This window comes from Bufo bufo, chromosome 7 (assembly GCF_905171765.1).
Source record: "Bufo bufo chromosome 7, aBufBuf1.1, whole genome shotgun sequence".
In the NCBI taxonomy this organism is placed as follows: Eukaryota; Metazoa; Chordata; class Amphibia; order Anura; family Bufonidae; genus Bufo; species Bufo bufo.
Window position 1 is genome coordinate 185,655,196 of NC_053395.1, and position 144,179 is coordinate 185,799,374.

Sequence of the window (144,179 nt, forward strand, 5' to 3'; positions counted from 1 at the left end):
TCGCCATGCCCCTCACGGAATACCTTGGGGTGTCTTCTTTCCAAAATGGGGTCACTTGTGGGGTAGTTATACTGCCCTGGCATTTTCCAGGGGCCCTAATGTGTGGTAAGTAGGTAAATGACCTGTGAAATCCGAAAGGTGCTCTTTGGAATATGGGCCCCTTTGCCCACCTAGGCTGCAAAAAAGTGTCACACATGTGGTATCTCCGTACTCGGGAGAAGTTGGGGAATGTGTTTTGGGGTGTCATTTTACATATACCCATGCTGGGTGAGAGAAATATCTTGGCAAAAGACAACTTTTCCCATTTTTTTATACAAAGTTGGCATTTGACCAAGATATTTCTCTCACCCAGCATGGGTATATGTAAAATGACACCCCAAAACACATTCCCCAACTTCTCCTGAGTACGGCAATACCAGATGTGTGACACTTTTTTGCAGCCTAGATGCGCAAAGGTGCCCAAATTCCTTTTAGGAGGGCATTTTTAGACATTTGGATACCAGACTTCTTCTCATGCTTTGGGGCCCCTAGAATGCCAGGGCAGTATAAATACCCCACATTTTGGAAAGAAGACACCCCAAGGTATTCAATGAGGGGCATGGCGAGTTCATAGAAATTTTGTTTTTTGGCACAAGTTAGCGGAAATTGATATTTTTTATTTTTTTCTCACAAAGTCTCCCTTTCCGCTAACTTGGGACAAAAATTTCAATCTTTCATGGACTCAATATGCCCCTCACGGAATACCTGGGGGTGTCTTCTTTCCGAAATGGGGTCACATGTGGGGTATTTATACTGCCCTGGCATTCTAGGGGCCCTAAAGCGTGAGAAGAAGTCTGGAATATAAATGTCTAAAAAATTTTACGCATTTGGATTCCGTGAGGGGTATGGTGAGTTCATGTGAGATTTTATTTTTTGACACAAGTTAGTGGAATATGAGACTTTGTAAGAAAAAAAAAAAAAAAATTACGCTAACTTGGGCCAAAAAAATATCTGAATGGAGCCTTACAGAGGGGTGATCAATGACAGGGGGGTGATCAATGACAGGGGGGTGATCAATGACAGGGGGGTGATCAGGGAGTCTATATGGGGTGATCACCCCCCTGTCATTGATCACCCCCCTATAAGGCTCCATTCAGATGTCCGTATGTGTTTTGCGGATCCGATCCATGTATCCGTGGATCCGTAAAAATCATACAGACATCTGAATGCAGCCTGACAGGGGGGGTGATCAATGACAGGGGGGTGATCAGGGAGTCTATATGGGGTGATCACCACAGTCATTGATCACGCCCCTGTAAGGCTCCATTCAGACGTCAGTGTGCGTTTTGCGGATCCGATCCATCTATCAGTAAAAGATAGTTATCGTTTAAGTCATCAGGATCAACCCTACCAGGCAGTATACCAGCTGCCATAGAATTCATTCCAGGCACACGGAATGCCAGAGTGATGCACCTAATTTATGACAAGGCCTGCAACTCGTGATAAATTTGGTGCATCCTCTCACATCGCAGGGGCTATCATACACCGCAGTTATAAATCTCTCCCATTAGATCTGACAATGAAAAAAATAAATATTTATAGCTAAGGAAATTCAGCTGACACTAGTAATGATTTCTAATTTTAACAATCTTCCTGACAGTGCTCAGACTTCTGTGTACAGTAAGGAAGGAAACTGGCTGCTCAGACACTTGGTCTCTATAGTAAAAAAATAAATAAAAAAAATAATGCAACTTTTGCTTTGATTTTTGTGCCTTGGTTATAGTTCTCTCTCATTAATATTCAGTCTTTAGGGACGCAGAAGAAAGTGCCATTGGGCGTGGACTGCTTTCGAAAGGAAACCGATAACAAGATACTCCTGAAGGACAACTGGACATTATCGATACATTTAGAGACCAAATGGTCTTATCTTTATTTTATTTCTTTTTTTTTGCTTCACAATAAAATATTTTACATAAAAAACACCAATGTATAGGGGAAAAGCTTATATAACTGATATACCCCTTTAAGTAGCTATATAACAAGCAGGCCTCTCTGGCTCAGATCACCAAATGGTCCCTTAGTGATCTAAATATGAGGGCTCATTCACACGACGGTTAGTGTCCCTTTCCCGTATTGCGGATCCGCAATACACAGGCACCGTTCTGTTGTCATTCCGCATCACGGAGGCGGACCTATTCATTTCAATGAGTCCGCAAATCCGGAGATGCGGAACATTATGCAAGCACTAGGGAGTGCTTTCTGGGTTTCCGTTCCGTGCCTCCGCACCGCAAAAAGATAGAACATGTTCTGCGATCCCCACGCACCTGCCCCACGGAAGGCGCCTGTGCATTGCAGACCCCAATTTGCGGTTCACAGCACGGGCACGGGACACTGCCCTGACTCTGTAGAACAGGGGTAGGCAACCTCCGGCACTTCAACTGTTGTGAAACTACAACTCCCAGCATGCATACTTGCTCTGCTCTTCTCACAACTCCCAAAGAAATGAATGAAGCATGCTGCCACTGTAGTTTCACAACAGCTGGAATGCCGAAGGTTGCTGACCCCTGCTGTAGAACCACGGGGTCTATAAACTGCCAAGTGACAGTTTATAGACCAAAGTGACCATTCGTTTTATTTTTATTTTAACCTAAATAGATCCCAAATTCTGTGCAGATTAATTTAAAAACACAAGGCATCTTGGCAGCAGTCATGCAATGTCATTCTCAATCTCAGCCTACATTAGCAATCAGATATTTTTTCCACACTTTTCTACACAGTTAAAGAACGTCTATAAACCAAGTTGCAACTCATTTTGGGATATTCTGTCACAAAACCGTTTTTCTCTAGCTGTATGACTGGTATTTTAACTTTCACTTTGTGCCGGTTATCTTATAACCCTGATCTCTAAATTACTAAGAGCCATAAACACTTATTTAAGCCACACTGAGCTATGATGAGTGTTTATACTGTCAAAGAACAGAGATAAGTAGCCGTCAGCTCCCTGCCTGACGAAGCAGAGAGAAAATACAGGTACCTTTAGTAGATAAACTCAAAGCTGTGAAGGGAAAACAGCTCATCATTTTTTAATAAAGACCAATTTAAAAAAAGTTTTTTTAGCTCAAACTGTGTACAATGCAATAATAAAAAAAAATTATAATTACCCCCAAAAGGTGTACATAGCCTTTAACATATTATTATCGAATAAAGTCATCCCAATGCACATTTTTTATTCATATTCCTTTTAGATCAAATTCAATTCTTCAGAATAAACCAGACTACTCTAACTTAATGCATCTTTTGTGTCTGTCAGCATCCCTTTGACAAGATATTTCTAGACAGTTGCTGCCAAGGCTATGCCAGAAATAACACATTACGCCAGGCTGGGTTTCTTGTCCTACATCTTACAGTGCATCGCGACGAAAAGGAGTCAATGCTCACATTTTCTCTACTTTCCTTGGAACCATTGTTTTCCAAAGGGTGACTCCACAAGACATCTTCCTTAAAGGAGAAAGCATTCCATCAGACTATCTATACGGCATGTCAAAACGTATTGTAATCCTGCAATATGTAGGATTTCAAATTGTCCACTCATCATATAATTTTTTTTTTTTTGTAATCTCTGACCCGAGATGCCTTGCCAACTCCATTTTGCCTTTAAGCTGTTTTTAAGCTCCGGTCTAGGTCCTAAAAGTGGAGCGTGGTCACAGAAACTTGCTTCAGAGCTGTGAGCTGTCCAATCGTGTATAAATTATTTAGTGTGCAAGAAGCCAACTAGCGGCACATCCTAAATTATAGGCGTGATGTGAAAGCTTCTCTCTGCTGATTTCTTAAGTAAGGGTTTTCACCCGTTCCTGCCAATACCACATTCTTTGCCCTCGACAAATCTGCTTACATAGTTACAATTTACAATAAAATAGGTAAGACTAAGTTCACACCACCGCTGTATATTTCCGTTGTTCTGCTCCATTAGAGGGGAAGAACAAGGGAAATAACAGAAGAGCCGGATCGGGCACATAATACCCAAACAGAGATGAACAGATTCCAATGACTACAATAAAGTCCGTTTAGAATCCAGTTTTCTTTTTACCAGACAAAAAAGCCCTGCATGCAAGACTTTTTTTGTCTGGTCTTTTTGACAGAATCTGCAACGGAGCCTCCAATCAAAATGTGAACAAGCCCTAAGATGTGGTTTATAATCTTGGTTATGCAATCCCCTTCAAAACTGAAGAATTAAAGGGGTTCAACACATATGAGCAAAACGTATTATGCCACTATAATAGGAGGGGAAATGTGCAACTGAAGATACTATATAATCAATCCGCTCTGCTATGAACCTATATAGGACAGTATTTCTCAATCAGGGTTCCCAGAAATCCTGGAGGTTCTTGAGACCTGATCAGGGTTTCTCCAGAACATAGCAACACCAAGACCTGTCCCTTATACAATAGAGAAGGCAAACTGATCTTGGCTGCCCATAGGGTTGGGCGATATACCGGTATCACGATATACCACGGTATTAAAAAAACGGCAATATGGCGATATCGCTGTTTCCTAATTACCGCGATATTTTGTGACGTCATGAAAGCGGTCATGTGCGCTGACTGCTTCTAAATCTGCGTCCGCCCGCCCCTGCACCTTGCATAGTGCTGAGTACAAACACATTACTTCCATTTGCTCCTGGCTCCTTCTTGCTCCGCTTCCCTTAGTCAAGTCTCCAGACTCCACCCACCATCTGACAACCATGTCCGTCACCCACCCGTGCCGGTTCTATTGTATATGTGGCGAACTCTGTAAATACTGGGTGTCTCTGGAGAGACTTTTCCTGCGGCTGCCTCGCTCGTGTGCTCCGATGACAAAATTACAAACGTATTACTTCCCGTAGCCTCCGGCTCTCCCTCCTCCTTGCTCCCATATTCAAATCTCCGCCCACTGACATTTGATGTCAGAATCGGAGCACACAAGCGAGGCAGCCGTAGGAAAAGTATATCATAAAGTATTATTGTATGTATGGTGGCCTGTGGGCACAAGACTTTATTATAACGTCTCCTTGTGGCCCCCCATACAGTATAACATCTCCTTGTGGCCCCCATACAGTGCAACGTCTCCTTGTGGCCCCCATACAGTGCAACGTCTCCTTGTGGCCCCCATACAGTGTAACGTCTCCTTGTGGCCCCCACACAGTGTAACGTCTCCTTGTGGCCCCCACACAGTGTAACGTCTCCTTGTGGCCCCCACACAGTGTAACGTCTCCTTGTGGCCCCCACACAGTGTAACGTCTCCTTGTGGCCCCCACACAGTGTAACGTCTCCTTGTGGCCCCCACACAGTGTAACGTCTCCTTGTGGCCCCCACACAGTGTAACGTCTCCTTGTGGCCCCCCCATACAGTATAATGTCTCCTTCTGGCCCCCTATAGTATAACGTCTCCTTGTGGCTGCCCCCATACAGTATAACATCTCCTTGTGTTTTTTTCTTTTAAACGGGTATTTATCAGGATATACATCGTTATCGCGATACATTTTTTATATCGTTATCGTCAGAATATTTTGGATATCGCCCAACCCTAGCTGCCCACAGATGCTATACAAAGCAGTAAACCAATCTGAGCCATCATAGAGTTGGAAATGAATTATAGGATGTCTCCCCCCCCCCCCTCCCCCCCACACACACACACTAAGTTTTTTTAAGTCAGCAAAGTCATTATTATATTCACCTATACAGCATCAATATATTCAACAGCGCTGTAAAGAGATTGTCATCACCCACTGTGGTACCTGTGCTGCCTGTTACCCTACCATAATAAGACAGAAAATCACTGATATAAGCCTTTTGAAAGGAAATGTATAATGAAAAAAGACGTTAATGTTTTAAGTACAATTTTCTTTAATTATTTTTTTTAATTATTGCATTGTACTAATTTTGAGCTAAGCTGGGGGGTTTTAGATTCTCTAGTAGCAGGCTCTGAATTTTCACTCTGTTCCATCAGGCAGCTCAGCTGACGGCTCCTTATCTCTGACCCTATAAACACTCATTAAAGCTCAGTTCTCATCTTACTGATAAGAATGTGGATAAGGGTCCATTCACACGTCCGTTTTTTCTTTCCTGATCTGTTCCGTTTTATGCGGAACAGATCTGGACCAGTTCTGTACACATTAATTTTCAATGGGTCCTGGAAAAAAATCGGACAGCACAGTTTCCGTTGTTCCGTTCCGCATGTCCGAAAAAATATAAAACTTGTCCTATTCTTTTCCGCAAAAATCGGATCCTGGTACAATACAAAGTCAATGGATCCGCAAAAAATGGAAGACATTCGTATGTCATTACGTATGTCATCCGTTTTATGCGGATTCCGTTCCTGGAAATTAAATTTTTATTTTATAAACTTTTATTCACTTTTTTTTTTCAATTTTTTTTCAAAGAAATCCAAACAACTTTATTTGCTTATTGAAATTTATACATGTTTCCGTTTTTTGCGGATCCGCAAAAAACGGATGACATACGGAAACATTTTCAGGAACGGATCCGCAAAAAACGGACCGAAAATCAGGATATAGAAAAATACTGACATGTGAATGTAGCCTTAAATAAGTGTTTATGACCTTTTAGTAATTTAGAGATCAGGTTTATTATATGACCGGCACAAAGTGGAAGCACACAGTAACACAGCTAGACAAACATTTGTGACAAAACAATTGAATATTGATTAATAAACACCATTTGAAAAAAAATATTTTAGCCCAAAATGAATAGAAATGAAATTATAAAAAAATTGCCCTTGAAGGTGTCCATAGCCTTTAAATATCCTCAGCTTTTACACTGACCACTTGAGCAGTCACAATACGCTGACACTTTCTGTTTCCCACGGCTAACCTGTCAGATTTGCTGTACAGAGTAGAGTCATCTATACCGACAATACTGGAAGGAAGTGCCTGCAATATGACAGCCCCAGGGAAGTTTTTAAAAATGTAAAAAAAAAAAAAAAAATTGCTAAAACATTTTACATAAAAAGAGCAAACAAGTTGTTTTTCATATACAGACTTAGTCTAATTAAGGAAACTAAATATATGAGACATTTCCTTCACTACAGGCCATCAACAGCCTGTCTTTCTGTCCTCGCACATGGACATGTCCTCAGGATACCAGAAAGCAATAACATAGTTCATTTGAATCTCCTGAAGCGGGCCCAGAATGGAGAAGCTGTGCTCTTCATGAAAACAATGAATGTTAGTGATTGTTCTTTTCATCCTAATGAATGTCCACAGGAATGAGAAGAAACATAGCCTCACTTTTGACTAAAATCTGCCAAATGCGATAATAAACCAATGATACAGCTCAGGAGGAGGAGGGTCGGGACATAATTGTCTTTTTCAGACTATAAGAAACACTTTTTTCCCCTCAAAAGTGTCTTAGAGTCCAAATGTCTTAGAGTCCAAATGCTAATGACCGCTTCCATTATGGAAACGGTAATATGCAGGAGGAGCAGTGAGGGAAGTTCTGCATCGGCTGCACTCACTGCTCCCTGGTCTTCTTCCAGGCCACACTTTGCCCACTTTGTGTCCTGAATGCATACAACGTCAGGACGAAGTGCACGAAGGCGCACACACTATGACCTGACGCTGTGCGAGGTCATATCACAGTGTAGTGCAGGCCAGAAGAAGACCAGGGAGCGGTGAGTCCTGTATCTGCAGAGGGGCAGCGCCGTCCAGAGCAAACAAGGTACGTTTATTTATTTTTTCTGATCTGAGGCTGAAGGAGCTTGGGTGTCTGATCTGAGGTCTGATGGAGCTTGAGGGGTCTGATTTTGGGTTCTGATCTGAGGACTGGTAAAGAATGGGGGTCTACTCCTCAAAATCTTAGGTGTGTCTAATAGTTCAAAAATGTAGCAAAATAAAGTTGAGTTTTAGGTTCCTGAGTTTATTAAAGGGTTTTTCTAAATCATCTAGTTGAGAATACTGATGGCCTATTCTCAGGATAGGTAATCAATATCAGATGGGGTCTGACTCTCGGCACCCCAACTTGATCAGCTATTTGTAGGGCCTGCACTCCACAGCGCCAGTTCTAAAGGACAAAGCTGCAGTATCCTTCACTATTACTACTAATTAGACAGTAGATGTGCCCATATAAACAACGGAGAACTGCAGAGCTTGCACAAATGCAGGGCCCCTTTAAACAGCCAAAAATCGCATCCTCATCGACCTCACTTATCCTGAACCCAGAAACCCCCTCAACCCCTTCCTGACCTCCCAAAGTAAATATACGTTGGGGGTCGGGTATTTAAAGATGGCAGCCGCTCGCGAGCGCAGCAGGTGCCATGGCCGTGGGTTGCCTGCTGAGCCGTGGGTTGCCTGCTGTTTTAAATAGCAGATACCCATGGCTAATGTATGCGATCGATGATAACATCGACTGCACACATTTAACACCTCAGCTGCTGTGGTCAAATGTGACCACAGCATCAGGGAGCTCAAAAACCGGGAGCACACGCTTCCGGACGTACAACGGTTCCTCCTAGTGGGGGGTCGGGGGAGCCATATGGTGTGTGCGGCACCCCCCGGTATGCAGTCTATGAGAGAAGCAATCTAAACTATTTAAAAATATATATATAAAACTTCAAATCACTTCCCTTTCCTTAAAATAAAAACAATTAAAAAAAATAAACATCACTGGCATCGCTGACTGCAACACTCCCATATTATTGAAATATAAAAATATTTATCCCACATGGTGAATGGTGTAATAGAAAAAAAAACCATTAAAATCGCAGATGTGCTCTATAGACCTAAAAATAAAAATAAAAGTTATGGGGATCTTAATATGGGGATGCAAAAAAAAACTTCCCAAAAAGATTTTCTTCATTTTTTCAGTGTTAAAACACAAGAAAAACATTACAAATGTGGCATCACTAATCATACTGACCCTGAGAATAAAAGTAACAGGTCAGTTTTACGGCATAGTTTGAAACTCAAGAGTAAAAACAAAACCCATAAAACTGTGGCGGAATGTTTTTTTTATAATTCCACCCCATCCTGCTTCCCACTATATTGTATGTAACCGTAAATGATGCCATTAGAAAGAACAACTTGTCCTGCAAAAAAAAAAAAGTTATAGCTCTGGGAAGGCTGGGAGTAAAATCCAAAAATGGAACATGTCCCGGTCCTGAAGGGGTTAAAGCAAAAGCTGTGTTCGTGTGCGGTAATGCTACACGATCTAATTTGTTTCGCTTCCTTACAGTAGCACAAATCTGCCAGTCTGCCGCTGATACGAAATGACAGAGACTTTTCTCAGACAGACTCCATTCCTAAGCATCGCATGCCGTATGTCTCCGCAGCTGAAATAAGCTGTGTATACCGCGATCTGCCATCCTCTCGCAACAGCGACTTTCTGCAGCTCCATTTGTTATTTACAGCTTTCATATGTCACACTGCAAATATACACTTGACGCAACCATCGCAATATGGAAACTGTCAAATGAATTGCCATCACTCTGTCAAGTGTTTTCCTTCAGCAAATGTCAGTAAACCTTTCCAACGATGACGTGTAAACACGGCAGTAACGTTATCATAAGCCGAATCAATATGCCTACCTCCCACAGCGCTTTAAACTCCTTCTGCTCAATCCGTAAGAGTTCACTGTATTCCCTGGTAACAATGGTGGCATGTCGGGGGGTGTTATCCAGTATTGACTCTCCAAAAGCAGTACCGACTCCCAGCGTGCAAATAACAACAGCATCCTAGTGTAAAAAAGGAAATAATTATCTAAACAACAAGTATATGATGCACACAGAAGAGTTACAACCAGACTAAGTAATTCGGAAGTATATTTGTGGGGCCCTGTATGCTACATCTGGCATCCAGCTAAAAGTGACATTCAGGCCCCATTCACACGACCGTATTTTTTCTCTGCATGCAATGCGCATTTTTTGCGGACAAAATGTGGATCCTTTCATTTCAATGGGTCTGCAAAAAATGGGGACAGCACACCCTGTGCAGTAAGCATCCGTGTCTGTTCCGCAGCCCCACAAAAAAAAATGATAATAATAATAAAAGACAGAACATGTCCTATTCTTGTCCGTTTTGCAGATAAGAATAGGCGTTATTACTAGGAGCCCACAAAAAAAACGTTGTCGCACGGATACCATCCGTATTTTTTGCGGATCCGCGTTTTGGCCTCTTTCAGACGGGTGTCGTGTGTGAGGGACGAATGCGATGCAGGTGCGTTCAGGGAAAATCGTGCAAGTAGGCACGCAATTAGTCACTTTTGACTGCAATTGCGTTCCGTTGTTCAGTTTTTTCTGCGTGAGTGCAATGCATTTTGCACGCGCGTGAGAAAAACGGAATGTGGTACCCGGGCCCAAACCCAGACTTTTTCACTGAAGTTGGGGTTTGAGTTAGGTGTTCTATTCATTTTATTATTTTACTATTTCTAAGGGGGCATTCACACGACCGGATGTATTTTGTGGCCCGCAAAGGCCCCTTTCACACGGGCGAGTATTCCGCACGGGTGCAATGCGTGATGTGAACGCATTGCACCTGCACTGAATCCTGACCCATTCATTTCAATGGGGCTGTGTACATGAGCTATGTTTTTCACGCATCACTTGTCCGTTGCGTGAAAATCGCAGCATGTTCTATATTCTGCGTTTTTCATGCAACGCATGCCCCATAGAAATCAATAGGGCTGCGTGAAAATCACATCCGCAAGCAAGATGTGGTGCTATTTTCACGCATGGTTGCTAAGGAGACGAGGGATGTATGATCCGGGACCCCATTTACTTTATTATTTTCCATTATAACATGGTTATAAGGGAAAATAGCATTCTTTAATACAGAATGCAAAGTCAAATGTCAATGAAGGGTTAAAAAAATAATAAAAACATTACTCACCTCATCCACTTGATCGCGCAACCGGGATCCTCTTCTTTGTTCTTCTTGAAGGACCTGCAAAAGGACCTTTGCTGACGTCATCGCGCTCACCACATGGTGAGCGTGGTGACGTCAGCGCAAGTCCTGCTGAATGAAGATAGGACCTTCTATCGTCATTCAGCAGGACCTGCGCCGACATCAGCAAAGGTTCTTTTGCAGGTTCTTCAAAAAGAACAAATAAGAGGATCCCGGCTGCGCGATCAGGTGGATGAGGTGAGTAATGTTTTTATTATTTTTTAACCCCTCCAGCGCTATTGTACTATGCATTCTGTATTAAAGAATGCTATTATTTTCCCTTAAAACCATGTTATAATGGAAAATAATAAAGTAAATGGGGTCCCGGATCATACATCCCTCGTCTCCTTAGCAACCATGCGTGAAAATAGCACCACATCCGCATCTTGCTTGCGGATGCGATTTTCACGCAGCCCTATTCATTTCTATGGGGCCTGCGTTGCATGGAAAACGCTGAATATAGAACATGCTGCGATTTTCACGCAACGGACAAGTGATGCGTGAAAAACAACGCTCATGTGCACAGCCCCATTGAAATGAATGGGTCACGATTCAGTGCAGGTGCAATGCATTCACATCACGCATTGCACCCGTGCGGAATACTCGCCCGTGTGAAAGGGGCCTTTGCGGGCCACAAAATACATCCGGTCGTGTGAATGCCCCCTTAGAAATAGTATCGTAAGAACAGACCTGTCTTTCACCCAATAAAAGGGTTTTTCCGTCACTCATATATTGATGGCTTATCCTTAGGATAGGTCACCAATATTTGATGGGTGGGGGTCTGATTCTCGCAAGCAAGCAAGGTGGGCCTCTAGTCTCCTACCCCCTGGACACCTGGCACAGTAGAGTAGCTGCACTTCATAGAGATAGATGGGCAGATTAATTAATAGTTTATTATTACAGATGCATCTGGTGGCTGAGATGACCTGTAGACACAGCGGCAGGCCACCCAGTATCCTTCTTTTCTAGGCACCCGCCTTCTTGAAGTCGCTGCAGGGACCCCTATAATCAATCACCTTGTAACATCTTGCTGCTGTCTGCCTCTGTGTGAGCGGGCAATATTTGCAGTCATCTGTGTAGTGAGTCCCCAGAATGAATTTTGCTGGTAGGCCCTAGGCACCTTAGGCTACTTTCACACTAGCGTTCGGGTGTCCGCTCGTGCGCACCGTTTGAAGGGGCTCACGAGCGGCCCCGAACGCATCCGTCTGGCCCCAATGCATTCTCAGTGGAGGCGGATCCACTGAGAATGCATCCGCCTGCCAGCGTTCAGCCTCCGCTCCGCTCAGTGAGCGGACACCTGAACGCTGCTTGCAGCGTTCGGGTGTCCGCCTGGCCGTGCGGAGGCGAGCGGATCCGTCCACACTTACAATGTAAGTCCATGGGGACGGATCCGCTTGAAGATGACACAATATGGCTCAATCTTCAAGCGGATCCGTTCCCCATTGACTTTCAATGTAAAGTCTGAACGGATCCGCTCAGACAACTTTCACACTTAGAAAATTTTCTAAGTTTTAATGCAGACGCATCCGTTCTGAACGCTAGTGTGAAAGTAGCTTTAGTCTGACACTGGAGAGGACTACAACTCCCAGCATGTCCATTCTGTTATTATGGGATATCAGCAGACCATTCCGAGAGGGAGTATAGGAGGAGAGGACTACAACTTCCAAGGTTTCTAAGGCTCCCCACTTCTGAGCTCCGGCCCCGCTTGCACTGATCACATGATGGTGACGTCATCACAGGTCCTTCAGCTCTTGCACTGTAGCAGATTATAGTGCCCGCCTCCTTGAAAATCCCGGACATTTTTGTTAATTTATAAATTCCGACTAAACAATTTTTTTTTAAGTCCCAGAAAGAGGACATTATCTGGAAAAAGAGGACGTATGGTCACCCTAAAGACTGTACTGGAGGAGGATATGGCACTGTGGCTGTCACTTATGGCACAACTATGGATATGGTGTAAACTTAGAGGGCTTTGGCTGAGCTTTATAGGACATTTATCTGTAATGGGGAAACCGTGACCCTGTAGGGAGGGTCGACTGGAACCCCCTGGCAAGTTATGGAGGCAGTGGATGACATATTTTGGGGCTTTGACCGGCACTACTATGGCACTGTTAATGGCTGTCGCTTATGGTAGCACTGTGGTTGCTGTGTTAGACGGGCATTTTGGCTAGCAACTTCAATCAATCACACTTCTGTCAAATCAAACTGTCCACTTAGGAAGCAACACTGAGTGACAATCAATTTCACATGCTGTTGTGCAAATGGTATAGACAACAGGTGGAAATTATAGGCAATTAGCAAGACACCCCCAATAATGGAGTGGTTCTGCAGGTGGTGACCACAGACCAATTCTCAGTTCCTATGCTTCCTGGCTGATGTTTTGGTCACTTTTGAATGCTGGCGGTGCTTTCACTCTAGTGGTAGCATGAGACGGAGTCTACAACCCACACAAGTGGCTCAGGTAGTGCAGCTTATCCAGGATGGCACATCAATGCGAGCTGTGGCAAGAAGGTTTGCTGTGTCTGTTAGCGTAGTGTCCAGAGCATGGAGGCGCTACCAGGAGAAAGGCCAGTACATCAGGAGACGTGGAGGAGGCCGTAGGAGGGCAACAACCCAGCAGCAGGACCGCTACCTCCGCCTTTGTGCAAGGAGGAACAGGAGGAGCACTGCCAGAGCCCTGCAAAATGACCTCCAGCAGGCCACAAATGTGCATGTGTCTGCTCAAACGGTCAGAAAAAGACTCCATGAGGGCGATATGAGGGCCCGACGTCCACAGGTGGGGGTTGTGCTTACAGCCCAACACCGTGCAGGACGTTTGGCATTTGCCAGAGAAGACCAAGATTGGCAAATTCGCCACTGGCGCCCTGTGCTCTTCACAGATGAAAGCAGGTTCACACTGAGCACATGTGACAGATGTGACAGAGTCTGGAGACGCCGTGGAGAACATTCTGCTGCCTGCAACATCCTCCAGCATGACCGGTTTGGCATTGGGTCAGTAATGGTGTGGGGTGGCATTTCTTTGAAGGGCCGCACAGCCCTCCATGTGCTCGCCAGAGGTAGCCTGACTGCCATTAGGTACCGAGATGAGATCCTCAGACCCCTTGTGAGACCATATGCTGGTGCGGTTGGCCCTGGGTTTCTCCTAATGCAAGACAATGCTAGAACTCATGTGGCTGGAGTGTGTCAGCAGTTCCTGCAAGACGAAGGCATTGATGCTATGGACTGGCCCGCCCGTTCCCCAGACCTGAATCCAATTGAGCACATCTGGGACATCACGTCTCGCTCTATCCACCAACATCACGTTGCACCACAGACTGTCCAGGAGTTAGCAGATGCTTTAGTCCAGGTCTGGGAGGAGATCCCTCAGGAGACCGTCCGCCATCTCATCAGGAGCATGCACAGGCGTTGTAGGGAGGTCATACAGGCATGTGGAGGCCACACACACTACTGAGCCTCATTTTGACTTGTTTTAAGGACATTACATCAAAGTTGGATCAGCCTGTAGTGTGTTTTTCCACTTTAATTTTGAGGGTGACTCCAAATCCAGACCTCCATGGGTTAAAAAATTTTATTTCCTTTTTTTTTTTTTGTGTGATTTTGTTGTCAGCACATTCAACTATGTAAAGAACAAAGTATTTCAGAAGAATATTTAATTAATTCAGATCTAGGATGTGTTATTTTTGTGTTCCCTTTATTTTTTTGAGCAGTGTATATTATTGCCACCTGGTGGCCCCCCTGTCCTGATGTTTAATGTATTTAAGTTCATAGTATGTTTTCTTTGGACATATATTTGTCTGCATTATGAATTTAACCGCCATACTTAAGTGATATTGCACATTCATTTTTTGGTTATGAATTTATTTGTCCCATGGATGAAATGGGACTACCAATTGTTTTCTTCCTGCAATCAGTATCACAAGAATCATGTATTTACAGATGTTTTATATCAGCCTGATGAAGGGCATTCTCTCTGCCCGAAACGTTGTTATCAAAGGGACCACCATGTCCGGCTAAGCAAATAAAAATCATCTAAGCAAAATTCGGAGTGCTGTCTAAATTGCTGAATATGGTTGTTACCTTTGGCATCAGTGTAAATAGCTCCAATGATACCAATATTGCTGGGAACTGAGTCCCGATTTCATTTTAATGGATATTCCATCTGGGACATTTATGGCATATCCGGACAATGGGGCCCCCAAAGTGCCCAGACACAAGTCACACATGCGCGGCCACCCTTCATTCACTGCTATGGAACTTTAGAAAATAGCTGACCGGGGGTTTGACTATTTTCAGGAGTCCCATAGTGGTGAATGTAGATTAGGCCGCGCTGGTGCTGCTTGTTCTCCATTCACTGATATGGAACTTCCGAAAACAGCTGAGCATGTACGCCATTTTTCCTATCGATATATGCATATATTGTATATATCCCAGATGGGAATACCCCTTTAACCTGCTCCCTAAGAAAACCATGCATACACCCCCGAAACAAAAGAATGCAAATTAAAGTAACAGAATAAAAAAGACACAGAACACGTTAATTTGGGGATAAATGGCCAAATTGTTTATTTAAAATATAAAAAAAATGGCAAACCCCCGACTCACGAAGAGTCACCCTCCAGCACTCAGGAGAGGAAAACCCCCTGTGGAGGAAACCTCTAGGGAACCATGGCTGGAGGGCTGCCCTTCCCTTGGGCTTAGAGGGTAATGCCACTATGTGGCTGCCACATAAATAGTAGGGGGGGGGGGGGGGTGCAGCAGCCGGGCTAATCTAGTTGGCTAGGCGGATGTCCCCTTTCTCCCTTTCTGCTAGAACCTCCAAATATCGTCAAGGTGCGGTGGGCGGGGGTGGTCAAGCTCAAGGTCCTCAGGCCATCAAGTACGGCACAAAATATGGCCGCTCACCCGCTTTTTACAATGGGTTCTTCTTATGACACACGTGCTTGTGATGTCATAGGTGTCTATAACTAATGTTGGTGGCAGTGTTCTGAAGAGTTAACCCTTTAGTGACTGTGAATGTGCAGAGGCACTTAACCCCTTCCTGACCGCGCTTTGTCAATATACTCCAGTTTGGATATCCACCATATATATTTATGGTCCCCGATGATCCCAGGGTTCCCTCCTTCGGGGGGAACAGGTTGGTTCTGTAACTAACAGCCACTGGTCCAGGTGCCGACACCGAGCCCCTGAACCAGTGATTCAGATTTAACCCTTTCCAGAACGCAACATGTAAATTAACAGACTAACAGCATGGTCCGTTCAGTTTTATATGTGACCCTTGACCCCATCCTGGGACCGCACTTGAGGACGGCGCAGCCATGAGACGGACACTTGCATCTTGACTTTACTCAAGCAGGAGGCGCAGTGCTTAGCGGTTACAGTCACCATTGGGCACAACCCTTGATGGTTACATTGTTATTATAATCTTGGCGGTTACTATGGACAACTGAATAGTCTATCAGGTAAACAGCTTGATGGTGTCAGTCTTTCACTGAGGCACACGGCCCTATAGTTACAGATCTCGGTTGCAGTTTCTGACAACTCACACTACCAAGATGTAGCAGGTCACATGGATCAGGGCTCTCTTTGTCAGAGCCACGCTATGGAGGCCATTAGAAACTCTCTTCCCTCCTCACAACTGTCATCTTCCCCTCAACTGCCTCGGTCTTCTCTTCCTGACTGAGCAGAGACATGTGATTGGTGCTGGACTCCGTTCAAACCCTTTTACACATCGGACACAAGAACACAGGTAACAGAGGACAGACATCATATCACATAATAACAGCCTGGACATACTGGGAGTTGTAGTCATCTCCTCTTATACACACTCTGAAATATCCTCTGAGTTCCCATAATATCTGCGTGGACATGCTGAGAATTGTAGTCCTCTCCTCTTATACCAGTCGCTGAAATGTCCTCTGATATCCTATAATAAAGACCTGGACATGCTGAGATTTATAGTTCTCTCCTCTTCTACCTTATCCCTGTAATGTTCTCTGATATCACATAACAGCCTGGAAATGCTGGGAGTTGTAGTCCTCTCCTCTTGTACCTCCCTTCCTGTAATGTCCTCTGATATCACATTATATCAGCCTTGACATGCTGGGAGCTGTAGTTCTCTCCTCTTATACCCCCTCCCTTTCTCCGATATCCCATATCATCAGCCTGGACATGCTTAGACTTGTAGTTCTCTGATTATAGACCTCCTGTCACAACCAGACAGTTGAGAAGCTCTGACAGGAGCTTTCCAGATCCTCCTCCTTGAGTTTCTTTGTTTTGGTTAAGTTCCTCATCTCGTTAGTCTATCTCAGCTGTCATGCAGTTGGACTGATTGCTTCCCTTTAAGTTCCTCCCCATGATGCATTAGGTTGCGGCTTATACAACTTCCTGGAGTGTGTGTGCTTGCTGTTTCTATTTCCCAGTCCTCTGCAAGATAAGTGCTGTTCCTTTATTTGTGATTTTCTGTCTGCTGGATTTTCAGGTGACCCTGACTCCCTCCGTGTCTAGTGTAGGGAGCCGGTGGTCGTGTCCCCTCACTATTGTAGGGTCTTCAGGTATTAGATAGCCGAGGTACGTGGATATGCGCCCATCCACCTTTGGGGTGTTCGCATAGGCTGAGCAATTAGGGAGAGTGGCAGTTCTCATGTAGGGGTCTCCCTTTTGTTCCTTAGTTGTGGATCCAGTGAGTCATTATTGTATTGCATTGTCTTGTTTCCTGTACACCATCCGTGACATTATAAGCCGCCAAAACAGTCTCAAGCATGGATCCGGTTTCACTTTTGGCTGAGCGCTTCCAGGGTCTTTCATTGGAGGTAGCTGATCTCCGTAAGACTTTTTCTCAGTTTCAAGTGACCGGTTCAGCTTGCGTTCATGGAGTTTGTTCTGAGCCTAAGATCTCGCTCCCGGATACGTTCTCCGGGGGTAGTGAGTATTTTGTGCGTTTTAGAGAGGCTTGCAAACTCCATTTTCGCCTTCTTCCCCATTCCTCTGGTGATGAAGAACGGAGGGTGGTGATCATTATATCGCTGCTCAGGGGTAACGCTCAATCCTGGGCCTTTTCGCTGCCGGAGGGGGCACGGCCCCTCCGTTCAGTGGATGAATTCTTTTTAGCCCTGGGTCAGATTTTTGATGATCCGGATCGTATTGCTCTGGCTGAGTCTAGACTACGTCTGTTATGCCAGGGTAAACAATCCGCAGAGATATACTGCTCAGAATTTCGGAGATGGGCAGCTGATACTGGTTGGAATGATGCTGCACTCCGAAGTCAATTTTGCCATGGTCTTTCAGAGGGATTGAAAGATGCATTTGCCTTTCATGAGAGACCTACCTCCTTGGATTCTGCTATGTCTCAGGCCGTTCGTTTGACAGGCGTCTTAGAGAGAGAGGAGAGATCTCTCCTTCCTGTCATACTCAGTCCCGGGACAGTGCAGCGGTCTCTTTCTGTGCGCAGGGGTCTCAGTCGCTGTCAGCCCCTTCTGAGCAGGAGCCCATGCAGCTGGGGTTGATTGCCTCTGACAATAGAAGATTCAGCCCGCATGGGAGGGTTTGTTTTTGTTGTGGAGGTATAAATCATTTGGCAAATGTTTGTCCCTCTAGGAGATTCAGGCAGTTTTCTGGGAGTAATAAAGAAACAAAAAGGAAAAAATCTTTTAAAAATGTTCCGTCTGTTACTATTGGCAGGGTTGAGGCGGAAATTGAAGGTTTTCCGTTTGCTTGTAGTTCCCGTTTTGTCCTGCCTGCTAGGGTGGCGCTAGAGAGCAAAAGCATTTTTTGTGAGATTTTTGTGGATAGTGGAGCAGCTGTCAATCTCGTTGATAATCAATTTGCAATAACTCATGGTTTCCAGGTATGCACTTTGGGAAAGGATATTCCTGTTTTTGCTATTGATTCCGCTCCACTTTCTCAGAAATCATTAAAGGGCATAGTTCACAATATCCGTTTAATTGTGAGTGATGCTCATGTTGAGGATGTGTCATGTTTCGTCCTTAGCGGTTTGCCTACTCCTCTAGTGTTGGGGCTACCCTGGCTCACTAAACATAACCCCACCATTGATTGGCAAGCGAGGCAAATAAATGGTTGGAGTGACTTTTGCAGAGAGAATTGCCTCATGACATCTGTTTCTGAGGTTTCTACTAAGACTGTACCACCTTTCCTCTATGAATTTTCGGATGTCTTCTCTGAGAGTGGAGTTCAGGATTTGCCCCCGCACAGGGAGTACGATTGCCCTATTAATCTCATCCCAGGCGCCAAGCTGCCTAAATCTCGTTTATACAATCTTTCCCAACCTGAGAGGGTCGCTATGCGTGCTTATATCTCTGAGAGTCTGAGAAAAGGACACATACGACCCTCGAAGTCACCTGTTGCCGCTGGTTTTTTCTTTGTTAAGAAAAAAGATGGTTCTTTAAAGACCTTGTCTGGATTTCAGGGAGCTGAACAGTATCACTATTCGTGACCCTTATCCGCTTCCTCTGATGCCGGACCTGTTTAACCAGGTTGTTGGGGCTAAAGTCTTTTCCAAATTAGACCTAAGAGGGGCATACAACCTGGTCAGGGTCAGAGAAGGAGACGAATGGAAGACGGCTTTCAATACCCCTGAGGGCCATTTTGAGAATTTGGTTATGCCTTTTGGTTTGATGAATGCCCCAGCCGTTTTTCAGCATTTCGTGAACAGCATTTTTTATCATTTAATGGGAAAATTTGTATTAGTGTATTTGGATGACATTTTGATTTTTTCTCCTGATTTCAAGACTCATAAGGAACATTTACGTCAGGTCTTGCTCATCCTGCGGGAGAATAAATTATACGCGAAACTGGAAAAATGTGTGTTTGCGGTTCCAGAAATTAAAATTTCTGGGGTTTCTTCTCTCCGCTTCTGGTTTTCGCATGGACCCCGAGAAGGTCCGCGCTGTGCTTGAGTGGGAGCTTCCTGAGAATCAGAAGGCGCTGATGCGTTTTTTGGGCTTTGCCAATTATTACAGGAAATTTATTTTGAATTATTCCTCTGTTGTTAAACCACTCACTGATATGACCAGAAAGGGGGTAGATTTTTCTTCCTGGTCGGTAGAGGCGCGTAAGGCCTTTTCTAATATCAAGGAGAGTTTTGCTTCCGCTCCCATCCTGGTACAACCTGATATTTTGTTACCCTTCATAGTTGAGGTTGATGCTTCTGAGGTGGGGGTGGGTGCGGTCTTGTCTCAGGGTTCCTCTCCTGCCAAATGGCAACCATGTGCCTTTTTCTCAAAGAAACTCTCCTCCGCAGAGAGAAATTATGATGTGGGAGATAGGGAATTGTTGGCCATCAAGTTGGCTTTTGAGGAATGGCGCCATTGGCTAGAGGGAGCCAGACACCCTATTACCGTGTTTACTGACCATAAAAATCTGGCCTACTTGGAGTCAGCCAAGCGTCTGAACCCGAGACAGGCCAGATGGTCTTTGTTCTTTTCAAGGTTTAATTTTGTTGTCACGTTCCGCCCTGGGGTTAAGAATGTGAAGGCAGATGCCCTGTCACGTTGTTTTCCGGGAGGTGGGAATTTTGAAGACCCGGGTCCCATTTTGGCTGAAGGTGTGGTGGTCTCTGCTCTTTTTCCTGAATTGGAGGCAGAGGTGCGGGCAGCCCAGTCAGAGGCTCCTGATCTTTGTCCTCCTGGGAGGTTGTTTGTGCCTCTCGCTTTGAGACACAAGATTTTTAAGGAACACCACGATACGGTCCTTGCTGGGCACCTGGGGGCAAGAGCCACACTGGATCTCATCGCTCGGAGATTCTGGTGGCCTGCGCTTCGTAAGTCGGTTGAGGGTTTTGTGGCAGCTTGCGAGACTTGCGCTCGTGCCAAAGTCCCTTATTCACGGCCATCAGGTCCTCTCTTTCCCTTACCCATTCCTTCCCGTCCTTGGACACATCTGTCCATGGACTTCATAACAGACTTGCCTCGTTCCTCGGGGAAGACTGTGATTCTGGTGGTGGTGGACCGTTTTAGCGAAATGGTGCATTTCATCCCTTTTCCTGGTTTGCCCAATGCTAAGACGCTGGCGCATGCATTTATTGACCACATTGTCAAATTGCATGGTATTCCTTCAGACATAGTCTCTGATAGGGCCACGCAGTTTGTTTCCAGATTCTGGAAGGCTTTCTGTTCTCGCTTGGGGGTTCGGTTGTCATTCTCTTCTGCTTTCCACCCGCAGTCGAATGGCCAGACAGAGCGCGTCAATCAGAATCTGGAGACATATCTGCGCTGTTTTGTGGCGGAGAATCAGGAGGATTGGTGTTCTTTTTTGTCCCTTGCTGAGTTTGCTTTAAATAACCGTCGTCAGGAGTCCTCTGATAAGTCACTATTTTTTGGTGCATATGGGTTTCATCCGCAGTTTGGGACTTTCTCGGGAGAGGGGTCTTCTGGTTTACCTGATGAGGACAGATTCTCCTCCTCTTTGTCATCTATTTGGCAAAAGATTCAGGATAATCTAAAGAGCATGAGTGAGAGATATAAGCGTGTGGCAGATAAGAGACGTGTGCCTGGTCCGGACCTGAATGTTGGTGATCTGGTGTGGTTGTCTACCAAGAATATCAAATTGAAGGTTCCCTCCTGGAAGTTGGGTCCTAGGTTTATTGGGCCTTACAAGATCCTGTCTGTCATCAATCCTGTTGCCTACCGTCTTGATCTTCCTCAGACTTGGAAGATCCATAATGTTTTTCATAAGTCCTTATTGAAACCTTATGTTCAACCTATTGTACCCTCGCCTTTGCCTCCTCCTCCGATTATGGTTGATGGAAATCTTGAATTTCAGGTCTCTAGGATTGTGGATTCTCGTCTTGTCCGCGGTTCCCTCCAGTACCTCGTTCATTGGGAGGGTTATGGTCCTGAGGAGAGGATGTGGGTCCCAGTGACGGACATTAAGGCCACTCGTCTCATCAGGGCTTTCCATAGGTCCCATCCTGAGAAGGTGGGCCCTGAGTGTCCGGAGTCCACTCGTAGAGGGAGGGGTACTGTCACAACCAGACAGTTGAGAAGCTCTGACAGGAGCTTTCCAGATCCTCCTCCTTGAGTTTCTTTGTTTTGGTTAAGTTCCTCATCTCGTTAGTCTATCTCAGCTGTCATGCAGTTGGACTGATTGCTTCCCTTTAAGTTCCTCCCCATGATGCATTAGGTTGCGGCTTATACAACTTCCTGGAGTGTGTGTGCTTGCTGTTTCTATTTCCCAGTCCTCTGCAAGATAAGTGCTGTTCCTTTATTTGTGATTTTCTGTCTGCTGGATTTTCAGGTGACCCTGACTCCCTCCGTGTCTAGTGTAGGGAGCCGGTGGTCGTGTCCCCTCACTATTGTAGGGTCTTCAGGTATTAGATAGCCGAGGTACGTGGATATGCGCCCATCCACCTTTGGGGTGTTCGCATAGGCTGAGCAATTAGGGAGAGTGGCAGTTCTCATGTAGGGGGCTCCCTTTTGTTCCTTAGTTGTGGATCCAGTGAGTCATTGTATTGCATTGTCTTGTTTCCTGTACACCATCCGTGACACCTCCTCCCTGAAACGTCCTCTGATATCACATAATAACTACTTGAGTATGCTGGGAGTTGTAGTCCTCTCCTCTGACACCTCCTCCCTGTAATGTCTCCTGACGCTGGTATATGAATTATGCTTTCCATTCTATGTGCTGTATCGTCACCCACTGACCTGGGTATGGTGTCCTCCTTTTGGGGGTTATGAAAGCGATTACCAGAACCCATTATATTTATGGATGAACTACATGTAGGGTGGCCATTTTTCCCAGCAGATTACCGGTAATACCTGCTAGGCCAGGGATTTACCAGGCAGGTGGCAACCCTAGTGTGGACCCGGCACCCCATTGATGCGCTGTTTTCGGCAGCCTGCAATCAAAACAGTGGACGCAAAAGGCTCCATCCACTATGTGGTGGCCTTGAAGTTGCCACCATATTGCATCTAGTAACGGGGAGGTGCTGCCCCTTTATATTATTTTATCCATACTTTGAGTGTAAGAGCCGGGCTCCCTGATGTGCAGTGGAAGCCCAGCAGCCAAATATGATGTCTGTCCTCTGTTACCTGTCTTCTTGTGTCCGATGTGTAAAGGGGTCTGAATAGAGTCCAGCACCAATCAGATGTCTAGGCTCAGTCCAGGAGAGAAGACGGAAAGAGACAGTTGAGGGGAAGATGACAGTTGGGAGGAGGGTTTACATGGTGCGGTCTGGAAAGGGTTAAATAAGAGTCGCTGGTCCGGGTACTCGGTGTCGGTACCTGGACCAGTGGCTGTAAGTAACAGAACAAACATGCTCAGCCGAAGGAGGAACCCCTGCTATTGTCGGGGGACCATAAATATATGGCAGTTATCCAAACTGGAGTATATTGACCAAGTGTGTCCGGAAGGGGTTAATGGCACATTGACTGTCACTGAAGGGTTAACCCTTCAAAACACTGCCACCAACATTAGTCATAGACACCTGTGACATCACAAGCACGTGTGTCATAAGGGAAGAACCTTTGTAAAAAGGGGGTGAGCAGCCATATTTGGTGCCATACTTAATGGCCTGAGGACCTTGAGCTTGACCACCCCCGCCCACCGCACCTTGACGAAAATTGGAGGTTCTAGCAGGAAGACCATCGCCCAACGGGAGAAATGGGAGTAGGGGACATCCTCCTAGCCAACCAGATCAGCCCCACTATTTATGTGGCAGCCACATAGTGGCATTACCCTCTAAGCCCAAGGGAAGGGCAGCCCTCCAGCCATGGTTCCCTAGAGGTTTCCTCCACAGGGGGTTTTCCTCTCCTGAGTGCTGGAGGGTGACTCTCCGTGAGTCGGGGGTTTGCCATTTTTTTATATTTTAAATAAACAATTTGGCCATTTATCCCCCAATTAACGTGTTCTGTCTCTTTATTCTGTGTCTTTATTCTGTTTCTTTCATTTGCGCTCTTTGGTTTCAGGGGTGTATGCACGATTTTCTCAGGGAGGAGGTTAAAGGAGTATTCCGATCTGGGACATGTATGGCATATATCGATAGAATGTGCCATAAATGCCCTATAGGTGGGGGTCCCACCTCTGGGACCTGCTCATATCTCCAGAACAGGAATCCGAATTAAACAGAGAGCACATTGCACATGCAGGGAGTCCTCTCCATTCATTGCTATGGGAGTTCCAAAAATACCAAGCGCACTCGGCTGTTTTCGAAAGTCCCATAGCAGCGAATGGAGAACAAGCAGCACCAGTGCGGCCACCTTTCCATTCACCACTATGGGACTCCTGAAAATGTCTAAACCAGCGCTCAGCTATTTTCTGAAGTTCCATAGCGGGAATGAAGGGTGGCCGCACATGCGTGACTTGCTGTACATTTCGGGGGGCCTATCCATAAGTTTCCTCTGCTGTCTCCGTAACTGGCAGCCATAGTTTACACTGAAGCCAAAGGTGACAACAATGGTGCCCCTACAAATGCCATCCACATTGCCCCCAGAGGTGCTAGCCCAAATGCCTGTCTAACACAGCAACCACAGTGCTACCATAAGAGACAGCCATTAACAGTGCCATAGTAGTGCCAGTCAAAGCCCCAAAACAATTTTATACCTTCTTAATAACTTGCCAGGGGGTTCCAGTCAACCCTCCATACAGGGTCACGGTTTCCCCATAACAGATAAATGTCCTATAAAGCTCAGCCAGAGCCCTCTATAAGTTTCCGCCATATCCACAGATGTGCCATAAGTGACAGCCACAGTGCCATATCCTCCTCCAGAACAGTCTCTAGGGTGACCATACATCCTCTTTTTCCAGACATGTCCTCTTTCTGGGACCTAAAAAAAAAAATTGCCTAGTCGGAATTTATAAATGACCAAAAATGTCTGGGATTTTCAAGGAGGAAGTGGGTGGGGGGCGCCGCAGGGCGGGCACAATAATCTGCTACAGTGCAAGAGCTGAAGGACCTGTGATGACATCATCATGTGATCAGTGCAGACGGGGTCAGAGCTCAGAAGTGGGGAGCCTGAGAAACCATGGAAGTTGTAGTCCTTTTCTCTTATACTCCCTCTCTGAATTGTCCTCTGATATCCCATAATAACAGAATGGACATGCTGAGAGTTGTAGTCCTCTCAGGTGTCAGATTCAGATGCCTAGGGCCCACCAGTAAAATTCATTCTGGGGACCCACTACTCATATGCCTGCAAATATTACCCATTCACACAGCAGCAGACATTACAAGTTGACTGATTATAGGGGTCCCTGCAGCGACTTCAAGAAAATGGGTGCCTAGAAAAGGAGGATACTGGGTGGCCTGCCGCTGTGTCTACAAGTCATCTCAGCCACCAGATGCATCTGTAATGATAAACTCAAATAATCTATCCAGCTTTTATATGGATATAGGCTGGTTGAGATGCTGTACTCTGCCTATCTGTACGTAATGTAGGAAGTCTACTGTGCCATGTGTGCACGGGGTGGGGTACTAGAGGCTCACCTTGTTCGGGGACCACTAGGGTAGTCATCTGTATCCCCCTGATTACCTTAATGACGTATCTGAATTTAACCAGCAAATGGAAAAATACTGTTTACATGAAGATCAATTTACGCCAAGCTATCAATTCTGGTCCACTGATGAGACGTAGCAATGGTACGGTAACTGACGGTGCACCGCCATCTAGTGGTCCACAGAGGTCACTTCATCAGGCAAAAACATTAATGTGTACTTGATTACAGTGCAGGAGTGTCCATTTTTCTATACAATTGTGCCACACTTAAAGGGAAGAATATATCCTTTAATTTGTAAACCAGCCTGATGAAGGGGCCTCTGTGCTCTGAAAGCATTTAAAAGTATTACTATTATAATCAAGTATTCAACAAGATGTGGACACTCAGTCCAGCTCACTGCTCTTGTAGTTTGATTCTGTTCACACCAAACTATGGATGGTGCCCGTAATTGTAAAGTGCCTTGACGGCGAAACATGATGGTCTCCAAAGATGTATAGAGCATTTTTTTCCTTAAAATCCTGAAGTCTTTATTGAGTCATGTTAAAACCAACATTCCAACAAAAAGGTTTCAATCCAGATCACCCCTTAACGTCGTCATGTTACGGACATTTGTGTGTAAGCCCCTATGCCATGAGTAAGGGCAGCAGGAAACGGTCTGAAATATGTTGGCGTTAAGCGCACTTTCACACTTGCGGCAGAGGATTCCGGCAGGCCGTTCCGTCGCCAGAACTACCCGCCGGATCCGGCAATCCGGATGCAAACTGATGGCATTTGTCAGACGGATCCGGATCAGTCTGACAAATGCATTAAAATACTGGATCCATCTCTCTGGTGTCATCTGGAAAAACGGATCCAGTATTAATTTTTTTTGCATTTTTAAAAGTCAGTTTTGCCGGAACACTTAATGCTGGATCCGGCACTAATACACTTTAATGTAAATTAATTCCGGATCTGGCAAGTGCTCAGAATTTTTGGCCGGAGATAAAACTGCAGCATGCTGCGGTATTTTCTCAGTTCAAAAAACTTAAAAGGGACCGAACTTATGCATCCTGAACGGAATGTTCTCCATTCAGAATGTATTAGGATAAAACTGTTAAGTTTTTTTCAGGTAATGACGGAACTCAATACCGGAAAACAAAAACGCTAGTGTGAAAGGACCCTAAGAGGTGATTATCTGGATTAAACCCTTTTTTGGGGATTTTGTTTTTAAAGTGCATCTGTCAGCAGATTTGTACCTATGACACTGGCTGACCTGTTACATGTGAACTTGGCAGCTGAAGGCATCTGTGTTGGTCCCATGTTCATATGTGCCCACATTGCGGAGACAAATTATGTTTTACTATATGAAAAAGAGTCCTTAGGAGCAACGGGGGAGTTGCCATTACACATACAGGCTCTGCTCTCCACTTTGATTGACAGGTCAGGCAGTGTAAGGCCCCTTTCACACAGGCAAGTATTCCGCGCGGATGCGATGCGTGAGTTGAACGCATTGCACCCGCAATTAATCCTGACCCATTTATTTCTGCTCGGGTTGTGCACACGAGCGGTGATTTTCACGCATCACTTGTGCGTTGCGTGAAAATCGCAGCATGCTCCTCTTTGTGCGTTTTTCACATAACGCAGGCCGCATAGAAATTAATGGGGTTGCGTGAAAATCGCAAGCATCCGCAAGCAAGTGCGGATGTGGTGCGATTTTCACGCACGGTTGCTAGGAGACGATCGGGACCCGATCATTATTATTTTCCCTTATAACATGGTTATAAGGGAAAATAATAGCATTCTGAATACAGAATGCATAGTACAATAGCGCTGGAGGGGTTAAAAAAAATAGAAAATAATTAAACTCACCTTAATCCACTTGCTCGCACAGCCCGCCTTCTCGACTGTCTTCTTTTTTTGCGTGCAGGAAAAGGACCTGTGGTGACGTCACTCCGGTCATCACATGATCTTTTTTTTAAATCAAATCGTTTTTATTGTTTTTATGATATAATCATTTTCTGTAGACACTTATACATTTTACCATGGAACATACAAAAATAAAATACAAAATACAATAATAAATTGCATCTTCAGGCAAAATGCCAACTACAGCAGTAAGGAATAATCAATCATGGGTACCTGAAAGTGTATACAATATACAGCATCAATAAAAGATATATACCCAAACACTTTTTATGGCACAAAGCATATCCAATTAACGCTCTTCCCCCCCCATCCCCCCCCCCCCCCCCCCATGAAAAGGAGTAAGAAAACTTCTGTCATAATTTATAACACAATATGAGTATGAGACATCCAATCATTCCACAATTTCTCAAACTTCTGAGGACAACCTCTTTTCCGTCACATGATCTTTTACCATGGTGATGGTAATACAAGCACACTCACACCTCTCTAGCGGTTCTGCTGAACGAAAGTCAGATCTCCACAGCACCCTAGAGTGAAGTTCTGTATTTGTCGCCCTATAAGACACACCTGTCCATAAGACACACCTAGGTTTACAGGAGGAAAATAAGATAAAAATATATTTTTCATCAGACCTCAGCTCAGCACCCCAATGAGATCCCCAATTTTAATCAGACATCAGATCAGACCCTCAATGTTTATAAGATCCCCAATTAGACCTCAGATCAGACCCCCATGTTAATAAGACCCCCAATCAGACCTTAGATCATACGCCCATGTTAATAAGACCCCCATTCAGACACTCAGGTCAGACCGCCAATGTTAGGACCCCTCTTCAGACCTCAGATCAGACCCCCAATGTTAAGACCCCCACTGAGACCTCAGATCAAACCGGCATGTTAATAATACCCCTATTCAGACTCTCAGATCAGCTCCCCAATGTTAAGACCCCTAATGAGACATGAGATCAGACAAAAACAATAAATCAACTTACCTCTCCTGCTCTAGACGCTGACGCTGCTCCAGGGATATAACGATCTAATGGCTCTTTCTGCCATGCGCTGTGTTGTGACCAGACGCCGCACAGCATGAGGTCACAGAGCACAAACGTCCTCATGCTGTGCACTAGTCATAGCCCAGTGTGGAGACAAAGGAAGAAGACCAGGAAGCGGTGAGTACAGAGCCCGGGGAGCGCTGCATTCACTGCTTCCCGGTCCTCCTGTACTAATTACATGCTTACATAATGGAAGCGCTCATTAGTATTTGCCCCATAAGACGCACTGACATTTTCCTTCCACTTTGGGGGTCGGGGGGAAGGGGGTGTGTGTGTCTTATAGGGTGAAAAATACAATAAATTTTATTTACAAGAGTTACAGGAATTTTGCAGTGATAAGGCTAAAGCTAGCCTATATCCTATTATTTTTTCCTTTTTAAACATATTTTTAGGCTGAGTTCACATCACGCTTTTGCCATACGTTCAACATATATATTTTGGGGAAAAAAGGATGCAAAAGCTTAGTGCGTATACATTAAACATAAGACAAAAACATGAAGTGAACCCAGCCTTATTGCGTTTTTACAGTACAAAACTGCAATATATGAATAAAGATACACGCTTTGACATGTCTTGCATAAGTTTGTCTTGGACAAAAATAGTAAGCCTCATCTGTTGTACTCTATACGGTCAAGAGAAACCAGAGGAAAAGCAAATGTGAGCAAAAAGAGAAAGAAAGAGAGACATTAGAAAGAGGGACAACAGAAATTATTGTCGGCGATCGCCGTCATAAGGGCATAAGCAAAAACTGCCTAACAAGTAATCAATGTAACAAAATCAACTAGAACAACCAGAGCCAGCCTAGCCTCCACCTGTACAAGAGCCAGTGTGGATACTGAGTCTGGTCATTGTGCACACCCCCTTTATTAGTCTACGGAGGGGCTCCTATTATTAGATGGTCTTCCCATATTCCCAATTTGTACAGGGTGCCATTTAAACTAAGGATGGCCTTGTACAAAAGAATAGTAAGGACCCATAAAATGCAATGGGAGGCATATTACACCTTTGTACAACAGGAAGCTGTACCCAGTTGTAATATCTCTGTGTGTATGAGCCCTTACTCATATTATATATACACAAACAGGATTAGTTTCTGGTTATATTGTACTTGGGGGGACACGGGACGGAGAGGGGCCCAAGCTAAATGTTTGCACCAGAGCCTTTAGCTACGCTTCTGCTTCTTGGGAAAATTAAATAACAGAAAAGCAATGGAGGCACTTACAGTACATTTCTACCCATACTGATGCTGTAGTTGTATAAATCTGTCCAAAAAAATATATAATACAACCAGAGACAACTCAGGCTTAAAGGGGGTGTCCAAGACTGTTAATCCATCTCCATTGGGCCGGCATGGTCTCAAGGTGAAGCAAAAAAAAAAGAAAAGAAGAGATTCACGGCTTTAGATCATTCTGGGTGTTTAGATTTCATCTTCTGGTGCATGGACCTACCAGAGATGCGGCAAAATTATCAAGAGGCCAGAAGCTCTTAATAATTGTGGCAAATCATACGCCAGCGTATATAGTAATTAAGATTGGCATGAGAAGTGCCATAATAAATCTCCCCCATATCTTTTAGACAGTTTCATAAACCTCCCCCACAGTGGTTACAATTAGAGATGAGCGAACCAAAGAAATTTAGTTTTGTTTGAAGTTTTTTGAAAAATCTGGTTCCGGCACGATTCAGAGACAGAGGAAGAGAGAGACTTTTGAGAAGTTCAGAAACGAACGTACAACCAGTTCGCACCTGTTACTTACAATCTCTTAAATTCTGGATACTTTACCTGATGGCTGTTAGTTTCAGTCACTTTGACATCCAAGGAGCCTGTGAGCACCGCATACCAACTTGTACCAATGTCTCCCTGGCGATACACTGTAACCAAAGAAGAACCAGTATATTCATAACTTTTCACAATGTAACTTACTATGTTCATATAATTGGAATTTTAATAAGACTGCAATTACTCATATTACATGACAATCATAAGAACGCGTCGTAAAGATTTCTTAGGGTCATCATTTAATGGTTTTTCGTGGATTTTTATATTGATTGTCTTTCCTCAAGATAGATCAATAGGAGATCGGTGGGGGTCTGATTCCTGGCATCCCTACTGATCTGCTGTATGAAGAGGTGGCAGTGCTCCGTAAGCACTCAGGCTTCCTCCTAGGCCGTGTGACGTCACATTCATCGTTCACACGGCCTAGGTGCAGCTCAACCCCATTGAAGTGAATGGGGCTAAGCTACGATATCAAGCACAGCCGCTATCAAATGGAAAGCACGGTGCATGGTAAGCTGTGAAGCAGCCAAGGCGCTCATCGGAGATCTGGTGAGCCACGGCTTCTTTAAACAGCTGATCAGTGGAGGTGCCTGGAGTCAGACCCCCGCAGATATCATAATGATGACTTATCCTAAAGTATGAGAATCTTGGAAAACCCCTTTAATACATGTATTAAGGCTAATAAATGGTCATATAAAGTCCCAGCTTTATACACTACAATGACTAAGACATTGGCCTATGTATAGCGTTCACTGGTGCTACTATAGCATGCAGTCTACCATACTCTCAGTAGTCTACAGAGCCAGGATACAAAGAAAAATGGTCCTGATGTTTAGTCCCTCCTGTCCTGCTGACCGGCTGAGGGAGCGAGAAGATACCCTGGCAACACGAATACAAATTAGGCATCTCAGGATAGCATTCTTTCAATACCTATCACAGCAATAATATCAGTGTGACACATTTTAGGATAATATCGGTGTTTCACATTTAACACATGTAATATTGTACATTTTACCCTCCATAATACTGCTACAGAAGATGTGAGGCGTTAGCGTTGAGCTGTTTCAATCACACCTTGATCACATTTGCTAGAAAGTGCTCCGAAAAGATGTACCATCTTGCCTCATCAGAACAATGTGGAGTCCCTCCATGTCCTCCAGATTGACTCCGTTCCGATGTAGAGTCCCTCCCTATACTCTGGATTGACTAAATCCTGATGTGGAGTCCCTCCCTGCCCTCCTGATTGGCTGAGTTCTGATGTGTAGTACCTCCCTGCCCTCCTAATTGGCTGAGTTCTGATGTGTAGTACCTCCCGGCCCTCCTGATTGGCTGAGTTCTGATGTGTAGTACCTCCCTGCCCTCCTGATTGGCTGAGTTCTGATGTGTAGTCCCTTCTTTTCCTCCTGATTGGCATTGGCTGAGGGAGTCCAGCGGTGTAGACTGCACCTTACAGGGAGTGCAGAATTATTAGGCAAGTTGTATTTTTGAGGATTAATTTTATTATTGAACAACAACCATGTTCTCAATGAACACAAAAAACTCATTAATATCAAAGCTGAATATTTTTGGAAGTAGTTTTTAGTTTGTTTTTAGTTTTAGCTATTTTAGGGGGATATCTGTGTGTGCAGGTGACTATTACTGTACATAATTATTAGACAACTTAACAAAAAACAAATATATACCCATTTCAATTATTTATTTTTACCAGTGAAACCAATATAACATCTCAACATTCACAAATATACATTTCTGACATTCAAAAACACAACAAAAACAAATCAGTGACCAATATAGCCACCTTTCTTTGCAAGGACATTTAAAAGCCTGCCATCCATGGATTCTGTCAGTGTTTTGATCTGTTCACCATCAACATTGCGTGCAGCAGCAACCACAGCCTCCGAGACACTGTTCAGAGAGGTGTACTGTTTTCCCTCCTTGTAAATCTCACATTTGATGATGGACCACAGGTTCTCAATGGGGTTCAGATCAGGTGAACAAGGAGGCCATGTCATTAGATTTTCTTCTTTTATACCCTTTCTTGCCAGCCACGCTGTGGAGTACTTGGACACGTGTGATGGAGCATTGTCCTGCATGAAAATCATGTTTTTCTTGAAGGATGCAGACTTCTTCCTGTACCACTGCTTGGTAGGTGTCTTCCAGAAACTGGCAGTAGGACTGGGAGTTGAGCTTGACTCCATCCTCAACCCGAAAAGGCCCCACAAGCTCATCTTTGATGATACCAGCCCAAACCAGTACTCCACCTCCCCCATGCTGGCGTCTGAGTCGGACTGGAGCTCTCTGCCCTTTACCAATCCAGCCACGGGCCCATCCATCTGGCCCATCAAGACTCACTCTCATTTCATCAGTCCATAAAACCTTAGAAAAATCAGTCTTGAGATATTTTTTGGCCCAGTCTTGACGTTTCAGCTTGTGTGTCAGCCTTTCTTACCTTGGCCATGTCTCTGAGTATTGCACACCTTGTGCTTTTGGGCACTCCAGTGATGTTGCAGCTCTGAAATATGGCCAAACTGGTGGCAAGTGGTATCTTGGCAGCTGCACGCTTGACTTTTCTCAGTTCATGGGCAGTTATTTTGCGCCTTGGTTTTTCCACACGCTTCTTGCGACCCTGTTGACTATTTTGAATGAAACGCTTGATTGTTCGATGATCACGCTTCAGAAGCTTTGCAATTTTAAGAGTGCTGCATCCCTCTGCAAGATATCTCCCTATTTTTGACTTTTCTGAGCCTGTCAAGTCCTTCTTTTGACCCATTTTGCCAAAGGAAAGGAAGTTGCCTAATAATTATGCACACCTAATATAGGGTGTTGATGTCATTAGACCACACCCCTTCTCATTACAGAGATGCACATCACCTAATATGCTTAATTGGTAGTAGGCTTTCGAGCCTATACAGCTTGGAGTAAGACAACATGCATAAAGAGGATGATGTGGTCAAAATACTCATTTGCCTAATAATTCGGCACGCAGTGTATAGTGTTATGCCATGGTACACCGCTCGCTACAGTGTAAGTATCCTGGTATAACAGACAGTATAGCAGCACTGTTCATTAGTATACCTAGAATGTTAGCTTGCTTTGTATAAGCTATGACTGTAGTGCAATAAGTGTCAACACACAAAAAGAAACTCAATTATACCCTCAAGCTAAATCTGAAAGAAAAAATAAATAAATAAGTGAAATTGGAGGCATACAGAAGTACAACATGGAGACATATTATGGCCATGTCCATGTCTTAAAGGGAATCTGTCACCAAGATTTTGGGGTATTATCTGCAGTACTACATAACTAGTACTGCAGAGGATTTAAGGACTACTGTGCATGTCTATACGAGTCCTCTCCATGATGTTAGCATGCAGCTCTGAGAGCTGACAGCGAGGGAACGGGGGTAAGTAAGAAAATACAAAAATAGCAATCCAGACTCTTTATTTGCAGTACTACTCTTGTATATGGTGATGGACCATGTGATTGGAGCATGTGATCTGACGTCACCACAGGTCCTAGCCGGTATTTTCATCTTTTAAGAAGTAAAGAAGAGATCGGGAACTACGCGAACAAGAGGAGAAGGTGAGTTAATTTTTTAACCCTCAATTGATCACCTACTATGCATTCTGTATTCAGAATGCTAATATTTTCCCTTATAACCATGTTATAAGGGAAAATAATACAGTGAATAGACTGTCACCTAGCAACCATGCATGAAAATCGCACCGCATCCGCACTTGCTTGCGGATGCTTGCGATTTTCACGCAACCCCATTCACTTCTATGGGGCCTGCGTTGGGTGAAAAACGCTGAATATAGAGCATGCTGCGATTTTCACGCAACGCATAAGTGATGCGTGAAAATCACTGCTCATGTGCACAGCCCCATAGAAATGAATGGGTCGGTATTCAGTGCGGGTGCAATGCGTTCACCTCAAGCATGGCATCCGCGCGGAATACTCGCCCGTGTGAAAGGGGCCTTAGGCTTAGTTCACATCAGCGTTCAGCCTTTCCGTTCTCCTGCTCAGTTATAGGAGCAGGAGAACGGAAAGGACGGATTCGGCACATAACTGAGCCGAACGGAGTCTACGGACCCCATAGACTATAATGGGTCCGTTAGGTTTCCGCTCAGATGATTTTGGAGCGGAGACAAAAGTTGTGCATGCAGGACTTTTGTCTCCGCTCCAAAATCATCTTCTGAGCGGAAACCTAACGGACCCCATAAGAAAGATATATAGACTTCCAATATATTTGATCATGAACTGATGAGATGGAATGATTTTAGAGCAAAATACCAATTGGCGACTTCTCATTACCTGCCATTTTACCAGATCAAATCCTATTGTAAAAAACAATCTGAATCGTTAGGGGAAGGGGATAGGTTGACATGGTTCGAGGCCCAAGTGGGCAAAGATAAGTCGATGACCTCCCTTTTAAAGCTGCAGATTGTACACATGGAACGCCCACCCTGCTAAAATCAAGTGAAAACACTGACCAAGAGCAGTTTGCGTATGAGGCTAAATGTCAAATACTTTTTCCTTTCATAAAACTACAAGATGCCATGACTGCCATTCATTTTAATTAAAAAGCAACCTAAAAAAATGCAAATGTGAGCCAACTCCCCAAATGTACTTTTATTGTAATCAACTTCATTATTGGATGTAGATGTTAATTTTTTTGTACAACTGCATTCAATTGCAGATGTATTAAAATGTCACGTCCGTCAGAACGGGGTAGTTCTTCTCTTCAAACAGCTAATCAGCGAGGGTGGTGGGAATCAGACTCCTGACGATCTGACAGCGATTACCTATCCTGAGGATAGGTCATCAATATAGGAAACTAGACAACCCCTTTAATCCTCCCCAGCACCACATTCGCAAGTACCAAAACGGTGGTACCTTCCTGCTCAGTGCCCCCGACTCTCTGCACTCAACCTGTCCCCAGACCCTCCCCTCTGCTCTGAGTGATTGCTCCAGCATTCTCCTGATTGCACTCTAGAGCCGTCACTCAGAGCAGAGGGGGCGGGTGGGGGAAGTGTTCAGTACAGGAAGCCGAGGGCGCTGAACATGCAGGAAACAATTTCACAGCACCGGGGATTAAATACCGAGTTCCTTTGTCAAGAAACCTACATGACCATCATCCTAGGTATGCTTACGCTGCACCTTCAAACAGAGGTCCCAATAACGCCTGTACAAGCGTCACAGACGCCTGTTCAGGCCATTTTACTCCCTGGAAAAAGACTCATGTGTATTTTTATGCATGGTCTTTTTCTAGTTAGGAGCTCTGAATCAGAAGCTGCCAGGCCCGGCACACATGAAGCCCCGCCCCTCACGGACATCTCACCAGAAGCAACTCCAGAGTCTGGCCTAAAACACTACATTGTGGTTACAGGACCTGTGGTGATGTCACAGTCATGTGATCAGCCATGTGTGTGGGAGGAGTTAGGGGAACACAGGCTCGGTGTAGGACTGTGCTGGTGGAGAATGCAGAGGTACTTTATGTATGGAAGGTGTGTCAGTGTAACCAGTCTATTGTACAGTTCTATCTGTGTAATGGACGTGTGGCAGCGTCAGGCAGGCCCTGTGTGTGGCAGCATCAGGCGGGCCCTGTGTGTGGCAGCGTCAGACGGTCAGCAGTTGTGAGAGGTCAAAACTACTGATAGACTCGCTTTTTGGTGCTTATACACATTATTATACACATCCATTTAATCTCTATGGAACTAGTGGAAATATCTGGGTGCTGTACTCAGCTATGTCCGTCAGTCTAATAGACCATTACTTCCTTCAAACTCTTCTAGAACTGGGGCACAGGACCCCGTTTTAGTGACTGAATGGGGGTCCTAGCTCGGGCCACCAATGATCATAGTATGATAAATAAATGTTGTTTGTAGGATAATCCCATTAAGGGACTTCCAGATTTATGCCTTGTCCAGGGCCTAAGGAGCAGAGAATTCTCTTTTCAGGCTTTCTCTGAATCCATATCTGAGGTATACCCCAGGCTGAGAGCTGGATCCTTTTTGTCTGTACCTTTTAGGCTACTTTCACACTAGCGTTCAGAGCGGATCCGTCTGATGTCTGCTCAGACGGATCCGCTCCTATAATGCAGACGTTTGTATCCGTTCAGAACGGATCCGTCTGCATTATAACTTAGAAAAAATTCTAAGTGTGAAAGTTGCCTGAACGGATCCGTTCAGACTTTACATTGAAAGTCAATGGGGACGGATTGAGACATATGGTGTCATCTTCAAACGGATCCGTCCCCATTGACTTACATTGTAAGTCTGGACGGATCCGCTTGCCTCCGCACGGCCAGGCGGACACCCGAACGCTGCAAGCAGCGTTCAGGTGTCCGCCTGCTGAGCGGAGCGGAGGCTGAACGCCGCCAGACTGATGCATTCTGAGCGGATCCGCGTCCACTCAGAATGCATTAGGGCTGGACGGATGCGTTCGGGGCCGCTTGTGAGCCCCTTCAAACGGAGCTTACGAGCGGACACCCGAACGCAGGTGTGAAAGTAGCCTAAACTTGGTAAGCATACTGTAATAGGCCTCAATTATCAAAGCCGTCTCGTAAAAAAGTGGTATTGCTGACCTTGGGTTCAGCTTTCATTTTCTATACCAATAATTTGCTGCTATAAATACAGAGGACACTTTTTTTCTCACGGTTTTGATATATCAGGCGCAGGATTTGCTACTATATAAATAAAAAAAATAAAAAAAACAATAGTTAATTTAGGCTCGTCACACCTGCATCATGGCTTCCGTTTCGAATCACTCCCACAATGCACTGTTGGCTCTGTCATATAACCGACGCCGCCTGCACCAAATGACCCCTGCTGTCTTATAATTAGGTCCATTGGGTTTTGACAGAAACCTCACTGGAGGCCTCCAAACTAGCCTATGACGCAGGTGTGAACAGAGCCTTACATTGTCTGTACTTACACGTAACCCCCTTTTCCAAGCTCTCATAATATCCACAGAAGCAGATCTGCTGAAGTAAATTAGGATGGAATCTCTCGAAAGCCTTCACTTCTTTCAGACGGGCGAATATTATGTCTACGTCTTCTCCTGAACGCTCCACTGGCCTGGAAAGCAATCAAAATATAGAAACTCAAAGTCATGAAAGTAGGTGACAGATTAGAATATGACTCATAAAGTGCGAGAAATATTAGATTGCAAAGATTTACACCGAGGCTCGTAGGTCGGGATTCGTGTGAAGCCGACACTGGGACATGGGGGTGAAGCAGCAATTGGTAAGACACGATTTGACAGCTGTCGCACCATGGAACAAATACATGGAACAACCTGTACATTGACCTGAGAGATACAATACACAGACCCTGTAGATGTACTGTACATTGATGAATCGCTGAGTGGTAGTTTTATCTTAAAGGGGGTCTTCTGGGTGTTTTCACCAAGCACTGAAGAGGGAGGGGGGGTGTGGTGAATGGAGAACAGTTAGATCAGGGGATGCGATAGGCTAACCCAAAAATGTGTTTTTAGGGAGCGCTTAAAGGGTTTCAGTCACCCCAATTTTCGCTATTAAACAAGCTGACATTATAGATGTGAAAATGTCACCTGAATTTAAGGCTGCATTTCTTTTATTTAAAGGGAACCTGTCACCGGGATTTTGTGTATAGAGCTGAGGACATGGGTTGCTAGATGGCCGCTAGCACATCCGCAATACCCAGTCCCCATAGCTCTGTGTGCTTTTATTGTGTAAAAAAACGATTTGATACATATGCAAATTAACCTGAGATGTGTCCGGTACGTGAGATGAGTCAGGGACAGGACTCATCTCAGGTTAATTTGCATATGTATCAAATCGGTCTTTTGACACACTAAAAGCACACAGAGCTATGGGGACTGGGTATTGCGGATGTGCTAGTAGCCATCTAGAAACCCATGTCCTCAGCTCTATACTCAAAATCCCGGTGACAGGTTCCCTTTAAGTATCCCCCCGGTTTCGTGTAATTTTAACTTTTATTATATGCAAATTAGCCTGTAGGAGCAGGGGCTGCTCCTAGAGGCTCCGTTCGCCCACCTCATTTCCACGCCCTTCTGTCTTGATTGACGGGGCCAGGCCAGAGTTGGTTATCCTGCTGGCCCCGTCTGCCATGTAAATCTCGCGCCTGCGCCGCCCCGTTCAGTATTCGGCGCAGGCACAGTGAGAGTCGGCAGCCGAATACTGATTTAAATGGCTGCTGATTGCTACTGGAAACAGTCAACAAGCTTGTCAGCAGAGACATCCCCAACAGCTTAAAAGGTCTGCATGTACATGTTAAAGGGGTTGTCTCACTTCAGCAAATGGCATTTATCATGTAGACAAAGTGAATACAAGGCACTTACTAATGTATTGTGATTGTCCATATCTCCTCCTTCGCTGGCTTGATTAATTTTTCCATCACATTATACACAGCTCGTATCCAGAGGTTATGACCACCCTGCAATCCATCAGCAATGGTCATGCTTGCACACTATAGGAAAAAGCACCAGCTTATGTGTGCTCCCGCGGTCTTGGCCACCAGAGAGGCTGGCACTTTTTCTTAAAGTGCCAGCCTCTCTGGTGGCCAAGTCCGCGGGAGCACACATAGGCTGGTGCTTTTTCCTATAGTGTGCAAGCATGACCATTGCTGATGGATTGCAGGGTGGAGATATGGACAATCACAGTTAGGGCTGCAGCTATCGACTATTTTTGTGATAGAGTATTCTATCGCTTAGGCCTCCTGCACACGAACGTATTTTTTTGCGGTCCGCAAAAACGGGTCCCGTTTTCCCGTGATCCGTGACCGTTTTTTCGTCCGTGGGTCTTCCTTGATTTTTGGAGGATCCACGGACATGAAAAAAAAGTCGTTTTGGTGTCCGCCTGGCCGTGCGGAGCCAAACGGATCCGTCCTGAATTACAATGCAAGTCAATGGTGACGGATCCGTTTGACGTTGACACAATATGGTGCCATTTCAAACGGATCCGTCCCTATTGACTTTCAATGTAAAGTCTGGAGTCCCTTTTATACCATCGGATCGGAGTTTTCTCCAATCCGATGGTATATTTTAACTTGAAGCGTCCCCATCACCATGGGAACGCCCCTATGTTAGAATATACTGTCGGATATGAGTTAGATCGTGAAACCTCATTTCCGACAGTATATTCTAACACAGAGGCGTTCCCATGGTGATGGGGACGCTTCAAGTTAAAATATACCATCGGATTGGAGAAAACTCCAATTGTACTATTGTACTATTGCTATGTAACCATGGCAACCAGGACTGTAGTAGCGTCCTGGTTGCCATGGTTACCGATCGGAGCCCCAGCGATTAAACTGGGACTCCGATCGGAACTCCGCTGCCACCAATGATGATGGGGAGGGGGGAGATGGGAGGCCGCACACTGGCCACCAATGTTGTTAATGCTATAGAGGGAGGGGGGGCCGATGGGGGGCGCACACTGTGCCACCAAGGAATTATTACAATAGAGGGAGGGAGGGGGGGGGGGGGCGCACAGCAGGGGGCAGTCTTGTACACAGTTTGTAGTGTATTCTAACTAGAAGCGTCCCCATCACCATGGGAACGCTTCTGTGTTAGAATATACTGTCGGTTCTGAGTTTTCACGAAGTGAAAACTCAGCTTTGAAAAAGCTTTATGCAGACGGATCTTCGGATCCGTCTGTATAAAAACTAACCTACGGCCACGGATCACGGACACGGATGCCAATCTTGTGTGCATCCGTGTTCTTTCACGGACCCATTGACTTGAATGGGTCCGTGAACCGTTGGCCGTGAAAAAAATAGGACAGGTCATATTTTTTTCACGGCCATGAAACACGGATCACGGATGCGGCTGCAAAACGGTGCATTTTCCGTTTTTTCCACGGACCCATTGAAAGTCAATGGGTCCGCGAAAAAAAACGGAAAACGGCACAACGGCCACGGGTGCACACAACGGTCGTGTGCAGGAGGCCTTAATCTAACGATTAATCGAGTACTCTAATAACAAAAAACTAATTAAAAGAACACTTTTCTTTATAAAAACTCCTCAGCTGTCCCCCATGCCATCAGCTCCCTCCCCCCCCCCCCCCCAGTGCCACCCTGTCCCCCTCCTAGCCATGTCCCCAGCGCCAGTACTTACCTTTCCTGTAGGGGCGCTGCTCCACAGCTCCTTCATCTTCTTCAAGCGCTGCACTGTCATCCTGACGTCACACAGCGTCGGGTCATAGTTCGCTGCTTACGTGCACTATGACCTGACGATGTGTCAGGATACAGTGCAGCGAGGTACGGGCGGGCGGATAACCACGGAGCGGTGAGTATATATCAAGCGCTTCACTCCCGCTCCATGGTCACATGACACAAACGAATCCTCGATGCAAAATATTTGCATCAGGGATTTTTTGGGTGTCGAATTACTCGATTCAATCGAGAAATCGTTTCAGCCCTAATCACAATACATTAGTAAGTGCCTTGTATTTACTTTCTCTACATGATAAATGCCATTTTCTGAAGGGAAACAACCCCTTAACGCCCCTTTCACACGGGCGTTGCGGATTGGGGCCGGATGCGTTCAGGGTAAATGGTGCGATTTTGACACTAAAACAAGTCAGTTTTCACTGCGATTGCGTTCCATGTTTGCGTTTTTTCCGCGCGGGTGCAAAACATTGTAATGAGTTTTGCACGTGCGTGAGAAAAATCGGCATGTTTGGTACCCAGACCCGAACTTCTTTACAGAAGTTCGGGTTTAGGTTAGGTGTTGTGTAGATTTTATTATTTTCCCTTATAACATGGTTATAAGGAAAAATAATAGCATTCTTACTACAGAATGCATAGTACAATAGGGCTGGAGGGGTTAAAAAAAATAATTTAACTCACCTTAATCCACTTGATCGCACAGCCCAGCTTCTCTTCTGTCTTCTTCGAGGAATAGGACCTTTGATGACGTCACTGCGCTCATCACATGGTCCATCACATGATCTTTTACCATGGTGATGGATCATGTGACGGACCATGTGATAAGTGCAGTGACGTCATCAAAGGTCCTTTTGCTGTGCACAGCAAAGAAGACAGAAGAGAAGCCGGGCTGCGCGATCAAGTGGATTAAGGTGAGTTATATTATTATTATATTTTTTTAACCTCTCCAGCCCTATTGTACTAAGCATTCTGTATTAAGAATGCTATTATTTTCCCTTATAACCATGTTATAAGGGAAAATAATAATGATCGGGTCCCCATCCCAATCGTCTCCTAGCAACCGTGCGTGAAAGTCGCACCGCATCCGCACTTGCTTGCGATTTTCATGCAGCCCCATTCACTTCTATGGGGCCTGCGTTGCGTCAAAAACGCAGAATATAGAACATGCTGCGATTTTCACTCAATGCACAAGTGATGCGTGAAAATCACAGCTCGTGTGCACAGCTCTATAGAAATGAATGGGTCCGGATTCAGTGCGGGTGCAATGCGTTCACGTCACGCATCGCAACCGCGCGGAAAACTTGCTCGTGTGAAAGGGGCCTTAGGCTCCAGAGGTTCCATCGGCAGTCCTGGCAGATTTTACAGAAGGATCTGTATTGCTTTTCCTGTCAAATAGCAGACACCACAATGGAACCTGGTGGACCCAATGATAAACATGTGTAATGTACCTTTCTCACATAAAGGTCTCAAACTGCAGAGATGATTGTAGAGCAGGAAAGTCAGTGGCCACCTTATAGGCACTCGCCCCCAAGTGTCAATTTCATAGGAAGCCAGTTCATCTCTCGGTATAGCTTTTGGAGTGTGAGAGGAAACACATGCATACATAGGTAGATAATATGAACACTACACAGATGTTGCCCTTAGTCCAATTTGAATTGAGGAGCCCATGGCTGCAAGGTACTGTAGCAGTGCTAACTACTGAACCACCATGCGGCAGTCCACCAGGCATCTGTCATGAGAAGGATCCAGAAATGCATTGTGAGGTCTGTCATACAGAAAACCCACAATGCATGTGTGAATAAGGCATCACCCTGTTGGTCAGGACCCCCACATCCCTGGTAATATTCTGTCAAAAACTACCGCCTTCAGTTTTTAGGAGATGGACCAAGGAAATACTTCAGACACTGCTAAAGCGCCTACCAGGTTTCACACTGTCGGGGTATTTTACGAATGATGGTGACTAAAGGGGTAACAAATCATTGGGCAAAACACTTCACTTTCTAAGCTATATTTCGATGCATTTTTGTTTAATTTATTTTTACAGTGGCCCCATAAAGGGGTTATGTCATGATTGATATAAAAAGTTCATGACAATCTCTTTCTAGCAAAGCTAGAACCAGCCCTGTACCTCACATGGATCCAGAGATCTGCACATTCATTGCTCTAATAGCTCAGCTAGATTATGTTCAGCTGGGCAGCTCAGGGGACGTGTCCCTTCTGCTGCAGCTCTCTCTCTGTAACTACCACAGCTTCTAACAGAACATATGGCTACTGGCAGTTGAAGATTTAAGCCTCATTAACACGTCAGTGTTCGGTCAGTGATTTCCATCAGTGATTTTGAGCCAAAACGGTGCGGCTCTAAACACAGAACAGGTGCAGGTCTCTCCATTATACCTTATGTCTGTGGGGCTCCTATCCTGGTTTTGGCTCACAATCACCGATGGGAAAACACTGACGTGTGAATAAGGCTTTAAACTGAGCACATTCAACCAGCTCAGAGAAATAAAAAATAAGGAGAAGAAGAAACAGCAGGTGGCGCTATACAGATACATTTTATTGAATAGCTCACTGGCTATACAAAATGTTTAATTACATGTAATTACCAAAAGTATTCAGATCCAGGTGCTGGTTTTAAAAAAGGTAGAATATGTTTCAGGACACAACCCCTTTAAGCAACAATACTCTCAACACACAATACAATGCTCCTTCTTTGTCTATTCAAAGAAAAAACATTCAATGCCGAGACACCGCACAGGCATTTCACTGGTAAAACACCTGTATAAGGGCTCGTTTACACGAACGTGTTAAGCCCGTGCCCGTGCTGTGGACCGCAAATTGCGGTCTGCAATGCACGGGCACCGTCCGTGGGGCAGGCGCATGGGGATCGCAGACCCATTCACTTGAATGGATCCGCGATCCTTCTGTTCCGCAAAAAGATAGAGCAAGTTCTATCTTTTTGAGGTGCGGAAGCATGGAATGTAACCCCAGAAAGCACTCCGTAGTGCTTCCGTAGTGTTCCGCATCTCCGGACCCATTAAAATGAATGGGTCCGCATCAGTGATGCTGAATGGCCACGGAACGTTGCCCGTGTATTGCGTGTGAACGAGCCCTAAGGTTAATGTGTGTCCAAATTCTGGTACTCTGTTCCGGCATATGCCAGACCCCATCGAAGCCTGACAGATCCCAATCACTATAATGGGGTCCGTTGAAATTCCAGCATGAATACAGGCATTCTGCCGGGTAAAATACCACTGTGGGAGTTCATCCTTTTTTGCCGAAATGTGTACTAGAGGCTCATGCCATAGCTTCTAACCAAAATGTGAACCTAGCCTTACCGAGGTATATGCACACCTCTCTACAAAACATTGTGGTATTACATGTCCTTTACTATTCCCTACTTGCGCTAGTAAAAAAAAAAAAAAAATATATATGAATTTCATGAGCTTTTCATTGCAGTTTTACTAGAATTTTCATCCATCTATCCATTCTTTAAAGAGCCTCTGTCAGCATGAGCACTAGGGGAATAGCAGCAGCGGTGCTACAAGTGTTATGCCGGCCCCTCGGTGCTCAAACTGCCTAAATAGCACAATTAAAAAAGTCCACATATCTTCGCAGTGGAGCAAGCTAAAAAATAAAAAAGTGTTGTTTTAGCATGATTAACCCTACCAGGCAACATGCCTGGTTTAATAGGGCTGATCATGCTGACAGAGGCTCTTTAACATGTTTTCTTTGGAGTTTCTTTTTTCTTCTAAAGAAAAGCCTATGGGAAAACGGCAGATAAAAATGCCATACCTAGAGCATGCTATGTTTAAAAAAACACCAAGGACTCAAAGAAATGCTAGAAAAATGTCTTCCCCAAAAAAATCATTGCTTGCAGCGCGTTTTATTTGTCACTATTGTCTTTCAGCTAACCAAATGCAGCATTTCGTGGGCAAAAAAGTGCATGTAAAAAGACTAGGAAAACACCATTTCTAGAACCAATTTCTAGTTTTCCATAGAGATTTCATCACAGCCTACAATATTTTTTATCAATGGTAATCCCGGAATAAATCCTGAGGGACCACCATATGAGTTGTGCTGTTTGCTTCATCTGCAGCCCCCTGCTGAAGACTGAAAGCAGTAAATATGGTGACAAAGAATACTACGTCGTCAACACTAGAGGTCCCCAGAATCCGTGCTAAATTGTGGCCAAAGATTGCATACAATTAAATCACGCAGACAACTGCAGACTCAATTCAGTCTATGTTACTTGTATTGGCTTTGACTGCATTGTCATCCTATAAATACAATTCATCCTAAAAAATTCATGTCAACGTCCCTATACTTAAGGTTTTTTCAGTCTTTGCTTAAAGGGGTTGTTCACCTTTTGGGGGGAGTTTAGGCAGACCCAACCCACCTTCCTGATGAGACCCCAAAAAGAAGCATACTTACCTGTTCCCTGCCACAGGGTCCCAGCTCCATCATTGCCCTGCTTCCACCACCTCGCTGATGTTCCACGCTGTCATGTCCACTTTCATGCCAATGACTGGCTGCAGCGGTGACCTAGCCCCCTTGCATCACGTGACCAAATGGTATGAAGCAAGGGACATGCGTCAAATTGAATGTTGACAGAAGGGGATGTGAACAAGGCAGCAATGGCCAGGCACCTACGAAGCACGGAACCAGCAGTGGGGAGCAGGATAGTATACCCAACCCCTCCCTGCCAAAAAAAGGTTAACAGCCCCTTTAACTTTGCGAATAGTTCACTTTATCTTGTACTGATTTTGAGTTATATGAGTTCTCTAGAGTTAAATAAAAATTTGAGAAGCAGCTGTAAATGATAAAAAAAATAAAAAAAATTTACATTTTCTCCCCTGCCCCTTCCAGTGCTGATCTCCGGATCTGCAGAGCTAAGGCTACTTTCACACCTGCATTCAGGTGTCCGCTCGTGAGCTCCGTTTGAAGGGGCTCACGAGCGGTCCTGAACGCAGCCGTCTGGCTCTAATGCATTCTCAGTGGAGGCGGATCCACTGAGAATGCATCCGCCTGCCAGCGCTCAGCCTCCGCTCCGCTCAGTGAGCGGACACCTGAACGCTGCTTGCAGCGTTCGGGTGTCCGCCTGGCCGTGCAGAGGCGAGCGGATCCGTCCAGACTTATAATGGAAGTCAATGGGGACGGATCCGCTTGAAGATGACACCATATGGCTCAATCTTCAAGCGGATCCGTTCCCCATTGACTTTCAATGTAAAGTCTGAACGGATCCGCTCAGGCTACTTTCAGACTTAGAAAATTTTCTAAGTTATAATGCAGACGGATCCGTTCTGAACGGATGCAAACGTCTGCATTATAGGAGCGGATCCGTCTGATGAAACATCAGACGGACCCGCTCCGAACGCTAGTGTGAAAGTAGCCTAACTTAATTTTCTTAGTGGTGATGTTCCAAGCACACAGATCATCGTACAGACCATCACTGGCCTCAATAGCATATGGCACGTCACTGCTGAGGCCAGTAATTTTATAACAAGACACGGAGGCTCGTATTGCATCACTCTTTCTTTACTGAATTCCACAGCAGCAAAGAATTAACATAAAAAAATCAAGGACAAACCCCCAAATAACCCCTCCCATAAACCAGTCCATAAATAGGTCCTCTCTTGTCATATCTTCCTCTTTCTTTGCTGCTGCCCAGCAGATAAGTGTCTCTTTATTTCGACTAATGAAGTTATTTTTCTTACTGTATTAATATTAGAAGGTTTTAGATCTTGTCTTTTTATCTTATAGCCTTTTGATGTTAATTCCCTTGGTCTTAATAATCTAGTGATATATACTGTGCCCTGTTTCGTTTTGCCCTATTTCTTATTGTCTTGGACAAAATTGTCCTTCCTTCATTCTAGTTTGATCGCTTGTTCTTCTGTTCGATTTCGCTTGTTCTTATTCTATATTATATTACACTTGTACCTCATCTTTTCCTTTTCATGCGTTCCCGGCGCCATTGCTCCTCTATCAGGTAAGCGGTTCGCGCTTCTTGCCGTCCGAAGTCTCGCGATCTCCGAGACTTTGGCGGCATTCGCTTTTGGGGGGCGGGGCGCGCCGGGCCCGAGATTCTTGGGCGCCATCTTGCTTACCCTCCTCTGACTTCTTCTTGCAGCTGCCGGCAGCCGCCGGCTCCTAGGATTACATTGCGGCCGCCATCTTATTACTCCTTGAGTGTAGGGGGAGTTTCTTATCTCCTCCCCCTCCACCCTCTATTCCGTTTCCGGTGACGCCGTCCTCTGCACGTCTGCATCGGTACCTGCGCCTGCCTGCTCTCTTAGATTCTCTACTGTTATTTGTCTTTGTTCTCTCCAGGAGTGACTAACTCCTTAACATGTCTCTACCCAGCGATATCCCTTTGTCCCTTGTGAACCCTACCACCAGCTCCATTACGCCCCCTGTTGGTTCTAGTCTCATTCATGCTGAGTCCCATGTACTGGATTTACAGCAATCCATTTTTACAGCTATTGCTAATGCCATGGGCAATATGTCCTCTATGATTTCCCAATCTGTTTCTCAAGTGCTTAGAGCACAAAACCCGGTCGCCACCCCCACTGTTAACCCTACTCCTGTTACCTCCAGAATTGATCGTGTAGATGGCTTAGTTCCATCAAAAGACAACGTGCCTAGGTCACGTAAGAGAGCCTGCCCGCGCCAGGCGGACAAAGCGTGCCCCTGGAAGTCCGCTCGGGCTCGTCCCGAATCCAGTTCTGACTCTGATATTGAGTCTAATGAGGAGGTTTTGAGTGAGGATCATTATTCCTCTGAAATAGACCTTGAAGGGGTCCGGGTGGCTGACGAGTTTAAAAGGGTTTTCTCCCCCACATCCCCCCCCCTTCTGGCGCAGGTCCAGAAACTGGTACCCCGGGACCTGACTCCCTTATTAATCCACAGGGCGAACCCCTGTTTGACCCAGACAGCCTTCACCATCCTAGGTCGGCAGAATGGTTAGTGGGCCACATCCCTCATGTGGCCCACTATTTGGAGAATAGGGTGAGAAAGCCACTCTCCAAGGAGACCCGTAATAAGTTAAAGGCTGAATGCCCCCGGCCCTTAATACCAAATAAAGTGTGTGAGACACCAAACGTGGATCCAAAAATGATCCAATTCCTTTCCAAATCGGGCTTTAATCCCCGCAAAAGGCCTAGACTCCGCTCTTCGGGCTTGTCAGGACAAGCTCCTAGACAGTTTAGGGCCCCTGACAAAAAATTTTGAAATGGCTGAAACTGCCAGATCTGAGGGTACGGCCATAGACCCAGAAGAACTAAGTGGCTGGATGCAGCGCACCATTTGTTTAATAGGAAATGTCAATTCCTCACTCTCCATTGAACGAAGAAAGGCTCTTCTTATGAAGATCGAACCCAAATTTTCTAATATGGCACTAACTGAGACGGGTAAGGAGGCTCAGGGGCTCCTCTTTGGTGATAGCTTTATCAAAGATCTAGGAAAATTTGTGGGAGCGTTTACTGCACTTGATAAAGCGCAAAGCTCCATGCGCAAGGTGTTCCATGGGCGTGTCTCTAGTAGGGCCGGCAGCTTCAGGGGCCGACTGTCCGGCCGTGTCCACTTCCAGACGCGTGGAAATGCTCGAGGTCCCTATAATCAACGTCCCTCCTTCTTCCCTTCCAGGGGTCAATTGTACCGTCCCAGAGGATTCAGAGGCTCTTTTGGTTCAAGACGTCCACTCGGCAAGTCCTCAAAACCTATGGTTTTCTTCCAGCCATTGTATCGGGGGCAGACTCCGACATTTTTTACCCGCTTGGAGCCGTGTCACCTCCGATCCGTGGGTGCTGGCCACGGTCCAAGGGTTCCAGATAGATCTGGTAGTTTCTCAGTTGTCGCTTCCGGAGCCTCATCCGCTGGTTTTGGCAGAACCGGCCCGGTCTCACATGGACCTAGAGCTCCATTCCCTTATGGACAAAGGAGCGATAGAGAGAGCTCCTCCCCATACTGTCGGGATAATCAGCACTGTCTTTTTAGTAGAAAAGAAGGGAGGCCAATTCCGACCAGTAATAAATTTACGGAATCTGAACAGGTTTGTAGGCTACCGCCATTTCAAAATGGAGGGAATTTATTTACTCAGGGACCTTCTACTTCCAGGGGACTGGATGGCGAAACTAGATCTGAAGGATGCCTACCTCACGGTGCCTGTCTCCCCCCAGTCCAGACTGCTCCTCCAATTTCGCTGGCACGACCTCCTCTGGCAGTTCACGTGTCTACCGTTTGGCCTCTCGTCTGCCCCTTGGTGTTTTACCAAATTAATGAGACCAGTGGTGGCTTGGCTTCGCAGTCAGGATATTCATCTTGTGATCTATCTGGACGATATCCTCTTCATGGCTCAATCCCCATCGGAGCTCCATACTCACCTGCACTCTGCGATGTCTCTTATTACAGGTCTTGGGTTTGTCATCAACACCGAGAAATCCTGTCTACAGCCTTCCAGGTCGATGGAGTTTCTGGGTTTTGTGGTGAACTCCAGCGAACTATCCCTATTCCTGCCAAGAACCAAGGTCAGGTCCATACGCAAGGAACTAAGTCACGCTTTGAAACTCCCTCAGTTGTCGCTTCGTCACCTGGCACGCATTATCGGCCTTCTCTCCTCCTCTATCCAGGCGATTTTCCCGGCTCCTCTTCACTATCGAGCGTTGCAACGGCTCAAGATCGCCCACTTGCAAGCGGGAGCATCCTATGCGGATCTGGTGACTCTGGATCGCGAGACGAGGGACGAACTTGCGTGGTGGATATCCAACCTCGACGCGTGGAATGGCAAGGCCATTGTGGGACCCCAACCCGATCTAATTGTGGAATCAGTCTCCTCGGCTGGGGTGCATACTGCAATGGGGTCTCCACAGGAGGTCCCTGGTCAGGCAACGAAACTCACCTTCACATAAACGCTCTGGAACTATTGGCAGGATCCTTTGCCATACGCAGCTTCACCAACGACAGGATATCGGCGTGCATCAGACTCAGGATGGACAATGTGTCAGCCGTGCGTTATGTCAATGCCATGGGGGGCACCCATTCATCGATCCTGACCCATCTAGCGAAGGAGTTTTGGACCTTTTGCCTCGACAAGGGCTTCACGGTAATCGCGGAATATATCCCAGGACTTCGCAATACCTTCGCGGACTGGAGCTCTCGCCACTCATCGGACTTCAGCGACTGGAGATTAGATTCAGTGGTGTTCTCCTCCATCATGTCGATTTGGGGACCTCTCTCTATAGATCTTTTTGCCTCTCGGTGGAACGCTCAGCTGCCGCGCTTCTACAGTTGGAGACCAGACCCTCTGTCGGAAGCTGTGGATGCCCTTCTACAGGATTGGTCGGGTCATCGAGCTTATGCCTTCCCTCCGTTTACTCTCATCCCACGAGTGCTGTCGCAGGTTCGTCGACAACTAGCAGACTTGGTGCTGGTGGTTCCCTTTTGGCAAGCCCAATCGTGGTTTCCTCAACTCCTGGAACTTCTAGTGGAGGACCCCCTGCTTCTTCCATCGTTTCCGGATCTCCTTCGCGGACCCCTGGACCAACGTCATCTACTAGTGACAGACGGCTCTCTCCGTCTCCTCGCGTGCAGAGTTTCGGGGAACAGTGGAATGTCTCGGGCTTATCGAGAACGACTCGTATCCTTTTGGAGAGCGCATGGGCTCCCGGCACCAGACGTGCTTATCAGTCAGCCTGGAGACGCTGGTCTGATTGGTGCGTGGGGCGGAGTCTGGATCCCTTTTCGGCACCTGTGACAGACATGCTTGAGTTTCTGTCGTCTCTTTTTGACGAAGGTAAAGCCTATCGGTCCATTAACCTCTTCAGTTCAGCCATCTCTTCTCGCCACCAGGGTTTTGCGGGCTGCCCTGCGGGTCAACATCCCTTGGTGTGTCGACTTCTTAAAGGATCTCGGTTATCTCGTCCACCCAGACCCCGTTTCACTAGTTTCTGGGATGTTATGCTGGTCCTTCGTTTTTTCTCTGCTTGGCCCCTCAATTCAGCTTTATCCCTCCGCCAAATTTCGGCGAAGCTGGTCACCGTTTTGCTTGATTTCCTGCAAAAGGGTTTCGGACGTGCGAGCCTTGGATTTTGATGCTTTATCTTTTACTCCTGGCGGGGTTTCCTTTAACATATCTCGCAGCACCAAAACTAATATCCGGTCGGTTTCCTACCCGGCCTTTCCGGATAACGTTTCCCTTTGCCCGGTGCAATGTTTGAAGAGTATTTAGGCCGCACGTCTTCCTTGCGTGATCCTGCTTTTCCGCAACTTTTCATTTCCTTCCGGTCACTAGTATCACCCTATCCCATTGGGTTAAGTGGATTTTATCTCAGGCCGGAGTTGATACGTCTATTTTCACGGCTCATTCGATTAGAGGAGCCTCTGCTACCTCCATGACCGTTGCAGGTGCCCGTTTGGAGGATGTCCTACGATTGGCGGATTGGTCTAGGGCTTCAACGTTTAGGGAGTTTTACTTCAGGCCACCTCCTCATGCTTTTTCTACTATAATGTCGTCACTTTAAACTTGCAATACAAGCCTCCGTGTCTTGTTATAAAATTGCATGATTTTCCTATTTTATGACGTAAAGTCATGATTTTATTAAAGACACGGAGGAGAGTATTGCCCACCCTTCTTCTTCCCTCCCTTTTTATGTTTTTATGTTTCTGATGTTCAGATGACCGTATTATATTTATTATATTTTATATTTGATGTTTTATCGCCACATGATTGGATAGGATTTCAGATTCTATGTATTACCTCGTTCTATTCTGTTTGTCTCCATAGGTTGATTTCTGGTTTTCACCCTGTGATGGTTCCAAGAAATTCTTAGTTCCTGTTGACCGCTTTTTCGGTTGAGTTCTGGTGTTCAGGTTCTGGTTCCACGGATCCCGGTTGGAGTTCGGTTGGAAGAGTTTTTGGTTCGGTTTTCGAGTATGGATCGGCTAGTCACATCAAAGAAAGAGGAAGATATGACGAGAGGACCGATTTATGGACTATAGGAGGGGTTATTTGGGGGTTTGTCCTTGATTTTTTATGTTAATTCTTTGCTGCTGTGGAATTTAGTAAAGAAAGAGTGATGCAATACTCGCCTCCGTGTCTTTAATAAAATCATGACTTTACGTCATAAAATAGGAAAATCATGCAATTGTCTGCAGCAGTGACGTGGTGTTTGGTGGATGCACCATTACAGACACGAAAATACCAGCAGGGGAGGACTGAAGCATGGCGCTTAACCCCTTAAGGACCGGGCTCATTTTCACCTTAAGGACCAGGCTCATTTTCACCTTAAGGACCAGGCCATTTTTTGCAAATCTGACCAGTGTCACTTTAAGTGCTCATAACTTTAAAACGCTTTGACTTACCCAGGCCGTTCTGAGATTGTTTTTTCGTCACATATTGTACTTCATGACACTGCTAAAATTGGGTCAAAAAAGTTAATTTTTTTTGCATAAAAAAATACAATTTTTACCGTAAATTTTGAAAAATTAGCAAATTTCAAATTTTCAGTTTCTCTACCTCTGTAATACATAGTAATACCCCCAAAAATTGTGATGACTTTACATTCCCCATATGTCTACTTCATGCTTGAATTGTTTTGGGAATGATATTTTATTTTTTGGGGATGTTACAAGGCTTAGAAGTTTAGAAGCAAATTTTGAAATTTTCAGAAATCTTCAAAATCCCACTTTTTATGGACCAGTTCAGGTTTGAAGTCATATTGTGAGGCTTAGATAATAGAAACCTCCCAAAAATGACCCCATTCTAGAAACTACACCCCTCAAGGTATTCAAAACTGTTTTTTCAAACTTTGTTAACCCTTTAGGTGTTCCACAAGAGTTAATGGCAGATGGAGAAACAATTTTGAAATTTCTATTTTTTGGAAAATTTTCCAATATAATCAATTTTTTCCAGGAGTAAAACAAGGGTTAACTGCCAAACAACACTCAAAATGGGTTGCCCTGATTCTGTAGTTTGCAAAAACACCCCATATGTGGTCGTAAACTACTGTTTGGCCGAACGGTAGCACATAGAAGGAGGGGAACACCATATGGGTTTTGGAAGGCAGATTTGGCAGGACTGGTTTTGTTTATACCATGTCCCATTTGAAGCCCCCTGTTGCACCCCTAGAATAGAAATTTCAAAAAAGTGACTCCATCTAAGAAAGTACACCCCTCAAGGTATTCAAAACTGGGTTTACAAACTTTGTTAACCCTTTAGGTGTTCCACAAGAGTTAATGGCAGATGGAGAAACAATTTTGAAATTTCTATTTTTTGGAAAATTTTCCAATATAATCAATTTTTTCCAGGAGTAAAACAAGGGTTAACTGCCAAACAACACTCAAAATGGGTTGCCCTGATTCTGTAGTTTGCAAAAACACCCCATATGTGGTCGTAAACTACTGTTTGGCCGAACGGTAGCACATAGAAGGAGGGGAACACCATATGGGTTTTGGAAGGCAGATTTGGCAGGACTGGTTTTGTTTATACCATGTCCCATTTGAAGCCCCCTGTTGCACCCCTAGAATAGAAATTTCAAAAAAGTGACTCCATCTAAGAAAGTACACCCCTCAAGGTATTCAAAACTGGGTTTACAAACTTTGTTAACCCTTTAGGTGTTCCACAAGAGTTAATGGCAGATGGAGAAACAATTTTGAAATTTCTATTTTTTGGAAAATTTTCCAATATAATCAATTTTTTCCAGGAGTAAAACAAGGGTTAACTGCCAAACAACACTCAAAATGGGTTGCCCTGATTCTGTAGTTTGCAAAAACACCCCATATGTGGTCGTAAACTACTATTTGGCTAAACGGCAGGACATAGAAGAAGGGGAACGTCATTTTTGGAAGGCAGATTTTGCTGGACTGGTTTATTGACACCATGTACCCTTTCAAGCCCCCTGATGCACCCCTAGAGTAGAAACTCCATAAAAGTGACCCCATCTAGGAAACTACGGGATAAGGTGGTTGTTGTTTTGGGACTATTTTTGGGGTAAATTTGATTTTTGGTTGCTCTATATTAGTCTTTTTTGAGGCAATGTAACAAAAAAATGTAATTCTAAAATTGTTTCTACATTCACTATTTGGTTTTGTGGAACACCTAAAGGGTTAACATAGTTTGTAAAGTAACTTTTGAATACCTTGAGGGGTGTAGTTTCTTAGATGGGGTCACTTTTTTGGAGTTTCTAGTCTAGGCTACATCAGGGGGGGCTTCTAATGGGACATGGTGTCAAAAAAAAAACTGTCCATCAAAATCTGCCTTCCAGAAACCATATGGAGTTCCCTTCGTTCTATGCCCTGCCGTGCGGCTATATAGCCATTTACGACCACATATGGGGTGTTTCTGCAAACTACAGAATCGGGGCAATAAATATTTAGTTTTGTTTGGCTGTTAACCCTTGCTTTATTACCGGCAAAATGGATTCAAATTGAAATTTTGCCCAAAAATTGGTGTTTTGGCACAGTTTTTATTTTATATTTTTAACACCGTTCATCCGAGGCGTTTGGTCAAAAGTTATTTTTATAGCGACGACTTTTACGCACGCGACGATGCCCAATATGTATGGCTCTCAGACTTTGGAGACACTAAGCAGGCATCCTAAAACTGCGGCCCTCCAGATATTGTAAAACTACAATTCCCACCATGCCCTGCTGATGGCTGTAGGTTGTCTGGGCATGCTGGGAGTTATAGTTTTACAACATCTGGAGGGCCGCAGTTTGAGGATGCCTGCTCTAAAACTAATATTTTTTGGGGAAAGAAAAATTGTTTCCGTGTCTCCAAAGTCTGAGAGCCATAGTGTTTTATGTTCTCTAGTGGACTGTTGAGGATTATAAAAATTTAGTACTCCATGGAAGTGTGATACTCCCTGAAGCAATTGATAATGCAGAGGCCCGGATGATCGGGGCAAGTGTCACATTGAGTAGTGGTGTCCTTCCGTATCCCCCTCTTGTGACACACTCTGCACTTTTTTTGGGTTCGTCCCTTCTTTCCAGTATGGGGGACCACACCTGGAAAGTGTTGGCCAGGGACGATCCGGGCGCCTCCAATTCCCGAGGTACTCCGGCCTGCTCTTTCCCGGTCCGAAAAGATCAGGTCTTTGAGGACTGCCTCATAGAACTGGAGGAATGTCCCTGTGCTGCCAGCGCTTCGGGATAGTACAAAAGAGTTGTACATGGCAACCTGTACCAAGTAGACCGCAACTTTTTTGTACCATGCCCGGGTTTTGCGCATGGCGTTATATGGCGTGAGGACTTGATCAGAGAGATCAACTCCTCCCATATACCGATTGTAGTCGACGATACAATCGGGCTTGAGGACCGTTGCCGCGGTACCTCGCACAGGGACAGGGGTGGTGCCGTTACCGTGGATTGTGGACAGCATAAGGACATCCCTCTTGTCCTTATACCTGACCAGCAACAGGTTTCCACTGGTAAGGGCACGGGTCTCACCCCTGGGGATAGGTACCTGGAGGGGGTAGGCAGGGAGGCCGCGTTGATTTTTCCGCACGGTCCCACAAGCGAACGTGGATCTGGCGGCAAGGGACCTGAACAAGGGAATGCTGGTATAAAAGTTATCCACGTACAAGTGGTAACCATTATCCAGCAGTGGGTACATAAGGTCCCACACGAGTTTCCCGCTAACACCCAGAGTGGGGGGACATTCTGGGGGTTCAATACGGGAATCTCGCCCCTCGTACACACGAAATTTGTAAGTGTACCCTGAGGCACTCTCACAAATTTTGTATAGCTTCACGCCATACCTCGCCCGCTTTGTGGGAATGTATTGGCGGAAACTGAGTCTCCCCTTGAACGCAACGAGAGACTCATCAACCGCGACCTCCCTTCCAGGTACGTAGGCCTGCTGAAATGTGGCCCCAAAGTGATCGATGACCGGCCGTATCTTATACAGCCGGTCATAGGCAGGATCACTTCGGAGGGGACATGCTGCATTATCGGAATAATGCAGACATTTCCGGATGGCCTCAAACCGGTGACGTATCATGACCATACTGTACAGTGGGGTCTGGTATAGGACGTCCCCACTCCAGTATTGCCTGACACTGGGTTTTTGGACTAGACCCATATGCAGCACGAGGCCCCAAAATGTCCTCATTTCGGCTGCACTGACCGGCGTCCAGCCACCGGGTCTAGCCAAAACTGAGCCTGGGTTTTGAGCGACGAACTGTTGGGCGTACAGATTCGTCTGCTCCACCATCAAATTCACCAGTGAGTTACTGAAAAAAAAACTAAAATAGTCTATTTCAGTAAACCCCACTGTGGGAATCTGGATTCCAGGATTGCCAGCAAAATCCGGAATCTCAGGCTCAAAGTCCACTGGGGGACACCAGCTAAGTTCATCGGCAGGGGGCTCCGGTGGACTTATTTGGTGGGCCGGGAAACCAGTACGAACCCCAGGGCGGCTCGTACTAGGGTGGGCCACAGGATCCCTAGCATGTGGGGCCCCTGGCTCCGCCTGGCGGCGTCTCCGCCGCCTTGGTGGCTCATCGTCATCAGATGATGATGAGGAGGATGCGGATGACAAAAGGAATGTGGGGTCATCCTCATCCTCACTGGGGCTCTCAGAGTCGGAGGCAATCTGGGCGTATGCCTCCTCGGCCGAGAACATCCGGTGGGCCATGGGTGTGTGTGCGTGTAGGTGTGCGTGTGTGGCAAACTTTATTATATGTGCGTGTGTGTGGGGGCAACGGGTGTTCGCGTACTAAAAAGTCCAGGCAAAAAAATGGGCAAGTGTTAGAAAAAAAAAAAGTTAAAACTTGCTGATCAGCGGTACAACGCTGATCAGCGGTCGGTGGGGTGGTGGGGCGGGCGATGCGCTAACAGTGGACGGACGCTAAAAAGTGCCGGCCAGTCAGCGCACGCAGAAAAAAAAAAGTGGTGGTGAGTGGGGGGTGGGGGGTGCTGGTGGGGGGTGGGTGGGGGGGGGAGGCAGGTGGGGGGGGGGGGGAAGTGGCTGGTGGGGGGTGGGTGGGGGGGCAAGTGGCAGGAGGGGTCTGGGTTAGGGTTAGATGGAAGTTTGGAAGTTTGGAATAAAAGTACTTTTTTTTTTTTTTTTTTTTTCTAACTTACTTTTCCCTTCTTTCCCTGCCTAACGGTGCCTCTCCCTCACTGACCCTAACCTACCTGGGTGGCGATGGGTGCAGGAGGGTGATGGATGCCGATTAGGGGGACACAGGAGCTCGTTCTGGACGGTGCTGCACGGTCAGGGTGCTGGACAGGAAGAGGAGGGGAGAGAGGAGCGCAGGAAGTTTGAATCTCGCGCCTCTCTCCCCTGCACCAATCAGCACCCTGGACAGCGGCATTCAGCACCAGGGCCAGCACCGCCTCTCCAAATCCTCGGACTGCGATAGGTGGTGTATAATTACGCCACCGATCGCAGTCTTTTTCCGGTTCATCGGGTCACAGGACACCCGAATGGACCGGAAACGCAGAAAACCGCAGGTCTGAATTGACCTGCGGTTTTCTGCGATCGCCGATACGGGGGGGTCAAATGACCCCCCCCTGCATTGTTACGGGATGCCGGCTGAATGATTTCAGCCGAAATCCCGTTCCGATTAACCCCTGCGGCGCCGGAGTTCCGATTTTAAGTCAGGACGTACCGGTACGTCCTCGGTCCTTAAGGACTCGGGAAATAGGGCGTACCGGTACGTCCTAGGTCCTTAAGGACTCGGGAAATAGGGCGTACCGGTACGTCCTAGGTCCTTAAGGGGTTAAAGCGGCAGGGGAGAGGTGTGGTAAGCATCACTTCTTCTGTAATTTTATCACATTTTGTGACTACCTTTTTGTTTCTATAGCTGCTATGCTGATCATTGTGTCTCCATGGTAACAGCCAACAAACAAACCTTGCAAAGTCTGACTTAGCACTTGCTCCACTGCTAGGCTGACAGAGCAACACCCGAACAGCTAATTGTCAGGGGTGTGGGGTGTCGGACCCCCATGATCAACTAATGTTTCAAAGAAGAAGACCGGCACTTCGCAGATGTAGATCACAATGTAGATTTATTCTGTCACATATTCAAGTGGCATAGTGACGCGTTTCAGCACAAGTGTGCTTTCATCAGACTGCAATGAAACATCTTACACTCCAGCTATTTATACATAAATGAAACACTAAGGAACTGACATCAGAGGAGCTCCGCCTCCCTCATTAAATAAAAATTTGCATGTCAACTAATGATGATGGCCTATCCTCAGGGCGGCAAACTATGGGATAGGGTGGCAGTTTTGTTGGTACTAGTTTAGGGTACATATGATTTTTGGTTGCTCTAGATTACACTTTTTGTGAGGCAAGGTAACAAGAAATAGCTGTTTTGGCACCGTTTTTATTTTTTGTTATTTACAACATTCATCTGACAGGTTAGGTCATGTGATATTTTTATAGAGCAGGTTATTTCGGAAGCGGCGATACCTAATATGTATACTTTTTTTTTTATTTATGTAAGTTTTACACAATTATTTCATTTTTGAAACAAATAAAAATAATCATGTTTTAGTGTCTTCATAGTCTGAGATCCATAGTTTTTTCAGTTTTTGGGCGATTATCTTAGTTAGGATCTCATTTTTTGCGGGATGAGATGACGGTTTGATTGGCATTTTGGGGTGCATATGACTTTTTGATCGCTTGCTATTACACTTTTTGTGATGCAAGGTGACAAAAAAAATAGCTTTTTTTTTTTTACACAATTTTTTATTAATTTTTTACGGTGTTTGCCTGAAGGGTTAGGTCATGTGATATTTTCATAGAGAAGGTTATTACGCACGCGGCGATTCCTAATATGTATACTTTTTTATTTATTTATGTAAGTTTTACACAACAGCTTTTTTAAAACAAAAAAAAAAAGATATTTTAGTGTCTCCATATTCTGAGCCATATTGATTTTTTTTTTTTGAGCGTTTGTCTTAGGTAGGGGCCCAATTTTTGCGGGAAGAGGTGACGGTTAGATTGGTACTATTTTGGTGGGCATACGCCTTTTTGATCGCTTGCTGTTGTACTTTTTGTGATGTAAGGTGACCGTAAAAAATAAAACCTTTCTTTTTTGTGTTCCTTTGAGGGGTTAGGTCATGTGATTTTTATAGAGCCGGTCGATACAGACGCGGCCATACCTAATTTTTACCAATTTTGTTTTACTTTATTTGGGGAAAATTACGTTTTTGTTTATTTTTACTTGAAACAAAATTTTTTTGGGGGGAAACTTTAATCGCGCTGCCTTCCATGCCATCGGGTCCCCCCTACAGCCGCATAGGGACCCGATGGTACTGCCGCCCGCAACATGTAAAAGCCGCAAACCACAGGTCTGAATTAACCTGCGGTTTGCAGCGATCGCCGACACTGCGGCGATCGCTGATGTCTCCTCCCCATTGCTCCGATAGTAATTAGCATATGGAGCAGGAGACTGTAATGGGGCACAGCGGGCGAACGGAGCAGCGCCCAGGAATAATAGTAAGTGCTGGGACATCTCTGGGCGCCGCTCTGTGTAGCCTAATACTTAAAGTCTGGACCCAGGAAAAGTCCGGACCCAGGAAAAGTCCTATCATTGGTGGCGCAGTGCGCCCGCCCCTCTCTCCTCATTGGTGGAAGCGTCACAGGGGGGGAGGGAGAGACTGCTTCCTTCTCCCCTGTGCTGCTGAGAGAACATGAGCGCGCTGAGAGCAGTGCACTCATGTTCTGTGATACAGTATCGTAAAAATGGAAATCCTGGTATCGTATCGATACCGGGACAACCCTAGAATTAATTTATAAATCTGAACACTAGACTTTCTTTAATCTGTTCAAATATACTCAATTTCCTAAATTTAGATCCCCCAAATCCTGATTTTTAAACGATAGCAGATTAGGGTACTTTCACACTAGCGTTATTCTTTTCCAGCATGGAGTTCCGTCTTAGGGGCTCAATAGCGGAAAAGAACTGATCAGTTTTATCCTAATGCAATCTGAATGGAGAGAAATCCGTTCAGGATGCATCAGTATGTCTTCAGTTCAGTCTTTTTGCCTTTTCAGGATGGAGGTAATACTGCAGCATGCTGCGGTTTTATCTCCGTCCAAAATTCCGGAACACTTGCCGGACATGCATTAATGCCGGATCCGGCCCCGAGTGTTCCAGCAGAAAGGATCCGGCATTGCGGTCTGCGCATGCTCAGACCACAAAAAAAAATGTGAAACAAATTTATTCCGGATCCGTTTTTCTGGATGACCCCGGAGAGACGGATCCAGCATTTTAATGCATTTGTCATACGCATCAGTCTGACAAATGCCATCAGTTTGCATGCGTTTTGACGGATCCAGCAGGTAGTTACGGCGACAGAACTGCCTGCCGGAATCCTCTGCCGCAAGTGTGAAAGAACCCTTAGGGGGCAGAGAGGTTTCCTTCTACCTACTGTGGGAAGGAACAAGGGGCAGTCATTGATGGTCAGTATGTGTCACCAAGGTTCCTGGCCTCGGTGAGGTAAGAGCCGTTTTTTCTCAAGTGTCAGTATTGCAGATTGCAGTCTGACACTTCAGCTGTTTAGTATAGCTGTATAGCTGATTCAGGGCAGCTTTTACTGGGAGTGCTGGGTGGGTGGCTACTCCCCACGCTCCAGGCCGGGTCTTGGCAGGCTTAAAAAGCAGTCAGCACTATCAGATGGGGTGGATTTTACCTCCATCTGACAGTGAAGCTGTGGAGCCTCTGTGCTGAAGGCTACAAACAGTCGTGCAGGCCGCCTGGAAGAGGCCAGTGAACTTTTCTGTGGCTGAGCATTCAGCCAAGTGTGAACTGACATCTTGGATTCCAGGTGAACACTGTTTTGTTTTGCTGTGTATGAACAAGCACCAAGACTGTTATGTTTTGCTGAGTGTGAATAAAAGACTGAAGTTTGGTTTACAACCTGGTTCCTTGCCTCTAAACTGCGTCCACTAACCTGTCTACCAGAGCAAATCCCCACAATTGGTGCCTTGGAGCGGTCACACGCAGTGAGGCAGGCCTGAAGGCCGAATTTTTTTATTTTTTTTCTGGGCATGGGTGTATGTCCTATATCAAGCCGGCAAGGTTACGACCCGTGTCCAATGACAAAATGGAGGCGGTCGTGAAAGCCCTCATGGAGGCTAACTTGCAGCAGCGCGAGGCTAACAAGCAGCAGCAGGAAACCAACCAGCTGCTATTACAGCATGTCATGGCATTACAAGCGGCAGGAGCGTCCCAGAACGTCCACGATGCCCGGAAAGCTGTGTCTGTGCGGCGATCCCCAAGATGACCCCCTCGGACAACGGCGAGACGCGAGACCTATCTGGCGGTATTCGAAAAGGTGGCCGTGAGGGAGAAGCTACCCCGAGACCAATGGGCTGAGGTCGTCGCTCCGTTCCTGGCGTCTGGACCCCAGCAGGTGTTTTTCGACTTACCAGATGGTCAAGCGGCCGACTACCTGACCGTAAAGGGTGAGATTCTGGCAAGACTAGGGGTGAATTCATTGGGAATTTAACCCGGCTGAACCCGCCAGACCACAGTATTATGATCTGCTACACCGGTTGCAAAAATGGCTGCAGCCTGACTGAGTCCTACTACTATGCTGGACTGTCTGTTGGCTGATGTGTTCTGGAGGGCTTTGCCTTACCCTCTCCAGCACTGGATCGGCCCGGCGTCTCCTGGTAATGCCCTAGAGATGGTCGACCTGGTAGAGCGCTATGAGGCCACCAGAAATCTACAGGGGGGTTCTTTTGGGAGGGGGCCAGTTAAACCCCGGAAATCTCCACCCTCAACCAGTGAGAGCAAAACCCGCTCGGGAAATACTCCCTACGGACCCAGCTCCAATGGTCTGTTGGCGGTGTCAAGAGCCTGGTCACATAAGGGCCGACTGTCTCCATGGTGGGGAACCCATGGACACTAACTATGGCTACCGCCCCTCAATGTATGCCAGGAGACTGTGTGCAACCGGTACCCCCGAGACAATAGTCACCTGTGCCAGGGGCAAGTAGGAGATACCCTGGCGGTGGCGCTGCTGCACTCAGGGAGCCTGGTGTCCCTGGTAGGAGCTGCCCTGGTGCGGCCTGCTGAGTATACTGGCCAAAAAGTCGGCGTCGTGTGCATCCATGGAAACTTAAAGGACTATCCCACCGCCCTAGTGTCTCTATCCACGGTGGCCGGCAGGTGGACTCATGAGGTGTCTGTCGCCACAAAGTTACATTATGAACTAATAATTGGCAAAATAACTGTGGAGCCCCAGTTATGGGTCTTCAACACAGAGAAAGCCAGATATCCTTCAAAGGAAGGAAAACCGACCAAAGGGGTGTCTCCATTACAGAGATCATCAGATCCACCATATTAAGTGGCCCCTATGTCAAGATCCCACTCTTTTACAAGCTTTAAGGATGTGGCAGGGAAGACCTAAGCCGGTTATCCATCCACAGACAGCTGTTTCGGGGTGTTGCCCCTCATCAGTGTAGAGTAGGATTCTGGCTAACCAGGAGCAATGCCTTGGAGACTAATAATTGGGAGAGACTTCCCCGGTTTCCCGTCACTGTGGCCTGAGCCGAGAGTCACCGATACCCATGGGGCAGGAGTAGCCCCAATAGAATGGCCTTGCTCAGGGGGGAAACCGGAACCCTGGGAACCTGAGGCCGAAGAGCCAGCAGTATGGGTGGCCGCCACTGCGGTGGAAGGGGGGAGCAATCCCCACTGACTGTAATGGTGGGAGACATGGAGGATTTGCCACAGATTCCAGAGTTGGCAGGCCTCAACGTCTCTGGAGACAATTTTGGTACAGCACAGCACCGGGACCCGACTATATCTCAGGCCTGTGAAAATGTGGTAGTAGTTGAGGGTGAGCTGCAACAACCAGGGGCCGAGTCTATGTTCCCCTGTTTTGTGGTTCAACAGGAGATACTGTACTGGGTAAATCAACTACGGGGTGAGCATATTGAACAGTTGGTGGTGCCCAAGGCATATCGTAAGCTCGTGTTGGAGTTAGCACACCAACATGTTCTTGGGGGACACCTGGCCCAGCAGAAAACGCAGGACCGGATTCTACAGCGGTTTTACTGGCCCAGTGTGTTCAGAGAGGTGGAAGAGTATTGCAAGTCTTGCCCAACCTGCCAGATAACCAGCCCCCAGCCACATCTCCATAGTCCCCTGGTCCCTCTCCCGATTATTGAGGTTCCATTCAAGCAGATGGATCTCATAGGCCCAGTACCGAAGTCAGCTAGAGGGCACCAACACATCTTGGTAGTCCTGGACTATGCCACTTGGTACCCTGAGGCGGTGCCGCTGCAACATACCTCCGCCAAACTCATAGCCAAAGAGTTAATGGAGATGTTTTCCCGAATGGGCCTACCTAAAGAGATTCTGATCGACCAGGGGACCCCTTTTATGTCAAAAGTCATGAGGGAACTCAGTAAACTACTACAGATCAAACAGTTACGGACGTCCGTCTATCACCTGCAAACGGACGGCCTGGTAGAGAGGTTTAATCAAACCTTAAAAAACATGTTAAAGTGGGTGGTGTCTAAAGATGGGAGGGATTGGGATCTTCTACTACCCTATCTCATGTTCGCACTGCGAGAGGTACCCCTCTACTGGGTTCTCGCCCTTCGAACTGCTGTATGGCCAACATCCGCGTGATCTGTTGGACATAACTAAAGAGGCGTGGGAACAGGAACACACACCGTATAAAAGTGTTATTGAGTAGGTCACTCGGATACAAGAGCGGATGGAGACCGTGTTTCCGCTGGTTAAGGAACATATGGAGGCAGCCCAGCTAGCCCAGAGTAGAGTCTATAATCGCCAGGCCCTGGTTCGGAATTTTAACTTGGGAGATCGGGATTTGGTTCTGGTGCCAACGGTGGAGAGTACATTCCTGGCTAGGTGGCAGGGTCCCTACGAAGTGCTCAAAAAAGTTGGGGAGGTAACCTACAAGGTACTCCAGCCCGGGCGGAGAAAGCCGGAGCAGGTGTACCATGTAAACTTACTGAAACCGGGGGAAAGATAGGGAGACCAGTATGGACAACAGCACCCGGACGGGTTTTCTGGGGGTAGAGTTTCCAGTCCCATGGTCTGATACGAGTGAAGCAGTTGCCACAGTAAAGATTGCTGACAACCTTTCCTCTAAACAGACTCAGGAGGCCAGGGAGTTCATCAGCAGGAACACTGATGTGTTTTCGGACCTCCCTGGACGCACTTCTATCATCCAAAATTACATTGTCACTGAGCCTCAGACCAGAATCCGGTTAAAACCATACTGGGTACCTGAGTCGCGGCTGACAAGCCATCTCGGGAGAAGTGCAGCTGATGTTAAAGCTAGGTGTCATCGAGGAGTCAAAAAGTGAATGGGCCAGTCCGATAGTCTTAATACCAAAGTCGGACAGGACGTTATGATTCTGTAACGACTTCCGCAAACTGAATGAGGTTTCCAAGTTTGACGTATATCCCATGCCCCAAGTGGATGAGCTTATTGAGAAGTTAGGCCAAGCCCGGTATTTATCTGTTTTGGACCTCACCAAAGGATACTGGCAGGTACCCTTGACGGAGGCTGCCAAGGAGAACGGCTTTCATCACACCAGAGGGGCTGTATAAGTACAAGGTATTACCCTTTGGTCTACATGGGGCTCCCGCAACGTTTCAAAGGCTAATGGACATTGTACTCCGTCCAAATCATCGGTACGCTTGGGCGTACCTGGACGATATCGTTATCCACAGTACCGACTGGGAAACTCACCTACCTAAGGTACAGGCTGTAGTAGACTCCCTTAGGAAGGCTGGCTTAACCGCTAACCCAAAAAAGTGCCCGACAGGGTTAGAAGAGACCAAGTACCTGGGGTATGTAATTGGGCGCGGAGTTATCAAACCTCAGGTGAACAAAATTGAGGCAATTCGGAATTGGCCCCGACCTGTCACTACTCGGCATGTAAAGTCGTTCCTGGGAATGGTGGGATTGATAAAATATGAGGTTTGTCCCCCACTTTGCCACAGTGGCCGCAACATTGACAGGCCTTTTGAAGGGATGCAAGTCAGTGACGGTCCAGTGGAATGAGCAGGCGGAAAAGGCTTTCTCCACTTTGAAGTTGGCCATGTGTGGGTCCCCGGTTTTGGTGACGCCCAACTTCAAAAGGGAGTTTATAGTGCAGACCGATGCCTCCGAAGTAGATCTCAGTGTTGTATTGTCTCAGGAAGTCAACTGGGAGGAGCATCCAGTTGTCTTTCTCAGCTGGAAGCTTACCCCAGCCGAGACCAGGTATAGTATAGTGGAGAGAAAGTGCCTAGCTATCAAGTGGGCACTAGAGTCTTTCCGCTATTATTTGTTGTAGGGATCGACCGATTATCGGAAGTACCGATATTATCGGCCGATATTCAGGATTTTGTACATTATCGGTATCGGCATCTAACCTTGCTGATATACCGATAATGCGTATAAAGCGAATACTAGTATGCATCGGGTGCCGGGAGTGGGGAAGAAGCGCAGCAAGCACTTACGATACTTGCCCTCCCTGGTCTTCTTTGATGGGGCCCACGCTGCACTGTCCTGAACCCGTACAGGTGACAGTGCAGCGCGGGCCGGAGAAGACAGGGGAGCGAGACACCGGTACCGGAGATGAAGAGGAGCCGCGGCGCAGGACAGGTGAAGAGTTTTTTATTTTATTCATCTGAGGTCTGATAGGGGTTAATAAAAGGTCTGATCTGAGGTCTGATAGGGGTTAATAAAGGTCTGATCTGAGGTCTGATAGGGGTTAATAAAGTCAGTGAGGAGGGGGGGGGGGATGGTGTGAAAATTGGCATTTGGCACTAGTATATTATAAATGTAAATTATAAATTGACTACCAACTAAGGGCTTTATTAATTTATAATTTACATTTATAATATACTAGTGCCAAATGCAAATTTCCACCACATCAGTGACTACCAACTAATATATATTATGAGATATAAATTATCTGCTATCGGCCTGAAAGTTCACAGATTATCGGTATCGACTATAAAAAAAAAAACAATATCGGTCAATCCCTAATTTGTTGGGGAGAAAGACCACTCCCCTCTCAAATAGATGAGCCAGGCGAAGGGCAGAAATGCCCGGGTCACCCGGTGGTTTCTGTCTTTGCAAAATTTCAAGTTCTCGTGGAACACAGGGAAGGCCGGTTACTAGGAAACGCGGATGCCCTGTTCCGGGTACACTGTTTAATGTGTGTCCATCCCCTCAGGGTTGAACAAAGGGGGGAGGTATGTAGGAAGGAACATGGGTCCGTCGTTGATGGTCGGTATGCGTCACCGAGGTTCCTGGCCTCGGTGAGGTAAGAGCCGGTTTTTCTCAAGTGTCAGTATTGCAGATTGCAGTCTGACACTTCAGCTGTTTAGTATGGCTATAAAGATGATCCGGGACGGCTTTTACTGGGAGTAGAAAAAGTGCTGGGTGGGTGGCTACTCCCCACGTTCCAGGCCGGGTCTGTGCTGAAGGCTAAAGACTGCAAACAGTCGTACAGGCCACCTGGAAGAATGACAGTGAACTTTTCTGTGGCTGAGTATTCAGCCGAGTGTGAACTGACACCTAGGATTCCAGGTGAACACCGTTTTGTTTTGCTGTGTATGAACAAGCACCAAGACTGTTATGTTTTGCTGAGTGTGAATAAAAGACTGAAGTTTGGTTTACAACCTGGTTCCTTGCCTCTATACTGCATCCGCTAACCTGTCTACCAGAGCAAATCCCCACACTACCTAAACATTGGTTTGCCAATATGGGCACCTGGAAACTAAAGGGGTCATTTATTAAGACCGGCGTTTTAGACGCCAGTCTTAATAACCCTGCGCTGGCAACCGATTCTTAACTTAGGCTCAGGCCCTCAGGCTTAAATCTACGCCAGCTCCCTTTCTGGCGTAGATTTGAGTAATTTTTTATGCCAAAAAACAGGCATAGAAAATGATAAATGAGACCAGTCTCCTTCCCCACCCATGCCAGGCCCCCTTTTTCCGCCACTTTGGAAAAGTAGCAGATTCGACTGCAAATCCCCTTTGCGACCGAGTCTGCGACAAAATTACAACAAAAACTGGCATACTTCGCATCTGACCCCCTAAGAATTTAAAGGCACTACTACATTTAGATATTATATGTAAAACCCCATTGTGGTATCACGTGTGCATGAACTTATTGCATGTACACTTTATAATCTGTAGTTTCCCCATTGAAGTCAAGCAGGAAAACACACCTATAACACGCCCTATAGTGCTTACCATGGTAATTATTTATATTTTTTGTTGTTGAAATGTCCATGTTGCTCTCCTCTCCGTCTATAACCTGCAGTGCCTCCAGGATAGATTTACACAACAGCAGAAACAGATCACAGAAGTCCGGGGTACCATGCTGCGATACTGGCAGCTGTAATACTTATAAAAAATTCATACGAGATATCCCTTCAGATACAACACAAATCTACAGACTGCTGCACGATCCACAGTGCTTGCTTCATGCTACAGCGGCTATAGCAATGTGCACGTTTGAATTCTTCTTATATTTCACGTTTTATTCAAAAACTTCACCTCTGCCCCACAGGCAGCAATCGGTATGGGGTAAAACTTTGTAATATACTCAACGTCTTGTCCAGGAAGTGTTCTCCTACATACATAAGCATCCATGTTACAGTATAGACTTTTCCATACACCCTAATTGTCCAGGACATGTTTTCTTGCATATGCATCGCCGCAGCTCGTCTTTTGCAAGCCTCAGGGCGCCCAGGAAAGACCTGTCCCCTCTCCGGACAGGTCTGTATTAGTAACTACTTGCATTCCCCCATGTAACAATTCTGGAGCATCTATTCGTATGACTCTATGATGTGCTATTTATTTTATTATTCCTGCTAGAAATGATGAATTACCAGTTGTGTGTCCCTGCATAGTCTGCCACTGGCAGCACTAATTTGATACCATTAGACCAGGCATGCTTAACCTGCGGCCCTCCAACTGTTGCAAAACAACAACTCCCAGCATGCCCGAACAGACTACCGCATAGTCATTGTTGGAGTTGGAGTTTTACAACAGCTGGAGGGCCACAGGTTGAGCATGCCTCCATTAGACCATGCAGGGACAGCCCTCAATTGGTAATGCATAGATGGACCTTTTTTGCAGCCTGCTGACAATCCATTCACAAATTTCTTATAGGAATAATAAAGGGACAGCAGAACACAGAGCCATAAGAATAGATTATCCAGAATTGTTATTACATGGAGAATGATAGTAATTAGGAAAGAAAGACAGGTAAGGAGAGGTGACAGCTCTGAAGTTACAAGATATCCATTTTAAAGGCTATGGACATCTCCAAAGGCATTTTATTGATTTAGATGTATTTTGGGTTAGGCTACTTTCACACTAGCGGCACGGACCTCCGGCAGGCTGTTCTGTCGGGTGAACAGCCTGCCGCTAGTGACCGTGTGCACCCGGACTGCCGCTCCGTCCCCATTGACTATAATGGGGGCGGAGTTCCCGCGGAGGCACGGCAGCGCGCGGCGAGAGGCTGCCGGAATAAAACTACGACATGTCCGACATTTATTCCGGCAGCCTCTCGCCGTGCGCTGCCGTGCCTCGCCGGAACTCTGCCCCCATTATAGTCAATGGGGATGGAGCGGCAATCCGGGGGCACACGGTCACTAGCGGCAGGACGGATCCGGCAGGCTGTTCACCCGACGGAACAGCCTGCCGGAGGTCCGTGCCGCTAGTGTAAAAGTAGCCTTAAAGCGAACCTTTCACCAGGATTTCACTTAATAAACTATTACCAGTACCTTATAGATTATCCTCATTGTGTTTCAATGCATTCTTGTCCCGCTTTCCTGGGATGTATATTCATGAAAAAAACGACTTATAAAGTCCTCATCTCCAGCTCCTGCAGTCACGCTAGAAGTCAAGGGGGTAGCCCTTCCCTCACTCCGGGCTGTAACTCCCCTGCCCTAACCCCTCCTCTAAGTAGTGTAACTGACACCCGGCTCAGTCGCCGGGACCGCGCTTGTACTGGCAGCGCATGCGCCGTCGGTCTCAGTAGCAGCGCGATCCCGTCTATCGCGCGTACTGAAACGCGATCCTGTAACTGAATCGCGCATGCGCCGTCCATCCCCGATGCCTGCCTGTCTTCTGTTCTTCAGGCGTGCTGCTACTGAGACCGACGGCGCATGCGCCGCCAGTACAAGCGCGGTCCCGGCAACTGAGCCGGGTGTCAGTTACACTACTTAGAGGAGGGGTTAGGGCAGGGGAGTTACAGCCCGGAGTGAGAGAAGGGCTACCCCCTTGACTTCTAGCGTGACTGCAGGAGCTGGAGATGAGGACTTTATAAGTCGTTTTTTTCATGAATATACATCCCAGGAAAGCGGAACAAGAATGCATTGAAACACAATGAGAATAATCTATAAGGTACTGGTAATAGTTTATTAAGTGAAATCCAGGTGAAAGGTTCGCTTTAAAGAAATGTTTTGCAAGCTGCAGAATGATGTTTGATGTGGTCATATATCTGCTTAGAACATTGTTTAGGAGAGAAAAAAGGGAACCAGTCGTCTGACGGATTCTACTGTGAACAGCATTCTGCAGCTTGTCCTGTAATGTGAAACACAGAAGCTTCATGTTTTTTGCACAAAGGACCTTATGACAAATTTTTGCTTATTTAGGGCAGGTTCACATCAGCGGTATGAATTCAGTTATTGTTCAGGAATGTAAGAAGGAATTCAAAACTGAAACCTTTAGATCCATCAAAATACAAGTCTATGGGCAGAATAACGGATCCGTCTGGTTTCCGATATGCAGGACGGAAAAGAAAGTCCTGTTGACAGCAGAGCAATAGGACTTTCTTTTCTGTCCTGCATAACGGAAACCAGACAAAGCTGTAAAGGAAATATGACTTACCTGCTTCGCGATGCTGACTCCAGCTCCCTCTTCTCCCAGGCCATGATGCTCCTCTAGGCTTCCTCAATATTAACATCCGATTTGACGCAAGCGGCAGCCAGTCTCTGGCCACGGCAGAGACTGTATCCCTTGCGTCATGTCAGGACATGAGGAGCTGATCACCGCCACGGCCAGTGATTGGCTGCCGAGATCTCAAACTGGATATTGACGTTCAGGGAGCCCAGCGGAGCCTAGATGAGGAGGAGGAGCAGGGAGCTGGCTGCACGAAGCAGGTAATTTATCTTTCCTTATGTACCGTATGTATTTTGTGGTCTGCAAAAAACAGATCCTCAAAAAATACGGATGACATCCGTGTGCATTCTGTATTTTGCAGAACGGAACAGCTGGCCCTTCATAGAACAGTACTATTCATGTCCGTAACGCGGACAATAATAGGACATGTTCTATTTTTTTGAGGAACAGAAATATGGAAACGAAATGCACACGGAGTAACTTCCGTTTTTTTTTTGCAGGCCCATGGAAGTAAATGGTTCCGCAAAAAAAAAAACGGAACGGACACTGAAAGAAAATACGTTCGTGTGCATGAGCCCTTAAAGGTCCAAATCACAACCCTTTTAAGGTCTGGTCATTGAAGGGGTATTCTCATCTCAGACAATAGGGGCATATCGCGTGTATATGCCCCCATTGTCTGAGATGAGAATATCCCTTTTAAAGGGGTTAAATCATTCAATCAACAAACAAAAATTCCCCCAAATATCTATTCACCTTCCGGAAATTTGTACCAAGCCGCACATATGTTATCATTACCGGGAGGGTGTGCTTTATCCAACATACAAACCGTAAACTGTAAATTATTAATTGAAATATTCCAGCTGATACAACACAACGTGCTTGGGTGAGGGCCCCTCACGTACGTGCTTCACTGCAGGTAAATCATTCACTGCCTTGGAGAACACTTTCAGAATGAGTCATGACAGCAGTGACATCACCGCTCAACATCTACCGCCACATACACACTGGACAACACCAGAGCGATTTATTACTGCAGTTCAGAGCACCCACTGAATGGCTAAGAGTCCATTCACACGTCCGCAAAATGGGTCCGCATCTGTTCAGCAACTTTGCGGAACAGGTGTGGACCCATTCATTTTCAATGGGGCCGGAATGTGCTGTCCGCATCTGCGGATCCGCACTTCCGGATCCTCAAAAAAATTAGAACATGTCCTATTCTTGTCCGCAATTGCGTACAAGGAAAGGCATTTTTTATGAGAGTGCCGGGGATGTGCGGTCTGCAAAATGTGGAGCGCACATTGCCGGTGTCCGTGTTTTGCAGATCCGCAAAACACATACGGACATGTGAATGGACCCCAAGACTGAGCAGCCGGCATCATATCATTATCATCTCTATCCGAAATATAGGATTTAAAAAAATGCTGCATTCATCTTCCTAGCCACCACAAACATACACGAGTAAGGAAACGCTCTACATCGAAAGAAACATGTGAATTTCGGCCTCGTGCACAAGAGTGTAGCAGGTCCGTGCCCATATTGCGGCCAGCAAACAGCGGGTCCGCAATATACGGGCACCGGTCGTGTACTCACCGTATGGATGCATTCAAGTGAATGTGCAATCCGGAAGATACGGTGCGGAACGGAGGCACGGAGAGGAAGCCCACAAAAGCATCAGATGCAGTACGCGGAACCCTTTCAAGTGAATGGGTCTATGTCCGTAGAAGGCGGGTACACAATCATGTGCATGAGGCCTTAAAGTGACTCCCCAAAATCCTGCCAGTTTAAGTCCCAATATTCTACAGATACACTTCTTTATTGCGTTCAGTCGCCATAGACATAGAGTTCCTTGATTTTTTTGCTCGGCAGAGAAATTCAAAAAGTCAGGCCTGGATTATTCAGGTATATAAGAGATGGCACTAGGCACATCGCAATAAATACCCAATTTAGAAGGAAAAAAACACTCAAAACATGCTTGAAATTTGGCGACAGCTTCCGTTCACTTCCACTGTCCTGTCTAGTCCTCTAAAGGGTACAAGGAGACATTATATTGTATGAGGCTTGTACACTATAATGTATGGGGGCAACATGGAGACAGTATAGTAATGCCTCCTTGTGGCCCCACACCATGTAATGCGGGCCGGGGAGTGAGCGGTGAACAGGGCTTTCACTCACCAGCATCTACAGCACAGTATATACAGGGCGCAGGGTCAGAGTATACACTTATATGGGGTACAGCACAGAGTATACAGAGTGCAGGGTCAGTGTTTACAGGTATTCTGGGTGCAGGGTCAGTGTATACAGGTATTCTGGGTGCAGGGTCAGTGTATACAGGTATTCTTGGTACAGCACTGTGTATACTTGGTGCAGGTGCAGGGTCAGGGGATACAGGTATTTGGGGTACAGCACTGTGTATACTGGGTGCAGGGTCAGTGTATACAGGCATGTGGGGTACAGCACAGTGTATATGGGGTGCAGGGTCAGTATATACAGTTATATGGGGTACAGCACTGTGTATACTGGGTGCAGGGTCAGTGTATACAGGTATTCGGGGTACAGCACTGTGTATATGGGGTGCAGAGTCAGTGTATACAGTTACAGTGCTGCCCATAAAATTTGCCAGGGGTATGAATAATTAACTTAGGCCTAGTTCACACGAATGTATGGCTTTTATAGTTTTTTGCGGTCCGTTTTTCACGGATCCGTTGTGTTTCCGTTACGTTTTTCCATATGCCATGTACAGTATACAGTAATTACATAGAAAAAATTGGGCTGGGCTTAACATTTTCAATAGATGGTTCAGCAAAAAAACGGAACGGATACGAAAGACATACGGATGCATTTCCGTATGTGTTCCTTTTTTTTGCGGACCCATTGACTTGAATGGAGCCACGGAACGTGATTTGCGGGCAAATATAACCATCTTTCAACGGAACGGAAAGCTTACGGAACACATTACGTTTTCAATGCGGAACCATTGAAATGAATGGTTCCGTATACGGAACACAAAAAAACGGCCCGTACACTCGCAAAAAAAACGATCATGTGACCTAGGCCTTAAAGTTACTTTTATTCAACCAGCAAGTAATTTTTTGACGGGAAATAACATAGGTGTCTCCCAAAAGATAATAAGACGATGTACAAGAGGCATTATTGTGGGGGGGGAAAAAAAACATTTCTCAGCTTTTATTTACATTTAAAGAGGACCTTTCACCGATTCTTACCCTATGAACTAACTATACAGATAGGTAGAGCGGCGCCCGGGGATCTCACTGCACTTACTATTATCCCCGGGCGCCGCTCCGTTCTCCTGCTATGCCCTCCGGTATCTCCGTTCCCTAAGTTATGGTAGGCGGAGTCTGCCCTAGCGCTGGCCAATCGCACTGCAGAGCTCACAGCCTGGGAGAAAATAACCTCCCAGGCTGTGAGCTCTGCGCTGCGATTGGCCAGCGCTAGGGCAGACTCCGCCTACCATAACTTAGGGACTGGTATCTCCGCCTACTATAACTTAGTGAGCGGAGATACCGGAGGGCATAGCGGGAGAACGGAGCGGCGCCCGGGGATAATAGTAAGTGCAGTGAGATCCCCGGGCGCCGCTCTACATATCTGTATAGTTAGTTCATAGGGTAAGAATCGGTGAAAGGTCCTCGTTAAGCAAAAAATACAAGATGTTGTTCCGCACTGTGGAAAATCTCAGAGGACGTGGTCGGAAGCCAAAAGTGACACCTGTGCTGGCCAGGAGGATAGTTAGAGAGGTGAAAAAGAATCCAAGGATCACCACCAAGGCCATCCTGGTGAATCTGGGCTCTGCTGGTGGCAATGTCAAGGCAGACAATCCAACGGACACTGCAGACAGTTGGGTTCCACTTCTCCAGATAAGGCACACAAAAGCTCTCTTGGCCTTTGCAAAAGCTCATCTGGACAAAGAAGAAGACTTCTGGTCTTCTGTGTTATGGTCAGATGAAACAAAAATTTAATTGTTTGGTCACAATGATGTTTCCTTCATTTGACGTAAAAAAGGAGAAGCCTTCAACCCAAAGAACACCATCCACATTGTCAAACATGGTGGTGGGAACCTAATGCTTTGGGAGTGTTTTTCAGCCAATGGACCAGGGAACCTAATCACACTAAACGGCACCATGAAAAAAGAGCAATACATGAGGATTCTCAACTACAACATCAGGCAGTCTGCAGAGAAACTTGGCCTTGGGCACCAGTGGACATTTCAGCATGACAATGACCCAAAACACACAGCAAAAGTGGTGAAGAAATGGTTAGCAGACAGGAACATTAACGTTTTGGAGTGGCCCAGCCAGAGTCCACACTTCAATCCAATTGAGAATCTGTGGAGGGAGCTAAAGATCAGGGTGATGGCAAGAAGACCCTCCAACCTCAAAGATTTGGAGCTCATTGCTAAAGATGAATGGGCAAAAATACCTGTGGAGACCTGCAAAAAGCTGGTCCGCAATTATAGGAAGCGTTTGATTGCTGTAATAGCCAATAAAGGCTTTTCTACTGATTATTGAGAAGGGTATGAATAATTTTGGACTGGACACTTTTTGCTCAAATGTAAATAAAAGCTGAGAAATGTTATTTTTCCCACAATAATGCCTCCTGTACATCGTCTTATTATCTTTTGGGAGACACCTATGTCATTTCCCATCAAAAAATTACTTGCTGGTTGAATAAAAGTAAGGGCTCTTTCACACTTGCGTTCTTGTCTTCCGGCATAGAGTTCCGTCGTCGGGGCTCTATGCCGGAAGAATCCTGATCAGTTTTATCCTAATGCATTCTGAATGGAGAGAAATCCGTTCAGGATGCATCAGGATGTCTTCAGTTCCGGACCGGAACGTTTTTTGGCCGGAGAAAATACCGCAGCATGCTGCGCTTTTTGCTCCGGCCAAAAATCCTGAACACTTGCCGCAAGGCCGGATCCGGACTTAATGCCCATTGAAAGGCCTTAAGCTAAACGTCGTTTCGGCGCGTTGCCGGATCCGACGTTTAGCTTTTTCTGAATGGTTACCATGGCTTCCAGGACGCTAAAGTCCAGTTTGCCATGGTAAAGTGTAGTGGGGAGCAGGGGGAGCAGTATACTTACCGTCCATGCGGCTCCCAGGGCGCTTCGGAGTGATGTCAGGGCGCCCCACGCTCATGGATGACGTGTCGCATGGATCACGTCATCCATGCGCATGGGGCGCTCTGACATCATTCTGGAGCGCCCCGGGAGCCGCACGGACTGTAAGTATACTGCTCCCCACTACTACTACGGCAACCAGGACTTAAATAGCGTCCTGGGTGCCATAGCAACACTGAACGCATTTTGAAGACGGATCCGTCTTCAAATGCTTTCAGTTCACTTGCGTTTTTCCGGATCCGGCGTGTAATTCCGGCAAATGGAGTACATCCTGGATCCGGACAACGCAAGTGTGAAAGAGCCCTAACTTTAATTCAAACTTTGCCAGGGGTATAAATAATTATGGGCAGCACTGTATATGGGGTACAGCACAGTGTATACTGGGTGCAGGGTCAGTGTATACAGTTATATGGGGGTACAGCCTGTGCCTCATATAACTACACACTGACCCTGTAACCGCCAGCTTTCCCTGATACACATGTAACTAATGGATCAAACATGTCTGACCACAGGATTACAGAACAGGACCACTCTAGAGTCTAGACTGTATGTAAAGGGAACCTCTCACCACTCCGGACATGTCCTTTTTGGTAAATAGTTATATTCTGCATGGAATTGCAATCCTGGAACATTTATCCTTATGCCATTCTTCTTCAATTCTTGCTAGACGTTTATGGATAAAGTTACCAGTTGGGGGGTGTTCCTGCACAGTCTGTCAGTGTCCAATCAATCCAGCAGGTGGTAGACTGTGTAGGAACACCCCCACCCCACCCAAGTGGTACCTCTCACCTCGCCCTTTATCCATAACTTTCTAGCAGGAATAAGAGAAGAACAGCACAAGTTACGACAGCTCCGCATTAATGGTGCTTATTTTATTGTCGGAGACTTGTTCTTTAATAAAATCATAGCACAAGTTACAACAGAATCTGGTAACACATCAGATAATGGATTCACCATACCAGTGCAAGGAGTACATCAGCTGTGTATCTCAAGAGGTTCTGAATCAGCTGAGGAATGTGGGATCTGCATATCGTATACAAAGCATTTCTCTTTAATAGCTGCAGTCACACCTCTCCCTAATTCACCACATCTCACTAATGTACATCGAGGGCATTGATTTCTCCGACCATCCACAGTGCAGAGACCTTGATCCCCAGGAAATAACAATGGACAAGGGCAGGCTCCCCGCCAGGAGGAGACGGATCAGCACCGCTGCTGTCCATCACCTCAGGACCCGTCTGATGTTCACACATCACCATGCAGCACAACAAACAGCCCTTCATTAGCAGGCATGGGGGCACGCAGCACGGCACTCACGTCATGCATGCAGCACGGCAACCACGTCATGCATGCAGCACGGCAACCACGTCATGCATGCAGCACGGCAACCACGTCATGCATGCAGCACGGCAACCACGTCATGCATGCAGCACGGCAACCACGTCATGCATGCAGCACGGCAACCACGTCATGCATGCAGCACGGCAACCACGTCATGCATGCAGCACGGCAACCACGTCATGCATGCAGCACGGCAACCACGTCATGCATGCAGCACGGCAACCACGTCATGCATGCAGCACGGCAACCACGTCATGCATGCAGCACGGCAACCACGTCATGCATGCAGCACGGCAACCACGTCATGCATGCAGCACGGCACTCACGTCATGCATGCAGCACGGCACTCACGTCATGCATGCAGCACGGCACTCACGTCATGCATGCAGCACGGCACTCACGTCATGCATGCAGCACGGCACTCACGTCATGCATGCAGCACGGCACTCACGTCATGCATGCAGCACGGCACTCACGTCATGCATGCAGCACGGCACTCACGTCATGCATGCAGCACGGCACTCACGTCATGCATGCAGCACGGCACTCACGTCATGCATGCAGCACGGCACTCACGTCATGCATGCAGCACGGCACTCACGTCATGCATGCAGCACGGCACTCACGTCATGCATGCAGCACGGCACTCACGTCATGCATGCAGCACGGCACTCACGTCATGCATGCAGCACGGCACTCACGTCATGCATGCAGCACGGCACTCACGTCATGCATGCAGCACGGCACTCACGTCATGCATGCAGCACGGCACTCATCACAGGAACAGCTGTACATGACACACATCTCACATATGTGGCACTCTAGTGACAACTATGGCAGCAGCTCACCATTGTCATCCTATGTGCAGAAGTCACATCATAGGTGCAGCACATAACGGTATCAACATACAAGCAGCACGTTAGTGTTACCTTCTATATGACATAAAAGTCAGCAGCACCTTAGTTTTACCATATGTAGCATAGTAGTCACATCATACATGCAGCATGGTAGTATAATATATGTAGGCCAGCAGCCACATCACACGTGTATACAGGTATTCAGGGTACAGCAGTGTATAGTTATACGGTGTACAGCACTGTGTATACTGGGTGCAGGGTCAGTGTATACAGGTATACGGTGTACAGCACTGTGTATACTGGGTGCAGGGTCAGTGTATACGGTGTACAGCACTGTGTATACTGGGTGCAGGGTCAGTGTATACAGGTATACGGTGTACAGCACTGTGTATACTGGGTGCAGGGTCAGTGTATACGGTGTACAGCACTGTGTATACTGGGTGCAGGGTCAGTGTATACAGGTATACGGTGTACAGCACTGTGTATACTGGTGAAGCCCAGCACAGTCACTCACATCATACATGTAAGCCCGGCACAGTCACATCATACATGTAAGCCCGGCACAGTCACATCATACAGGTAAGCCCGGCACAGTCACATCATACATGTAAGCCCGGCACAGTCACATCATACATGTAAGCCCGGCACAGTCACATCATACATGTAAGCCCGGCACAGTCACATCATACATGTAAGCCCGGCACAGTCACATCATACATGTAAGCCCGGCACAGTCACATCATACATGTAAGCCCGGCACAGTCACATCATACATCTAGCCCAGCAGTCACATCATACATGTAGCCCAGCAGTCACATCATACATGTAGCCCAGCAGTCACATCATACATGTAGCCCGGCTGCACCCATGTGTAGAAGGTACCTTTTATCTAGACAGGCAATCCACTCTGCAGAGGAGGAGGAATGAGAAGCGTGAACAGCGACCATGACGGGAGCTCTGCCAGCCCGGGGCTCGTGCACCGTCCGCACCGCTACAAGCTCCTGCACCGAGGGCTCCGCGCACCGCCGCTCAATGGGCTTTTCTTTTTTTTTTTTTTGTTCTGATTTTTATGCAACCAAAAAACGAGCAAATTCCCGCCTTGTGTCTGAATATGTCACATAGTAGTGTGAGCGGACTGCGGCGGCGGAGGCGGGCACACTGCGGACCCGAGCGGCTGCTGCTGCTGCCTCAACTCTGAGGAGAAGCGGGCGGGGGATGGGCCGAGGGGCCGCGAGCGCCGGCTACAGGACCTCACACGGTCCAATCTTTCCCCATAAGAAGATGGAAGTTGCTTTGCTTTTTCCTCAGCTGTCTGCCACTTGCTTGCAGCCGACTAGCCTTTATAACCGTGTACACAACCATACATGTACTGTACACACATATGTATGCTTCATACTCGTCATATACACAAACATAACTGAGCCACAAAAAATATGTGTGTGTGTGTATATATATACACACACATACACACTGAACTATACTGTACACATGCTATACAAACATGAATACACACACAATGCAAAAAAGACTTGCTCATCCAATGCATGTATATATACACAAGAGTGGTTTACTGTACACACACTGTACAGAAATAAAAAGAAAGAATGGCAGTTACACTTTAAATGTCCATGATTGGCGTTATCCCTGATCGTGGACAATGCCTCAGAGTATCTGTTGTGTAAAACAGCAGGCACCCAGCAGCTATGGCACCCACTCAGCTCAGAAGATCAGCTGTTTTTAGAAGCTTTGGCTCCAGAACCAGGCACAGGAACTACAGATCTCTGTCCGCTGTGCGTTGTGGCAGTGCTGCTTCTATTCAAGTGGTAGAGCTGTGTAGTTCCAGGGTCTCAACCTCTGAAAACAGCTGATCAGAAGCTGGACCCTGCTGATCTGATATTGCTTACCTATCCCGAGGCTAGCACATCAATAGGTAAGTCCCAGAAAACCCTTTAACTGTACCTTTCATTACAAAAGGATCCAGCAAAAATAATAATATACATTTTAGAAATTGTGCATTTTATGTTTTTCCTATGGTAGTCAAAGTATAGACCAGTAGTTGCATATTTATGGGGTATACATTCAGTGGAACTTAGTGGCAGTGAAGTGACTTCCTATGATAATCACTGTGCGTTAGGCCTCATGCGCACGAAACGTTGTATGCCCGTGGCCGGATTGCGGCCCGCATACGGCAGGTCCGCAATACACGGGCACTGGCCCGTGTGCACTCTGCATAACGGATGCGGACCCATTCACTTGAATAGGTCCGCAATCACAGAGATGCGGAACGGAAGCACTACGGAGTGCTTCCATGGTGTTTCTGTCCGTGCCTCCGCACCGCAAAAAAATAGAACTTGTTCTATTTTTTTGCGGTGCGGACGGATCACGGACCAATTCAAGTTGAATCGGTCTCGATCCGTCCCAGCCGCCGTACCGATGTTGCCCGTGCGGTCACCAATGCACGGAACGGATGCACAAGGTTTGTGTGCAAGAGGCCTTAATGGGTCTTCAGTAGAGCCATAAGCAGGACCATGGACAGCGAACACTGTTGTGACGTGGCATTGTATGGGAAGTTAACTGTTATCAAGGGAAAAATCCACCTCAAACTGAGCATATTGATATGATGTCACATAACATGAAAATGTAGGGGGTTTACACGCTTAATCTGTGTTAATTCTATGAATGGCAGATAGTACGGCCCCATAGTAAAATTTTGTATAGACCCTGCAAGTCAAGATTTCTGAAAAGTGAGCTTTTTTTAAGATAAAAATAGTCATTTCAAAAAAGTGAAAAGGGGGCTTTATAAATATGGCGCTCATTCTAAACATCATATTTATAAATGCATTATATTTACAACAACTGGTATAAACACATTCATAAATATCCCCATGCAGCTCTAAATCCAACAGGAGGTTATAACACTGGCTACCTACAGCCACCACTAGGGGGAGTTCAGCGCATAGGGATTTATATAATTACCATTGAAGTCAATGGAAGCTGTCAAAATCTCATATCATTTAGCTCCCTCTAGTGGTGGCTGCGTAAAATGTAGTGGATTTGTTTCCAGAAGCAGAAGACAACATTTGCTGCTGCCCCACCTTGCAATGGCGTTGGTGGCCTCCATAATAGGTGTGCCCCTGGTGAATGGTCTGCAGCACTGTATAGAGAATCCCCAACTCCTATAGACCTTGTTTTCCATGGTGCAGTACACTAAGAATTCATTAGCTTATATACATTAAATTGACTGCGGCTTTAAATAGCTTGGAAAATTCCGGACAACGATGTCATAGTTTTAGATTAGAAAAATCTGATAGGATAACGGACCTGATTTGAGTTAATTAGAGGTCTCTCTGTGGCAGGGAGGGACTCGGAACCTAAAGTGGCCCTGGAAAGAACCCCATGTGGCCCCATGTTGTAGGCGAGTCCAAATTGTCAGAAGGCAGGAAAACACAACCACATGTAGGCAGAGAGAACAGAAGTAGGCAAGGCCTGCAATAACACAGTGCAGCACAAAATACCGTCCCAACAGAACCAAATACCACAATGCAGCCCAAAATACTGTCCTATCACCATACTGAGGACGGTGAATTCAGGAGGGCACCTGCAGCTGCTGGCCAGGTGCACAAGTACCTGACGCTCCTAGTATTAATTAATGCTGAGAGCATCAGATCGTTAGGTTTCTGAGCAGCGGTCGTGAAGAGGGCTCCCTCTGAGAGTCAGCCCACCAGGAAATCTCCCTGTAGGGTATATGGCCAGTCCGCACCTGACCTGTGCCAATATTTTAAGGTCTACCTTCAAGGCTTGCCTCTTTACTTGACATCATGGGAAATTGGGAAAATCAAAAACAATCAGCCAAGACATCAGAAAAAAGAATTGTCAATCTTCACAATTCTGGCATATCTTTGGGAACAATATCCAAAGGAACCACCTTCAACTGTTCAAATATGACCTGAAAGGCCGTTCAGCAAAGAAGAAGCCACTGCCCCAAAGCTGCCATAGAAAAAAAGGCAGTTTATAGTTTGTAACTGCACAAAGATCTTACTCTTTGGAAGCCTGTCTTCTGGTTTGATGGAAAAAAAAAAATGTTTGGCCATAATGACCATCGTTATGTATGAAGGAAAAACGAAGGAGGCTTGCAAGCCAAAGAAAGCTATCCCAACGGTGAACCACGGGTGTGGCAGCATGGGGGTGCTTTGCTGCAGGAGGACTGGTGCACTTCTCATAGTAATAGAAGGTATTATGAGGAAGGAATCATGTGGAGATATTGAGGAAACATCTCAAACCATCAGCCATGAAGTTAAAGCCTAGAAACAAATAGGTCTTACAAATGTACAATGACCCCCCAAGGATGCTTCCAAAGTTGTGCCAAAATGGTTTAAAGGCTATGTACACCTATGGGCCATTTTTTTTTTTCTGATTGTATTTTACTCGTCTGGGGCTAAAAAAATAATAATTTTCAATTGGTCTTTATTACAAATATTGAGCGATTCTGTCGCAAAGTGTTTTTCTAGCTGTGTGCATCCTACTTTCACTTTGTGCCATCTAAAAACCCTTATATCTAAACTACGAAGAAGTCATAAACACTAGTTAGGCCACATACTAATCAGTAAGATAAGGATTGAGCTATAATGAGTGTTTATAATGTCAGAGAGCAGAGATAAGGAGCCTGTCAGCTCCCTGACTGATGGAAAAGATACAAAATCCAGGTCCCTCTATTAGAGCAGGGATGGCCAACCTGAGGCTCTCCAGATGTTGCAAAACTACAACTCCCAGCATGCCCAGACTGCCAACAGCTATCAGCCTACAGCAGGGCATGGTGGGAATTGTAGTTTTACAACAGCTGGAGAGCCTCAGGTTGGCCACCCCTGTATTAGAGCATCTCAGCACTGTACAGAAAAAAGGATTCCATATTTTTAATAAAGACCAATTGAATAAATGTTTTTTAGCTCATAATGAGTACAATGCACTAATTTTAAAAAATTGCATCCGAAGGTGTATATAGCCTTTAACCCCTTAAAGAGGACCTTTCACTAGTGTACAAACTAAAAACTAACTATATCTGTGGGCAGAGCGGCACCCAGGGGTCCCCCTGCACTTACTAGTATGTCTGGGCGCCGCTCCGTTCACCCGGTATAGGCTCCGGTGTCTGCAGCTCCGTCTGTTGTACTGGACTGATTTTTTTGTATAAGTGCAGGGGGACCCCTGGGTGCCGCTCTGCCCACAGATATAGTTAGTTTTTAGTTTGTACACTAGTGAAAGGTCCTCTTTAAGGACCCGCACCGTACATGTACGGCGCTGATGGACGTGACATAAGGACCAGCGCCATACAAATACGGCAGGCTGAACAGGCAGGTGCAGATCAGCAGCAGGAGTCCAGCAGTCACTGATAGCCGGACCCCAGCTATATGCGCCGGCATCGGTGAAAACACAGATTCCGGCGCATTAACCCTTGCACTGCTGCGATCAGCGCTGACCGCGGCACATGCGGTATCCTGCCGGGTCCAGGGTGGCCATCCCCGCGCTGCTGTGATGGGGACCCAGTGACAGGGAAGGCAGCCCGATGCCTTCCTTAGGCATCGTGGCTGCCTTCCATGACAGCCTGTGAGATCCAGCCCCCTGGATCTCACAGGCAGGAAGCTGTAAGTGTATTACAGTGTGTAATACACTTACAGCCAATGCATTACAATACAGAAGTATTGGAATGCATTGTAAAGGGGATCAGTCCCAGAGTGAGACAAAAATAAAAAGTAAAAAAAACATTGTTTTCCATAATAAAATAAAGTTTCAAGTAAAAAAAAAAAAAAACTTCCAGACCCCAAAATCAAACACATAAAATTGTAAAAAAAAAATAGAAAAACTCACCTTTAACTCACCTTAGTCCACTTGATCGCGATGCCCGGCATCTCCTTCTGTCTCCTTTACTGAACAGGACCTGTGGTGAGCATTCATTACAGGTCAAGGACCTGTGGTGACGTCACTCCGGTCATCACATGATCTTTTACCATGGTGATGGATCATGTGATGACCGGAGTGACGTCACCACAGGTCCTTGACCTGTAATGAATGCTCACCACAGGTCCTGTTCAGTAAAGAAGGAGACAGAAGGAGATGCCGGGCATCGCGATCAAGTGGACTAAGGTGAGTTAAAAAAAAAATTTTAACCCCTCCAGCGCTATTTTACTATGCATTCTGTATTCAGAATGCTATTATTTTCCTTTATAACCATGTTATGAGGGGAAATAATACAATCTACAGAACACCTAACCCAAGCCCGAACTTCTGTGAAGAAGTTTGGGTTTGGGTACCAAACATGCGTGATTTTTCTCACGCGAGTGCAAAACGCATTACAATGTTTTGCACTCGCGTGGAAAAATCGTGCATGTTCCCGCAACGCACCCGCACCTTTTCCCGCAACGCCCGTGTGAAAGAGGCCTAGACTTTTTTTTGACTGAGTTAGGGCTCATGCACACGACCATATGGCTTTTTCAGTGTTTTGCGGTCCATTTTTTACGGATCCGTTGTTCCGTTTTTTGTTTCCGTTGTGTTTCCATTTCCTTAACGCACATTTTCCCACAACGCCCGTGTGAAAGAGGCCTTAGTGTTTTGCAGATCCGCAAAACACGGACACCTGCAAGGTGCGATCCGCAATTTGCGGACCGCACATCACAGACACTATAATAGAAAATGCCTTTTCTGGTCCGCAATTGCCACTTACTGAAATGAGAAAACTGTTTTAGCCCCTTAAGGGCTCAGCCCTATTTCACCTTAAGGACTTGGCCATTTTTTGCAAATCTGACCAGTGTCACTTTAAGTGGTGATAACTTTAAAACGCTTTGACTTATCCAGGCCATTCTGAGATATTTTTTTTGTCACATATTGTACTTCATGACACTGGTAAAATGAAGTAAAAAAATTTCATTTTTATTTGTAAAAAAATACCAAATTTACCAAAAAAAATTAAAAAATTGCAAATTTCCAAGTTTCAATTTCTCTACTTTTATAATACATAGTAATACCTCCAAAAATAGTTATTACTTTACATTCCCCATATGTCTACTTCATGTTTGGATCAATTTGGGAATGATATTTTATTTTTGGGGAATGTTACAAGGCTTAGAAGTTTAGAAGAAAATCTTGAAATTTTTCAGAGATTTTCAAAAACCCACTTTTTAGGGACCAGTTCAGGGCTGAAGTCACTTTGTGAGGCTTACATAATAGAAACCACCCAAAAATGACCCCATTCTATAAACTACACCCCTCAAGGTATTCAAAACTGATTTTACAAACTTTGTTAACCCTTTAGGTGTTGCACAAGAGTTATTGGCAAATGGAGATGGAATTTGAGAATTTCAATTTTTGGGCAAATTTTCCATTTTAATCCATTTTTTCCAGTAACAAAGCAAGGGTTAACAGCCAAACAAAATGCTATATTTATTGCCCCGATTCTGTAGTTTGCAGAAACACCCCATATGTGGCCGTAAAATACTGTACGGGCACACAGTAGGGCGTAGAGGGAAAGGTGCGCCGTGTGGTTTTTGGAAGGCAGATTTTGCTGGACTGTTTTTTTTTACACCATGTCCCATTTGAAGCCCCCCTGATGCACCCCTAGAGTAGAAACTCCATAAAAGTGACCCCATCTAAGAAACTACACCCCTCAAGGTATTCAAAACTGATTTCACAAACTTTGTTAACCCTTTAGGTGTTGCACAAGATTTAATGGAAAATAGAGATACAATTTCAAAATTTCACTTTTTTGGCAGATTTTCCATGTTAATATTTTTTTTCCAGTTACAAAGCAAGGGTTAACAGCCAAACAAAACTCATTATTTATGGCCCTGATTCTGTAGTTTACAGAAACACCCCATATGTGGTCGTAAACTGCTGTACGGGCACACGGCAGGGCGCAGAAGGAAAGGAATGCTATACGGTTTTTGGAAGGCAGATTTTGCTAGACTGTTTTTTTGGACACCATGTCCCATTTGAAGCCCCCCTGATGCACCCCTAGAGTAGAAACTCCAAAAAAGTGACCCCATTTTAGAAACTACGGGATAGGGTGGAAGTTTTGTTGGTTCTAGTTTAGGGTACATATGATTTTTGGTTGCTCTATATTACACTTTTTGTGAGGCAAGGGAACAAGAAATAGCTTTTTTGGTGTCCATGGTGCTGAACAGATCTGTGCTAAAGGCATAGCTCTGTTCAGACAAAGTGTAAGTAAAATACAGTACGGACCGCGGTATGGAAAGGGTTAAACGGCTGACATCACATCACAGATGTCAGTCGTTTATACCAGAGTGTCAGCAATGTGCTGACACTCTGGTATACCCACTGGCCACCAACGATTATTCAAGAGGAGGCGGGTGGGGGATCGCCTCCCGCACCGCCCGCACCGCCTGCAACACCCCCCCTGCACCACCCGCCGCCATAAAAGCATTCAGCATTTTAAAGTTTGATCAGAATCGGCAGAAAGCGCAGCAAACCGCAGGTCTGAATTTACCTGCTTTTTGCTGCGATCGCCGATACGGGGGGTCATAATATGACACACACACCCCCCCCCCCCCCGGCGTTGTGACAGGATGCCGGCTGAATGATTTCAGCCGGCATCCTGTTCGGATTAACACCCGTCATTTTATGACATACCGGTACGTCATGGGTCCTTAAGGACTCGGGAAACATGCCGTACCGGTACGTCATGCGTCCCTAAGGGGTTAATGAACGTGGCTAGTGTATGTAACCTTATGACTTCAACTTGCATATACACAAACACATGGTGTCACGGCTTGGTGGTGGCTTGCCGTGACACTTTCGCCACGCATGTTGGTTGGTTCTTCCTTCCCTTTCTGGTATGCACGTTGTTAAGGTGTGTGCAAGGTGAAGCTCGGTGTGGCCTCTTGGCTCTTATTGTTCTGAGTTGTGAGCCTGAGGTCAAATTGTCTTCAGTGTCTTGAGGTCAGTGTCTGGTGCTTTTCCATCTGCCCAGTCCTTGAGGGCCACCTTATGGGACATCGATGTCAACTGATGTCACCCCTTTGTGTCTGTTTCTGTTACCCTACCTCACTTGTTGCATGTTTGGTGTGGGTTTATGTTTGGGGTTGTTGTTATGTCTGGTTTGGTGTTTCATGTCTGGCCTGTTTGGTGTTTCAGATCAGCATGGATGCCAGACATATCCTTTGTATGTCCTATACCTCCTGAAGGGGGTCCCTGGAGTTCCCCAAGGGGGAACTACAAGCAGCTCTGCCTGGTGCCACCATGGTTCTTGCCTCATGATGGTCTAGTTTGTTTCTACTGGATTCTGTTTGGTGTTTGTGCTAGGTCCTGTCTGGTGTGTGTGTTTGGGCCTATGTGCATTTCCAGGATCCAGTGGTAGCGGCGTGGACAGCTCGAGTTCCTGTTGCAGCTGTATCAGGTAGGTGTACATGTTAGTCCTGTTGGCAGTGGTGTTTTCTGCCTCTGGACACTTACCTGTCGTGTCGTCCACTGCTGGCTGCTTTCTTCCCCTTTGTTGCTAGGCCTGTTGGAGACTCCGGCTCCTCCGGGTCTTGGAGAAATTTGTTGTCTCCACCTTCTGATGCCATATTGCAAAGACTGTTAGGGTCAGTAGGGCCCAGGTTCGAGAGTATGAGCCCCCCCTACCATCGAGGGCAGCTCATATAGTCAGGAGGTCAGGGATAGGATTTAGGGATGCTTAGTTGGTTTCCAGCTCCCTTTTCCCTGTTTCCAGGCCTAGCTGCTTCCCTATAATCCCCACAATGTACAGTGGGGGTTTCCCCCACTCCCCACCGTGACACAAGGGCCTGGTCACCGTTCCAACCAATGACTGGTTTCAGACTAGCATCATGGCTTATAACTGGGGCCATGACGGTTTTGATAGATCAGTAATAAAACATATACTTGGTTTCTAGCTTTCTTGCCAAAAACTTAATGGGGTTTTCTGAAAATAAAAGCGGTTGTTAAAGGACATCTGTCAGCAGATTTATACCTATGACACTGGCTGACCTGTTACATGTGAACTTGGCAGCTGAAGACATCTGTGTTGGTCCCATGTTCATATGTGTCTGCATTACTGAGAAAAATTATGTAAAGGTGGTCACACCTGGTCCTGCCAATCAAATTGCAGAGGGTGCGGCAGTTGCAGAGAGAGCAGAGCCTGTAGGTGTAATGACAACGCCCCCGTTTCTCCTAGAGGATCATTTGCATATATTAAAATATCATTTTTCTCAGCAATACGTGCACATATGAACATGGGGCCAACACAGATGCCTTCATCTGCCAAGCGCACATGCGCTGTAGGGTGGTATTTTCTTCTGCTGGGGCGGTATTTTGTGCTGCCGTACAGTATTGCAGGCCCTGCCTACTTCTGTTGTCCCTGCCTATTTGTGTTGCCCCGCCTTCTATCAATTTTAACCCGCTTACAACCCGCCTTTGTTTGTTTTTTCCCCGGGGCCACTTTAAGTTCCCAGCCAGCCCACCCATGCTGCTAGAGGCTACCGTGCCTACCACAGCGATGTTCCTATGGAGCCCTGCCACAAATTATCCCTTTTTGGTGGCAGGTGGCTTCTTCTCTGTCTTCTGACCTGTAAAATGATGGCCACCACTTTAAGAGATTGGTCCAAATTGAATTCCGAAAGATTTGGATTTGGATGCAAGCCGAATTTTTGGGAAGTTCAAGATGAATTTGATTTGTTTAGAATTGATTTTCTTATTTCGAATGCCTACTTTTAGATACAATTTCCATAATCCCCTCCCAGGTTGGTCCCAGGACAAGCCAAATTTTCTGGGACTGTCTCTGAAAACTGAACTTTCCAGTTATTTTCATTAAATACGTGCAATGAATATAGAGAACTTTTTATAGATTTGTTTGCAGTTTGACATTATTGTTTATTTTTCTGTTAACAAGCGTCAAAAAAGGCTAACAAGATCTGCTGTGTATATGAGACGTTCGATAAAAGTATATTGAAGTGTATTTGCACACTAGACAAGCACAGGCTTCATTTCCACCAGGGGCGTAGCTATAGGGGGTGCAGAGGTAGCAGTCGCTACCGGGCCCAGGAGCCTGAGGGGGCCCAAAGACTGTTGTGGTGCATAAGAAGACACCAGTATTATAGAAAGTTCATGCTGGTCAAGTTACACCTCTGGCTCAAGGGGGTGCAGTTTCAATTTTTGCCTCGGGCAGCACAAAGGCCTTGTGCTTCCTGCCCCTGGCCACAAAGCACTGAGGGAAGGGGGGCCCCAAGCTGAAGTCTTGCACCAGGGCCCATCAGCCATTAGCTACGCCCCTGATTTCCACTGTACCCGTCGTGGTACATGTGTGCACACAACCTATTGCAATGTAATTACTTAATTAGGGAGTTGGCTGTTGTGACATATGTTTGAGCGTAAAGTTTACAGTGACTCATTAACTGGCTTTGTTTTATGCTCAGGCAGCGCAGCGATGAGATAAGTAGCTGCTCCGGCACCAGTTTCCTTGGAGATCCCTGTTAGTGGAACTTCGTATTACACATACAGAAATGAGTCCATAGGGCAGTATTTTTCCTTAAATAGACCGATATGACATCAGCGAGGTGGACGAGTCTGACAGAGATGGCATCTTAGCAACCAAAAAGGCCAAAATTAATACTCCCACCAGGATCACTATTTTATTTCTAATGAAATAAGCACAACCTGCAGCCATTTCATTTTATATGAAGTTTCCTGCCACTTTCCAGAAGTGAACCTCACATTAGTTACTGTTAAAATTCATGAGGTAGCTACTGCTCTCGTTTATTTGACGACTTGAAGATCTGTTTAATTCATGTGATCTCTACAGATTTATTGTGTATATATATTCAAGTTGATTGTATTATTGCTATGTTCTTATATATACTAATAAAAAGTTAATTAGAAAAAAAATCATGAGGTAGCTAACTTTTAGACTAAACAGGGTTGCTCTACTGAGTCCACTGGCATCCCCCTGTTCCCTGCCTTCTCCTGACACACTTGCCCTCAAACTTTACTGAAACTCTCAATTAATCCTGAAAAGTTTTTTGCTACTGTAAGGGAAATTATGCTCTGGTGGATGCAGTCAATTATAGATGAACCGCATTCACCAGACCAGGAGTTCCTTTTTCCAGAGGCCCCTCTGCTTTGACTTATACGAGAATCCCTCACTTTCTTTGTAGACCCGCACTGTACTGCACTTGCCATCCTGTCACTTCCAGTGCTTTCATCACACTGAACTGCTACTGTGTGTGCTGCATGTCCAGACATGTCTCAACCTGCACAGACAAGCTCAGCTCTCTAACACTGATAGAACATGCTGGAGTAAATAACTTATTGAACACCCCTTGTAGAAGCTGGTCCCAAGTATGACATCCTTGATGCCCATATATCTCATCTTGACAATCTCTTTAAATGACAAATACAGCTTTGCTACATCTGTCCATTCTGCATTTACAGTATGTGGTGCAGTTACATTAAAGGGGTTCTGCAGTTTGTTTAAAGTGATGACCCCCGCCAATCAGATGCTGATGATCTATCCAGAGGATAGATCATCAGGTAAACAAACTGCAGAACCCCTTTAAGCATACGTGTGAATATCTTTGTTGTGTTTTCAGTCCACACACAATGTAGGAGGGAAGTGTGTAACTAGGTAACAAGAATGGGAAAGAAGTGTGGCTCAGAGCAAATCTGATCATTTATAGCAAATGTACGCATAGAGAGGCAGAGAAACCACCCTCACACTGGGTTAGTCATGGATCCAACCTTTTGTACTTTTTTATTAGACACATCCTTCATCTATTCAAAAAACCATTAAAGTGGTGAGAGTCACAGAGAATATCAGAAACTTGCAACTGAGTGAAAAGTCTGGGCTAATTCATTCTTGTAGAGTTTGTCTCGTAGTACTCAGTAATGAGGTTGCTTAATATTAGAGAGTGAGCACATGTTCATGTATATGCTGAATGGCGGTATATGCAATATATAGTAGAATTCCATTGATCCAGTAGTGGCGGAACTCTGGGACCATACCATGAAATGTTTTTATAGCACCCACCCAAAATGTATGAAAATATTTCTTTTGTGGTCTCATCATGCATGTAAATCCCCCTTATTGCAGTAGCTGAGCGCCGATTACAATTATACTTGACCCCAGGTGTCTGTTTCCGTGCTTTTCTGAGTAAAGGGCATATCTGCTTGCCTGATACTACTCATATATATGCAGCAAGCCACAAGGAAGAATGGAGAGGATAGAAGTGGCGGTAGCAATAATGGAGGTAGTGGTTACTCACAGCAGCTGTCCTTTGGGGCCGTGCAGTGATGGGAAGGGTGCCCTTGGTGATAATGAACTGTGGGGTGCAAGCAGGGTCCTTTGAAGTGGTGAGGCAATGATGAGGCAGTTCGAACAGTAGAACAGTTCTTTACTTGCAAATGAAGTTCAAGAACATCAGTTACAGCTCAGACTTTGCATGGACAGGAAGATCTTCCACAATTTCAAAGAACAGGCCAGGTCTTTCTTTGAAACAATTATATAATTGCTATACTCACAGTAAACGGATCCACGGTATCTTTGGTGGGATGTGAGCCCTAGCAGACCCACAGTCTGTCTGTAAAATATGTACAGGCTTTTGAAGCCTTTCATCTCCTGGACAAGTGAGCTTTGGAAAGACAGATTATCTCCACAGAGCTTTTGCATGTACCTCCTCTCAACACTGGTATGCTCCACAAATATAACTTTTGCTCTTTATTCTACATCTTTGCATCTCTCTGGCTGATTCTGTGCAACCCCTTCCCCCCCCCTGGGCTGTTCTTAGTTTACACCTGTTCTCTTCACTTTTACAGGCTAGACAGACTCTAAAATTTTAAGTGCTGATAACTTTAAAACGCTTTGACTTATCCAGGCCATTCTAAGACTGTTTTTTCGTCACATATTGTACTTCATGACACTGGTAAAATGAAGTAAAAATAATTCATTTTTATTTATAAAAAAAATACAAAATTTACCAAAAATTTGTAAAAAATTGCACATTTCCAAGTTTCAATTTCTCTACTTCTATAATACATAGTAATACCTCCAAAAATAGTTATTACTTTACATTCTCCATATGTCTACTTCATGTTTGGATCATTTTGGGAATGATATTTTATTTTTTGGGGATGTTACAAGGCTTAGAAGTTTAGAAGCAAATCTTGAAATTTTTCTGAAATTTTCAAAAACCCAATTTCTAGGGACCAGTTCAGGTCTGAAGTCACTTTGCGAGGCTTACAAAATAGAAACCACCCAAAAATGACCCCATCTAAGTAACTACACCCCTCAAGGTATTCAAAACGCGGGAAGTTTAAAATTCTTCCTGCGTGGAGTCAGGGGTGCTGCCAGCGGTGAGTCGCGTTCAGCAACCTTCAGTGTACTGCCCAGAAAACAACTCATAGGCGGTAAGTAAATCAGCATTGGCTCACCTCACCTATTATACTGTATACTGTATAATTTATACATGTCATTCAGGAGCATGGAAAAGCTGGGTGATGATTTTTTTCACCTAGCTTTTCCATGCTCCTGAATTGCATATCTGCTTATAGGCATATATATCTTTATAATAGCTGAGCCTGATCTATTATAAACAGATATACCATTCAGGAGCATGGAAAAACTAAGTGAGAAATAGTCACCTAGCTCTTCAATGCTCCTGAGTGGTATATCTACTTATAATAGATCAGCTATTATAAACAGATATGCTTATAGGCAGATTTGCCATTCAGGAGCATAGCATGGAAAAGTTAGGTGAGAAATTGTCACCTAGCTTTTCCATGCTCCTGAATGATATATCTGCTTATAATAGTTCAGCTATTACAAACAGATATGCCTAAAGGCAGATCTGCCATTCAGGAGCATGGAAAAGCTAGGTGACTGTTTCTCACCTAGCTTTTCCATGCTCCTGAATGGCAGAGCTGCATATAATAGCTTGGCTATTATAAACATGTATGCATATAAGCAGATATGCCATTCAGGAGCATGGAAAAGCTAGGTGACTATTTCTTGCCTACCTATCTTTTCCAAGCTCCTCAATGGCATATCTGCTTATAATAGATTAGCTTTTATAAACACATATGCCATTCAGGAGCATGGAAAAGCTAGACGTAAATAGCTTTTTCATGCTCCTGAATGACATATCCAGCAGCACTAGTTAACTCCTTGGGGGGTGGCTATACATAATACAGCCATCTATACAGATGGCTGTATATTTAAACTGTGGCCAGAGATGTACACTTAGGCTAAGTTCACACAGCAGATTTTTCACACGCAAACCCATGCGTAAATCTGCTTCAAAAGTACACATGAACTTTAGTCCAATAGACTTGAATGGAATTACGCAGACCCGTTCACACTTCAAACTTTATGCATGTGTATTTTCACATGTGTAATTTTGCGTAAATTCACACTTTATTTGTTCTATAAAAAGTTGCTCTGCGTTGCGTTTTCATTTTCTATAAAAAGGCCCATTAAAATCTTCTGCACCAGGCCCATGATGCTCTTAATCCGGCCCTGGGTCTGCAGAATACCAGGCCTACCACCAGTATTACCCCTTCATATACCGCCTGCCTGCCTGGTCACCCTGACCAGGCGGGCAGGCGGTATATGATTGAAGGGGCAATACTGCCTGGTATATGGACAGCAGAGATGGCATCCTCTGGGCAGTACTGTCTATGGTCATCCTTCACCAGCACCCTGACTGCCAGCTGCTTGGCCTGGCTCTCATGGCACTTCACTGCCTGCTGCTTGGCTATCAGTGACTGACCCCACACCTAACACTCAGGGTCAGGGAGTGACTCAGTAGTCACACTGTGACACTGACTGACTGTCACTCACTGATAGCCAAGCAGGTGGTAGTCAGGGTGCTTGTGAAGGATGACCATAGACAGTACTGCCCAGAGGATGCCATATCTGCTGTCCATATAATACCAGGCAGTATTGCCCCTTCATATACCGCCTGGTCACCCCACACCTAACACTCAGGGAGTACTGTCACACTGACTGGTCTGTGACACTGACTGTCACTCACTGTGTTAGTGTCGCTCTCGCTCATTCATTCAGGCTGCCTGTGGTTGTGGAGTCCTGAAGCGGCCGGCACACTGCGGGCGGCTCTTCTCCTTGCTCTGGCTCCGCAATGTCTTTCCTACCCGGAAGGTGGGCGGAGCTTCGTACTGCCGTGCGCGCCCAGCCCTGGTGATTCATCAGGGCGCGTGTATGCTCCTGATAGATACCGCTCCTCACTCTGCGGTGCTGCGCAGTGCAGCAGCTGCAGAGCAGAGGAAGAACTCAGTTCACAGATTTCCAGGGCCCCTTCGCGGACGCCCATGGGTGGAGGGCCTAATATGTCCCTTCTTGACTCTCCTGGATGTAGTCTTTCATGGACTTGCGCTCAGGACCGGACAGATTATAAATCCGTCCTTTAGGAAATTTGGACTTTGCAATAAAATGAGGAATATCTGATTAGACCCCAGTTTGAACTACGGTTAAGCAAGAATTACAGTTAGGCCCCCATCTCTCTAACTTCCTCGAACTCCAGGTAATGACCGGATTGTGTTTCTGAAACCAGGGCATACCAAAAACTACCTGAACTGGAAGATTCTCTAAAACAAAGAAGGAACATTTCTCAGAGTGGCAGATCCCTACATATAGGGTAACCTCCGGAGTACGGAGTTTTACTGTGCCCCCCATCAGGGGGGTAGAATCGATGGCGACAACCTGGATCAGGGTGGGTAATTCTAGTATAGGAATTCCCATCTGATCAACGAATTTGTAATCAATAAAACTAAAAGCTGACCCTGAATCCACAAAGGCATTTCCTGACCCCTTTAAGACCCCAAAGGCAATAGAAACCGGCAGCAATAGTTTACTTCTTACCACCTCCGGGAGTACCTTGTCCTTGAATCCCTCAGACTTGGATGATTTTCCAGAAGGCGGAGCTTTAGGACACTGACGGATCCAGTGTTCGGGATCCCCACAATAAAAACAAGAGCCGCGATGACTACGTAGTTCTCTTCGCGTCATCCCGAGTTGCATGGGCTCGTCCGAGTGGGCTTCCATCCTGGGTTCAGGGGGGGGAGTCTTAGGTTGAAGAAGGGTATGAGGAGAAAACAAATGCTCCCGCTGTCTCTCTCTGATCCGTCTATCTAGTCTGATGGCTAGCGTCATGGTCTCCTCTAAAGAGTCAGGACAGGGATAACAAACCAACATATCCTTTAACTTTTCAGTCAAGCCTGCCCTAAATTGACATTTGAGCGCTGGTTCGTTCCAACCTGAAGGAACGCACCACTTGCGAAACTGCGTACAATAATCCTCCACGGGACGATTTCCCTGAGTGAGGGCCTTAAGATTGGATTCTGCCACAGAGGCTCGGTCAGGTTCATCATAAAGAACCCCTAACGCCTGGAAAAAGAGGTCCACAGAGCTAAGACAAGGGGAATCTAGTGTTAAAGAAAAGGCCCATTCCTGGGGGTCCCCTTGAAGCAAGGAAATGATAATACCAACTCTCTGTGGGTCAGGGCCGGAGGAGTGGGGTCGTAGTTGAAAATAAAGTTGACAACTTTCCTTGAAAGCTAAAAAACTTTGGCGGTCACCCGAAAACCGATCGGGCAATTTAATGTGAGGTTCCACCTGAATGGTGGCGGGAACAAGAATAGGGGGAGTTCGGACGGTCTTCTGAACTTGTAGTCTCTCCCCAAGTTCCTGTACTATTTGAGCAAGACCCTGCACATGTTCGGTGAGGCTCTGTATAGGGTCCATGCTGAATTTGGGCCTGTGATTCTGTCACGGGTAGAGTCACGGAAATCAAGATAGAGCGGAGGTGCACCCCCTGAGCTACCACTCAGTCCCCTGTCCCTGCCTACTTGCACCACCCGCCCTAGGTGACAGAGCGCAACTGGGCGACAGTCCCTAACCTACTAAGTGCAAGCAGAGAGAAAGAGACAGCAGGGAAGAGGACAGCCACTGAGAAGTTACAATAAGCGGACAAGAGGTAGAACAAAAATGGAAGGCGAGGCAGGTCAACTAGCCAAGGTCAGTCCAGGAGGTCACGTCAGAACAAGGCAAGAGGCAAAGACAAATCCGTAAACAAGCCGAGGTCAAAATCCGAGAGGTAGTGTCAAGGTACAGGGAGCAGGCAGAAGAGGTGTCAAGAGGTGGATCGAGGTTCAATTCCAGAGGTAGCTTAATAACAATAAAGTCCAGAGCCTATAGGACGAAAATCACAGGCAACCTGTTGCCAGCAGGCCGCCTGTATTTATAGTGGGGAGTCTGCTCAGAAGCCCTCAACCCTTGGCTTCCAGCAGTGTCTGGACAACGCACCAAGAAAAGACATGTCCTTTATTGGCACGGTCGCGGCTTTAAACTGCCGGCAGCATGAACATCAGTGTGGCCATTCCTTTACTAAACACATAATTACACATTAACCTAAAAAGTAAAAGCCGTTGTTTACATTGAAAATCAATTAGCATGCCAAACAAACAATTATCCTTTTGTCTTGTTTTATTGCAAGCACCAAATGTCTGCTTTACGAGAGAAGATGGACTAGGCATGGTGACAATTTTGAAGCACATGGACAAGTGTCTGAAAATATTTTGGAACAGGTATGAATAAAACTGAAATCATATAATTTTCATTTACTTGAAAGAGATCATCGGGAGCATAAGTGAACGACTAATATGTTTTTAACACCTTCATGACCAATCATGAAAAAGGCTTACTAACCAGCAACATTTTTTGTTTTTGCCTCTGTGCATTTCAGCATAACTTTTTTTTTTTTTTTTATTTGTTCACTGGCTGTCCGAAGCCATGTTTTATGTGGGAGAAATGTTTTTTTTTTCCTTCTTGCATTGTTCGGGAATAAATATAAATACAGTGTTTTTTATGCAGAAATATAGAAAAAGGATTTTTACAGCTTTTTATTTTATTTTTACGCTGTTCATGTTTCACACTAAATAACCTGATAAATGATTTCTTCGGGTTATTACAGTTGTGTGTATTTTCTTTACAATGTGTACACAATAAACAATTCGGCTACTTTCACACTTGCGTTTGGGGTTCCGCTTGTGAGATCCGTTTGAGGGCTCTCACAAGCGGCCCCGAACGGATCCGTTCATCCCCAATGCATTCTGAATGGATAAGGATCCGTTCAGAATGCATCAGTTTGGCTCCGTTCCGCCTCCATTCCGCTCTGGAGGCGGACACCAAAACGCTGCTTGCAGCGTTTTGGTGTCCGCCTCGCCGTGCGGAGCCAAACGGATCCGTCCTGACTTACAATGCAAGTCAATGGGGACGGATCCGTTTGACGTTGACACAATATGGTGCAATTGCAAACGGATCCGTCCCCCATTGACTTTCAATGTAAAGTCAGGAGTCCATATTAATATACCATCGGATCAGAGTTTTCTTCAATCCGATGGTATATTTTAACTTGAAGCGTCCCCATCACCATGGGAATGCCTCTATGTTGGAATATACCATCGGATTTGAGTTAGATCGTGAAAACTCAGATCTGACAGTATATTCTAACACAGAGGCGTTACCATAGTGATGGGGACGCTTCAAGTTAGAATATACTAAGAACTGTGTACATAACTGCCCCCTGCTGCCTGGCAGCACCCGATCTCTTACTGGGGGCTGTGATCCGCACAATTAACCCCTCAGGTGCCGCACCTGAGGGGTTAATTGTGCGGATCTCAGCCCCCTGATCGGGAGCTGCCAGGCAGAAGGGGCCAGACCCCCCTCCCTCCCCAGTATTAAAAGCATTGGTGGCAAGTGCGGCCCCCCCTCCCTCCCCAGTTTTAAAAGCATTGGTGGCAGTGGCCACAGGCTAACAACCCCCCTCCCCACCCCCCCATCATTGGTGGCAGCGGAGCGGCATTTCCGATCGGAGTCCCAGTTTAATCGCTGGGGCTCCGATCGGTTACCATGGCAGCCAGGACGCTACTGCAGTCCTGGCTGCCATGGTTACTTTGCTTATACTTACATGTGCTGTCTGTGGCCGGCCGGCGCTCCTCCTACTGGTAAGTGACAGGTCTGTGCGGCGCACAACATCATAACATTATTTAAAAAAAAAATATTTTGAGCTCATTATGGGATTACTATTTAATAACTTCTTATTTCAGACATATAGTAGCATACTCCTCTGTGAATGGAGACCACACTGCTGAAGCATGGCCACCACTCTACTCACTGCTATAGTACTGCCAGAAATAGCTGAGCTGGTACTCTCTATTCACTTTAGGGGCCCCGTTCTGAAGACAGGAGCAAGTCTCAGAGGTGGGACTTGCACCTATCTGACATTGATGGCAAATCCTATTGACATGTCATTAAGGTCTCAGATGAGCGAACCCCTTTAATTAAGTCACATGTGAATTTACACAGTTGAGTCACATTATTCTGACCATTTCCTACTTTTGAAGTCGGCAGCGTGTAGCGTATGAAGGAAGTCCCCTGTTGCGAGCTGGCTCGGTGGGTATATAAGATGTGTTATAGGCTGTCTGCACACATATCCTTCGTTGCTGTCATAGGTAAAAGGGGCGATTTATTGGAGTTGTAAAAAGGTATGATTATTTGCTTTCGGGACAAGGATGGTTGTATTTCTGAAACTGCGCAGTTTTAAAGGTGCGGACCAACACGCTACAGTGGAGCTCCGAAGCAGATGGATGGATGGTTGCATCTGCAGAGAAGACTTCAATTTTCGCGGCAGTATCGGAATTGAACCTCCACTGGTTGGTAAAGGGTTGCCTTCTCTAATGAGTCATGTTTTCTACTTCATCAAACAGATGGATATTGGCGTGCCAGATGAAAAACATCAGAGAACAAACACCCTGCAACCATTGCTGGAAGAACACAAGCTGGTGGTGGCAGCGTTATGGTCTGGGGATTGTTTTCCTGGCATTCTCTGGGCCCACTCATCCATGTGGAAGACACTCAACCAATTTGTCCGAAGCCATGTTTTATGTGGGAGAAATGTTTTTTTTTTCCTTCTTGCATTGTTCGGGAATAAATATAAATACAGTGTTTTTTATGCAGAAATATAGAAAAAGGATTTTTACAGCTTTTTTTTTTATTTTTACGCTGTTCATGTTTCACACTAAATAACCTGATAAATGATTTCTTCAGGTTATTACAGTTGTGTGTATTTTCTTTACAATGTGTACACAATAAACAATTCGGCTACTTTCACACTTGCGTTTGGGGTTCCGCTTGTGAGATCCGTTTGAGGGCTCTCACAAGCGGCCCCGAACGGATCCGTTCATCCCCAATGCATTCTGAATGGATAAGGATCCGTTCAGAATGCATCAGTTTGGCTCCGTTCCGCCTCCATTCCGCTCTGGAGGCGGACACCAAAACGCTGCTTGCAGCGTTTTGGTGTCCGCCTCGCCGTGCGGAGCCAAACGGATCCGTCCTGACTTACAATGCAAGTCAATGGGGACGGATCCGTTTGACGTTGACACAATATGGTGCAATTGCAAACGGATCCGTCCCCCATTGACTTTCAATGTAAAGTCAGGAGTCCATATTAATATACCATCGGATCAGAGTTTTCTTCAATCCGATGGTATATTTTAACTTGAAGCGTCCCCATCACCATGGGAATGCCTCTATGTTGGAATATACCATCGGATTTGAGTTAGATCGTGAAAACTCAGATCCGACAGTATATTCTAACACAGAGGCGTTACCATAGTGATGGGGACGCTTCAAGTTAGAATATACTAAGAACTGTGTACATAACTGCCCCCTGCTGCCTGGCAGCACCCGATCTCTTACAGGGGGCTGTGATCCGCACAATTAACCCCTCAGGTGCCGCACCTGAGGGGTTAATTGTGCGGATCTCAGCCCCCTGATCGGGAGCTGCCAGGCAGCAGGGGCCAGACCCCCCTCCCTCCCCAGTATTAAAAGCATTGGTGGCCAGTGCGGCCCCCCCCTCTCCCTCCCCAGTATTAAAAGCATTGGTGGCCAGTGCGGCCCCCCCTCACTCCCTCCCCAGTATTAAAAGCATTGGTGGCCAGTGCGGCCCCCCTCCCTCCCTCCCCAGTATTAAAAGCATTGGTGGCAAGTGCGGCCCCCCCTCCCTCCCCAGTATTAAAAGCATTGGTGGCAGTGGCCACAGGCTAACAACCCCCCTCCCCACCCCCCCATCATTGGTGGCAGCGGAGCGGCATTTCCGATCGGAGTCCCAGTTTAATCGCTGGGGCTCCGATCGGTTACCATGGCAGCCAGGACGCTACTGCAGTCCTGGCTGCCATGGTTACTTTGCTTATACTTACATGTGCTGTCTGTGGCCGGCCGGCGCTCCTCCTACTGGTAAGTGACAGGTCTGTGCGGCACACAACATCATAACATTATTTAAAAAAAAAAAATTTTGAGCTCATTATGGGATTACTATTTAATAACTTCTTATTTCAGACATATAGTAGCATACTCCTCTGTGAATGGAGACCACACTGCTGAAGCATGGCCACCACTCTACTCACTGCTATAGTACTGCCAGAAATAGCTGAGCTGGTACTCTCTATTCACTTTAGGGGCCCCGTTCTGAAGACAGGAGCAAGTCTCAGAGGTGGGACTTGCACCTATCTGACATTGATGGCATATCCTATTGACATGTCATTAAGGTCTCAGATGAGCGAACCCCTTTAATTAAGTCACATGTGAATTTACACAGTTGAATCACATTATTCTGACCATTTCCTACTTTTGAAGTCGGCAGCGTGTAGCGTATGAAGGAAGTCCCCTGTTGCGAGCTGGCTCGGTGGGTATATAAGATGTGTTATAGGCTGTCTGCACACATATCCTTCGTTGCTGTCATAGGTAAAAGGGGCGATTTATTGGAGTTGTAAAAAGGGATAATTATTTGCTTTCGGGACAAGGGTGGTTGTATTTCTGAAACTGCGCAGTTTTAAAGGTGCGGACCAACACGCTACAGTGGAGCTCCGAAGCAGATGGATGGATGGTTGCATCTGCAGAGAAGACTTCAATTTTCGCGGCAGTATCGGAATTGAACCTCCACTGGTTGGTAAAGGGTTGCCTTCTCTAATGAGTCATGTTTTCTACTTCATCAAACAGATGGATATTGGCGTGCCAGATGAAAAACATCAGAGAACAAACACCCTGCAACCATTGCTGGAAGAACACAAGCTGGTGGTGGCAGCGTTATGGTCTGGGGATTGTTTTCCTGGCATTCTCTGGGAATCCTACCTTGCAGATCACGTACACCCATACATGCCGATTGTCTTCCCTGGGGTGGATGCGATCTTCCTGCAAGACAATGCAACATGTCGCACAGCTAGAAATGTCCGACATTGGTTGGAAGAGCATTACCAAGACTTCTAAGTACTACCCTGGCCCCCTAATTCCCCAGACTTGAACCCAATTGAGCATCTGTGGGACCTTCATGATCATGTTCTCTCTATAAGGCTAAAAATTCAGGATCCGCAAAAAAAAACAGATGACGTCCGTATGGCATCCTATTTTTTTTTTGCGGATCCATTGTTACAATGCCTATCCTTGTCCACAAAACGGACAAGAATAGGACATGTTCTATTTTTTTTCTTGCGGGGCTACGGAATGAAGCAACGGATGCGGACAGCACATGGAGTGCTGTCTGCATCTTTTGCGGCCCCATTTAGATGAATGGATCCGCACCCAAGCCACAAAAAATGTAGCTCGGATTCTGAACCAAACCACGTTCGTGTGCATTAGGGCTGCGCATCTTCACTCGTCTCACGATTCGATGCGATTACGATTATCAAGTCCACGATTCGATTCGATTCGGCGATGCATCACGATGCATCAAGATTATTACCCAAGTCCCCTTGTTTTTCAGAGGATTCCGGCAATCTGGACGCAAACGGATGCATTTGTCAGGCGGATCCGTCTGACAAATGCATTGAAATACCGGATCTGTCTCTCCGGTGTCATCTGGAAAAAACGGATCCGGTGTTTATTTTTTTCACAGATTTAAAGGTCTGCGCAGATCGGAAGAACGGATCCGTCAATGCAGCAATTTTAATGCCGGATCTGGCACTAATACATTTCAATATAAGTTTAAAGCTGGATCCGGCAAGTGTTCAGGATTTTTGGCAGGAGAGAAAACTGTAGCATGCTGCGGTATTCTCTCCGGTCAAAAAACGTAAGAGGGACTGAACTGATGCCTCCTGAACGGATTGCTCTCCATTCAGAATGCATTAGGATAAAACTGGTCAGTTCTTTTCCGGTATTGAGCTCCTAGGACGGAACTCTATGCCGGAAAAGAAAAACGCAAGTGTGAAAGAACCTGAGAGACCATCAGTATGTTAGTCCTGGAGGTTTCAGGTTGATAGATCCTGTGTATGCTACATTGTATCCACAATAACCATCCTCTCAGTAGGGACTGATACACGTGTGAAGGGGCTCTGATGGTGCAGGATCAGTAACTGTCAGTAAATCTGACACCCCAGCAGTTTCAGATCCCTGCCCTTAGCTGAGAGTTGTCAGTGTGGATCACCTCCTGCTGGGAGCAATCTCCAATAGTGTGAGATAAATGTAGACATTCCCAGACTGGCCACTAGGGGCCGCTGTTTGACCGCCTTTCATAGACCCGGAACCTAAAGTTCCGTCCACTGTAGTAGACGGAGGGGAAGAATACGAAGAGACACAACCGAAAAAAATAAAGAAGAAACATGGCGCGGGCGGCAAAGGTATGAGAAGCGGCAATATGAGCTGTGTAGGTGGCAGGCGGTAGGTGGGTGTATATGCTGTGTAGGTGGCAGGCGCTTTGGAGGTAGATATTACATACTCATAGGTGACAGAACTTACCTCGCCGCCAGCCACCGCACGTCCGCACTGCCGCCTGCTTCTGAGTGTCTGACTGGGAGCCGGAGATGCGCGGAAACCACGCCTCTGGCTCCTCCTCACTCAATCAGACCTGGCTCACTCAATGTTGTGGCCACCCCCTCTGACACGTCAGCGGGAGGCGGGAAAGAAGGCGCCCAAAAACTTTTTTCCGACTCGGCTGCACGGCGGACGCGACGCTGACGTCATCAACATGCATCGATTATTTAAAGCAACCGCATCGATGCAGAATCGCCGGGGGTCGAATCGCGATGCATCGATGCATCGATTATATTCGACAGCCCTAGTGTGCATGTAGCCTAAATCCTCCTCCACGCCGCCTCCAACAACTGTGGGATGCACTGCAGTCTGCATGGCTCCAAATACCTGTGACAACCTACCAGTCACTCCCAGCCCGTCTAGCTGCTGTCCGTGCTGCACACGATGGTTACTCTGGATATTAGCTGGTGGTCATAACAATGGCACTTCTCTATCCATAATGAATATTATAATATTATATATATATTATAATAAATATTCTGAAGGAGCCGCTTACATTATCCCATAGAAGTCTTTGCAGAGGGGAGAAGGGAACTGCAAAGTGACCAGAGACAATTGTGCATGACACAGCAGCTAATAGTAAGTGGTGTATCTCAACCCCAGTGCTTTATTCACATCTATACTGCTCTATAATGTCCTATACTGTATGGCTCTTCTGAGTGTTTATAAGTGAGTGAGAGACAGAAATCTGAATGTGTAGCCTATGGGCAGAGAACTGAGGATTAGCGATATAACCAGTAGTGGGGAAAACTTAGTGCTCACATATGCCATATGTAAGTCATATAATGGTCAGATACTCATGAAAACGTTATTTGAAATGATGGTTATGCTTTAACTTTAAGACTCTACAAAGGTGGTGGGGGAGGTGCGAATTTAGCAAGCCTGCGCTGCAGAAATCTGGATTAAAAATGTTGAAAAAATACAGCTTTGACTTTTTTTCAAATGTTTGTTTAAAAAAAAAGTTATGACATTTTGCATTTTAACACTGCTCACTCCAGTTTTGAAAAGTGTGAGGGAACTTGGGTTGTCAAGCTGATTTAAGCCTGATTTATCAGCTGCGACTTTTTGAAAAGTTTAAAAAATTGTCACAATCTGACTCCAGTAAAGGGGTGGTGTAGAAACTGTCAAAATCAGAACATCTCAAGTTTCCCATGGTTAATGTAAGAAATGAAAACCAGACATCATAGAGGGCATGACAGTCTCTTTCTAAGAAAGCTAGAACCAGCCCCGTGTCTCACATGGATGCAAAGATCTCCCCACCATTCATTGCTTCAGTTGGTCTGCTAGATTTATCAAACTGGTAGCTGAGGGGGCATGTCCTTTCTGCTGACTCATAGGGGGGGTGTCCTCTATGCTGCAGCTCAGGGAGTGTGCTCTTTCTGCTGCAGCTCATGGGGCGTGTCTGTTCTGATGCAGCTCTCTCACTATCACAGCTCAGGAGGCAGCTGAATGATGGAACTGAGCATGTGTGTCCATGTGTTTGGTGGACAGCGAAATAAGAAATAGAATAAACAGCAGGTGGTGCTATACAGATACTGTACATTTTATTGAATAACTCACTGACTATGCTACATTTTTTATTACATGCAATTACAAAAGTATTCAAATTTATCCAAGGGATTTTATAAAATTATGGCAATGCAGACTCCTGCAAAACTGATTTAAAAAATTCCATCATGATAAATCTTCCCCGTTGGAGCTCTGTATCAGAAAAAAAACAATGTCTGCTTGTAGCCTGAGAATTATTCTGCTGCATAATATTTTTACATTTTATATATTACTAAACTTCTCCATGAAATGTTAGTATTTTTTCACTAGTGAGCTGCTGCACAGAATCATAAATCTGTATTCCTAGAAAGTAGGTAGACTTACAAGTCCTGGTAATTAGTTTCACACGTTCCTTCACAGCGTAGTTTATACAATAGCTACAATCTTCCCATTATAGCGGCTCCCTGGGATGCATTGAAGGATACTAATCATTGCCTAGCAAAGTTCAGAGCGTATAACTTGTTCTGGTGTTTTCAAGTTTTGCTCATCGCCATGTGAGCTTTTGAATTACAGCCCAGAGCTCAGCAAGCAAAGGTTTCCTAATTATGTAATTTTCCTTTCTAACACGAGACTAAATTGGCAAATGGAAATGAATGGCAAAGGACTGTGAAATAAGCATAATAGAGTAATTACACAGACCAGACATCACTTGTCTTCATAGTATTTACAAGTATTATACTCTTTACAGTATTTTATTTTATGGCTTTTGGACTTTAAAGAGTCACTGTACTTTCACACAATTTAATTTCTTATAAAAGGGTTGTCTGAATGTCGGGGTTCAGAGCTGAACCCGAATATATCCCTTTCTTCATCCAGGCAGCCCCTCTGAGATGAGCATCGGAGCATTTCATGCTTTTTTGTTTACAAACTTATACTGCTAGGCGGAGGCTTCCGCCTCAACGGGAACACTGCTAGGAGGGAGCCTCTGCCTAGCAGAGACCCAATACGTCACCAGATCTGCTGAAAAAGCCCTTGCCCTGCTCGATTCAGCGCAGGACAAGGGAGAGCATTGGAGCATGTAAATACTCCAATGCTCATCTCAGAGGCGCTGCCTGGGTGAAGGAGGGGATATGTGTGCTCTGAACCCGGACAACCCCTTTAATAGAGAATCGTGTAACTAGCAAATTTCTAAATCACTTAATTAAAAAAATATGTTTGCATCCACCTGAAAAAAAAGCTGTAAAGCCATGGCCCCTAGATTTCTCACTTCCACCTAAGTTGCAGTCCAGTGTCTCTAGTAACAGAGACTCATGAGACAGCAGAGATGAAGTTGGGGCACGTCAGAGCTAGCTGGGATCCTGAGCCTGATAAAAGAACCGCTTCTACACTGCTTCTGAATTGACAGGATCCTCCTGCCTTTCTGTAAAGCCCCACGCACACGGCTGTTGCCTGGCTGTGCCCATATTGTGTCAGGCAAACAGCAGGTCCGCAATATATACGGGCCTCGAAATGTGACCATGGTCTTAATTTGGCTTCAGTTGGTTTGACTGGCTAACCACAGCCACTACTTTCTCATCCACTTTTGAAACTGGAATGAGTGGAGTAAAAATGCTAAATATCTCTAAATGTTTGAGTAAATAAGCCCCAAAAAGTCTCAAATCCCTGTTCTGAGACTTTTTGGAAACATAATTCTGGAGTACAGGGCTTGATAAATTCCCCTGATACAATATCACGACGATGACTGACAACTGATCCGTCTTGTGGACACCAGACTGGTGCAGTGACCGCGGGGGGTTCTATCTGCAATAATGGTGGTAGTTATTCCCCAGAGAGTGATTTTGTATGTGATGCCCTTGATGTTGGTAAAGAATAGAGAGTGATATAAAGGAAAACTGGCTTAGTTGCCCATAGCAATCATTTTTCAGAGCTCCTTTGGAATATGAAAGGTGGAATCTGATTGGTTGCTATGGGCAATTGTGATTTCTGTGAATCAGGCACAGCTTGAAATTTTACCTAAAATGTCGGGGGTCATATGCCTATATTATCGTAGTGGTTAAGAAAAAAAAAAACGGTCTTAGTAAATACCCCCCCCCCCCCACCCCCTTCATTGATTGTTTGGTTAGTGCACTCTTTACTTACAATCCTGGTCTCTTGACCTCAAAGGGGATGCATCACATCATAACCATAACTAAACATCATACGCCAAAGAAAGCTGCGACCTAAACCATAAGAAAGAGAATACAACCGGTTTGGGATTTTAAAACTGGCCACAGCTTTATTGAATAGTACAGATATTAAACAAACAAACATGCCGCTGTGGGCACAAAATAATACACCATATCCCAAGAATCTCAGACCGAGAGATGAGCCCATGTGGTACCACCTCCCGGTCTAACTCCCCAAAGATCCAGAAATCTGGGCTCGAAAGGGCGCCAATATATAAAGCCGTGACAAAGAAATAAATTAATAATCAAAAAACTGACAAATGATATAAGATAAAGTTTAGAATGTTTTTATTTTTATTTGTATTTTTTTTAGAGTTGACGATAAAACAGGTGTCAGACACTGTACGAGGTGTCTGGCAAATATTATGAGTAATGTAAGAAACCCAAGAAAAAAAATATATATTTTTTTAACTTTTTGGGGTGGGAAGGTATTTTATTCACCTGGAGAAGCTGCAAGAATGTACTAGGAGGGGAAGAAACCCAGAGATAGAAGGTAAGAAACCACATGCCCCAATTAAATGGACCAAGGTGGTCTGAGCAAACCAAAAATATTATATTAAGTGAATGTATGACCCAGGCATTGACTCCTTCCGGCTGCATGAGGCCAGTCATGACACCCGTGACTTCAATTCAGAGTCCAATTCAATCCAGCCTTCTCTTTGGTAGGGATCATGCACACGAACCTGCCGTGTTTTGCGGTACGCAAATTGCCGATCCGCAAAACACAGATGCTGCCCGTGTGCGTTCCGCTATTTGTGGAACGGAACGGGCAGCCCTTTATAGAAATGCCGCCCATTTCGTGGGACATGCTCTATCATTTTTGTGAGGCCACGGAATGGAGCAAAAAGTGCGGCTCGGATGCGGAACCAACCCACATTTGTGTGAATGCGCCCACAGTCTTATAAAGCGCCTTCAGGGTACGGTGGGCCCTGAAACAAGTGGAATGTGATTGCTGACACTAGTAGGAAGCTGTGTATGAGCTACTGGTTTTAGAATCTCTGCTTGCTGAGCATACTCCAATATGTCACAGGACCTGTTCTTGTCCACCACCTTCCTCTGACCTAGCTCCACCCATGCAGAAAACAACCAGGACCTGCCACTAATGATGGTACGTTCTGGTATTGCAGCACAATATAGTGGAAGACAATAGCAGCAGACTTAAATTGTGAGCCCCACCGGGGACAGCTTGATGCTAATGTCTGTAAAGAGCTGCAGAATATAGTAGCGCTATGTAAGTGCATAAAATGAAATAAATATTTGTAATATGAACAGATTATACACACGTCACCACTGACCGAGGCTTCCCTGGGGCACTGCACATATACTCTTGTGTAATCGGAATGCACTGGCATCTGCTGAGGTGCCCACTGGCATGCTTATATGGTTGCATAGTTGCTTAAAAATATACCGCTCTCATTGCACTTAGTCTCTTGCTTTAATGTCATTCTTTGGTTAGGAAACCAATTTTCATCCCTCTGTAAACTGATCATATGTTGCTTTCATAAAACATCTCTGAATCTGACAGTGGGCAGATGGCCTGTTTTTGTGTATACTTGCGTAGAAAGTGTCTGCCAAACATACCCGAAAGAAAGCTGCCAACATGTAACCACGACAGCTTCCTCCCACTGGTTATAATTATGAGGGCTTATTTCATAGGTCATTTTCAAATGCAATTATCAGGGTTTCTGACTCCAAATGATGCCCACTATTCCAAGTTATATTAGAGAGATGATGGGAACCAGATGCAGGGTGTGATATTTGTGTCTGTGGTGTGAAGCTAAAGTAACACACTTGTTCTGTCAGTCTGCTATAATGACAGGACAGGCAAGGTAAAGCATATTGTGGTTCATTCACATAGGTTCTACTTTAAAAATCCATTCCCTCTTACCTTTGGAGAAAAGTATGCTTTAAAGGCTATGGACACTATTGTTTAAAGGGCATGGACAATATTGGGGCCATTGTTATGGTTGTTGTGATTAACTCATTTTGGTCCAAAAATATATATTTTTCAATTGGTCCAGCTGTTTTTAAGAAACAAGGGTTAAGAAATAAGTCTGTTTGCAGATTATCACTTTTATCAGCCTGAGAAGCCTTATCTTTTATCTGCTGACCTCATAAACATTCATTATAGCTAAGCTCTTATCAAACTGATAAAAATATGGCTTAAATTAGTGTTTATGAGGTCAGGAGATCAAAGATAAGGCTTTACATGAGCCGTCAGCTAAGGGGACTGAGAAGTGATACTCTGCAAACAGACAGATTTTTTTTTTTTTTACCCTTGTAAACGGCTGAACATTCTAGGTCATAGCCATTCCCCATTTCATCGGTGGTACCAGCAGAAACTTACCACCCTCTCTAAACTCTGCATTAGTGGAAATATTAGGACCCCTCAACAATTTTATGGTGAATTCATAGCCTCAAGGCATGATGCCTTTCATTTGACCACATCTACAGCCTTTGAACGGATTGGACTCCTAAGGCCTCTACAAAGGGGCACCATATCCACAGAAAATTATATGTTGCGTTTAATCAGCCTCTATCAGTAGATCAGAATCAGAGCTGCATATAACAATGACTCTTGTGGGGTGGGGTTTATGTGGAGTGGGTTGTTGTTCCCACGCCTCTATGGCCACGTCCAAGAGACCGCGAGGGTGTCTGCCATATACCGCGAGGGTGTCTGCCATATAGCAGTTCGAACGGCGAGAACCCAGTAGAGGCCTGGGGTACCTCTCGCACTGCGAACATGAGATACGGCAGAAGGAGGTCCCAGTCCTTCCCATCTTTAGACACTACCTTTTTCAACATATCTTTTAATGCTTGGTTAAATCGTTCTACCAGACTGTCAGTTTGCGGATGGTAAACGGACATCCGTAGTTGTTTTATGTGCAGCAACTTACAGAGTTCCCTCATCACCTTGGACATAAAAGGGGTCCCTTGGTCAGTCATAACCTCTTTAGGTAGTCCTACTCGGGAAACTATCTCCATTAACTCCTTAGCTATGAGTTTGGCCGAGGTATGTCGCAGTGGCACCGCTTCCGGGTACTGAGTGGCGTAGTCTAGAATGACTATGAGGCCCATAGCTATTCGGTTAGGCTGATGTCAGCAGTAATTATATAAGGCAAGCTGGACAGATTTTGATAAAGTGATCTGTTATAGTGCTATCAGTTTTCAAACTTAAAGGGGTTATCCCATCATAATGATCACTGTTAAATCTGTTAATGATTTGACAGTGATCATTTTTGTAAATATACTTTATTAACAAATTCCCACCGATTAGGAGAAAATTCATCCCCACTTACCTTATTGTTGTGACTCGGTCTCCCCTGGTTACGACCACCGCTCTTCCGCAAAATCCCGATGGTCGCGCTTGCCTAGAAGACTTCTTCTTTTCTCCCGGCCGGGCCACTCGCTGTCCTGAACGCGCACGCTGCCGCGCATGCGCGACGGTGACTTCTTCCCGGCCAGAATAGTACAGAGCTGCGAACGCGCACGCCGGCTCTGTACTATACTGGCCAGAAATAAGTCACATTGCGCATGCGCGGCAGCGTGCGCGTTCAGTCCAGCGCGCGGCCCGGCCGGGAGAAGACTTCAATCAAGATGAAGCCCGCCCCCAGCCAGAATCCAGGAAGTGAACGCGCGGTGGCAGCAGGTAAGTATAAAAACGCAAAGTGGGATAACCCCTTTAAGATGGATAAACGCAAATGTGTTAACGATCCAGACAATTTCTGCTACATGTGTGGCAAATACACTACTTATGATCCGTGCAAGAATCTGACAAAGCGAGTGCATCTTGCAGCTTGGGATGCATTTGTGCTAGTAGTGCAGAACTTCCTTGGAAACAGACGAGCTGCAAACTATGCTGAATTAGTAGACAATATGCTTACAGCATTTGAACAACTTGGCTTCCGAATGTCATTAAAAAGTACATTTCTTACATTCCCATCTTGACTTTTTCCCACCCAACATGGAGAGCAGTTCCATAAAGATATTTCTATTATGGAGAACATGTATCAAGGCCGCTGGAATCCCAACATGATGGGGGCTACTGCTGGTTTTTCAACGGGTAAACATGATCGTTCACAAACGCAAAAGCAGATGCCTGAAGCACTTTTAACAGTACTGGGCCTTGCTCAAGTAAGACTTTTAAACTGAAAAAAGAGACTTTTTGAAATGTTGTTATTCCATTACATTTTCATACACTGTTTACTATGCAAACTTTGATGTAGATCGGGTAATTGTTAGAGTAAAACTCGTTCTGTTCAAAATTATTCAATGCTTTCCAAGTGCTTAATTAATTTAGGCATACTTACGCAAAGCAAAATTTCATGATGTGTTACAACAATTCTGACTATAGATTTGTAATCCGCACACTCGATTTAGTATAGGACAAATGCTTTTTGCCCAGTAGCAGACGAAAAGTTGTTTTTTGTTGCGATCGGGAGAGGTACTAGGGGACTACGGAAATGTGGCTGGGGGCTAGTTATCTGGCAGGTCGGGCAAGAGTTACCAAACTATTCCACTTCTTTGAAAATGCTGGGCCAGTAAAACCGCTGTAGAATACAATCCTCAGTTTTCTGCAGCCCCAGGTGACCCCCGAGAACGTGTTGGTGGGGTAGATCTAACACGAGCTTGCGATAAGCCTTGGGGACCACCAACTGTTCAATAGGCTCACCCCGTAGTTGGTTTACCCGATACAACATATCCTGATGAACCACAAAACGGGGAAACACTGACTCTGCCCCAGGTTGTTGTGGTTCACTATCTACGATTAACACATTTTCCAAGGCGCAAGATAGGGTTGGATTCCGACGTTGGGCGGTACCAAAATTATCCCAGGAGACATCGAGGTCTGCCAATTCAGGACCCGGCGGCAAGTACTCCACGTCTCCCACCATTACACTTAGCGAGGTTGTCTCCCCCTCTTCCACCGAAGTGGCAGTCACCCCTACCGCTGGCCCTTCGGTCTCAGGTTTCCAGGGTTCTGGTCTCCCCCCTGAGCCGGGCCACTCTGCTAGGGTTACCCCTGTCTCATGGGTATCAATCACTCTCATAGCAGGGCACAGTGCCGGGTAGCCTAGAAAGTCTCTCCCTATTATAAGTTCATAGTGTATATTTGGGGCAACTGCCACTTCGTGAGTCCATCTGCCAGCCCCTGTGGTTAGAGACACCACGGCGGTGGGATAGTCTTTTAAGTCTTCATGGATGCACATGACCCTGACTTTCCGGCCAGTATACTCCACTGACCGTACCAGTGGAGCCCTTACTAGGGACACCAGCCTCCGCTGGAGTGTCTCCTACCTCCACCAGGCACAGGTGGTTTCGTTTTTGGGGTTCCTGCTGCACACAGCTTCCTGGCATATAGCGACTGACGGTAGCCATAGTTAGTATCCATGGGTTCTACCTGATGGAGACAGTCAGCTCTTACATGGTCCGGCTCCTGACACCTCCAGCCGACTATCGGAGCCAGGTACGTAGAGGGTACACCCCGGATGGATGGGGTTGGTACAAGTCACCGGGTCTGAGATGGAGATTTACGGGGTTTTACTACCCCCCTTCCCAAAAGAACCCCCTGTAACAGGATTAATAGCCTCGTAGTGCTCCACCAGGTACACCATTTCTAGGGCGTTGCCAGGAGACACCTGGCCGATCCAGTTCTGGAGAGGGGGTGGCAGAACCCTCAGGAACATATCAGCCAATAGTCTATCCAGCATATCTGTGGGACTCAGCACATCAGGCTGTAGCCACTTTTGCAAGAGGTGGAGTAAGTCATAATACTCGCAGGCTCAGCCAGCTTAAACCCCCACTGATATACTCGATGGGCCCGGACCAACACATTCACTCCCAGTCTTGCAAAAATCTCACCCTTTACCTTCGGGTAGTTGGCCACTTGATCGTCCACTAAGTTGAAATACACCCGCTGGGAATGGAGCAACGTCCTCAGTTCACTGGTCACGGGGTAGCTTTTACCTGATGGACACTTTCCCGTACATCGCCAGGTAGGTCTCGATGTCATCTGCAGGGGTCATCTTAGGAATCGCGGCACGGACTGCTTTCCGGGCATCGTGGACGCTCGGGGTTGCTCCTGCTGTCTGCAAAGCCATCATGTGTTGTAGCAGCAACTGGTTAGTCTCCTGCTGCTGCTTATTAGCCTCGCGTTGCTGGAGGTTTGTCTCTCGCTACTGCAGATTAGCTTCCATGAGGGCCTTCACAACAGCCTCCATTTTGTCATGGGGCACTGGTTGCAATACAGCTGGTTTAATGTACGACATACAACCGTGCCTGAGGAATGCAGAAACCAAAAATATCAGCGTTCACGCCAGCCTCACTTTTGCCCGCATCCTCCACCAATTATGGGGTTTCACTCTGGTAAATAGGGTAAGCGGGCGCAGTACAGAGGCAAAATACAAGTTCTTAACTAAAACGTCAGTGTTTATTCACACTTGAGGCAATTGCACAAAACAGCACGTAACTTTGCAGTCTTGGTGTTAATTCACGACAATAGAAAGTTCATATAACACAAGTCACCTTGCTGGCAGTTCTGCATCCAGTTGTCCACAGCAGGCTTTAGGGGGGCCTGTTTCCCCAGCATGCGGCTCTCAGCCCTCCAGCATGTCACAAAGCCTCAGATCCCCAAAACAGAGACATCTTTGCTGAGCCCAGCTGCCTATTTAAGGACAGCCAGGTGCTGCCAAAACCCGGACCGGCACTTAAACTCTGGTCCGGCATTTGACCTTACCTGGCTGGAAACCAGCCCAACCGCACATGCTGGGAGGAAAATACCTGCCTTGCCAGACACAACCCCTCACTATGTCACACTCTCCACAGGTGGCATCACTGTTGTACTATTGTATCAAAGGGCACTTCTGCTTTTTATTCCCTTGTTTCCTAACTATATGTTCAAGTTTACATAGGTTCTATTTTATTTGTCAGTTTCTCTACTTTTATCTCTTTTACTACAGTTTTGCAATTGAAATAGTACTATATGTTTTTGATGGAAAATCTATGAGGGACATTTATCAAATCTTCTACGCCAGTTTAGTGGCATATAAATGTCGCAAGTGATGCCCAAGTGCCCCATTTGGTGAGCCTTGCCACTTTTAGAAGTGGAGTGAAAAGTGGGTCAGGATTTCAGACTAGAACTTTAAAGGGGTATTCCCACTTCGCATTTTCATACTTACCTGCTGCCAGCGTGCCATTCACTTCTTGGATTCTGGCTGGGGGCGGGCTTCATCTTGATTGAAGTCTTCTCCCGGCCAGGCCGCTGGCTGGACTGAATGCGCACACCGCTGTGCATGCGCCATGGTGACTTATTCCTGGCCAGTATAGTACAGAGCCAGCGTGCGCTATCGCGGCCAGGAGAAAAGAAGGAGTCTTCTGCGCAAGCGCGGCCATCGGGATTCCGGAGAAGAGTGGTGGCTGTAACCAGGGGAGACCGAATGACAACAATGAGGTAAGTGGGGATGAATTTTCTCCTAAACAGTGGTAATTGGTTAATCAAATATATTTACAAAAATGATCACTGTCAAATCATTAACAGATTTAACAGTGATCATTATGATGGGAATACCCCCTTTAAGTCTGATTTATGTGTGACTTGTCAAAAAGTTACAGAAAATGCGCATTTCAATGCAAGGTAACACCCTGGTGTACTTTTACAGACATAGACATACACCACATTGCACTTGTGCCAAATATATGAGGCCGAATGAAGCCAAAATTCCTCGTTCTTCATGGTATTTTTCCTGAAACGGCGGGAAAAAAAAATTCTCATCTTAATACTCATCTATATGCTCGTAAAGAGTCCGTCGTGTCCATCTTGATTGAAGCAACCATGTGAAATCTCACGTGCAGTGAAGTGTGACGTCACCACGTCAGCTTGCTGACCATTTTGGGTGTTTTCTCCAATCTAGATAGCTGCAACGGCCTCTCTGCGAGATAATGGATGAGGTAAGTATGTATTTTTGTTTTTTTTAACCCTGATTAACCCCTGAAAGGCCCTTAGTCTTAATTCCAGATGGCGCGATCAGCGATGAATGCGGCATCTCAGGGGTTCAATGACGGGGGCGGCGCCATCGCCGTTCCTCGTTATTGCGCCCACTACATACAATGGAATGCAATTCATGACGAAGTAATTCATAACAAATCAAATTTCTTTGTGAAATTTGTCGAAGCAGCCAAATTAAATTTTTGATAACTTTGCTCATCTCTATGCCTTCTCCTTTTTTTCACAGTTGCTCCATAGTCTACCGTCACGGGGCATGTCGGTTGCTTGTGTGCATTTAATCTAGAGGATTGCCTTTCCCTTTGTACCCACAGTACTCATAGTATCTTTACTATGAGAATAACATATAACATACACAGGATTAACAGTCATGAAGGGGCAAAGAACAGAGCCCCTGGAAGACCTCAGAGACCGAAATACTTAAATCTATATGGGCAGCTCTTGATCACAGGTTGTGGCATTGAAAAGTAAAGTAATGTTCAGTAAGAAGAACAAAAGTATTCGTATTCGTAAGGACACTTAAGGTTTCTTTGGACAGAAATGTTCATTGAAAAAAGGGAAAAGAGAACTTTAAAACTGTGTGAAAGACCACTTGTTTGAAGATTTATTAAGTGGCAACTGGAGTTTAAGAGTTCGGCCACATGGTCAGGTCATGTATATGTTGAATCCCCTTAGAGCTGAAGACCCTGTCCTGGGGTATTAAAAACAGGAAAGTCCCCCTTTTGCCTCAGAGTTACTAAATAGAGAATTTGAAAATGGGTTCTCTAAACCAGATTACTCCATGTATATCCTGAACATTTATATGTTACCCTAAACTTTACCATTTTTGGTTCCAAGTTGCTATTATTATGAGTACTCACTGTAATATGTTGAGTGAGACATCTTGATCCTGGATCATTTTAAAGAACTATTGGAGTTTATTCATTGAGGGGATAGATGTGTGCCCTTACAGATATATTCAATGAGTAACGTACAAATCTGTTCAATTTTTGGAAGCTATTTGAGATACTATCAAATTTATGATATACATAATGAGGAATATAACATATTAAAATGAAAACATTTTGTTTTATGATCATATACCATATATGCTAGTTATTTTTCTATCCATAAAAATTACATTTAAAGCGACAGTAAGGTGCAAAAATATTAGAACTGTACAACCTTTGCAGGGTTCTTCTTGTGCCAGTTGACTTCATTTTCCCTTTACATGGAACTTTAGGGTATTAATAATTACAAATATACAGAATTTCTGTAAAATTAACTTTGTAGATAGAAACAGATAACAATGTCTGGTATTCTAAGATTAAGGAGAAGATTGATGTAAAGCTCAATTATACCACATGAATACTAAGTCTATCTCCAGCGCTAACTACATTAATGGAAAGGAGTTTGAACACAAGAATTGTGGAATATGGATAGGATAGAAAGTAGTGGTATTGTGTTATCCCATCATTAGCTTTTCAGGTAGAACTCAAAACGGTGTATAAACCAAAAGTTCCCATAAAAAATAATAATGTATTATTAGGAAATTGTGACAACACTTTTGGATTTGGTCAACTTTAAAAAGTACCCAAAATGCCGAAACTTTCATGTTTTTTTCTATTTCATTTCCCGAAAGATTTATAGAAACTCAAAAGAACAAAGATATATGTGCTTCTTAAATGAAAGCCATTATCCAAGAAGCTGCTCCACAGTATTGCTGTATTTTTTAAGACACCCCTTTGGCCTTGTTCCGACATATGTGGAGGATAAAGAGATATCCACCAGGTACTGAATTCGTCAACATGTCAATGTTCTAAAGGAAAGATCTCACTGAGGGGCACCTGGTCATACTCGGGCTTCTCATATTTCTCCTGGGTTCCTTATTGATTTGAAAAGGAAATTGTGCTTTGGATAGATGTATCCTTAGCTTCTCATATCTGTGCAGCTTATAAAAAAATAAAAAAAGAAGGACTTCGAAAGCACTATTTGAAAAGTAGATTCTTAAGAGATGTCATTAAAGTGTTGGGGAAAATCATGAAAAAAAAATGAAAGATATGAGCTCTAAAGAAATGAGAAGAAAACGCAAGAAGGATAATAGTGCAAGTTCTAAGGCACCTTTTTGGGGGCCTGGTACTTATACAAGATATTACCATACTTCTTATCCACAGTGACTTTGGTTATGTGACACAAAAGAGGGGGAAGATGGTCTTTCTCAAGAAACATGATTAGATCTTCTTTTGTGTTGAGTACAAAGCATTGAGAAACTAAAGTAGAATGGTCACAATGTAATGGACCATGCCAAGGAAATGGAAATTGGCCTTAACACTTCATTTTATCACAATGGATTACATCCTCATAACAGTATATGAAAAGGTTCATGCATATTATCTGATGGGATATCCTTATAATTCTTTGTACCTATTCATCCAAGGCTGAGGATGAAATGTACTATAGAGGTATGAATTAACAAAGAAATAAAGGTTTCTTGTCAATAGGGCACAAACTGTCACCCATAAAAAATATCTTTTCTTCTGTTAGGAAACAACGTATTAAAGAAGGCCCAAATATAGAAAACAGAGGGAGAAAAACTTTTTAGATCCTTAGCTGGATCATATTTGACATTTTTTACTTTGTGTTGGGTCTTTTAAAGAAGTTTGTTTAACAGACTTTTAACCTTTTATTCCTTGTATTATTATGTTTTTTTTTATCTTTTGGAACATTGACCAAAATCTGTGTAATATTTTATACATTTTTTAAAGAAATATTCTACTATCACACACTGTAATGAGATGGTGAAAGATTTATATGGAGCAAGAGCTCCGCTTTGCTGCTGACCAATCTACAACATTTGATGATAACATTGTCATTTTCTTATTTGACTACTGGCCTGGAAAAATGTTACTAGTATGGTGTGAATAAAGACAAAATGGAACAAAGGCTTTTGCATTCCTTTCAAATAATTGATTTCATTCTTGTTTTTTCCTTTCAGGAATCGATGAATTCATTGTGAATGGAACATTGTATTTCTGAATGATAGCCTAATTTAAGGCCCCTAGATGGTTTTATTCACAAGGATGATGGCACATTAAACTAAGAATTTAAATTCAAAGACCCTAACACACATATGACATAATGTATGTATTACATCAGTTGTCATTCATGGTACAATGACCAATGGTTACAACATTTTCAGATTACAATGGGCTTTCTTGGGCCACCATAACTTGAAAATACAAAAAACTTATGGTACAAGGCAGTGACATTCTGCGGCATGTACAAATGGGTGGAAGACCAGCCAAACGGCATAACTGGAGAATGTCGGAGAATGGTCATAGCAAAAAGCCAACCTGTGCTACACATTGGGGCTAAGTAGAATCAATTAGCTAGCTCTATATTACAGAAATACCTGTAGTGATTAGCTATTTGCACTTTTCTGCAGAACAATTCTACAAGATGAGGAACTAAAGTGTGAAGATGTAGTTTCTGATCATTTGGACTTCATTTTGTATCTGTTCAAATTAAACTTCATTTGTTTCTGTTAGAGCCATTGTGGCCTGGGAATGAACTGAAGATTTGTTTAGATTTGTTTGGGAGTTATACTTCGTGTGAATATATTTTCAAGGTTGTTTTGGGATTCTGATTCAATGATACATAGTGACCCCTTATACTGTGCATGTCCTGGCTACATTCCAGTGGAGTTCTTTGTTTAATCTGTATAAGGCTGTCAGAAGCTCATCCTACAGTGGGATGCCTCATGTAGAGACCTAATCGGTGTTTTCCGATTAAAGGGATTCCCAGCTGATGTGTCGCAGTGAGATGATGTTAACTCAATCGGTGATGTAAGTACCTTCATTCTGGATGTAGTCAGGACTCCAGTTGAAGTGTGGATGTAATTGTGTATTGTGTTCTTTATCCTTTGTATATAGATAAGTGCAAAAGATGGACATTATATCGCTATATGTATATTATATTAAATTATAATATTAACCTTCCTTTGAAGTGTAGTTGTAATTTCAGTTGAATTTCTCTTTAAAGACTGTCCAAGTCTGAAGTCTTGCTCTTATCAGCAAAACAGCAACTCCTTTGGACACCAGATGATTTTTCTAGTATACTCTGTGCAGGACCCCAAAGAAGCTTCTGCCCTCTATGGCCTCATGCACACGACCGTTGTTTTATTCCCTGTCCGTTGTTCCATTTTTCATGATTTTCTGCGTACCCATTGACTTTCAATGGGTCTGTTGAAAACTCGGCTAATGCACCGTTTGTCATCCGCGTCCGTGATCCCTGGTTCCAGTCATTCAAAAAAATATAACATGTCCTATTTTTTTCACGGAAAACGGTTCGCGGACCCATTCAAGTCAATGGGACCGTGAAAAGGCACACAAGATTGTCATGCGCGTCCGTTTTTTTCCTATCATTTGCATGGCAAACTTGACTTAGACTTTTTTTTACTTTCCTTCATGTCTGGTGATCCTCCAAAAATAAAGAAAGACACACGGAAACAAAACCGAAACGGATCACGGAACAATGGAACCCCAGTTTGCAAGGTTTCAGGGTTTAGGAAAAAAAATTAAGTCAGAATTTGCTTTTGATGCATAAACACACAATCAAAACTCTCCAAAGACCACTTCCTTATTTTGACCAGATTTCCCGAGACATATATTATGCATACTGGCCATCTTGTCTGAGAAAACCACCCACCCTAGCTGACCACATTTCCGTGCAACTTTGGGAGGTTAAATTTCTGCTGGCCAGCATGAATCTTTTATACAATTTTGATGTATCTTCTAGACAATAAGATGCTTTAGTCTGTCAGATGGTTTCTGAAAGAAATCTGCTTCTTAATGCACCCTGGGTCTTCCTTTGTTTGTCACAGACAGGCACCCGGAGAACTGGTCTCAATGATACACACAGACGTGTTATTTAATCTTGACCACACGGGCCTCTTATAGACATACAGTACAGACCAAAAGTTTGGACACACCTTCTCATTCAAAGAGTTTTCTTTATTTTCATGACTATGAAGGCATCAAAACTATGAATTAACACATGTGGAATTATATACATAACAAACAGTGTGAAACAACTGAAAATATGTCATATTCTAGGTTCTTCAAAGTAGCCACCTTTTGCTTTGATTACTGCTTTGCACACTCTTGGCATTCTCTTGATGAGCTTCAAGAGGTAGTCACCTGAAATGGTCTTCCAACAGTCTTGAAGGAGTTCCCAGAGATGCTTAGCACTTGTTGGCCCTTTTGCCTTCACTCTGCGGTCCAGCTCACCCCAAACCATCTCAATTGGGTTCAGGTCCGGTGACTGTGGAGGCCAGGTCATCTGGCGCAGCACCCCATCACTCTCCTTCATGGTCAAATAGCCCTTACTTTCAAAGTTTTCCCAATTTTTCGGCTGACTGACTGACCTTCATTTCTTAAAGTAATGATGGCCACTCGTTTTTCTTTACTTAGCTGCTTTTTTCTTGCCATAATACAAATTCTAACAGTCTATTCAGTAGGACTATCAGCTGTGTATCCACCTGACTTCTCCTCAACGCCACTGATGGTCCCAACCCCATTTATAAGGCAAGAAATCCCACTTATTAAACCTGACAGGGCACACCTGTGAAGTGAAAACCATTTCAGGGGACTACCTCTTGAAGCTCACATGAGAGTGTGCAAAGCAGTAATCAAAAGCAAAAGGTGGCTACTTTGAAGAACCTAGAATATGACATATTTTCAGTTGTTTCACACTTTTTTGCTATGTATATAATTCCACATGTGTTAATTCATAGTTTTGATGCCTTCAGTGTGAATCTACAATTGTCATAGTCATGAAAATAAAGAAAACTCTTTGAATGAGAAGGTGTGTCTAAACTTTTGGTCTGTACTGTACATCCACACATATTGGAAACAGATGTGATTCACATATTCACTTGTTGCTGGGCAGAATCCATTCCCTATATGGACATAAGGCTAATGTAAACATATTCTCCCTCTAGTATGATGTCACCCAGCATCCTGTCCTTCATACAGATCATATAGCGTATTCCATTTAACCCTTCAATCCCCTCTTAAGTCATGAATATGACTTATCTTCTTTCTCTCATAGAGAGGTAAGTAGCATATGATTGTCCAGGGTCTGTGGGTTTTGGACACATTACACAAAACATCTGTATGAGGGAAGGGATACATTGGATACAACAACATATAACAATCAAGGAAGCAATTATAATTATAATACTGATAAATAATGTTCTCAACCAACTCAAATCCGGCAGCCAGCTCACCAAGAGGATGAATCAACATCTTTCTTGATATTAGCAATTTCATGTAACCCTTGAATATGGGACTGGATTGATCTGGAATGATCAGATAAATTAAAGCAACACATTCCTTTAAAATCTTGACATCCTATATTATGTTTAAGTAACAAATAATCCACAGCAAATCTAGTTTCTAGCACTGCTCCTCTTATGCCTTGTATATCTAAAAGCATATCTGATAAGGCGATAGATGTATGATTCAGAGATTTAGCCAAGTCACATGCAATAGAATTTATAGTACGAGTATTATATATAGCCAGTCCAGGCACTCCTAATATAGAGGCGCCCAAACTTGTATATTCTGTATGGCTGAGAAGGGGTAAAGTAGAGTCACAGTCTTCTGATAAAGTCTTGGTAACTGATCTGTAAGCTCTCCTTATAGGGGGTTGACTGGGAAGAGCCAAAGTCAGCCTGGATAACGCACAGGGACCTGGGAGTCACAATGTTCTTATTACAACTCATGTATTTATTCAGGGAGCTAGCAAGTCTACTATTCTTTTTACAGGTGTCGTCAATATAATCATGTACACTATTCTTAGGTAATCCACTTTTTATGTCTCTACCATCACAATATAAAGTCATATCCTGGGAAAAGGTAAAACAAGTCTCTGCTGCAGTCACATTAATAGTATTTATTCTAATATTATCCCTGCTATTTCCTAATTTCTGACACTCCCCACAGAAGTCATACAAGGGAATAAAAGATTGTGTATTGTTAGCCATCGACCAGACTTCAAGGAGGGATTCATCGGGTGTAGGCACAGCAATAACACATGTTTGTATAAGATCCTGTGGGCTCTGTAAGTCTTTAAGGCACAATGAACTAACATTTAGGGCATTTGCCATCCTGACTATACTATTCTGTTCAGAATAAAAGGGGACGGGAGCAAAGGGATCTTGCTCCTGAGCTCTTTTATTTACTGACTGATTATTTGGTGCACCGCAGAAGAAACTAATCTCCTCTGGGTGATAAATACATGTAGTAATAAGCCAGACTGGCAAGAAAACACAAAGATTAATAATTATCAGCAGACAAACAAATCTCCCAGAATATTGTGGGGTCATCATCTTCAGCCTGTGGCAAGGCACTTTTCAGGGAAACTTCTTCTGAGCTCCCCTCTTTGTTCAGGGAATTCACACCTGCTTCACCCTCTTTGTCTTTGTCTGTCACCGGAGAAGAAGCCTCAGGGACCCTTTTCACTCTGCTAGCGTGAATCCAGATTGGAGCCTCCTCTGTGAGAATCGCTGTTCTGGTGACTGCTACCACTCGGGTGGGTGGTCCAAACAGGAACTCAGTCTGTTTTCGTCCTTTTTCCAGGCGCTGGACTATCACCACGTCTCCTGGTTGGAAAGGATGCGTAGGTTCCTGTGGAGAGAAAGGAGAGGCACGAGCAACATCTTGTTCATTTTGATCTAAGACCTGGTATATAAAAAAAATCTCTCTGCACGAGGTCAGTGGTTGCCTGTGCTCCCCTATGGCCAAGACCATGATATTGTACAATTAAACCTGTACTGCACCTACCGACTGCCATTCTATTTTTTTTTCACTACTGGTAGCCAAATCCTGGAGGCTGAGCAATAGATTGTCAGTAAGGGTAATGTCTGGAACTAGGGAGGGCATTTGAAATGTTGCTGCCGTTCTAATAGCAGCCTCTTTTGCTGGTGATCAGCTAGGGCATTCCCTTCAGCTATGTGCGTTTGGAGACCAGTATGTGCCTTACAATGGATCTTCAGCTCGGTCTCCTGCACTAACATTGCTGGAGGAAGTGGTTCTTTCTCGAAAACATCAGATTAAGTAGGAACAGCATATCCTGTCCAAGATGATCCATCTTCCAAGAACCTGAAATTATCTACCAGAAACTCAAAAAATTATTAATTGGAGATAATAAATTTGAATTTGTTATTTTTATTTACTGCTACCAAAAAGCACATTTTATTTTTATTTACAGAGGTGGGAAAAAGTATTTTTATTCACTACTCCCAGCCTCCCCCCTCCCCCAGATGCCGCAGAGTAGTTGGATCTAATTTTGAACACCGTTAAGACAGTGATTAATTGGTGAGAGGAGTAGGAATTGCATTACTATCTACTCTTACACATGTGATACTACCCTTAGCCATGATAGATCATGGAACATGTTTGCTATGAGGCAATATAAGCAGATACTAAGGATTGTATAGATAATAGGGATCCAGAATTTGATTGTGGGTTGTTAATTCCCTATGGGCGTTGCATTTCAAGGCTGAACATTTGTAGCTCCTCCCATGGGGGAGAAAGTGGGCAAGTACATACAAAGTCTTTCCTTCCCCCTCTAGTGGGGAGGACTGATAGGCAGCCACGCCCGCCTTAGGCCTTTGTTCAATACACCTTTAACAACATGGAGGGACAAAATGAACTTCACTCAAGCCTAGCAAACACTAGACCTTCCCAGATGATTCTTAAGATCATCCACAAAGGCAGCACTTAGGATTTTCTCATGCATAGCTAAAGAAAGCTCAAAAATCCAAATCCACCCAGCTTTCCTGGAGTCTAGTGAAAACTTTCTCCACACTCTCTGTCCTGATGCATATTCAGACAATGTGACTGACTGATGACCTAAACGCTTCCTCCTAGACTCAACGATCTTCACTATGCAGTAAATCCCCAGCTCCACATTGGACAAAATTTTCCAAATCTCACCAATAATATGAGAAAACTCTCCATATTTTAACTAATTTTCTATAAAGCAGCATAAGTAAGTTCTCTGAATTGGGAATTCTATTCACCATGGTAAAATTGATATTACTACTGGGTGTGGTAGATGTCATACATCATATAATGATGCAGACATCCCTACACTTTCACTCATATCTGAATAAGGACATAGAATGGGTGCAACTTAAATTGATAGGATTGGCCACTTCCAATTGGCATCATGGAACAATCACTGTGTTCACTTCCTTAACTAGTGAAACATACAATTTGGAAAGATTATTTGCAAACATCATTGGATCTAATCCAATGCTGGAGCCCTGTCTGGAAGATCTATAGATAACATACATTAGTATTTTTACAGTCTGCAGATGCATTACCAAGTACCAGCCCCCCTCCCCCCCCCCAACCCTGAATTCCTGAGGGGGGTTTCAGTAAGAGCACAGGTGGGGGATGTGAATACATGATGGGAGGGGTTCTTTTTGAGAGCACTTTCCAGAGTGCAAACAGGAGAAGTTCTTGTGGAACTACAAGAACCATAAAGTCACAGCAGATGTGGTGGGGGACCTAGGGTGATAGGCGTAGCCATCTCAGCGACCATAGCACAGGCTGCCAGACTCCTGAGACACGCAGGCATGCCCTGAACCTGTACGGGAACAACTTTTGAGAACAAAGCAACAGGGCGGAATTTGCCTCCCTGATCTTGCGCCAGGACTCCCGCCATGGTTTTACAATTGTCCCTGGCAAATAAGTGAAACATCACGCCATAGTCGGGTAGGCCCAAACCAGGACTTGAAACCATTGCACATTTCAAATGACTAAAAACTTGTAACATTTCATCAGACCATTTAATGAAGTCAGGCATCTCAGTATTAGTGGCTTGTCTCAGAATATTATCATAGTAGAAACAATCAGCAATCTATTGGCGGCAGTAACCAATCATGCCAAGAAAGGTCAACATGTCTTTCTTGGTTTGTGGGCGGGGCAGACCCAGTACGGAGGTAATTCTGGCATGGCTGATTTTCCTCTCACCTTTACTGAGAACAAAGCCCAAATACTCAACACTTTCCATACACCATTGTAATTTCTTCCTAGAAACTTTGTGACCACATTCACATAACCACAGTAATAAACTAACACAGTCTGCCTGGCAGGCCTCCCGAGTAGGACTACATATGAGGAGATCGTCCACATATTATAGAAGGACAGAACCATGAGGGGCAGTCCAAGGGCGCAGTGTAACTTGGAGGACAATGGAGTAGACTACTGGGGAGTCTACATAACCTTGAGGCATTCTACACCAAGTATACTGGCGAAATTTAAATGTAGAAGCAAAAAGTGGCCGTGTCTCCTTGTCAACTGGGACAGAAAAAAATGCATTTTTTAAATCAATAACAGAGAAAAACTCTGCATGGGCAGGAATAGCTGATAGCAGAGATGGTACGTCTGGAACCACAGGGACTATGGGTATAATAACAATCTTATTAATATCATCCACTTAAATAGGTTTCTCTAACAAGGTGTCCCCTACAGTCATAAAAGTGAACTGTTCCTCAAGGTCACTTTCCTCATCATGATGAGGTATATATTCAGGTTTGGGAAAATACTTTTGTAATCTAAGGCGCATGGGAGCTATGACATCCCCAGTGTTAGAGATGTGTGAATTTTTTTCTATATTTTTTTTATCTCTAGGACTGTAACTGGTTAATCTTAAGTTGTTACAAACTTCTTCTTATCTCAGGAGCCTCCCCCTCCCCTTTCTGCTGTTACTTGAGGTCTGTCTATGCAACGCTATGAGGAGAGGAATGGGGGCAGAGAACTGTGCTGTGGGCAGTGTTTGTCTTCTATCTCCCCACAGATGCTTTGAAGAAGATGTGTGCACTGTGAAAGGATGCTAGAGTGTTATCTCTTCTTCCTTTTGAGCCAATGAAATAATGCCTGGGCCTCAAAGTACTGCCCTTTTAATCTAAGCCATCTTTTGGAAGGAATGGATATATCTGTGGGATATTTCCTAAATAGGGAGGAGAGGGCTTCTGAGGTGAACCCCTTGTCAATTCTTTTTCTAACTCATGTTTCTTTTTATATCCCTCCTGGTTCTCTGCCTTCTGTTTCTTAACCTTTTTATTTGGTCTGTCATATCAATTCACCTTAACAAGTTCTCCAAGTCAGATTTTTTATGTGATTTCATGTTGAAACTTCATGCATGGGAGTAAGACTTAAATCATGATTGTCTTACACATGATTGCATTACACAGAAAAAAACTTTGAATAGAAGAGTAAACTAAGTCTATATTAATTCTATCACTGTGGCCTTTATGCTAATGTTTGTAGTCTGCACAGAGGAAGGATTGCCAAGGAATAGGAGGGAAACAAGAGAAAGGTGCAGGAGAGCAGGATCTTGTTTATATTCTATTTTGATTAGCAATATTAAAGGGTTTCTGTCATCAGAAAAATGGGTATTAACCTGGCTGACATTAGCGATGTGCTAATGTCAGCTGAACATAACTATATTAGTCCCATGTCACTATGTGCCGCTGCTATTTAGGAAAACGAACTTTTATAATATGAAAATGAGCCTCTAGGAGCAGAGGGGGCATTGCACCTGCTCCTAGAGGCTCCGTTCGCTTACCTCTTTCCCCGAGATTTACCTGACAGGGCCAGGCCAGAGTTGGTCTCCTGTCTGTCAGGTTACTCTCGCGCCTGCGCCGTCCCGTTCAGTATTCGGCGCAGGCGCAGTGAGGGAAGGATGTTCGCCGACAGCCGTCTTTCTTACTGCGACATATTCAGCGCAGGTGCAGTGATGAAGCCGGCTGTCGGCAAACGTTTTTACCTCACTGCGCCTGCGCCGAATACTGAACGGGGCGGCGCAGGCGCGAGATTTCCACGACAGACAGGAGACCAACTCTAGCCTGGCCCTGTCAATCAAGTGTAGAAGGGCGTGGAAAGAGGTAAGCGAACAGAGCCTCTAGGAGCAGGTGCAAAGCCCCCCCTGCTCCTAGAGGCTCATTTGCATATTATAAAAGTTTGTTTTCCTAAATTGCGGTGGCACATAGTGACATGGGACTAATATAGTTATGTTCAGCTGACATTAGCACATCGCTAATGTCAGCCATGTTAATACCCATTTTTCTGATGACAGAAACCCTTTAAAGGCATTGTGCAAGAATGGGGAAGGTAAGTGGCCACCCCTCTCCCCCAACTTGGCTTGAACTGTAAAGGGAAGCTTACTTACTGGCTTCCTGGTGCTGGCTCCCTACTCCTCCTCCTGGCCTGTTCCACTGCACTCCCTCGCTTGATGCCGCCTGCAGCAAATCACTATCATCTCTGATATGGCAGGTAACAGACATGCGGCGCAGAGGGGAGGGTACCCTTTCACTAGGGAGAGGGAGGAGTGGTGACCCCTAACTCACCTAGCACTGGCATCTGGCTGCCCTGACGTCTCTAGACGGGCTGCTCACCCGTACACCGATCACGTGCCTCGTCCCTGGCTTACCCTGAAATAAGCCCTAGGTAGTGAATAGGGCGGTGGGAGCACTAGTCCTCACCACTGACACCTAGGGTAACAACAGGAAAAGGACAAACAACACAAACAATCCCCAAAGGGAGACGACAAACAGGAGTGAACCGGAGATCCAACAGCTCCAGTTCCAACTGTTCCAACAGCTCCACAGTAACTCCAACTCCACCCGAGGTCAGAATAGAATAGAAGATCTGGAAGGAAGGTCTATATCTGGCAACAAGGGAAGTAGAAAGGGAGAATATATAGTAGCTGGGAGTGGCTGACAGAGAACAGCTGAAAGGAAAAGCTACAGATTCCTAAATGGGACAAAAGGGATAGAAAACCTAAGCAGAAAAACCTGGACTGGAATCCATTCCCACCATTAGTTCATGGAGCGATCTCTTGAAACCAAGTGAGTAGCCACCCACTGCGACCTTATGACCCCAGGCACAACAGGGTCAGCGATAGGTTGTGACACCCTCATGATAATCACTGTCCGCAGCGGTGATGACCGGCTCAGCTTATATCATGACAAATGGTCACATAATGCAAGGGGATGCAGTCACCGCTGTGTGTAAGACCGTGAACCAGGGAGGGACCCCTAGGATACAGCGAAGTCACAGACGAGGAAAGCGACAACACACAGCTTTGTGCAAAACAGAAACTTTACTAAAACAGTCATTTAAACACAACAATGTGAAGGTGCACCAAAGATCTTATACCCCGGGCCCACAGTCACTGTCCCTGTCCGATTGGACAGACCTATCGCAATTGCGTGCACAGCAGAGCCTGCAAGTCGATGCTGTGCCGCAAAAGAGAATAAACCTAGCCGATGGCGCACACAGCAGAGCCTGCAAGTCAGTACTGTGCCTCAGAACAATTCTGTAAAGCCTGAAAAACATGCAAGTCCTAACTAACTAAATAACTATTTGCAGGCTTAGACTTAGTCTCTGATGCATCAGGTGCCACTAATATAATGCGATGAGTAAAATACATTTACTGACCTGCGTCCGTTCTGTATCAGAGAATGCCTCTTAACCGAGATGGCCACCAGTCGCTTATCACACACGCGGCCTTGCTTGGTAGTTAGACTTCTGTCCAAACTAGGGTTGTTTCGGGGATCGAATTTTCGATACCACACCGATACTTTTGCCGGGTATCGACCTCGATACCAGGATTTGCCTTTTTTCGATACTAGGCTTCGCTATTGCGCAGTCTAGTATCAGAGAACAAGGAGCGCGCTGCTCTCAGCGTGCTCTGTGTTCTCCTCAGCAGCACAGGGGAGAAGGAAGCAGTCGCTCCCTCCCCCCTGTGCCGCTGCCACCAATGAGGAGAGAGGGGTGGGCGCACTGCGCCCCCAATGAAAGTAAATGTTTAATACAAATCCTGGAGGCGGGTGCTGGCAGGGAGCTGCGATTAGCGGCAGTTAACCCCTCAGGTGCTGCACCCGCCTCCTGTATTAAATGTTAATTATATTATCATTGGTGGCGCAGTGAGCTCTCCCCCCCTCCTCCCCAGTATTAAAATCATTTGTGGCGCAGTGTGCCCCCTCCTCTCAACCCCCCAATATTAAAATCATTGGTGGCGCAGTGTGCCCCCTCCCCTCAACTTCCCCCTCAAGTATTAAAATCATTGGTGGCAGTGGCCACAGGGTCCCCTCCCCTTCTCATTGGTGTCAGTGGCAGTTCCGATCGGAGCCCCAGCTGTGTAATACTGGGGCTCTGATCGGTTACCATGGCAGCCCGGTAAAGCCCTGGCTGCCATAGTCAGCTCCCTGCTGCTGTGTGTACTATGCACAGGGCAGCAGGGAGAGTGTGAAGTCCTATTCACCCTAATAGAGCTCTATCAGGGTGAATAGGACAAAGGATTAAAAGATCCCAGGTTCTGGCCCCTAAGGGGGAAAATAGTTATTAAATATTAAGTAAAAAAAAAAATCTAAGTATTAAGTAAAAATAACCCCCTTTCCCATTTTTACATATAAAATATATAAACAATAAATAAATAAACATATCACATATCGCCACATCTGAAAAGTCCAAACTATTAAAATATCAAAAAAATGTCCTATGCTGTGAGCGCCATAACAGAAAAAATAAAAATTGCGCAAGTCCCCCCCCCAAAAAATAGGATCGGACTGTTCTATTATGGGCTGGACGTTCCATAAAATGCGGAATGCATGCGGCTTTTTTTGGTGTTTTATTTTTTGGGGACCCGATCATTATTATTTTCCCTTATAACATGGTTATAAGGGAAAATAATAGCATTCTTAATACAGAATTCTTAGTAAAATAGGGATGGAGGGGTTAAAAATAAAAATAAAAAATTGACGTCACCAAAGGTCCTTTTCCTCCCAGGTCATCAAAGAAGAAGACAGAAGACGAGCCGGGCAGCGCGAACAAGTGGATGATGTGAGTTAAATGTTATTTTTATTTTTTTAACCCCTCCATCCCTATTGTACTAAGCATTCTGTATTAAGAATGCTATTATTTTCCCTTATAACCATGTTATAAGGGAAAATAATAAAATCTACACAACACCTAACCCAAACCCGAACTTCTGTGAAGAAGTTCGGGTCTGGGTACCAAACATGCCGATTTTTCTCACACACGTGCAAAACGCATTAAAATGCTTTGCACTGGCGCAGAAAAATCTTGCATTTTCCTGCAACGCATCTGCATCCTATCCGGCCCTCACACGCGACGCCCGTGTGAAAGAGGCCTTAGGTGCTTACTGATCAGTTCTTGGAGTTCTTATGATCTCTAAAGGGATCCAGGAGCTTCAAGCAATGTCTGATAGTCACAAATGGGCAACATTGTGTGCAAAAGTAATAAACCGATGATATAACTACTCAATGGCGGATTATTAGGTGGGCAGTTTGGGTGGAGAACTGAGACCCGAACTGCTCAGGCACTTCATGCAAATAGAGGTTTTATTCTGGTTTGTGCAATGATACCTAGTGCAAAGACTTAAAGCACATGGCGGTTTATGGTGGTTGGAACCAGCCCTGTACCTCACACGAGTCCAGAGATCTCCCCATCCATTGCTCCAATTGCTCTTCTAGATTCTTTTTGGGCTGGCAGATCAGGGGCATGTGCTTCCTCAAAGGGTGTGCCCTTTCTGCTGCAGCCCTCTCCCCTTTTTGAAGGATAAAACTGAGCACATGCGACCACCTCAGTAGGAGGACGTACACATAACTATGCAGACTAAACACCAGGGGGGCCCATTATAATGAAGTAAAAATAATATCTTACTAAAAATGACCAGGAGCCATTGGCTCCTAAACTAAAAAATTTAGGAGCCAAATTACATTTTTTAGTCGGCAAATTTAAAATGCATATAATTTAAAAAAAGGACTTTGAGAAGATGAGACGCAGGTCCCAGTAGTGAGCCAGCACTACATATAGGAGAAAACAGCACCACATACCTCTCACATCCAGGGACATCTTCTGGGGGACAAGGTGACTAAAAATGGCGAATTGCGTGTTTTAGAGGGTTTTTTTCTGTTACGGCCTTCACCGAGCGGAAATATTTTTAAATATTTTAATAGCTCACACTTTTTGGGACGTGGCGATATGTAATATGTTTATTCTTTATTGTTTGTAAATTTTTTATGTAAAACTGGGAAGGGGGCCATTTAAACTTTTAGTATTTTGGTGTTTTTTTTTTACTTTTTATTTAATAACCATTTCTTCCCTTCGGGACTAGAACCTGGATCTTATCATACCTTGTGCTATTCACCCTGATAGAGCTCTATCAGGGTGAATAGGATCTCACACATCTCCCTGCTGCCCTGTGCTTTGTGCACACAGCAGCAGGGAGCTGAACATGGCAGCCAGGGCTTCAGTAGCGTCCTGGCTGCCATGGTAACGATCTGAGCCCCAGCAGTGTAATCTGACACCGCCACCACTGGAGGGGATGGGACCCTGTGGCCACCATATAACAATGGGGGGGGGGGACTTGTGGCAAGGGATAATGGGGGGGGGCACTGCGCCACCAATGAATGTAATTAAAGAGGACCTTTCATGGGTCCAAAGAATATGAACTTAGTAGCAGGCTGCATAGAGCGGCGCCCAGGGATCTAAGTGCACTTACTATTATTCCTGGGCGCCGCTCCGTTCACCCGCTGTGGCCCCCGGTATTTTCAACATTCGGTGCAAGGAGGAAGAGACGCCAGTGTCTCTCCTTCTCCCTGACAGCAGCGCTGTCCAATCAGAGCTCAGAGCCAGGGAGAAAAAAAAACTCCCTCACTCTGAGCTCTGATTGGACAGCGCTGCTGTCATGGAGACGGAGAGACACTGGCGTCTCCTCCTCCTTGCTCTGAATGTTGAAAATACCGGGGGCCACAGCGGACGAACGGAGCGGCGCCCAGGAATAATAGTAAGTGCACTTAGATCCCTGGGCGCCGCTCTATGCAGCCTGCTACTAAGTTCATATTCTTTGGACCCATGAAAGGTCCTCTTTAACTCCTTTATACAATTGTCTGCAGCGGTATCACAGACCCGGCACCCGGCCTCAATAACAGGGCATGCGATCTGTGGCACCTGAGGGGTTAATTGCCGCGTATCGCATGCCCTGTTATTGAGGCCGTGTGCACTGCCGGGTCTGTGATACCGCTGCCTATACTTATGTTTTACATTCATTGGTGGCGCAGTGGCGACAGCTCCTCCCCTGCTATCTCCCCATTGGTGGCGCAGTGGCGACAGCTCCTCCCCTGCTATCTCCCCATTGGTGGTAGTGGCGGCCGCGTCACAGTGGAGAGGGAGGGAGTCCTTCCTTCTCCACTGTGCTTCTGAAGAGAACTTAGGCTGCGCAGGATCGCGGCGGAACAGTCGCAAATGGCGACAAGACTAAAAAGCCACCATCTGCAAAATTTAAGTCGCATTGGCGACCATTTTGGTCGCCATCTGGAGCCCTGTTACAAGTGGAGGATTTTTCTAACAGAAAGTAAATTTCAAAAGTAACACATTTTATTCATAGTGATTTATATAAAAATAACATTAAATGCTGACATAACACTTTTAAGGGGCCTGGAGTCTAAATTTATTTAGTGGTCTGTCCTTGGTCTGTATTTAGGTTGATTGGTTTGGGGTCTATATTTATTTGGGGAGTCTATTCTTGGGGACGTATTTATTAAAGGGGGATCTAGCCTGGGTATGTTCACACGATGGATTTAGAAAACAAGTTTTTTTCAGCTTTCCATTAATTTCAATGGGAAAATTTGAGTTGATTCTTCACCAAGATAGAGCATGTTGCTTTTTTTCCATGCTGTTTTTTCAGTGTTTTTAGGGCTAGTTCGTACGACTGATTTTGAAAAACACACTTAGGCCTATTGCACACGACCGTATGGCTTTTTCAGTGTTTTGCGGTCCGTTTTTCATGGATCCGTTGTTCCGTTTTTTGTTTCCGTTGTGTTTCTGTTTCTGTTCCGTTTTTCCGTTCCGTTTTTCCGTATGGCATATACAGTATACAGTAATTACATAGATAAAATTGGGCTGGGCATAACATTTTCAATAGATGTTTCAGCAAAAAACGGAACGGAAACGGAAGACATACGGATGCATTTCCGTATGTGTTCCGTTTTTTTTGCGGACCCATTGACTTGAATGGAGCCACGGAATGTGATTTGCGGGCAATAATAGGACATGTTCTATGTTAAAACGGAACGGAAAAACGGAAATACGGAAACGGAATGCATACGGAGTACATTCAGTTTTTTTGCGGAACCATTGAAATGAATGGTTCCGTATACGGAACGCAAAAAACGGGCAGTAAACGGGAAAAAAAAACGGCCGTGTGCAGGAGGCCTTAAAAAGATCAGTGCAGAATCTGTGCTTTTTTCGTGCATTTTTTGCAGCGTTTTTTATGCAATTTTCAAAATTTACATTTCTCTGCTTTTGAAACAGAAAGTGATTCCTCATAAAACATTATTACTTAACATTCCCCATATGTCCACTTTATGTTGGCATCATTTTGGAAATGTAATTTTATTTTTTTAGGACGTTAGAAGGCTTAGAAGTTTAGAAGCAATTCTTAAAATTTTTAAAACCCACTTTTTAAGGACCAGTTCAGATCTGAAGTCACTTTGTGGGGCTTACATAGTGGATACCCCCATAAACGACACCATTGTAGAAACGACACCCCTCAAGTTACTCAAAACTGATTTTACAAACTTTGTTAACCCTTTAGGTGTTCCACAAGAATTAAAGGAAAATGGAGAATAAATTTCACTTTTTTGGCAGATTTTCCATTTTATTTAAAAAAATTCTGGGTTAATAGCCAAACAAAACTCAATATTTATTACCCTAATTCTGCGGTTTACAGAAGCACCCCACATGTGGTCGTAAACTGATGTAAGGGCGCACGGCAGGGCGCAGAAGAAAAGGAGCGCCATATGGTTTTTGGAAGACAGATTTTGCTGGACTGGTTTTTAGATGCCATGTCCTATTTAAAGCCCCCCTGATGCACCCCTACAGTAGAAACTCCCAAAAAGTTACCCTATTTTGGAAACTGGGGGATAAGGTGCCAGATTTATTGGTACTATTTTTGGGGGCATATGCCTTTTTGATCGCTTGGTGTTGCACTTTTTGTGATATAAGGTGAAAAAAATTGCTTTTTGGCACAGTTTTAATTTTTTACGGTGTTCACCTGAGGGGTTAGGTCATGTGATATTTTTATCTAGCATGTTGTTACGGACGCGCCAATACCTAATATGTACACTTTTTTTTTTTTTTTCACTTTAACACAATAATGGCATATTTGAAATAAAAAAATGATGTTTTAGTGTCTCCGTGTTCTGAGAGCTATAGTTTTTTTATTTTTTGAGCGAATTTCTTATGTAGGGTCTCATTTTTTGTGGGATGAGGTGACGGTTTTATTGGTACCATTTTGTGGGACATACACCTTTTTGATCGCTCGGTGTTGCACTTTTTGTGGTGTAAGGTGACAAAAATGGCTTTTTTGACACAGTTTTTCTTTTTTCTTTTGTATGGTGTTTATCGTACGGGGTCGATCATGTGATATATTTATAAAGGCTGTCGTTACGGACGCGGTTATGCCTAATATGTCTATTTTTTTTTCCTTTTTCATTTTTTATAGGAAAAAGCAATTTATTTTTTTAAATTACATTTTTATTTATTTTATTTATTTATTTTTACTTTTATTATTTTCACTTTTTTTATCAATTCCCACTTGGATCTTGAAGATCCAGTGGGGCTGATGGCTGTACTATACTTTGCAATGCTTTTGCATTGCAAAGTACAATACTATCAAATGTCCTGTAGATGGCAACACCGGGCGCTTTTGCAAAGCGTCCGGTTGCCATGGCAACCATCGGGCGCTGCCATCACAGCGCGGCAGCCCCGATGGTTGAGAGAGGGAGCCCCCTCCCTCTATTAACCCCATGGATGCCGCTACCGCGGCATCTAAGGGGTTACAGCAGTGTCAGCATACAGCTGACACTCGCTGCTGATGTCGGCGGCTCAGGAATGGAGCCGCCGACATCAAATAAAGCAGGGGGACCGCATCGGGGGCAGGAGGCACAGATAGGGGGCAGCGCTGTAAAGGGGGGGCATGGCCAGCAGGAGGGGGCACATTTGGGGGTCTGATGCATGCATGGGGGGGAGGGGGCGGACCGCATCAGGGGTACAAAAAATGGATGGGGGGGGGCGGGGATCGCATTGGAGGCCGTGCTCACAGGAGGGGTGGGGGGGTTGGAGGCGCACAGAAAGGGGGCAAAGATTGGGGGCACAGATGGGGGGGCTTCATTACACATCACCTGATTTCAGGCTCTGATCTGCAGAGCGCAGATCAGAGCCTGAAACCGTCATTTTAAGACTGCCGCGATCTGATTGGTTAGTCTGCACAGACTAACCAATCGGATTGATTGCCGGCAAGGGGCCACTCTGATTGGTCCCTTGCCGGCATTACTAGACTGTATGCTGTCCCTGACAGCAGCAGGGCAGGGGAAGAAGCTTTAATCCAAGCGCTTTGCAGCGCTTGGATTAAAGAACTGCCTGACGTCTATACACGTGGTAGCTCCAAGGGGTATGTGCAGCTATCATATATATAGACGGATTGCAGTCGTGAAGGGGTTAACCAATAATGAATGTTCCTTTCAATACAAAGCTCATTTTCAGCTTGAGGTTTTGGTGATAGCAGAATAAGGGCTCATTCAGATGACCATAGTGTTTTGGGGTCCGCAAATGGCAGATCCGCAAAACACGGATACTGCCCGTTGTGCCTTCTGCAATTTGCGGACCGCACATGGCCGGCTCTATGGTAGCAAATGCAATTACGGACAAGAATAGGACATGCTCTATATTTTTTGCGGGCCGTGGAACAGAACTATTGAAATGAATGGGTCCGCACTCATTCCGCAAAATTTTGTCATGTAGACAAAGTTAATACAAGCACTAACTAATGTATTGTGATTGTCCATATGGCCTCCTTTACTGGCTTGATTTTTCAGTCACTTTATACACTGCTCATTTCCAGGGGTTATGCCCACCAGCACCGGTGGCCATGCTTGCACACTAGAGAAAAGCTCCAGCCTCTTTGGTGGCCAGGATCGTGGGAGTGCGCATATCTGCGCTGCAGCGGTGGTTGTGATCCCTGTATACGAGCAGTGTATAATGCGATGGAAAAATGAATCAATCCAGCAAATGAGGCAATATGGACAATCACAATACATTAGTATTAGTAGTGCCTTAGTTAGTAACTTTGTAAAAGGACATAAATCCTTCTACATCCTTTTGCCTGATGAAGAGACCTAAGTAGTCTCAAAAGCTTACAGTTTTTGTCATCATCTTTTCAGTTAGCAGCCATTAGAAGGTATCAACCACTAAGGAATCTCATTTAAAAAAATATATATTTTCATTATAGAGAAACATCCTGCGGTAACAAGAAATAACAGAAGGTGGCGCTAAAGAGCTATCAATTTACAGACCACTAGGAAATGAGCGTTTTTCTGTGGGTCACAGGAAAGACTGATTAAAGGGTTTCTGTCACTACAATTATCCCTATAAGGCCTCTTTCAGACGGGCGTTGCGGGAAAATGTGCGGGTGCGTTACGGGAACACCCGCGATTTTTCCGCGCGAGTGCAAAACATTGTAATGCGTTTTGCACTCGCGTGAGAAAAATCACGCAAGTTTGGTACCCAAACCCGAACTTCTTCACAGAAGTTCGGGCTTGGGATCGGTGTTCTGTAGATTGTATTATTTCCCCTTATAACATAAGGGAAAATAATAGCATTCTGAATACAGAATGCATAGCAAAATAGCGCTGGAGGGGTTAAAAAAAAATAAAAAAATTTAACTCACCTTAGTCCACTTGCTCGCGCAGCTTGGCATCTCCTTCTGTCTCCTTTACTGAACAGGACTTGTGGTGAGCATTCACTACAGGTAAAGGACCTGTGGTGACATCACTCCGGTCATCACATGATCCATCACCATGGTAAAAGATCATGTGATGATCCTTTGTATTCTTTAAAGGGGTGATGATCCGTTGTATTCTTTAAAGGGGAACCACTTGAGGAACAACCTCTTGCATTCATTAAATTTAGAGTTTGGATTGATATAACTAAATAGTACAAAAGTAGAGTTTCTAGTTCAAAGGGAAACAGTTGTTGTGGATATGAGACTGAAAGATCTGAAGCCATTACAAGATGGCGCTGGCATGCAGGACTACTCCCCACTTATCTATAGTTTACATTCCTTAGCTATGTTAATTGCGCAGAAGTGAAAATTAATTATTGTAATGACCAATGCAACAATGCCACGAGCCTCAGGGGGGACACCCCCTCTGATGTACATATATACTGCTTAACTTTCTCTAAGGCTACTTTCACAGAAGTGTTTTTGCTTGATCCGGCAGGGTTCAGCAAAAACGCTTCCGTTACTGATAATACAACCGTCTGCATCCGTTATGAACGGATCCGGTTGTATTATCTTTAGCATACCCAAGACGGATCCGTCATGAACTCCATTAAAAGTCAATGGGGGACGGATCCGTTTTCTGTGTCAGATTGTGTCAGAGAAAACGGATCCGTCCCCATTGACTTGCATTATGGGTCATGACGGATCCGTTTTGCTCCGCATCCCAGGAAGGAAAGCTCTCTGGTATGAGAACCGAACGGAATGCATTTTGGAGCATTCCGTTCTGTTCAGTTACGTTTTGTCCGCATTGACAAGGAATGGGGACAAAACGGAAGCGTTTTTTTTTCCGGTATTGGGACGCTATGACGGATCTCAATAGCGGAAAATGTTAACGCTAGTGTGAAAGTAGCCTAATATAGGAGAGAATTCTGCTTTGATCCTGGAGAGGTGTCAGCGTGGTTTACTCCGTCGTACATGACTCACTAACAACTTAGAATTTGGAGCAGACAGTTGATAAGATAGCACAGCTTGTGTGCATCCAAAACACAGTCACCTCTACAAGTCTCGCTGAGGACAGCATAGTATAGTGACCGACCCACTGATTTCAGCGGACTGTCCCTTCTGGACTAGTATTCAGTAATTTTACAGTACAGTCAGCGTGGGCAGCATAGTAGAGGTGACAGGTTCCCTTTAAACCAGATCTTTCTGTCTCTGATGTACTAACTACATTTTCTTTAATAAGAAATTTAGATGTAAACCACTGAGATGTGTAACACTAGATAAATTGATAGGGGCTGTGTTCAGTCTTGTATTTCTGCAAGTTCTGTGAAGCTTCCATGAACGCAATAATTTGCTGCGATTATATACCGTCACCAGTTCTCTGTCACATTGCTTACAGCGAGAGCAGTTTTTTTCCCAACACTCTGTTATGTTCTTTGGCTGTTGCTATAGATTCCTGTGATAAAGTTGCATGTTTCATCTCTCATTTGGGGTGGGTAAGAAGAGCCGAACGGAATTGCATCCACTATATGGCTTTTTCGCAATTTTGTAGTAACAGAACACTACCTGCAGGTGTCACTATTATAACACCTAGAAATTATAAGCTTCAGTCTAATGGCCTGTTACTATTATTTGTTGTGTGTGTGGATTTCCATGTGGACTCCACACCAAAAAACGCACAGAAGCTGCCTCAAACTGTTGTCAAATAGGCGTAGCTTCGAGTGAAATTGACGTAGCTAAGATATTCCTGCTTGTGAGCAGGCTCTTCTATAATCTTCAGCATCTGCTCTGCTTATCAGAGGAGGAATATGCCATTGCACATGTTCGGCTTCTCCTCTGACAAGCAGAGAAGATTCTAGGGATGGCATGCCCTGCATCTCCTCTGAGCAGAAAAGATGCTGAAAAAGTACGGTAATTCTCCGCTCTTACAAGTGGAGAAGATGCTAAACATTATGAGACAGCATCCTCATTCATTCTGAACCATCACTGATGAGGAAATTAGAGAAACAGCTCATGCGTGTCCACCTCTAAACCTTTAATAAGGTGGATCCACTAGAGGCAGAGCTCTAAAATACGAGGGAGAGCTCTAAAATAAGTGATGCTGATATAAGTTTACAGATCTAACATCTTGTCCCACAGGAAAACATTTTTAAAGGGTTTTCTGAGACTTATATGCTGATAACCTATCCTCTGGATAGGTGATCAGTATTTGATCGGTGGGGGTCCGACACCCAGGACCCCCACCAATCAGCTGTTTGAGAAGGCACCGGCACTCACAAGCATTCTCCCTGCTCCGCAAGCTCAGCTCCGTACATTGTATAGCAGCTATGCTTGGTATCACGCTCATCCCCATTCACTTCAATGGGGCTTAGCTGTGCCTAGGCCATGTGATCCATGAATGTGACATCACTTAGCCTAAGGGAATCTCAGAGAAGGGCGCGGTGCTACTGCGATCGCTGGTGCCTTCTCAAAAAGCCAATTGGTGGGGGACCCGGGTGTGGAACCTTCACCAATCAGTGTCACGGTGGACGTGCACTCAGACTAACAGTTAAACCACCAACCAGGCTCTAGGCGAGAGGCAGGGGAAGGGTCACCTCCTAACTTATCCCTGACCTCTCTCCCTGCACTGCTCAGCCCACATGCAGACCTTTGTGGTAGGTATGATGTGTCCTCGTGCCTGGACTGAAACACCCTAAATTCCCTGAGATGGTGAAGAGGGGAAATAGGAGCAGCCTGCTCGCACAGAACCTGGATGGGAGAGATGACACCAAACAATCAAACAAGAAACCACACTTATCTCTCTGCGCTGGAACAGACAACCTTCCTTCCTAGCTTCCAAGACCAAAGTGATTAATATAATCCGCTCAGAGCACTGGGGTGGAGTGCTATTTAAACTCATAACCCCACCCAGTGCACCTGATGGGAGGCGGATCCAGCACAGCTCCAAAACAAAACACTAAACTCGTGCTGCTATTCTGGCCGACCTCTGCACACCGTCAGGACGGGGCATGACAGTACCCCCCCTTCTACGGGTGACCTCCGGACACGCCGGACCAACCTTATCTGGATGGGACCTATGAAAAGCCCTCACCAGTCGGCTGGCGTTGACATCTAGAGCCGGAACCCACGTCCTCTCCTCAGGGCCGTATCCCCTCCAGTGCACCAGGTACTGAAGGTAACCCCGAAGAATTCTAGAGTCGAGAATCCTGGAGATCTCGAACTCCAAGTTTCCCTCGACCAGAAGAGGAGGAGGAGGCAATGGCGATGGTTCCACTGGTTTCACATCTTTTTTTAGTAATGACCTGTGGAACACATCATGGATCCTCCAAGTCTGCGGAAGATCCAGCCGAAACGCTACAGGATTGATCACTGCAGAAATTTTATACGGACCAATAAATCTTGGACCCAGTTTCCAAGATGGCACCCTGAACTTGATATTATTAGTGGACAACCATACCAGATCACCCACACACCAGTCACACGTCTCTTGTCAGCCATTCGTTTATACCTCTCACCCATCTTCTCCAAATTCCCTTGAATCCTCCGCCAGATGGAGGATAAGGCAGAAGACAATCTCTCCTCCTCTGGCATCCCAGAGGAACCAGTCCCAGAAAAGGTACCAAACTGAGGATGGAAACCGTATGCGCCAAAAAATGGCGACTTACCCGTGGACTCCTGTCTACGGTTATTCAACGCTATTTTCTGCTAAGGACAAGAATGAGGACCAGTCCTCCTGATTCTCAGCCACAAAACACCTCAAGTAGGTCTCCAGGTTTTGATTAGTACGCTCCGTCTGACCATTCGACTGCGGATGAAAAGCCGAAGAGAAAGAAAGTTGAATGCCAAGCCGAGAGCAGAACGCCCTCCAAAACCTGGAGACAAACTGCGTGCCCCTATCAGAGACCACATCCGAAGGAATAATATGCAATTTCACAATATTATCCACAAAAATCTGAGCCAGAGTCTTAGCGTTAGGCAGACTAGTTAGTGATATAAAGTGAGCCATCACCAAAATCACTGTTCTCCCGGAGAAACTCGGCAGATCCGTAATGAAATCCATAGACAAATGCGTCCAAGGACGAGACGGAATAGACAATGGAAGAAGTGAACCAGCCGGTCGAGTATGAGCAACCTTTGACCGAGCGCAGGTTTCACAGGCTGTCACGTAATTCTCAATGCTCTTACGTAACCCTGGCCACCAGAACCTCCGGGACACCAGATCACAGGTGGACTTATCACCAGGATGTCCAGCAAGGACAGTATTGTGATGTTCCTTGAACACCTTGTATCGCAGGCCCTCAGGAACAAACAACCTCCCTGGGGGACAAGAACCAGGAGCCCCCTCCTGGGCTCCCAACACCTCCATCTCCAATTCAGGGTATAGAGCGGAGACCACCACCCCATCCGCTAAAATCGGCGCAGGATCCTCTGAATCACCTCCCCCAGGAAAGCTGCGAGACAAGGCATCTGCCTTGACGTTCTTGACCCCTGGGTGAAAGGTAACCACAAAATTGAACCTGGTAAAAAACTGTGACCATCTGGCTTGCCTAGGGTTCAGACGCTTGGCAGATTATAGGTATGCCAAATTCTTATGGTCTGTATATACCGTAACGGGGTGAACTGCCCCCTCCAACCAGTTGCGCCATTCCTCAAAGGCCAACTTGATAGCCAACAACTCTCTATCTCCAACATCACAATTCCTCTCGGCGACCGAGAGCTTTTTGGAGAAAAAGGCACACGGGACCCACTTGCCCGAGGATGAACCCTGTGACAGTACCGCTCCAACCCCCACCTCTGATGCATCAACCTCCACTACAAATGGCTGAAACACATCCGGCTGCACCAGAATGGGAGCGGACGCAAAACGCTCCTTAATAGCCAAAAAGCCCTGCAATGCCTCATCCGACCAGACAGAGACGTCGGCGCCCTTCTTGGTCATATCAGTGAGAGGTTTTACTATGGTAGAATAGTTTGAAATACATTTTCTATAATAATTCGTAAACCCCAAGAACCGCATCAAGGTTTTCTGATTCTCTGGTCGGTCCCATTCCAGAACCGCCCGGACCTTCTCGGGGTCCATACGAAAACCAGAATCAGAAAGCAGGTATCCCAAGAAAGGAAGCTCTTGCACCGCAAACAAACATTTCTCCAATTTAGCATATAATTTATTCTCCCGAAAGGATCGTCAAAGCCTGTCTCACATGATCTTGATAGGTCTTCAGATCAGGAGAATAAATTAAAATATCATCCAGGTAAACTACTACGAACCTCCCCACCAAATGATGAAAAATGTCATTGACGAATCGCTGAAATACTGCTGGCGCGTTCGTCAACCCAAAAGGCATAACCAGGTTCTCAAAATGACCCTCGTGCGTATTGAAGGCCGTTTTCCACTCATCCCCCTCCTTGATTCTGATCAGATTGTAGGCCCCTCTCAAATCCAACTTGGAGAACACCTTGGCTCCAACAATCTGATCAAAAAGGTCAGAGATCAAAGGCAGGGGATATGGATCCCGGACTGTAATACGGTTCAATTCCCGTAAATCCAAACACGGTCTCAGTGATCCACCCTTTTTCTTCACAAAGAACAACCCCACTGCCACTGGAGACTTAGATGGTCTAATATGACCTTTTGCCAAACTCTCGGCGATATACCTTCGCATGACCTCTCTTTCGGGTTGAGAAAGGTTATAAAGCCGAGACTTTGGCAACTTAGCCCCTGGGACGAGATTGACTGGACAATCATAGTCACGATGAGGGGGCAATTCCTGAGCCTCACCCTCCGAAAAGACATCAGCAAAATCTGAGAGATACGGAGGTAAAGCCGAAGTGGACACACCAGAGATAGAAGTGCCAAAACAATTATCCGAACAAAACTCACTCCAACCGATGATTTGTCTCGCTTGCCAGTCTATAATTGGGTTATGTTTAGTCAACCATGGCAACCCCAAAACTATAGGAGCTAGCAAATCCTTCAAGACAAAACAAGAAATAATTGCCACATGTGAATCACCCACCCTTAAGTGAATACCATGAATAATGTGAGTAAGGCTTCTTTGAAAAAGAGGGGAGGAATCAATTGCAAAAACACGAATCTCGTTCTCTAAAGTGCAAGTACTTAGTCCTAAATCTTGAAGGAAAAGAAAGTCAATTAGGTTTACACCAGCACCACAATCAAGGAACACCTCTAAAAAAAACATCTCTTGACTCCAGCGCCATCATAGCTGGAAGGAGAAAACGGGAACTGCAGGGAGCTTGCATACCTGCCTGCTCCACCACACCATTCATGCTACCAAGTGTCAGGGAAGTTTTTTTTTTCTTTTTCTCTACCACCTGTGGTTTAACATAAGGACAAGCAAAAACAAAATGACCACTCTTTCCACAATAGTAACATAGTTTGTGCGATTTCCTAAAGTCTCTACTATCCGAATGGAAAGAAATCTGACCCAATTGCATGGGTTCCTCCGCTACCCCCGCGTTACCTGTAACATCACCCGGGGAGGCAGTAGAGACAAAACCACTCACAGAAGGGATACCTCGTGCAGGAGAAGCCCTATACCTCTCTCTGATACGTCTGTCTAGCCGTACTGCTAACGACATGGCGTTCTCCAAAGAGTCTGGGTATTTATGAAAATCAAGGGCATCCTTCAGTCTTTCAGATAACCCCTGACAAAACTGGCTACGTAACGCAGGATCATTCCACTCTGATTCAGTAGCCCATCTCCTAAATTCAACACAATAAGCCTCTGCAGTATGTTCCCCCTGAAATAAATTACGTAATCTCGACTCGAGACACGATCTGGGTCATCGTAGATCAATCCCAGAGCCTTAAAAAATTCCTCCACCGACCGGAGGGCCCGAGAACCAGGCGGCAGAGAAAAGGCCCAGGATTGCGCGTCCCCTTTAAGCAGAGAAATAATTATGCCTATCCTCTGACCCTCATCACCTGATGAAGATGGACGCAGTCGAAAGTACAATTTGCAGGACTCTCTAAAACAGACAAAGTCATCCGTACCCCCTGAAAATAGATCAGGAAGAGCCACTTTAGGCTCCACACAAACTTGACCTCCTCCTGATGCCAGAGCACTCTGACACCGTGCGACCGACCCACGCAGTTCCGCAACCTCTAGGGATAGCCCCTGCATGCGGTCAACTAATGCCTCAATTGACGCCATTACAAAACCGCTGAGCAATGACAGTCAAAGTTTTGGGCGGATTATAATGTCACGGCGGACGTGCACTCAGACTAACAGTTAAACCACCAACCAGGCTCTAGGCGAGAGGCAGGGGAAGGGTCACCTCCTAACTTATCCCTGACCTCTCTCCCTGCACTGCTCAGCCCACATGCAGACCTTTGTGGTAGGTATGATGTGTCCTCGTGCCTGGACTTAAACACCCTAAATCCCCTGAGATGGTGAAGAGGGGAAATAGGAGCAGCCTGCTCGCACAGAACCTGGATGAGAGAGATGACACCAAACAATCAAACAAGAAACCACACTTATCTATCTGCGCTGGAACAGACAACCTTCCTTTCTAGCTTCCAAGACCAAAGTGATTAATATAATCCACTCAGAGCACTGGGGTGGAGTGCTATTTAAACTCATAACCCCACCCAGTGCACCTGATGGAAGGCGGATCCAGCACAGCTCCAAAACAAAACACTAAACTCGTGCTGCTATTCTGGCCGACCTCCGCACACCGTCAGGACGGGGCATGACAATCAGATACTGACGACCTATAGGAAGCTACAAGGTGGCTTCCAACAGATGGGATCTATACTATCAGACTTGCCTCTCCTGGGCTTTTCGCCTACAAAATTTAGGGTAATGTAGAATCCATCTATATTATACTCTGATTAAAAGCCCATTGCAGATGGGCAGGAAGTGCCAAGGCCCCAGGAGAGGCAAGTCTGGTAGTATAGATGGGTTCAACACAATTTGGAAGCTTTCTTTGATAACTGTGGAAGCTTTTCTTCTATGCTCCTTCAACGTATAAGGACTACACTGCAGGAATATTTCCAACTAACAACTGCAGCCAGCCAGTAGCGCAGGGGCAACACGTGAGGTTCACGGTGGACCGATGAGGGGCCAAATAATAACACACAGTTCATCAGTTTACTCATGGTTAGCAGAAAGCCTCCCTGGGCTGGCAGCACAATGTTGAGGTGGACAGCACGAAATCCTCCGGGGCACGCTCTGTGTAGGGAAGCATCAGCCAAGATGGTGGTTGAGGTGCCCTTGATGTTAGGAGTGCTTGTTGCGGCTGAGTCCCTTGATGGTTTTTGTCGTGACGCCAGTACCGTTAATGGTGGTACAACCAATAGTGGTAATAATGAGGTAGGCAGTGGTAAGATGCAACTCACAACTTTTACTGTTGATGACTTTGGTTGCAGCAGTACAAAAATGCAGTCTCTTGATGTTAACAGAGTAGGTCTGCAAATCCACTGTTTCTAGGCTTTTCAGGTTTGGCTTGGAGCTGTGGGTAAGGTGTACCTTGTTCCTATTGATGTGCTCAGTCCTATTCCTTGTCCTTTCCCTACAAGCTGAACATTTGGACAGGAAAACTCATCTGTCTCTCAGAAGTATGGTGTGGCTGCCAGAAGCTATAAATCCTCCACCATGCGCAAAGGTGTCTGTGGCCCTCAATAATGGCTCTTATCACCGATGATTCCTTAGGAAGCTTGTTTCTATTCCAGGGAGGCAATCTCTCTCCTACTGGTCAGGGATGCAAGCATATAGTCCGGCCACAGAAGGAAAACGCTCTTCTGCGCCTCACATCTTAGTATCACCTCATAGCGAAGTTGGCTCCCCTCACTAATCTGTGTCATGGAGTCTTCACCCTACATTTTCTCCCACTAATCTAATCTGACCTCCTCAGATATGCTCTAGACTCTGACTATATTTTTAATCACTCATCTGATCTCTGGTCTCAACTGACCTGTCTCCACTGAGAGACCTCAACTGACTAACTAGGCCTGACCTAGGTATATATAAAACCTAAGTTATATCCTAATCTAGTGGTGGGATGTATAAATTACACCTAATCTGCCTGGTAACAGGGATTTTGCAGATACATTAGTACAAAGTACCACAATACAACATAATGCAATTGACAAGGTGAAAAGTACTTTTAAGCAGTGCCCACACACACGTAGTGGGACGCTGCACAACCCGGTTTGAAGAACAGCTTATTTGATTTTCATCCTTGTAAACTAGTGAGTTATTGAAGAAGGGACCATAGACAAAAAACATGATGGAATCCCCCCTCCAAAATGCTCACTCACTCTAAA

At 45.3% G+C, this 144,179-nt stretch overlaps 1 protein-coding gene across 1 annotated transcript; it reads right to left on the minus strand.

The window, feature by feature from the left end:
• Positions 1-6,771: 6,771 nt before the first annotated feature.
• On the minus strand, positions 6,772-77,568 carry LOC121008815 (rap guanine nucleotide exchange factor 4-like). The gene is made up of 5 exons (XM_040441511.1): positions 77,323-77,568; positions 37,023-37,165; positions 30,093-30,181; positions 9,558-9,704; positions 6,772-6,906 (listed from the first exon to the last, which is right to left on the minus strand). Exons 1-5 carry the CDS (start codon positions 77,385-77,387, stop codon positions 6,772-6,774), a joined length of 579 nt encoding a protein of 192 aa, XP_040297445.1. The 5' UTR covers positions 77,388-77,568.
• Between the last annotated feature and the right edge of the window lie 66,611 nt (positions 77,569-144,179).

Excerpts from the sequence above, each read along its gene's own strand:
- LOC121008815 (XM_040441511.1), bottom strand. The coding sequence starts at position 77,387 with ATGGTCGCTGTTCACGCTTCTCATTCCTCCTCCTCTGCAGAGTGGATT. Across the intron at positions 30,182-37,022 it reads CTTGGAAAAGGGGGTTACGT|TGTATCGCCAGGGAGACATT; the intron begins GTAAGTACAGAC and ends CTTTGGTTACAG. Across the intron at positions 9,705-30,092 it reads CTGAAACTAACAGCCATCAG|GATGCTGTTGTTATTTGCAC; the intron begins GTAAAGTATCCA and ends TTTTTACACTAG.